The 130864-nt window shown below is 39.4% G+C and overlaps 1 protein-coding gene across 1 annotated transcript; it reads right to left on the reverse strand.

Moving 5' to 3' along the window:
• Positions 1 to 2750: 2750 nt before the first annotated feature.
• Positions 2751 to 51913, reverse strand: COL3A1 (collagen type III alpha 1 chain). Its single transcript, XM_063399919.1, has 51 exons — positions 51697 to 51913; positions 33910 to 34115; positions 32294 to 32332; positions 31608 to 31724; positions 29947 to 30018; positions 26750 to 26815; positions 26106 to 26159; positions 25846 to 25899; positions 25014 to 25067; positions 24803 to 24856; positions 24409 to 24462; positions 23889 to 23933; positions 23668 to 23721; positions 22678 to 22722; positions 21907 to 21960; positions 21517 to 21615; positions 21350 to 21394; positions 21130 to 21228; positions 20318 to 20371; positions 20082 to 20189; positions 18850 to 18903; positions 18645 to 18743; positions 17517 to 17570; positions 17065 to 17163; positions 16861 to 16914; positions 16694 to 16747; positions 16131 to 16184; positions 15698 to 15751; positions 15445 to 15489; positions 15257 to 15355; positions 15062 to 15169; positions 14481 to 14534; positions 13486 to 13539; positions 13331 to 13384; positions 12679 to 12732; positions 12358 to 12465; positions 12143 to 12196; positions 11643 to 11696; positions 10854 to 11015; positions 10621 to 10728; positions 9687 to 9794; positions 9258 to 9311; positions 8954 to 9061; positions 8282 to 8335; positions 8072 to 8179; positions 6867 to 6920; positions 6529 to 6636; positions 5625 to 5907; positions 4949 to 5136; positions 4546 to 4788; positions 2751 to 3919 (listed from the first exon to the last, which is right to left on the reverse strand). The coding sequence occupies exons 1-51, from the start codon at positions 51773 to 51775 to the stop codon at positions 3773 to 3775; spliced, it is 4383 nt and encodes a 1460-aa protein (XP_063255989.1). The 5' UTR covers positions 51776 to 51913; the 3' UTR covers positions 2751 to 3772.
• Positions 51914 to 130864: the final 78951 nt, after the last annotated feature.

Genomic DNA, 130864 nt, shown 5'->3' on the forward strand with positions numbered 1-130864 from the left:
GGAAATCACTGAATATATGCACTGCCTTGGCATAACCTCTTCCACGTAACCTCAGTGTGCCACACTCCACTCTGTCTCAGCACACATTTGCTAATTTGCAATATAGGTCACGCTTAGAGCTTTGCAGAAGACACCAGTGACCTATAACTGCTTCCTCAATGAGATCATTCTCTGCAAGATCTAGCACTCTATTCCTTTTCCTGTTTCTAATTCCAAGCTATCCTTTCTGAAACACAGCAAACATTCATGGGACAAATTCACATGACTCTGAACACAGCCTTAATACTAAATAAATTACAGCATGTCATATAAACCTTTATCTGCAGAAGATCATATTATTTATCCTCAACGATGAACAAAATAAACTTCTGTTCTTTAATCTCCACAGCGTATCATGAAAACTCCCATTAATCCATTGCTTTGATCTACACCCTTCTTTCTTTAGACTAAAACTCTGTTTTAGTCTAAAGAAAAGGTGTCTGTTGTTTCTCTTGGAAGATAGTATTATCACCCCCTCCAGTCATAAATTTTGAGGCACTATCAAATCGAATGCAATCTGCTCATCTTTGAGAAAACTGTTTGCAAGTGTGCCAGAACATGTCTGAACATCACTAAGATACCAAAAGCATCTCTAACCCACCACAAGTTAGAGGAACGGCACGTTTCTGGTCAGCAGCTTGGGGATAACCAAAACCATGGTAAACAAGGAGCTAAGAAACAGACTAATGACCTGCCTTGTTCCAGGTAAGCTTGCTGTTTCAGCTTACCCCTGCAGAGCTGCTGCCATCTGCACTCATTTCTCCTCCAGCAATACTTTAGCCCAACTCAGTCCGCACGTCCTGTGAACAAAGTGGAGCTGTTCAACAGGAGCTGCTCCTCCGAACAAAGTGGAGCTGTTCAACAGGAGATGTTCCTCTGAACAAAGCGGAGCTGTTTAACAAGAGCTGTTCCTCTGAACAAAGCGGAGCTGTTTAACAGGAGATGTTCCTCTGAACAAAGTGGAGCTGTTTAACAAGAGCTGTTCCTTCGAACAAAGAGGAGTCGCTTAAACAAAAGTTGTTCATGTCAAGACACTGCGAACCTCCCCCACACACTCCTCAAGGGCTGCGCCCCTCCCACAGCGGCGGCCCAGGGGGAGAGGCACGGGCGGAACCGGCACCGACCGGGGCAATCAGCTCCAGCCCGGGGGAAGCGGCCCCGGCCCCGGGGCAATCAGCTCCAGCCCGGGGGCAATCAGCTCCAGCCCGGGGGAAGCGGCCCCGGCCCCGGCCCCGGCCCCGGCCCGGCTGCGGCTGAGGCGGGCGGGGCGCGCAGGGCTCGCTGCTCCGCGCTCGCTGCAGGGCGTGGCTGGAACTCGCCCACGTTTTAATGAAATGTGCCGAGTGTGTGAGTCTGCTTCACAGTAAACGCAGTGTGTGAGAGTCTGCTCCATGCAAGAGGCGGTGTCTGTGCCTGCTCCCAAGCCGCCTCCTTTGAACGCCTAACCACACTGCGCGGCCCCGCCCCGTCCCCCTCACACAGGTACGCACGGTGCCCTCGCTCCGTCCCGGCTACGCAAAGTGCGCAGCCGCTCTGAAGCGCTCGTAGCACACAGGGAAAGCGCGCAGCGCCGCTCCATCGCCTTTTTAGCAAATAAGCAAAGTGTGCAGCCGTACTCTGTTTCTTTCGTAGCAAACAGCGGAATTGCGTGGCGCCACTCTCTCTCTTCTATAGGAAATAAGCAAACCTTACTCTATTTCTTCCGTACCAGCTAAGCGAAGCGCGTAGCGCCGCTCTCTCTCTTACAGCACATACGCAAAGTGCGTAGCGCCGCTCTCTCTCTTACAGCACATACGCAAAGTGCGTAGCGCCGCTTTCTCTCTCTTACAGCACATACGCAAAGTGCGTAGCGCCGCTCTCCTATCGCCCATACGCAAAGTGCGTAGCGCCGCTCTCTCTCCTATCGCCCATACGCAAAGTGCGTAGCGCCGCTCTCTCTCCTATAGCACATACGCAAAGTGCGTAGCGCCGCTCTCTCTCTCTCTCTCTCTCTCTCTCTCTCTCTGTCTCTCTCTGTCTCTCTCTCTCTGTCTCTCTCTCTCTTACAGCACATACGCAAAGTGCGTAGCGCCGCTCTCTCTGTCTTACAGCACATACGCAAAGTGCGTAGCGCAGCGCTCTCTTACAGCACATACGCAAAGTGCGTAGCGCCGCTCTCTCTCTTACAGCACATACGCAAAGTGCGTAGCGCAGCGCTCTCTCTTACAGCACATACGCAAAGTGCGTAGCGCCGCTCTCTCTCTCTCTTACAGCACATACGCAAAGTGCGTAGCGCCGCGCTCTCTTTCCTGCCCGCTACGCAAAGGGCGCAGCGCCCGCCCCCGTATCCCGCGCGCTCTCCTGCGGGCGCCTTCCTCTGGAATATTCGCAGCGGGATGTGCAGAGTGGACTCTGCCGATTTCCCGAGTCCCCAGCCGCTCACATGGCAGCGGTGCGTTTGTCTGAAAGTCGTCCGGACTTTCAGGCTTTCCGTCCCGCCTGCTCAATCCTTCAGGCTCCTGCCTGGCTCGGTTCTAGAGGCTCTGTGTCCGCCCGGCTCGGTTCTGCTGGGCTCCCCCTTCCTACACAGCTGTGGCCCATTAGGGGTGAGGCTCGGCCGCAGCCCCGTTCCCAGTCAGCACACCCTGTGTACCTCCAGTACCAGAGTCCTGACACGCCTCGTTCATTTGCTTGAACGAAGGTGCAAACAGTAAAATCAAAAAAGAAGTCGGTTTTATGAAACAAGAAATTTTATTAAGATATTTTATTATGTGTCTCTGTAAGGAATAGACCAACGACCATATAAAAGCTTACAAAGATGGTTAACCTTCAACACTATAAATGTGTTAATGTGACAGAAGAAATTCACGATTTTGCATCTTTATTGACTTTTACAGAGCGAAGGGAGAAAATTCTCAACTATGACATGCCAATGACGATCTTTGACAGGAGACATTTACAATTGCTTTAAATCCTTTACCTTTTTGGTGTTTTGAGCAAGTCAATAACCCTGACTTGCAGAGTTAGGAGTGAAAAATACATTAGCACCATCATATTAGTCTTTTACACTTCCCTAATTTTAGTGGTCTTGACCAGCAATGACAGGAAAGTAGAGAAGCACCTTTGACAACAGAATACAATCCAACAATAAAATCATGGTGACTAGTGACATTAAGGTATTAAACTCTTAAAATAAACTGTACCTTTCACAGCTAATCAGTACAGAAATGGACAATTTCGTACCAAATGAATCCCCGGAATTGACCACTGGGTCCAATGCACTTTGATTGTTTTGAGTGATTTTTGGTTTGACTCATCAGACACATCCCAGTTTCTGTCCATGTTGAGGTAGTTGAAACAGGGAGGTCGTTCTAGCTTTATGGACTGCATCTTGGAAAGAAGGGTAAACTTTGGTACTGGGAGCAATCAGTGCTTTGTAAATTTGCTAACATTCAACTAATAGAACACAGTGTTGTTTTATTAAGTGTTGAAGTTTTATTATAGCACCACGGAGACATGTTTCGAAGATGGAATTTGGTAAAAAAAAAAAATAGAGCAACAAAAAAGCATTTTTACTGTACTTTGTGTAATAGCAAAAAAAAAATAACCCTTGATATCAAATTGATATTTCCCCCAGAAATTTTGTTAATAAATAACTGGGATACAGATGGGCATCTGTACTAGCTGAAACAAAGGAGCACAGTTGGAGTGTGAATCTGTTTGCTGGGGTTTCAGAGAAAGCAGGATCTTTGATTTATAAGAAGCAGACTGGGCCAATGTCCACGCCAAATTCCTGATCAGGACCACCAATATCTAATGGTGCAATGTCAACCACCGGCAACCTCATTGTCTTGCGCGTCCTGTATTCGAAAACTGTTCTACCCCACTCACCAGTGTGTTTCTGTGAAGTTAAACAGAGAAGAAATGTTAGAGACATGATGATCAGATTTCAGATTTCCTCTTGCTGTAATAACAAACCCTCTCAGCCTGCTGAAAACTGGTTGCTGTCTCTGTGGAAATGACCCCAGGAGGGAGAACGTGTGGACAGCGTTAGTGTTGTCCATTTGCTACGGAGAAGGCTGCAGGTGCTGTCAGAGCAGCACGCTCGGGGATGTTCCTGCTCCGCTCCAGTACTTTCCACTGCACTAAGGGGCAGCAGAGGCAATGCTGGATCTGCAAAATGACTGTGTTTGCCCCTTCCCATAACCATAGCCCATGGCTTCAACCAGATGGCCCTGGTTTGGTGTGACTAGTTTCAGAGCTGACAGGGGATGGATCAAAACTTGGTGACTGTGACTTCCCTGACACTGACACTATAGCAAGGAGATACCTGTAAAGCATAGATTTAAATGGAAGTGCACTTCACTTCCTACAGCTGCTACAGGAATGGCACTTCTGGTACAGGATCTAGATTCCCCCTACTAGCTGTAGCCGTGTCCTTTCCTTACCCAGGCTATGCAAAGCTCTCTTCCTTTATTATGGGTCTAGTCCTCTAGAGGGAATTCCTCTAAATTCCTGTTTACTTACAGAGCAGCCATCTTCCAGAACAGCGTATGTGAATTTGCTGTTTCCTTCAGCCTTGATCTCACTTTCTGTAGAGCTCATCAGTTTCAGAGCTTTTTTAACGTTCCCACTGTCGTGGTCCATGTAGGCAATGCTGTTCTTGCAGTGGTAGGTGATGTTCTGGGAGGCACGGCTGGAGAGGATGCGCAGGAAGGCCAGCTGGACTTCGGAGACATCCTCTGGGAGCTCCGGATCTCCATAGCTAAACTGCAGAGTACCAGCAAAGGCAAGAGTGTTTGTTCAATCATGTCTAGGGATCATCATGATTTTTTTCATATGCTAATTGTCTCATTCAGTTTAATTTCAGAATTATTTTTTAGTATATTGTGATGCACAGCCTGAGCTGTTAACTGTGCTCATCTCTCACCTGGAAGCCTCCATTCATAGACTCTCCAAACCAAACGTGTTTCTTTCCACTGTTTGCACTGGTCCACCAGTTTTTCCTTGGCACAGTCCTGGGGTTAGCGTTGAGGCAGGTCTCACCAGTTTCCATATTGCAGTAGACTTTAATAGCATCCATCTTGCAGCCTTGGTTAGGATCAACCCAGTACTCTCCTAGAGACAAGGAAAAATATTAAGGGGCTTAGTGTATTTGGAGAAGAATCTGACTGCGTGATGGTAAACCTTATTTCTATGCCAGATTTCTGAGCCAAATCAGGAAATTTATTAATTTTGACAGAAGAGATGCCACAGAAAAGAAGATGACATAAAAAGATACTGAGTTCATGTGAATTCTGTAAGGGGACTGAAATTTGCAATAAATTTAAAACTTGTAATTTTTTTTTCTCCTAAAATTGTTTAAACATATGTTCACTTCTAAGCACAACAAGTGTAGTTGAAGTCAAATATATATTCTGTGTAAATGCATGGTTAATTAATGTTTAAAATTGTTATGTTTATCATCTTTTTCATGACATTTGTTTGAAAAAAAGTCAAATTTTTATGGCAGATATTTGCATTTAAATACTCAAGTTAGAAAAATCGAAACCCCAAAACAATCCCCAAGATCTGCTACCACTGGTGAAAGTAAGATCTAAACATACCACTCTTGAGCTCGGGATGGCAGAACTTGAGGTCTCGGCAGTTACGAGCTGGGTTCTTCCGGGACCCGTCAGGACTAATGATGTTTTCAATCTGGTTGTTAATGGATTTCATTGAAGAGATGATGTCACCCAGATTGATATCGTTTTCCTTGGGCTCATCTCGGTATTCATACCCGTAGGAAACTGGACCTTTCTCACCAGCACCCAGGGCAGCCACACCACCACCACAACACGGACCAGGAGGACCAGCAGGACCAGGAAGACCAGGCTGCCCTGGTGGACCCTAATAAATAGCAAACAGGTTAAAACTAACAGTCTGTGTGGGCCCTAGTCTTATAAAATGAGAATTCCTACACAGATATTTAGTTTACTTATTCATTAATTATACAGATGTATAAACATCTGTTAGATTTCCAGGCCTTTATTTTCTTAGGATTTTATTTTTTCCCCTCATTTTGTCCAGTTTGACTGTCTTTATGTCTGGGCTTTGAGAAGGAAGCCTTTGCACTAAAACTCAGAGGATGAGCATTTCTTGGCTGTAGGAGGTGACGGTGATGGTGACACCTTTGCAGCTCTGGCCTCTCTGGAGCAGTGGAGGATCCCCATTCCATGGCTCCCCAGGCCCAAAGGGAGCCTGGGCTCCGCAGGGAGAGGAGATCCCGTTGTAGGCAGGAAAGTCCATGATCAGCCAAGACCAATACAGCACCCAGTGCATCAACAGTTACACTGAACTGCAGGTGAGCTGCGTGGGTTTGGGTTTAGCCTTGGTAGCCAGATACCTCCTGCCACAAACCTTGTCCACGAAATAGAGAGTTTCCAAGGGGGATACATAAAGAGCTGAGCATCCTATGTTTTATGAATATTCCCAAAGATCTGCTTGTGTGAGTTGGCACCATTTACTTACTGCAGGGCCGCTTTCACCTCTGGTGCCCCGGGGGCCGGGAGGACCAATTGGACCTGGGTAGCCACTGGTGCCATCTTTTCCAGGTGGCCCAGCTGGTCCTGGGGGACCCTAAAACAATGAACAACACAAACAGTATGGTCAAAATAGTTTATCAGATAATTCAGAAATACTTAGTGAGATATTTCAAATATTTCTGCCTGTTTTATCAGGCGTTTTTCCTTGCTTCAGCTGCTGTCTGTTAAGATGGCAAATTAAAAATTATATCTGTATCGATGTATATATCAGCTAGACAGCCCGAATTTTCCTTGCAGTTAGGCTGAGTATGGAGTTTTTCTCACCCTTGCACCTGAAGCTCCTGGACCTCCAATTGCACCTTGTGGACCCAGGGGACCCTGCGAAAAAAGGAAAAGTCAGTCAAACACCTCCTGGTAATATCGTGCAACTAGTTGGATGTGCCTTAGATAAAGACACTGAAAACATCTTCAAGAATATACAAAACACATCCTTATAAAAAGGCTATGTCAGATATGAGAGAATGGTGGCCATTCTTTAATCAGAAAAAGAAATATTGAAGGTTGTCTAATATGTTTTCATATAGAGATGTGATATCCAAAATGCAAGAAAGCCAACTGACACCAATGAGCTTTGGATGAACTCTTATATTCATAAGAAAATGTAGCTACAGCCAAAATGCTGCAGTTTTAATAATATTACCACTAATGCTATTTAAATAATTTGAAAAACATTCAAGATTTCAAATGCATTTACAAATTTGCTCTGTGTGTGCACTGCAAAGAACTAAGCCATTTGTTTAAAAATTATTGATCATCAAATAAGAATTTATCAAATTTTTTTCTCATGTTATGTGTTAGACTCCAGGTTCTATTGTGTTATTGAATAGGCTGGTATTGGTGCCATCTTTGGTATGTTAATTGAGTGAGCTTTGGTTTCTTGATTCTCACTTGTATCATGAGGGGAATTTGTAGGTTTTTTCCAGAACACATCCCTTCTTAAACCTTTACTGGTCATAAATATCTATGGCACACCTATCTATTCCTGCCCTTCAATTCTCTTAGCTATGTTCGAATGGTAATGCACATTTACAATTCAGTAGTTTGCAATTTCCTGCCCATTTTGCCCCAGTATTACTTTCTATAAAAGATACATGGCAGAAGAGAGGTATTTGGACTCTGAGTAGCTTTAGTTGTCTGTCTAGGATAGATTTCTAATAGATATAGACATTTCAACCCCTACTTCTCTCTTTCCTAATTAAATCAGGAATAGCCTGTTTATATTATAAATGAATATATAAGAAGTTTTTATTGAAAGGGTTATAGTAAACCCATCTTTACTTCCCAACAGCTTTTTCCAGTTCTTTAATTATGCTTATGGCAGGTTAATTCAGGGAATCTGGATTTTGAAACATCTGTCAATCAAATTTACATAGATTCCCATCAAATTAGCTAAGGTTAATTAGGTACCTGGGGCCTAAAGACAGAAACCAAGATCAGCTGTAGTTCCCCATCCAGTGCAAAATACTCACAGGAGGGCCAGGGAGACCGGGGGTGCCAGGAAACCCTCTGTGACCCTTTATGCCATTGCTGCCTCGTTCACCAGGTTCACCTTTATCACCACGAGGACCTTGAGGACCCTGTAGGAGTAGATTTGCAATAAGAGGAGGACAGGAGATAAGAGCCTTGCCCATATAACAGGAAACAGTGAATGGATCACAAATACTTTAGATGTGACTTACAGCAGGACCACGAGCACCAGCAGGACCAGTAGAGCCAGGAGGGCCAGGTGGACCCTGTGACAAGGTAAGAATGAAGAGGTGTGGATCACTTGGAACTGCCCAGCCCATCTCTTTATTTCCACATAAGCTGTATGTTCACAGCCAGCAGGTGCTGGAAAACAAGGGGAGGCTCCACACACACTGGAGTCAGCAAGGATCCTGGCCAGGCCAGTTCTGTACCAATGTCAGCTCTTCTCAGCTGCCTGCAGGCACTGCAGCCCTTTTTCCCTCTCTCAGTGAGGTGCTCGGGGCTTGCTCTGGTGGTGTCAGCACTCCTGAGAAATTACTTGAGAGCTTCCAAAGTTACTCCCTTAGTTTAAATAAATAACACATTGCTTGTGCTGCATGAGCACCAGATGGGATGGAAATTAGGACAGGGCCTGGTGGGATGATGCGCTTTTTGGCATCCTATGGAGTACGTGAACTTCAAGCTTAATTTCTGTAAGCTGTGACAACATAAACTCTGAGATGTCTTTCCTCTGGATATTCTTATAGAACAGGTCTTTGATGTCAAGAAACTCTGACAGTAACAAATGTATGACTCTTCAAAACTTCCTCTCTATTCCTGCCTGAAATGGACTTTGCGTAGGAAGGGTACGTAAGTAAGCAGTAACCTGTTTACTTTGGTCTTACCTGGAATCCTCTTTCACCAGCTTTTCCAGGTGCACCTGCATTGCCTGCAGGTCCAGGGTGGCCAGGGGGTCCTGGAGGGCCAGGAGAGCCACTTTCACCACGGTCACCCTGCAGATAGTAAGGGCTAATGAATATCATGTTTTCTAGAACTCAACACAAGGAGTTGAGCAGTGGTGACCAGTGGAGCACAGGAGGTTCAAGGAACAAATTACATAGCACATCCATGACATACATTGTGGCGGACATTGCCCTGTAGGTCATGTCTCATTTATTGGGCAGTCTAAGGATATTGGTGAATTCTTACTTTGCCTCCTGGGGACCCATCACGTCCAGGCAAGCCATCGGAGCCAGGGTTACCCTGCAAAACAAGAGTGGCACAGTTCGTTCATAAACTGCATGACCAGCAGACAGCTTGTTCCCCAGTAAGCTGGAACAATGTTCCTCAAAGAAAGAGTTTCCAAGAACGAGGAGTTCCTGGCTCCTAAAAGACCAGTAAGATCTGTGTTATTTTGTAGGCAGGGCAGTCTCCTGTTCCAAGCAAGACAGATGATGTCCCCGTGCAGTTAAGGGGATGGCAGGGACAGGAGGATTCCACACTTACAGGAGGGCAGAATCTGCCCAGGCCCCTGGCCATCAGACTCTTGAGGGAGGCCTTGTGAGCCCTAAAGCATATTTGCTCCCAGAGCCTCCCGTTTGTCTCTCCCAAGCTAGCAGGGAAGTCCCGTGCACTCACATCTCTGCCAGGCTCTCCAGGTAAGCCTCTCTGTCCGATTGGACCTTGGGGACCAGGAGCGCCGCGTTCTCCCGGGATGCCGTTGGTGCCTGGTTTACCATCTTCACCCTGAACAAAAAGGGAAAGGATTCCATTGCAGATAATGTTCTCAGGAGGTACCAGTGTATCTTGCATGTTATTAACTGTGCAGGGATTTTGAAGGAAACCTAACAAAGTGATGGGCCAATGTGGGTTTGCTGGTTGTGAATACACAAAACAAGAGAGAAAAACTTGGCCAAACTGGTTTCTTTTTATTGCTGCTAATGCAAGGCCATCGAATATTCCTCATTAACTGACAACTAAGAAATAATAAACAGGTATGTCTCTTCTTATGTGCCCAAAAAACAGTGGCCAAAGCAGTTAAACAAAAAAATGCTGGTCTATGACTGTATTAGTGATAAAACACAAACCAAGTCTCACCCCATCTTTTCTGAAGGGGAGGTGAGGGTATTTTTCTGCTTGGGTCATAATATTTAAGCAAGAAACTTAAAAATATTGAGAATTAAGCAAGGGTAAGCAACTAGTGGTAGGTGAGACTATGACTTGGCTCTTGTACCTGGGAGAGGTTACAGCCTCATGACCCTCCCAAAGTGTGTGAAGTGGGTAACATACTCCTAGATATATAATGCATATAATATAATCTGAAAGATTATATTATAACCTTGCATCCCGCAGCAGCTGGATACCAGACATTTTAAAGCCTGATCTTATGCATGCAAGCACAAATAATTGTAAATTCTCCCATCTCTGGACTAAAAAGCATTAAACCCCTGAACACATTCATTCCTTTGTGTGTCTCAGCTGTTCTCAGCACTTTCTGCATCTCTAGGCTGTGTTTAGCTGCTGGGTTGGGGCTGTGTGGGGGTTGAGCTGCAGGTGCAGTGGAGGCTCTCACCTTGGCCCCTGCCATCCCGGGCGGGCCGCTGGGGCCCCGCAGGCCTGGCAGACCCGTGTTCCCCCGGCCGCCAACGATGCCCTGGGGTCCTGGCTCTCCTGGTGCCCCCTGTTCCAGGAAAGGTTACTTCAGTCAGTGGGAGCATCTTCAGCATTCTATAGGCGACTGCGTGCTCCGGACAGACGTAATCCCTGTCTCCTGGTGGAGCACTCCCTGGCTGAAGAGACACTTACCCTTTCTCCTCGTGCTCCTGGGGGCCCTTTTTCTCCCGGTGCGCCGGGCTCACCTCTGATTCCAGCGGGTCCTGGACCTCCAGGAGCACCAGAGCTACCGGGGGGTCCGGGAGGCCCGTCCTTGCCTGCCGGCCCTGCGTTACCAGGGGGGCCTGGACTGCCCTGGAAAGAGTGTTGAGAAGGAAGGTGTGAGCTGCAGACATGTACTGGCACTGGTCTTGTGAAAGCGAGCCAGACCTGAGTCATGGCCTGAAGGCAGGTTTAGGGTCCAGCCCTGTGCACCCAAATCTGATCTGGTGTTGTAAGAGAATCCTTTCATGTATCACTTTCACAGCTGGTATTTTCTACCCCTGCTGTCTGGACATACACCTGCACATTCTGAATGCCCAGTGCCTGTAATGCTTCCAACACAGGGTACACATTCCTTGCTCATGGCTCTACCACAGAAATTGGAAACAGGAGCAGGCCCTTCTGCTTTCTTGAATCACTCCTGCCACATGCCTTTAATATGGTGTCTTGGACATGTGGAGAATGGAGTGTCTTTCATTACAATCTTAGCTGAGCCAATGAATGGAAACAATTGCATTGGCTTTAATGGTACCTTAATTAAAATCCTACTTTCTATTCCATACCATAAGGAGGGTAAACTTATTTTTGCAGGTTTTTTTCCTGAAGTACAACCATCATATTTAGAATGCTTTTGTATAATGTATTTTAATATATTAATATATGTCTAAATGTAAGACTTACAAAGTAAGACTAAAAGAAAAAGGGGATAAACCAACTTACATTGTTACCAGGCGGACCAGGTAGACCACGAGCACCAGGGAAACCAGCAGCACCCTAAAGGAGATCAATACTTTTAGTTGTCATTTTCTGGAGACTGGAAGAACAGGAACAAATTGATTTTTACACACCTGCTGAGTTTAAATGACAGTCATGTTTTGTTTTAAACTTGAATTAAATGTCCTGAAACAGAACATAAGTCATCTCTTTTTTTTTTTTTTTTTTTCAAAGATGGCAAAGATGGCAAGTAAATATAGTAACTGTTGAGATAAGCCATCGTAGAGCTTTGGGTCATTGTGTCAAAAGTTATTTTGGCACCTTATTTATATTAAAATACATATAAACCAGATCACTAAAGACCTCAACTTTAATTACTCCTTCTAGAACACTTTAATTATTCTTGAACTGCCAATACTAAAGTCATTGAAGTTCTTATTTTTCATTTACATCACATTTATTGTAATAGAGGCATCTAGCAATGACTAAATTGAAGAGATACTCACAGGCCCGCCAGGAGATCCACGGTCTCCTTTTATTCCTTGGGGACCAGGTGGACCCTACATGGAAGGAAGTAAATGAAGCAAATTATTTGACAGAGATTAAAATTACAGGAGGTGTGAATAAGTTTCAGGCAGTCCATCTCCTTGCCCTTGGGCCCTGAGGCTGAGGAGGGGCTGAAGAAAGTTCTCTGCAGCAACAAGGAACAGCAAACACTTACTGGGGCACCAGGGCCGCCCTGTGGACCTGCTGCTCCGGGGGGTCCGGCCTCTCCTCTTAGACCAGGGGGGCCTCTTTCTCCTTTCCCACCAGGCTCCCCATTCTGGCCCTGTAGAAAAATTATATTGTTATATTACCACTCAGAAAAGCAGATGATACTGTGACAAGAAGCACTATCCAGGTACTCTTCTGAAGGGAATTTAAATATTAAATGAAGTGTGAATGCAGTCGAACTCTACTGTCCCACCAATGCAGGAGGGGAAGGACAAAGCCATGTTGCCCTGTGTGTGCCTAGCACAGGAAGAGTACTGTAGACACTTACTGGGGCTCCAGGGAAGCCAGCAGGACCAGGAAGACCTTGTTCTCCTCGTTCACCCTGTGGAAAACCACATGTCAGCAATGGAAGGTGCTAGAAAGATAAACTTCACTTTAAAGGTTAGAGAAGGCTGCTATTAAAGCTGCTGAACTTTCTGTGTCTTACCAGCCTTTGGAGGAAAAACCCCAAACAACTGATCCAAAACAACTGTTGGTCCAAAGTGCTAAACACAACTGTTCAGGCATTATCTGATAATTATCTAAAATGTGATAAACATAACTCAGCTACACCTATATAAACCCTGAGCACAATCCGTGGTGTTCAACTGAGATGCCAAAGTGGTAAATAGAAAGAAAATAAATACAAGAAAGAGTATTTTTAAAATTTTACTTTAAATCAAGACAGACATGACTGTTGCTCACACTCTTGCCTTGCCCTGCCACCACAGCCCTCTGACCCCTTTGCAGTGTTAAAAGCCCTGATTTTCTGAAGCCTTTAGCACTTATAAATCCTGAGAGCCAACAGCAGCTGAATGTGCCTGGTTTATTTACAGCCCAAGCCACATGAATTGCTGATAGGTTTGGTGCAGCACTGAAGTCTGCAGCAGGCAAGGGGAGCCATGGTGAAGTTCCACAGGAAGAAAGGTTGTGTCACTTACAGGACCTCCACGGGAACCCATCGGGCCAGGGGCGCCTGCTGGGCCAGTCTCTCCCTGCAAGGAACAAGGGTGGTCACGGGGTGTTTGTGCTCCTCCCCTGGAACAGCCACCCTGGGGCTCTTCACAGTCCAAACCCTGTTATGAGGATGCTTTACCTTATCTCCAGGGGGGCCGGCAGGACCAGGAGGACCAATGGGACCTACATTGCCCTAAACAATTGGAAAATTAGAAAATTATGTATTTTGTATCAAAGTATGACAGTGTTAACTCCTCTGTTTTGACTTATAGTGTTTATGTTCTGGTGTAAACAGATTGCCAAAGATACTTAGATGAAGCAAGTGTGCAGTGCCAAAGTACATTTGCACACCATGTTTGGAGTGATGCTCTGAAATCACACCATTGTGCAGTGTGAGAGATCTCCAGCTGAGAGATTCTTTCTTTTCCCCACCATCCAAACATAATCCAAAACCACCTGAAATTAATAGGTCTTTTTCAATGGTATAAAATAAAAGTGACCTGTTGTCCTAATTTTCAGATAGATAGTCGATTATTCAGCACATATTTAGCATCTCCTGACTAGCTCCCTGATTTCTTTCTTAAAAATTTAATGTGTACCTTATGGTCTGAAATAAATTTTTTATATTTCCTCCAACTCAACCAACCTGCATTTGTATATTTGTCATCCCTCATTACTTTCATGTATATACTGCCTGCAGGTAGTGATTTGATAGAGGTATATATTTCAACTGTCTATTTTATGTGTATTGCTATATAGATGTATAAATATATCATTTTTGCTAACCTGTAGGAGTATTCTGTATGAGAATATTTATTATCGATGTCTTTTTGTGATTCATTATAACATCAGGTAGATTTTCTCTTTCATATTTCTTCCCCTAAAACATTGTCCTAGTCAACTACAATCATTCTCAAAAAAATTCCATTACATTTACCCAAGGAGTGGTAATCACAAAAACTACTATTATGGCTAATTTAGTTTACAGACCCAGATTTGCACTGCTGGAATGAAACACAATGAGATTACAACTTTAGCTGTCCTAGATAACATTATTCCCTGTGAGGTTACTCATGTTCCAAGAGCTGGCTGTGTAAGGCTGACAGATAATTTGTTGGATATTTAAATACTCACTCTCTCTCCTCTTGCACCAGGAAGGCCATCAGCACCCTTACCACCAGGTTCTCCCTAGGAAGGTTCAAGACATACAAACCATGAGCATAAAGGAAGCATGAGATGAGCCTAAATGGGGGGAAGGATGTCATACTGAGGGTCTCACAATAGCCAAATTTCCTTAATGAAACTGGGGATGATATTCTGCCCATTATTCAGCATCAGATACTACATTTTTGATGAGGAAAAAAACATCCACATTGATTCAGAAGGAAGTCCAGGCCAAGTTGTCTTCCTATGGTATGAACAATTCTCATCATTAATTAGATTAATTAGAAAAGTTTTGATGTACCCGGGCCCCAAGAGCTCCAGTGCAGCAAAATACCTATCATGTATCAAACTGAGGGAAAACCCCCATACTTTTCAACATCTAGGACCCACATCCCATTGCTAAATCAAGAGTGCTGCTACACAACGTGCACCTCTGAAATGAGGCCAAAGTGAAGACAGACTTTGTCCATCACAAAAGTGATGGACAAACCCAGCACCTTGTGGGACGCCAATATCAAATTAGCATAAAATTAAAAGTGTGTGTGAGTTACCCTCTCCCCTTTTGGTCCAGGGCTTCCAGAAGCTCCTCTTTCTCCTGGCATCCCCTGTAAGCCAGGCAGTCCTGTGCCTCCAGGGGGACCAGGTGGGCCAGGAGGACCCTAAGGAGTAACAAAAAATAATTAGAAAAAACAAAATTAACCCAAATGGTAGCAGAATAGCAAAAAAGGAAGAAATTCTGTGGGTACCTTGGCACCTTCTGTGCCAGCAGGACCTGGTCCACCTCTTGTTCCAGGAGGTCCTGGAGGACCTTGTGCACCACGTTCTCCTGGGATACCATTTTCACCCTGTGATAAAAAAATGTGTTATTGTTTGTTTTCAGGCTCATATTTTGTTAATTCATTTATGTCATTACAAAATATGTTTTATTATTTACCTTAGGGCCTGGGAATCCAGGTCCTCCAATATCACCTTTTGGCCCCTGGTTATGAGAAAATAAGTGTAAGTTATCCATGAACTTTACTTAGTACATCTGAATTGTGGTTGGCATCCTGTTTCCCCCCTATTATTCCCCAAATCAGACTTTGCTGCTCTGAGGAGAGCTGAGAGCTGTCTGAATTTGGAAATATAATTTAAGAAGAACTTCTCATAAATTTTTTGTTACTTAAAAAAAAGGAATTATTGCTTACTGGTTCTCCAGGCTTTCCATTCTCCCCAGCTGGTCCTGGTCCACCAGGCAATCCCTATATGAAGGAACAGTATTGTCCATGTTGCACAGATAAGTTATGCATTTTCCATCTTCAGATTTTTGGTTTTGACACAAAGATGTGTGGCCAACTCATTCCAGTCCTTCAGAAAGAAGGTGCCAACTCAATAGCTACAGGGTTTAGGTGACACAGTCTCAGCTAACCACCTGGTTTGCAATGATCTGTGATGCAGTAGCTTTTGTCAAGTGGTTGATCTGTTATAATTCTATTATATTCCAAATGGATGATATCTGGCACTCCAATGTAAATGTTCAGATGCCTGTTTTTCTGTTTTTTTTTTTTTTTTTTTTTTTTTTTAATTTTGTGTTTGTGTTAGTCTGTCAAAAGGAACCAGAAAACAATAAACACACAGCACCTGGAGGCCAGGTGGGCCTGCTGGTCCTGGTTCTCCTCTCTCCCCAGAAGCACCCTAAAATCAAACAAATGAAGAAGAAAATCCGTGAACTTGCCTGAGAACACTTCAGCACACAAACACCTCCACACCACCTCTAATCTGTGCCTCCTTATCGTGACTTCATGACAACATTGCACAAGCTCAAAAACTGATGTGTGGTGGTGTTGTGGTATTTGCTCTTTTCACTCCAACTCTTAGATGTGATTCAGCAGACACATTTTAACTTGATAGCAGCTTGAAATGCCATAAACATTAAAGGGAGCAACAATACACTTCTACTTGAAAAGATCAAGAGCTCTAAATTGACTTTTCATTTCAATCAGATATACCTGACTCAAGTTTCTCCCACCAAATTTTTGAATTTTTGTTCATTAAAATAATGGCAAAGAAGAGCTCTTTTATTTGTCCTCATGAAAGGAGATTTCTATATATCATTAAAAGTATCTTCCTTCTGCTAAAATCCCAGTGTCTATCTACAGCTACCAGACCTCGATCATTGCCTCAGATGGGCCCACCACACTTACAGTAGGTCCTGGAGGACCTGGAAGGCCAACGTCACCATTCTTCCCAGCAAGACCCTATTCAAAGAAAAAAATCAGGCTATGGTTAGAGAGTGATACCATTTTTATAAGACTCATCAAGTTATTATTAATATTGTGTCATTATTAACCCGAATATTAGCAAAACTTACAGGTGGTCCAGGTGGTCCACCAGGGCCTCTTTCTCCATTCTTGCCTGGTGCCCCCTTACAGAAAAGAAAGATTACATTTGAAGTACTTGTTTCTGGTCAGTGGACAATCTAAAGCAGCAGTGTGAGATAACCCCACTATGGAGCAATTTAGTTTAACATTTGATTCATCAAACATCAGCACGGAAAGGGAGAAATCCCACTCACCTCATTGCCCTTAGGACCAGGGAAACCCATCACACCTGGCTGGCCACGTGGGCCTGGAGGGCCAGGTGGGCCAGAGCGTCCGGATTCACCCTGATTACCCTGGGATAAGCAAAAAAACCAGAAGATGTGGCATCTGTGAGGTGAAATAGAGCAATTCCCAGGACTCATTAAATACTAAGTGAGGGAGGAACACTGTTCAAAACTCATTATGTGTTCTGTATTGTGACTCATGCCCCATCTACTCTGAACTTTACACAGCACAAAATGACAGGGTTTGCAGGCTGCTGTTACAATGATAGAGCATAAAAAGTGCTCTGGCAGCTAAAGCAAACAGGGAGAGGGTAATTAATCTGGCTGTGATAACAACCTGTCAAGTGCATACTGTGGGTATGGGTTGGGTCGGGTTGGGTCAGCAGGAGGACTAGGATAAAATATTTGCACAATGTACATACGGGAGGGCCAGGTTTCCCATCACTTCCAGGGCTTCCTGGAATTCCGGGCAAGCCCTGCAAATTGAAGGAAAAAGAAGTGTCATACTTCAGTTTACAATGTTCATTATTAAGTTTCTATTCATAAATATAAATATATAAGAACTACATGCTTGCCATCTTCTGCTTTAATAAAGATTAAAAGCCTTCCCATTTCCCTCATTCCATGAAGAGGGAAAATTTGAGAAAGTAAAAAAATTCTGTCATTGTGGGTTTATTCTTTTTTCTGAGTTGTATACAAACAAGACACCAGACATTAATCAACAAAAAGTTTTTTTCATTATGTGTGAGGAAAACTATATTTAGATAGGAAAAAGGAATTAAACAATTCTGACAACACACCTCTGCCTGAATGCAATACAATGTGCAACACTTTTTCATTAACTTGCTCAAATTTCTAAATATTATTTTTGCTGTATTTTTAAATAGTTCATTTTCATTGTCAATAAAATCTTGTTTAGCTCCCAGAGGCCTGCAGTTGGTCTTTTGAATGTCAATATATTTGTTGTTAGGAGTTGCTAATTCTTGGTACAGCTCCCAGGATGTTGTTCCATGTACATTTAGACATTGTCACATTTTGTCAGTGTTTCACCACAGGCCATCTCTGAAATCTTACTGATATGTACTGTAAAAAACTGACCAGCAGTTTATTTGCTTAAATTACAAATAAGCCAAAAATATAATACTTGTGTGCATTGAAATAATTAAATCAGACATTAGTTTAAGTATTTAAACTCTAAGTCTATTTATATTATAAAAATCATATTTAAATAAACCCCCTCAATACCTAATGTTAGAATTTACTGAAATGTAAAGAGCTAATGCAGAAAATCATGCAGTGCTAACTCATTAAAGGCATCTCTCAGGGCAGGGCCTGGCATGCTCTGGAGTCTCCCCAGATCCTCCTGACTCGGATGTGGCAGTGTCCTGGGAGTGCCCTTGACTCTGCACCTGTCCCACCGTGAATGGGTGTTACCACTGCCTAAAGGAGCTCAGAGAGAGGATTTCTGGTTGGACTCCTCTATTGAATCAGCTCAGATGACTCATCTCTAACAGAGTTTATCCCATTTTCTTGGAGATGTGCTGTCTTACTCTTATTCCGGGAAGACCTGGGCCTCCGTCTTGTCCACGCTCTCCTGCAGGTCCGCTGGGGCCAGGGGGGCCTGGGCTGCCACGCTCACCTGCAGGGCCCTGGAAAGACATGCGGAGATTCACAGCATCATAATGACACTGTCCATCCAAATTCACAGGGATTCTCCAGAAGTTTGGAGGAATTTTTTTGGAGGAAGATTTATACCTTTTCACCTGGAAGTCCATTGCTACCGGGTAAGCCACGGAAGCCAGGGGAGCCCTGCCAGATAAAAGAACAAACTATGGATCATAGGCAGTGTGACACAGGTAACAGCAACTAGGTTTTCTTGTAAACTATTTACCTTAGACTTATAATGACAATTAATGGGAAAATAGAAAGATGAAAGTGGCATTTCCCTGTAGTAAGGACTGCAGACTATTTTGTCTTTGATTGTAGTGTTCCTGTTGAAATTATAGCCTGTCCTCCCTTATTTTTAGCTGGCCCTGCATCATTATTTATGAGTTTTCTAAAGTACTATAAAAAACAAAAATCACATTCAGTATTGAGCAATTATTTTCCTCTAATTCAATACTGAGAAGAGCTCTGTTGTATTGTTTTAATATTTATATTTCTATTATCTTTATAAAAGAAATTTGAACTATAAATTTCATTTTGCAGCCCCCTTTATATGTTTAGTATGATTAATTAGTTCATTATGCATCTTTGGTTTCCTCATAGTTCCACCAAGTATTGCAATCAATTATTAAGTTAGGACTTACAAATAGATCCAAACAATGTCCTCTGTTTCTGATGGGAACAGAAATCTAAAATTTGTAATGATGTTGCTATTTATTTTGTTGAATAAAAAAAATTGTGGATTCCTCTGTGAGAATTACTACATTTTTGGAAAATTATTTAATATACTAGCCAGAAAACTTGTTTGCAGTTGAAATACTTCGACACAGAAGACACCCTGACAATACTGCTTATTGATATTGAAGATGTATTAACAATATAGATGTTGGCATAAAGACATATCTTGAATGTAGAAGATTTGACATTAATTTCACTTTCCAAAGCAGAAATTCTTTTGATTGTTTACTTTTGTTAACTGAGGAGTAATCTTGAAATTTTGATTATTTGTTCCCCTTGTAGTTCTCATAGTTTATGATTGCTTCTCAGCAAAAATATTTTGGTAAAATTTCCAGATATATAAAATCACTGCTTCTTCTATATAAAAAACTGAAAGAATTAATTTGTTTTCAACTGAGATAGATCGAAGAGCTGCAATTCAGAGGAGAAACTAGATAAAAAAAAATCTCCCCAGTTTTGTAACCCAGTTTCATATCTGGAATTTGCTGAGAAGATATATGGAGCCAAATTTCTCCTGGAAGTATTTTGAACTTCAGAATTTTCTGTCTCTGTCTTAGCTCAAAAGGTGGTGTGCCACAGCTCACCCTTTCTCCAGGGGTACCAGGTACTCCATTCTGCCCGGGTTCACCATTTGCGCCTCTTTTCCCTTCCTCACCAGGAGGCCCAGGAGCACCCGGGGTGCCGTTTTCACCCTGGCAACAACAGAAACCAAGCCCATCAGTGAATTAGAAGCCTCCAAAAAACCAAACAGGTTTGGGAAATGATTCAGGGTTCAGACTTCTTTGAAGGAAGTCTCTGAACACATTTTGAAATCACTTACCCGCTCGCCTTTTGGGCCTGGATCTCCTTTTGCACCATCCTTACCAGGATCTCCCTAAAAAGTAAAAAATCCCATTAAAATTATGAGTTGCAACTGAGCATCGTTCTAGAGCTACTAGACATAATGAAATACTAGGAAATAGACATGATATTTCAAATTATTGACTCCTTTTTTAAATTTAACATTCTGCAAATGTATCAGCATGCACTGGCTGAACATTTAAGTGGAAGTCATGGGACTCCTTAAAAATCCAGTAAAGGAAAGAAGTGATACAATCTGTAACACCATTAAGTAAAATTTTATGTCTGATCCTGAGCTATTTCAGTCATCATTGAGTCTTTTGTTTAAAGCCCCTGAATGTTTTCTCTGACAAAGAGCTACATGTGGTGTAAGGCTGTAAGAAAAGGGCCTCCTGACAGAGTAAGACCAGGTACAACTCATGGGGCTTAGTGGACTGTGGATTCAGCTCCTGGGAATTGAAACAGGTGAAAACAGGATTGTAAAACAACAGATTTTGTCTGATATAGCCAGTTTACACAAGCAGTGTCTTTTTTGTATCTGAATTGGTAGATAATTTAGGAAAGCAATTAAGTATTATCAACATATTTTACATATAATTTGTATATATAGCAATACCTATATATATTAAACCAAATGTTACATATTTATAAAAAATAGTTGCCTATTTTCATTATAAAATAATTTATTAGACCATTTCAAGTGAACAGGAGAAGATCAATGGGTTTTATTACTGGTATTAGGCTTCCACCATATTTGTTTGCACAGCCAGTGTAAATACATTGGTAACTCACCGGACTGCCTTTCGCCCCAGGGTTTCCACTTGCACCTGGAGGACCTGGAAGACCTCGGCCTCCTGGCAGACCAGGAGCACCAGGAATACCAGACGGTCCCTGCAGAGAGAGAACAACAGACAGAGATGAGGAGAGAACGGCACTGACGGACTCTGCCCAGTCCAAACAGTGACCCTCACCAACAGAGCGCCGCAATGGCAGAGATGTGAAAAGCACCCACCATTTCTCCCTTGTTTCCTGGGCTTCCAGCTCTTCCAGGAGGGCCCTGGGAAAAGAAATACCTGAGTGACCAATGCTGCTAACCCAGGACCAGGACAAAGGACTCCCAGGGCTCTGTGAAGAGCAGGTGACACAGCCCCTCTCAGGTCCCAAGTGTTATTGATGTACCTGAGGCCCAGGTGGCCCAGCATTACCCTGAGGACCAGGTTCTCCTCTCTCTCCAGGACTACCACTAACACCAGCAGGACCAGGAGGACCAGCTTCACCCTATGGAAAAACAAAAGTAAAAGGAGAAAATGAAGGCGTTTCAGTCATCTCCAGGGCATTAAATTAATGGTTTCTACCACTGAGTGGTGTTTTGTTGTGCAAATTCATGAAGATGATGAGGATTGGGATTGTCTCGTGCTGCATATGGCATCACATCTGTTCTAGGCTTGCAAACAGTGTAATAGCAGCCAGGAAAAGGAGGGCTCATAAAGTAATGATGTAGAGTGACATAAGCTGTGTAACTAGAGAAAGGACCAAATCCCATGGAGTTATAGGTCTTTAGTTGAATACCTTAAAACCTGGAGAGCCTGGAAATCCTGCAGTTCCAGGGGGACCTGGGGGACCCTTAAAAATGAAAGAAATACTATTAATGCAAAAGGTAAGAGCCATATGGAATTAATCTTAAGTTAAAAAAGAGAGTCTGATTATAGGATTTTTCTCTGAGTAAGGAAACACCTGGAAAATAGCAAATATAAATCATGCTGTAAAAGATGAAATTTGGCTAGTCCTAAAATATCACACCTACATCTTAGTTACCCTGACTTTTACATGTTCAGCTGAATTTCTGAGTTTTAAATTTAAAAACATGATGTCTATGATTAAGGAGATTAAGTTATAAAAAACTTCCAAAATTGGTTCTAATTACTAAAAAAAAAAAAAAAAAAAAAAAAAAAAAGGAGAAGAGAAGGCCAATTAAAACACAAGTGGACATGCTCAGGTTTCTTAGCAGATGGGAAAGAAAAATGTTTGCCAGCTCCAGACAGCTGAATAATTTATTTGATAAGATCATTCAAAATTTGACTTTCATGAAGTATAGCAATTCCACCCATCTATATGTTATCTGAGAATAATCTGGGGTTGGATTTTTTGTATTTCCTGATTTACAGTGTTAAAGCTCTCCTATTGCTCTGTGTCCTTTAACACATTTATGAAATATAATTAAATAAAATGCTCATTCTTGAATAAATGCACACCAATTTCTGGTTTGCTGGCACTGCAGAACATCAGCTAGAAGTAATTAGACTAAAGCAACACAAATTATGAAAGTCAAAGTTTCCTTACAGGTGGGCCTGCTGCTCCTGGAGATCCGTCTTTGCCGTGGGCACCCTAGAGAAGGAAGAGAGGTGTTGGGTACAGAGCACAGCCCTGGGCACAGAGCCCACATCCTTTCATGGCCATGACTCAGAGACCATGCTTTTGTGTCTGTTCTTTCCCAAGTAAGTTGACTAAGACACAAGGATTCCTTACGTGAGAAGTTCCAGAGTAATAGTTAACTAAATATTTTGGGAAGGAATATCCAACACTTTACGTGACTTGCACTGAGACAGGAAAATGCAAAAATACATTCTTATTAAATTTCTTAAGGAAGTAACAGCTAAAAAGCATTGTCTGTGTGAATAAGTAAGATTACAATAGATGTGTATTTCAAAGTAAAGTAACAGTTACTTCTGATTCACATAAAGGACTAAATTTCACTCCAAAAACCTGATGAACACTGATGACTTAAACCATGCTGCCTGTCTCGTAGCCATGTTAGACCAACCCCTCCGCTCAGGTCATGCAGTGTCTGCACAAACAAGGTGCTGGCTGTAAACTGCTTTGTGGATTGTGTTGAGTGCTGTGAACTAAGAATTCCTTCAGAACAAGAGATGTGCCCTCTAACCTGGCAATGGGGAATTTTATCATTTCCCACAAGTTACTTCTGAGACTGCATTTTTTCCTTCTCTCTGCCATCCTCTGCCACTCTTTGCTTCCACTCCTCCTCCCTGCTCTTTGCCAAACCTGAGCTTATGTTGAAAAACTGAATTCCTCAATATGTAATCTATTCATTTTAAAAAGTGAAACAGAATATAGGATGGTGAATATGTTGTGGGTTAGAAGTGCGACATCTTTAACTGGGAACTGAAAAGTTTTCATGTGAGATTTTGAGAGCTGCTACATAGTTTTTTACTCCTTTGCATTACAACTGCTTTAAGGAAGTAAGGAATTCTCAACATATTGAATCCAAATATGTGCTGCCTCTGGGTAAGAACAATGTCTGCAATTACTTACAGGGCCACCAGGATTCCCAGGTCTTCCTCTTTCTCCAGCTGGACCTCTTGGTCCCTAGAAAACATGCAAAAATGAATCTGTTAAATGGCTTCTAAAATAAGATGGCTCAGCAAAGAGACATTGCTCTTATAACTCACTATTGTCCACTTCATGTGGTGGAATAATTAAAGTTAAAAGAATGAGGAACAACTCAGCAAACACTTAAGGATGCACATATTTACCGGTTGGCCCGGTGCTCCATTTATTCCAGGAAGACCAGTTTCACCCTGTTACAGAGAGAAAACAAAATGAACTTTGGTGAGGACATTTTTTGATTTATTCAAGGGGAAGAGACACAGAAAAAAGCCCAATTTTTTTATCCCTTTCTATGGGGTGCTGGATGTCCTCAGCATGAGCTGAGTTCTGAGAAGTCTGAACAAGTGCCAAATCAAAAACCAAACAGGAAATAAAAATCAGAAAGACTCAGCTTTTAAAATACTATGCAAGAAAGTCGGATGACCGAGACATGTCCTTTCCTTTTGGTATCTCATGTTTATGATGGCTGGAAAATGGGGACATGATGTGGTTCAGAGCATCTTAACTCCTTTGGAATGATTTGTATTCTTTTCATGGAGATATTAAATGGGTTTCTTTCATGCTTATTGCATTTTTATAATTGTTTAAGATGCAAAGCACAGCTATATAACAAATAATGGGGATAATTACTCTACCTACGAGAAAGATGACACTCCAGATTTTTACCTTTGGACCAGGAGCACCACTGTCACCTTTGGCACCATCTTTTCCATCAAAACCCTGTGGGAAAGTAAAACCACATCTGTGAATTGTATTCCTCCTGTATTCTGGAAAACTTGATTCTCCTTGGCAAGGTATTAAGCCCTGCAAAGGGGCATGGTTTCAATAATGAATGCTATCACTGTTGGAACCCTTTTCGGCATTAGAGCTGGAGCTCTACAATGAGGTAACCAGAAAAAACTTGAATCTTTGTTATGGAAGTTCAGATTACATTGTGCAGAAATTAACTTTAATTCTATGACTCAGTCTTGGAAATGATGTCTGAAAGATCACAATTGTGCAATACCATAATTCAAGAAGAGTAACAAACTCAGCTATAATCAATATAATCAATACTTACCCGTTGGCCTTTCATCCCAGGCATCCCAGGCATTCCAGGGATTCCCTTGTGACCCTAAACACATAAATATGAAAAGATTATTAAATCACGTACTTATTGTGTGCAGGGCACAAGCCAATGTTCCTTGTGTGTTATGTTCACTTGACTAACTTGATATGGGAAAACAAAACCTGTTATTAGAAGACCATTGTTGTTGGGAGATTTTCCATACCGGTAATCCAGGGATTCCACGATCTCCATTCCTGCCTGGTCTTCCTGGTTCTCCCTGTTGAAAGAAAATAATTTTTTTGGTGTGTTTTGTTACTGCTTGACTTACTGGCAAAGCACCAGCTGTGGTAGAACAAGGTGAGTTGGAGTAAGCAGGTGGAACTTCCACCAATGACAGTGGTGGTCTTGCACATTCTCTCAGGGTGACAGTTCACTCTGTCACTGCCTTCTGGAAAACAACTGCCAGAATTTATAAACTCAGCTTTTAACAAGATTCTAGTTAATTTCTAAGTTACTTCAAGACAACCTTTAGGAAGAGATGATCCCAAAAAATTTATTTTTCTTAGTAAAACACTCAAAATGGACACAAGCTTTAGATGTTTGCACCTTGGCTGGTACTCCACCTGTTCAGGACTCCCAGCTGTGACACAGACCAATGGTGTCAGTGGCTGTAAGTCCCACAGTAAGATTTAAGGGGGGGACAGAAAGCTACCACTACTGTCTGATTTTCTTTATAACTGCTAATTTATTTTATACCAAATAAATAGCCTGTTTCATGCTTATGTTGGTTGGTTTTTTGTTTTGTGGGTTTATTGTTTGTTTTATTTTTTTTTAATCAATCAAGTTGCCTGCTAAAATTGAACCTTTTATGGAATGGACAATTAGACCTTATGTAAGCCAAATTTAATTTCTTAAAGTCATGTTGTCAAATAGAGAAATAGCAAGATGTTAAAAATGGTCAAATGCAATAATTTCAATGTTCTCTATTGTCTTGCCACTTAACAAACTTTTTTCTTCCTATTTTTTAATAACTGGATGAATAATAATGAACTTACATCTTTTCCTGGTGGACCAACTGGGCCTATCATTCCAATAGGGCCTGGAGGTCCCTGTAGAAAAGTAATTAATATTAACTACAATAATAACAAATATTAAGTATTTTTCAAACTAAAAATGCTTTAGGCATCATAGATACATATACATTTGACATGTATCATAACAAACAACTAGGATAAACTGCAAAATTTCCACCCACTGCAGTTCATGCTTTTAAGATCCTGTGTAACACACACAGTGATACTGAATGGGTACATACGGGAGGGCCAGGTTGTCCTGGTTCTCCAGGGGAACCCTGGTATCCAGCAGAGCCCTGAAATGCAACAAAAATCTCAGTTAAGATGTGAACAACTACATGCACTACATGCATTTCATGGTGCTGCTATATTTGATAATCCCATAATTGTAAGGAAAGCTGTAGTCAGATTGGTCAACAAATGACCAAAGGTGAAATTACCAGAACCAGGTAGAACATGCCTCCATGAAGACAGAATTAAACAGCTCCTCTAAAAGGAGATGGATGTTGAAAAACTCAGACCCTTGGTGTGTTCACTGAATGTGTACCCCACTTTCCTTTGCCACCTGTTAAAATTTTGTATGGATAGACATGTGGGATTGTCAACAGGATGTCAGGCAGTGGCTTGTCTTCAAATAATGTTAGCTGACATCCGTGGGCTTGCAGAAATCTCAAGGGATACATAAGGATTTAAGCCAACACAGTATATTGGCCTCAGCTCTTGAGTCTTGGTGATGGTACAGCCCAAAAAGACATTTATGCATAAAATTCATCAGCACAGTATCCAGATTTATCAGTTGAAGAGGTACTTAATATTTACGACAGAGAAAAGGAGGAGCTCATATAAAAGAATACAAGATGATAATAAGAAGATTAATGTTACTTACAGGAGGACCTGCATGACCAGGTGGGCCAGGAGGGCCACTGGGGCCAGGGGGTCCTGGAAAGCCACTCTATAGTGTAGATTAAAAAACAGTAGTTACATTAATGTAATACAGCCATAAAGCTTAATATAGTAGCAATAGTGGTCAATAATGGTGAAATAAACTTTTACATCATTAGTTCAGAGAAAAATCCTCAGTGACCTGCACTTGGTGCAATAAAAAGGAAGCCACAGTATATTCACACAGTGCTGAAGAAATACATAGTCTAGTTGTCCCTTCAGAAAAGGTTTCACTGGGTTGCTCCTTGCAGGCTTGGCTAACATATTCCCAAGGTATTTTCAGAGCTGAAACTTTTCATTTTTGAGTCACTATTGCCCTTCTCTAGACCCCAGAGGGAAGCTCAGAACTCTGCTTTTCAGCTGCCTGAGGGGGAGGAATAAAAAGTAGTAGTGAATTTGTTAGACAGAGTAAATGAGTGTCAACTTCTCTGCAGTGTAACTGAGCTTAATTAGCCCAACACTAGAGATTCCTCATGACCTAGAGAGCCACTGAATTCAGGCCATACTTTTGTTTGTGTCAGGAAGGCAGACATTTTATTTTCTGAACTTTAACAGTACTAAGTCGTAAGAAAGAAATGAGGTCTGGACTAACCAAAACCTCAGTATTTCTACTTCTTATAGCAACAACCACAAAAGCATTTGATACTGCAAAACAGAAAACATTTAAAAGTTAGCATGGTGGTCTACTACAGCTATAGAGGGTTCTTTAATGAAAAGCTTTTGTTAAATTAAACTCTTCATGTGTTTTCTACAGATGAAAGAATCACATATACGGATGACATGAGGATCACTGTGTGCTGCAGTACTGGCAGAATGTTCCATAGTTAATATTGCAAGTAATGTGTTTCATGGGATATTGTCATATGGTGCCAGAAAAGGTCACGTATTACAATTTTATGAACTTAATTTTCATAATACAAGATTATCAGTATTGGCATATGTAGGACAGTACACTACTATACCACAAAAATAAATAATATTAGTTCATAATTGTCATTTGTCTAAAAAAGTGAGCCATTTTAATATTTGCTATTTTCTAAGACAAGAAGTACAGCAAGAAGTGAGGGTTTGGGAAATGGGGTTGCCTCTGATGTGTGAATACAATGAGCAGTCCCTGTTAATTGTTAGAACTCATTGAGTATAAGGTAACTATAGATCCAACCAGAATTAAAACCATCAGCAGCAATCAATCAATCAGACATACAGCTATAAACAAATGAGATATAATTCTTTCCATGTTATACACTGAGGAGATAAACTGATAGTTAGGGGTGTGCTTGCTGCTACAATCTCCAGACTTTGAACAGGTGAGCATCCTCCAGTTAGAGAATGTGCACTGGTGGAAAGAGACAAAGACAGTACATGGAGGTCACATGGGCAAGTGAGGAGAAACTGTGATGTAAAGCACAAAATCAGTCTACAAGTGGTGTAAAGCCATGGAATGCAGCAATGGAGAGATGTGTGACTGAGGAAACCAGGCATGGTAACAACTGGTAACAACACACAGCCAATGTTGGTACTAGGTTTTATTGTTTTGCTAATATTCCAAATTATTTCAGTTTGGATATATATTCATTAGGAGTATTTAAACTGAAAGTTGATGAATTTATAAAATAATAAAGAAATTAGTCTATGTAATGCAAACTATAAACATTATTTAGCTCTACTGATTTGCAGCCACATCTGCCTGTAACTTCTGGTACTTACTTTGAGGTCATGTATGCTATGATGCAATATAAAAGCCCTTATGACCTGAAAATATACAGACAACCCTGAAGATGTCCTAGGGTGCTCAATAAAGTAGTTTGGTGGGGTTTTTTAACCCGAGTCCATGAATCAGATCACAAGTTATCACTAATCACTTCCAGAGAAAAAACCAAAATAGAGAGGAGTTAACCACAGTTGTTAACTGAAGGTGCCTCAGTTATCTGCCTGGTTCAGCACATCCCATATTAAGGCAGAATGCAGATGGTATGATGACAGCTGTGGGTGAAAACTGTGAGAAGTGAATATGAATAAGTGAATAAACAAGGACAAAAATGGATGGCTGAAGAAGACAAAAGCATGGATGATCATATTAGCAAATGAATGAGATAGAAATAAACAGATTAAAATAAAGGTGAGAAAATAATGACTATATTTCAGGAAAAAGAGCTGTTGTGATTAGTAAACCTTATTTCACAAGATGATCCAATGGAACTTCCTTTCTTCCCTCCTTCATTTTCTTGGAACTGCCTTGATACGCTACAACCATGTTATACAGAATTGGGTTGAAAATAATGATTAGGCTTAATGAACCACAGCCAATTTCCAGCAACAGCAATTCACCACACCCGCTATGCAGCAGATTGCCCGAGTCAAGAACTTCATGTTGAATGTCTCTAAATCCCAATGCCTAAAAGGGAATCCAGAGGTGCAACATTCAGATTTATATTACACATGAAGCATAGCTCAGGTATTACTCTTTGAGGGTCCATGCTCTTTCTCACTTAAAAACCTGAAAACCTTGGACCAGGCCTAGCAGGCAGATACAGCATCCTTAGTACACAGTCTGAGTAGCTGTAGGAAAAAAAATGGTAATTGTAAAAAGTAAAAGTGAAAATATTGTGAGTTTTGGAATTAATAAAATTTTTCAGATGGGTTTACTCACTTGTTATCAGGCAAGTTTGAATTGTGGAAGAGTTAGTAAGTATGGAATATCATACTCAGTAAAAAATGATACTGGGTGAGTGAAGGAAGATTAAAGACAGTGGAAGAAGCAAAAATTGTTGGATGGAAGGGAAGAAATAAGTGGAAGAATATCAAGCACATAAACAAGGAATGTACCTGAGACAGAAAGGGAAAAATGTTTAGGTAGTGTTAGGAGGTGAATCACAGACAGAGATGATGAAAAGGAAGGTAAGAAACTGAAGAAAGGAAATGAAAAATAAAAAATCCAGGTGATCTATGGCTACTTTCTACAATAGTGTTGCTGACCAAACTGGTGCCTTACATCACATTCAACTTGCAGGCAATAATTAAATGAAAACTTATATTGTTAGATTAAAATCAGGATACATACACATCCAAGGTATAATCTACAAGCAGAAAATTTGTTCTTTAACGAGAAGAAAGGACAGGGAAAAAGCTTTATCATCTTACAATGGGTTGTGGGTACCCGATACCAGCTCCACCAGCCTTCACATCATAGGAGTCATACTGTGGAGAAAAACTCTGTAAAAAGAGAAAAAAAAGGAAGAAAAAAAAAGGAAGAAAAAATGTGATTGCTACAAACCAAATAAGTCTTTTCTCACAGTGGTATGGCAAATGCATGGAGATAACTAATTTGTATCTGCTGAGTAGTACTAGTTTGACATACAGCTGCCATATATTTACATAAGAGAAGCCCAGCCATGTCTTCCTTCTGAGGTCATGGGGACATCAGCTCCCCAGGCTGGGCACATCCATTTTTCTTCTTGACAGCTGGGCCTCAGGTGAACCACAAAATTACCCTTCTCTTTCCTTTTACTCTGGTTTGACACCTTTCTAGCTTCTTTCCCCATTTTCTCTGTCTGTTTCTTTTCTGTTGGACTTAGTTGTTACTCAGGGAAGTTGATGAAATATTTTCTGTTGCACTAATGGACACAACTGTTTATTATTATGATGATGATGATATTTCTTTTACCTGTGCCTATTGAGCAACTCAGTTCACATGAGCAGACAGTCAGATGATGTGGCACTAGTGCAGTGATGCATTGCTGGCCCACAGGTGGCTGAGCAGGGAGTGTTGAACACACGCAGTGCTCTGCCTGCTCTCCCAAACCACTGTGGCTCAAGCTTCTGCTCTGACCACGAGCAAGACTCCTGTGCTCCTGATACCAACCCTCCTGTCAGGATCCAACAGCACATCTTTGATACAGTGTTGGAATGGGAGACTAATTCAGCCTGTTTTCCTCTCCTGTGTTTGCCTCTCCAAACCCCAAACCAGTGTCACTGGTGCCCACAGGGACTGATTAACTGATCCACAGCTCAGTCCTGCAAAAACAATCCCTTTCAGAATTAAAGTGAGACATCTCTCCTCAGTTTCCAGCTTACCTAGGAGTGGAAAGCTGATATGGAAGTTATAATCAATGGCCTGTATTCAAAAGTAGCAATTGTTTTAACATAAATTTTTTATCAGCTTTGTGCTAAAGAAGTCCCATCTTACAAATCTGGGCTTGGTGGCCTGCATGGATGACAACATCATCTTGTAACAAAGCACTGCCTGGGGCTCAGTGCTAATGAACTTTAGTTACAATCAGCTCTCTTGCTGAGTGTGCCCAGCTCTTCTGAAATGACTTCGGCATGCAGTGAGAAATAAAGAGGCACCAGGACAGACAGTACTTGCACGGCATTTCACTGCAAGCAGAGAGGCAGTGCTTCAGTCTAGTTTCGTTGGAATGTTCTGTTATTAAACAGGAATTGGTGAAATATAGGAAATTAGGAGACTTGCCTAACCATTAAGTTTATGGAGAAATTCTCCATCACACTCCTTCTGATTAGATTATTTCTGAGTTACCTAAGTCCTTCAGCAGATCTGGCCCCAAAAGTTTTAAAAATAAGGTAAGGCAGAGATTTAATTGCCCTCCAGAGAAATTTTATGGACAAACCCCCAGAACAACAGCAAAACCCCACCTACCACCCAGCTCTGTTTTCCAAGGCACAAATGGGATGGATGCCACCGAAAGCAAAACACCTGGGAAGGTGCAAGGGACAGGTGCCTACAGCATTGCTTTTCATGGCTATGAGCGCCAAGGGAGAAGCTGAACATAACAATGACTTACACCTCCACTTATGCTGGGACACGACTGGCAGATTCCGGGCGGCCCGGGAGCTCCAGGGCTCCCTGGCTGTCCTGGTGGGCCAGGGGGACCATTTCTGCCTGGAACGCCAGGAGAACCCTGCAAAGACACAAACACAGCAGATATAGATGTCGCTTGCCTCCAACTGCAAGGACATTGAGGGACAAACCTTTCCATTTGTGACAAAGTCTGCGGGAAGAGGTGGAAAAAGGTGGGACATCACTTCTAAACAAGGGCACGACCAAACATTCAGGGAAGAGAGACAAAATTCACACATGGAAACACTTGGTTGCTGGAAATTTATTACAATGGATATATAATCAAACACATCAGAAATATTTAGCAGTCCAGTTCCTGAATCTGAAATTATTACTGCTAGTGCAGTCTTAAAGATTTTTTTCCTCCTTCTGTATAGAAATATAACAAAACATAACAAATGTGATAGTTTGGACTAAACTCTGTGTTCTTTCAGTTTAAATTTTTGAAAGTGTTGTTGAAGCTAAAGTTCCACTTCAAAACAACTCTGTGGTACAGTCCTGCTGCAGACCGTTCAGACATCAATGAAAGCAGGGTATCTTGGCATCTTGAATGGGATATATAGCCCTAGAGGAATGGGGTCTTGGTTTTGTTTGTTTCATTGGGGAAACAAAAAAAAAAGCTGCACTTACAGGGTCTCCTTTGGGGCCTCGGCTGACTACTCCAGGAGTCTACAAAAAAAAAAGGAAAGTCAATTAAATTAAAAAAAGAGAATCAAAATAAAACAAACAAAAAAATTGCACACATAAACAAGAGCAAAACACTTAACATTTGAATTGGTTTTATCACGTGAATCCCATCAATGCTGATTCAGCATATTTAAAAGCTGTAGGGTTTTTGGTCAGTCTACTATTGCTTGGATCATCCATAGCAATAACACCTCCCTGGAGGCAAAAACATGGCACTAATGAAGTCAGTGCAGCTTTGCCATGGAGTGCAATGGGGACAGAAGTCCACTCTGGAATGCTGTGACAGTTTCCTTGTGTCCTTCTCCCTCCAACATGGCAAGCGTGATGAGGTAATTTTAAATTCTCAGACCTACTGCTGCAATTTATTTATTTGTCAATTAATAATTCAGTTACATGGTACTACCTTGATTTTCAGTTTTTGTGTTCAGCTGCTACCAGTATCAAAGAACATTCAGCTGAAATGATCTTGGTTCTTTCAAGATGGCATTTCCCTATACACCACCCAAAGTCATCAGAACAGCTTCCAATGGCCTGACCAAACTCCTACATCAAAGAGAGAGGGTGGGGGAATAGTTCACATGTTCTTCATTATCAGGAACTCCAAACTGATAAGTCTCTAAACACAGGAAAGGAGAGTGTACTTAAATGTCTGGCACGCTTTTCTATACCACTCATTTCCACCTCTCAACATGTTCAGTGATGTAGCTCAAAGGATCCTGGAAGCAGTGGAATACTGCTAGTGAGGTGCAGATAAAGACTAGGTGACATATCTGTGTGTGACATATTTGTGTGTTGACATTCCATGTGTAAACAGACGTGCTGTAGAGCTGCAGAAATGCATCTTCTCTCTCTTCCTCACGCCTCTTTCACTCTCTTATTTTCTAGATAAGGATCTTCACTGTGTCTGTGGCAACCTAGGTATTTTAACAGAACCTGACGGATCTTTAACACAGCAAAATGTTCAGATAAGCAGAAAGCTCAGTATAGCTGGCTCACTCACTGAAACACTGAGGCAGGGGGCTTGGCATGTACTAACATTCTTGATTTTCCTGAGGTTAAGTTGCTGCAACTGTTTTATATAATGTTGGTGTCTATAAAAAGATGATAAATTAGGTATGGACAGTATAATCACCTTTTCTTTACAGCGCATTAAGTCAGCAATAAGCTTGCAAAAGGAAATTTACTCTGTGATGATGTAGAATTGATAAGAAATGCAGATTCAGAGATGCTATGAAATTTCTCTAATTTTCTTTGACTCTGGACTGGTGTTATTTTCATGGATTGAGTATGAAGTCAAAAATAAGGTGTTTGCATTATTCTTATGCTTTTCCATAAAATGAAAAATGTAATGGCTAGTTGCTGACCTCTGTCCCTTTCTACTATTTTGGTGCCCGTTATCCATGTAAAGCTGGAAGACTTAATATTATCAGCTGCATTGTATTTGCCTAAATTCAGAAAGTGGCATTGAAAAGAAAAGCATTTAAGAACATCTAGGCCAAAATGAATTGAGGTTCAAGAAGGCAGCAACAACAAAGAAACACCAGTGAGAATGAACTTACTCTTGGAGGTGGTGTTGTTGTTTGTGGACAGACTGGACAGCACTCTCCAAAAGGAATCTCTGGATTGGGGCAGTCCAGCTCCTGATCATCACAGAGGATGTCATCGCAGAGAACAGATCCCGAGTCACACACGCAGATTTGGCATGGCTCTGGTTTCCAAACGTCCCTGTCAGCATAAGCCTGCCCAAGATGGGTACATCCTGTGACTGGAAAGATAGACAAAATTGAGTTGGATATTATTTCAAATGTGTTTTTCAAATTACATGTAACATGAAAACTGTTGGATGGTTTGTTTAGTTTTCTGGTTCATGCACGTGAAGTGAAAGGCTAAATGCTGCTCTTCAGGCACTGGGGGGATCTATTACATTAATTGCAGAGTCTGCTCTGAGTCTATAAACAGACAATCAGTGGAAACCTCCTGGAGCTGAGCCAAAGCCCAATTAAATCTCTGATAATCTTCCGTCTTGAGTAATTTTAGTGTCAGACTGAGTTACTGCCTGATTAGCAATTGAATTCTCTGCTGCAGCTGAAGAGTAAACGTGCCGAAGCTCTCCAGCAAGAGTGCCACTGGCCCCACGTGCCAACATGAGCACTTGCACATGGATGTGGAATAAGCCATCTGTCCAGCACCAGCTCCTGTCTCCAGCATCTCGCATTAATAGCTGCCACCAAGGGGTTTCAAAGAGTTTTCTGAAAGCCAGCATATGTGACAGATCTGAGAGAACGTTCACATTAATTGCCCAAATGGTTTGCAATTATTGTATCAACTGGCCTGCTCAAATGTTACAAGTGTCTTTTTTTCAGAAAAAAACATTGTTGATCTGTAATATTCATGGTTTTGTGAATTCTTTCCAACAGCTGTTTTACTGATCAGACCTGTTATAGACTATGAATATAAAAAGGCAGACAAAAACTGCCTTGACACATTAAATTTTGGGTTGGCATTTTCTTAGAAAAATATGATCCAGAAAGCTAGGTCATTTAATAACCCAATGTAAAATAACACTAAGAGCATCTTATTTGAGTTTTATAAGCTCATTTTAAGTTTTGTAGTTGTTATTAGAAGTCTTAGATTGCAAACATAAGTATCAGTGAATGTCATGAATAATCTAAGAAGATTTTTTTCATGGATAATTAAAATAATTCAGTTTATAAAAACAACATTTTGGAGAAAGAGCTATTTTTATGCTTACATAATTCTTAAAACTTTATTATGAGGATAATTACTGCTATACACCATCCTTCAAAAAGAAAAAAAAATGACAAAAGATGTAATTCAAACCTCTGACATTAAAATTGCCACTGGCTCCCGGCAGAAATTTCTGAATCTCATCAAACTGTAATGGCCACAATTACCTAGTATGAGACTGAGCCCAAATTTCTTGCAGTTCCTTCCTATGCGTTATGCAGTCCCCCTTTTTTTCCCCCCTCCCTGCATCTTTAATCTCTGTTTTTAATCTTTCCACCACTGCACTAGTACCCTGGTCTCTTTTTTTCCTTTTTCTTCCTCTCTATATTTGTGGGTGTGTATTCCCATTCCACACCATTGTTCTTTGGCAATGGGCATGCTTAGATGTGTTTCCTCTCTTCTCATGCACCCTCTGCATTTCACCTTTCCCATAACATGTAACTTCCCTTTTCATCTTCCATTAATCCTCTTTTATTTTGTACCTGAGCAGATCCCCTTCTTTATTGCCATGTGCTCAACTGAGCTTCATTTGCCCCTGCTCCCTTCCCACTTTCTCACTCAGCTGCTTTTCCTAGGTCATACTGACCTGACATTTTCCTCTATTTCACCCATGAAATTCTTTACCTCCTATGAGCTCTGGAAGGGCAGTGGGGAATACAATCCTGGCTCCCTGAGGTGATAGCCAGAGTGCAGATCTTGGCAGAGCACTCCATAGGACAGGAGGTTTCTTTTCACAGTTTCAATCCTAATACAGGCTGCCCATGTCCATGCACACTATCTTATGCTATTTTTGCACTTTAATGATAAAAGAAACAAACAGGAGAATGTTGACTTGTAAAGGCTAGCCCTCCTCATGGCTAAGAGTTGATTTTTACCACTATCTCGATTAGAACAGCTTCAAAAACCCCTCCCAGACATTTTCAAGCCAATATTTTTTCTTTGCCTGATATCAAGCTGGGATCCAATATTTTACCTTCCTTTCACAACAACAACAACAAAAAAAATTTAAATGGAAAGCCTTCCAATGGCATATGAAAACTCACTTCCCTCAGACATTCTCTTATCACTTAGAAACTCAAATTTTCCTTTTCTGCCCCTTTTGGGCCTCTCTAGAAACTTGATATTTTGCACCAGAGAGATGGAGAAGAGCTGCTCATTTTCAGGAGATTCTCTTCCCCACACCCACGTGTCACAGGGTTATGGCATCAGGGGATGCTGCTTCAAAGGACACCGCCTAATGATGTGTACCTTTGAAGAGGGTCTAGACATCCTTCCTTAATCTGCCAAGCTAGAGCTAGTTTCTAAAAATGTTGCTTGGCTTCCCAGTTCCCACCCCACAGAACCGTATCCGTGGATCCCAGGTGAATAAGCTGATTCTGTGCTTAGTTTGGTGCTGACTGTTTCTGCAAGAAGCATTTTGCTCCTTTTTTACAAACCAGGATCTCGCTGTGGGTACTTAGGGAAAAAACAGGCTGCCCAGTCTTGACAAGGCTAATGACAAATGTTTCCTGACAAATGGAGGCTGAAACGTAGAAGTGGAGGGTTATGAATGAAATCTTTATAGCCCTGGTAGTGATTCAAGAGAAAAACCAAATCATGGAGTGGCTCATTGCACACGTGAAGCCCTCAAAAGCTGTGTGCTGTGGGAGGCAGAACCTCAGCAGAGCTGCTGGGGAGCTTGGAGCTTGTAACCCATCCTGAAGGAGTGGTTGGATGCATGGAGAGCATGGATGGGCACAGAGCCATGTCATCCAGACCAATGGACTACTCAGCTGTCACTCTGCTTGAGCACCTACCAGTTCTGCAGGTTAAAATACTCTTTTCATTTGTAAACATAATAAGGAAAGGGAAAAATTACTTTTTTCTAGGGCAAGTCATAATTGTTAAATAAAAATACCATTGTATGCACCTAAAAGAACTTAATATTGTTACCATTTGCACTTGTAATATCCAGTTATATGAATTACATACACATATAAAGAGATGCATAGCACACACACTTTTCTGGACCCAAAAGATGTGTTTGATTAGTTGTAATATTCTGATTTTCAGCTCACAGTATCACTTCCTTAGCCTTTCAAAATCACATTTTTTTAAAACTATGTGTTGAACACAAGGTCCTTATTTACCAGGAAATTCATATCCAAGGATTTGAGCCTTCATATGTAATTTTTTTCATCATTCTTACTTCTTTTTCATTGGTCTGTTTTGCTCTTTTGTTATTTTCAGAGATGTGATCTTGCTGCCTGACAGCAAAGAGGACAGCTCCAATGAGGAGCAGAAAAAAGGCTGTCGTCCCCTGGTTTTGCACTGCTAGTTAGAAAAGTTTCTGTTTTCAAGAAAGAAGCAGAGGCTTTCCTCAGGACCCAATTTTTTACACTGCAAATACTCACCTGCCATATATTATTCGACAATATCAATTAGAACTATGGATATTTGAAATATGTCACAACAGTTGATAATTTTACATCAATAAGGAAATAAAGGAGATTTCTCTGCATTTTTGCAAACTTGTCATTCAGTTATGCTACAGTAGATGGCATCATTTAACAGGAAGAAGACAAAAATTTGAAGACATATGGATATAATGACACTCATATTTGCTTCTAACTTTCTGGACATTGTAAAATGAATTAAGAAATAAGCTAGGGGAGCTGCAATGAAAACTGCTGTGGCCTTTGGCACAATGAAAGTATTAAATAGATTTCCAAAGGAAACTTACATCTGGGAAGACTTAGGGTGTTAAAGACACCCCCTCTGTGCTCAGATGTCGATCTCTGTGTCAGCATGTTATGACATAATGCATTTTGCATTGCTCATGAAGATTAGCCATTACCTCCAAAATCCTTTGGAAAGCTCATTTGCACTAAAGCACCAGAGAGTAACGTATAGGAATAATGAGGTTATAAAAAAGCTGACTTGTCTGCTTCTAGACTTGTGCTATAAAAGCCCAATGCTTGCCTTAGCCAGCTTTTTTTAATTGATTCCTAAACATACCCTGTAGCCTGAGATGTAGGAAATATTAAAACTCAATGGTATTTGTCAATGGCGATGCACAATCTTACTTTTCCTCCCAAAGCCCTAAATATGATGGCTATACAGCACTTCACTTCTGGGACAATTACTGTAATGTTTGTTGGAAGCCCTGTCAATCTCTAGGGCACTGTTATAAAAAGTTTAATATTTGAGAGCCTGAATTAATTGGAAATTATGCTGTTTATCAAGCACTCATGTTCTTATAGGTTTTGCTGTGTGCAGCACTTCCCCGGGCCAGTTTAAATAGTGAATAAAATAAAAAAAAAAGGCAAGACAATAATTGCCGTATGCTGGTTTTGAATTATTTCCCATTCTAGGAAGACTGGCAGCTGTCCATAAGCAGACTAATAGAGCAAGCTGAAAGGAAAACCACAATTTAGTTCCAAAGGACCTATAACTGAGGTACACAGAAGAGCCCAAATGTGTGCAAGGGAAAAACAGGGATGGTCATTTTCATGTGGCCTGAAACATGACAGATGCCATATGGGACATAATCCCAATCCCAGTGAGGTGAAGGGGAATTTGTTATCACATGAGAATCTGACCTCCTCTGTAGTTGGTTTTGGCTTTGCATTTGTGCAAGCACCATGATCGTGACTTAACCACAGTTTTATGGCAAAGGGAAAAATTTCCTAATAGTATCCTAAAAAACCACAGGCTTTTTTACTTTGGACAAAGCCAATGTCCAGCTATTGCATTAGTAGCACTCACATATCCCATTTCCAGAGATGTGACTAAAGGGTTAGAAATTAAAAAACATCTTGAACTTGTCTGGTTCTGCCTCAGAGAGGGCAATAGTCCACACAGGGGTGACTCACAATCTTCCAGCAGCTGCCTGATGATGGCCTGGGAAGCAAAACTGAGGAGCTTTGGTCTGTGAGAATCTGATCACAAACACAATGAGTCAAACAAACAACAACCGCTGTATTTAAAGTGAAACTGGTAAAGGCTAAAGCACCAAGACGAAGGCAGCCTTGCCTCTAACTTTGACAGAATCCAAAGCCTGATGAAGTTAAGAAGGGCATTTGTGTTACTTTATTAACTGTACAAAACCTGTGCTTCCTCACCCTGACCTAGTTTTGGTCATTTGCTTTACAGGATGAGTACTTCAGAAATTGTTTTACATTTCTCCTGTAGTGAATACATCTGTTAATTGTGTGCCTCAGTGCTGTCTGATACATTGTTTAAGCAAAGGACGAAGCAGGAGAGAGATATGCTATTTTCAATAGAAACGTTTTCATTCTCCCCTACCGGAGTAGGTGGAGGAATCCATCCCAGCATGAGCAGTAATGCTGCTTTCCATTTCCTGAGCAGAAAAGAATGCCACAGCGTCTACCTAGAGGCAAATGGTTTGGGCTCCCTGTCTGGTATTATGATGATGTTTATAAGAAACCCAAACACACTCGTTCCATCCCGTCATTAGTAATGGAAACAAGCCTCTCATAATGAATGAATTGGCCGCAGGAGCCGGGATGGCCTGGTTTGTTGGCATGTCGGGTCAGTGCTGAGTACTCCAAAGGGCTCAGATCCTGTCTGGGTCACAGGAATCAGGAAAGGGGGTAGGAAAGAAAGAAAATAAATGGTTTAACAAGTTGGGGGTTTTTCCAACTGCAAGGCCTTCAGAAATTCTCTCAACTGGAATTGTCTTAAACAGCTGATGAATTGAATCATTTCACACAGTGCATGAGAACAAAAGGGCCAATTTAGGTATCCATACCTATTAAGATATTTTCAGGCTTAATAGTACTGATGTAATATTTTGTAAGGCTTGTCCACATGTGATTAGAGGTAATGAAACCTCCATTTATCAAACACTTAAATGCAGACTGTGAAAAACCAGAGTGGGTCAACCTTAAAAATCCTTTTGTGCTCTGTGAGCTGTAGAAGGAAGAACTGCTTATCAGGTGGAATGGAAAAAGAGCGTGAATGAATAGTTCACAGATTTCCCAAGTTTCACACCAAAAACGACAGCTACATCTTGTGCTTTCAGAATGAAACCGAAGCTGTCTTACATCTAGGGATGCTTGTGTGCCAAGAAAGCTGGCGTTTGAACAGCGCTGCTGCTGCGCCAGTCCCAGTTTTCCCCTTTTCTCAGATGCAGAGTAAGAAAGAGAAAGCTGCTTAAAAGAATGACTTGTCTGTCAGAGGTGTTGCAGGATGGAGTCACGTGCTGTTTCACTGGCAATGCACAGAAGAGTCTGGATCCTCAGGTAAAGGATCCTTGTGTCACACAGCCAAACTGTCCTTGCTTCAAGACCCACCCAGTCTGTACATCAGATTACAAAATAAATAAGAAAAAAGCAGGCCTGCACAGGTACAAACAAGTGCTTACATTTTAAACAACTCATTCCTTGTTTTTTGTTTTTACATGCTGCAAATGCCACAACATTTCTGCAGCCTTTAAAAAGTTTTAGAAATATCAGGATAAGAACATATCCTAAGCATATTTGCTACCAAGTAAAACACAAAAGACCTCTATTTCCCCTGCACATTATTGGCTTTTTTCCTAATCTTTCAAAGTGTGATTTAAAACCTCCAATTTTTCTGCTTTACCTGCAGAGGCCTGTTGTTCTTCTCAAAAGGTAATGTGGTCCAAAGCAGGTGATTCTGTCACGCTGTTCCGTCTCAACATTTGTGTTTCACAAACTGCTCTATTTGAGCACACATGCTGACACCCTGGAATGATTTCTTCATACAACTTCCAAGCTCACCCTGCCACAGGAGTTCCAGGAAATAGTGACCAGAGGTATCCCATCAGAGATGATGTTACACAACAGCTTCACTACTTCAGCTGCTGCCCGGCATGAGAAACTGTGGCAAAAGAATTTGCTTGTTTCAAGACTGGTAACAAGCAAACAAAGTGCGAGGCGGTTTCTTTGCTGGTTTAGTTGGGGAGGGTTGTTTTTTGGCAGAACTGTCATTTCAAGCTGAGTCATACAAGGGGCAGGATAGAGCAGACTGCTCTATAGCTATCACCTTGCTTCTTTCTTGGGGCTGCCCAGAAAAATGTTGACTGTCTGTTCCTGCACTCATAAAAGTAATTTTGATGAAAAACTTCTGCTGGATTCAAGAGACATTTATGCCTCTTTTGTTCTTAGCTATTCCTTGACAACATCATGGGCCTAATTGCTTTTTGCAGGGGAGGAAGATATTCCTGAGTGACCATCTGTACTGAGATGTTACTCTGGGATTTCCTCTGCTGTGTTCCCTCTCAACAGGCTGACTTTGTGACTCAAGGATATTTATGCTTCTGTCTTTTCAGTAGAGATCAACCTTTTTTTGCCATAAGGTGCAGAATTCAGATAACTCCTCCCTGATTAAGGGTAATCACTGCCTGATCGGAACCTCCCTTGATTTTACTGGGCTTTGAATCAAACCTAAAAAATGTTAGCTTCTAATCATTCTGGTGGTAACTGAAGCTCTTCATGGCCTGACAGATCAAATCTTATACTAAGTGGTACATTAGCATTAGCAGGACACAAAATAAGAAGATATTTAATCATAATTCAGTGTACTCAACGCCTTTTAGAGGGACCATTGCATCACACTTCAGCTACTCTTCAATCACTGGTAAAATGCCTATGAGATTTTTCCATCCCCTCTGTTCTTACATTACAATATTTTTTTTGGCACATCACCTTTTGTGCCATGGGGTGTCATGCTTAAAATAAGCAATAGGCTGCTAGAACTTAATTTGTGGCTATTTAGTGGTAGTGGTGGCATAAATTCTACCACTACTCTGCAGTAATATGATTTTAATGTGCATCTTATCTTTAGAGTGAACGGTACCAAATCCTTGTGTTAAGACTAGTGTCTTAAACTAAGCAAAAAGGGATATAAATTCAAGTTCTAATATGATTTCTGATGATTTAATGGATTTATTATTTTCCTTAAACATTCATCCTGCTCATTCCTTGGGCAGTCAATCAAGACATCTAAAGTCAGGATCCAAGTGTCAAGGTAATGTTAGTTTTGAACACTTGACGACTTCCAATTCTATTCCATAAGAAGCTGGCCTAACAAATTTCTAAAGAAAAGCAATAATTCAAGCTCAACCTTACTAAGATCAATTAAAGGGAAAAATTACTAAAACACAGCACAAAATTTTGCCAAACTTAAAAAAAAAGAAAAGAAAATAAAATCACCCCCTCCCCCAAGGTGTAGCTCAAAGACATACTTCTGCATTCCTGGTTTTAGCTAGGACCAGGAAGAGTTTATAACATTGAAGGGTTCTTTGAAAGATTTCTTGCAGTAGGTCTGTCCTGGGAAGAATAAAGAAAAAACTGGAAAAGTCATTGTGTACAGGTTTCCCAGACTTTACAACAATTCTGACGGATCCAAAACATCATGAAAGAGAGGATCGGCTTTTGATCTGATAAGAGAAAGGGAGTGAATGGAAACTGATAATTGTTAAAGCTTAGTCCACACAGAACCTCATTTAAAACACTGAACTATAACTACTTTATTCATGATACTTTAAACTTCTGGCATGATAAAACCTAAACACTGTGTGAGGAAAAATGTATGACTTTTGTTTTGCACTGTCTAAATTTATAATTAAAACAATTTTTGGCAGGTAATTAAAATTTCAGATGATCCTCTCTTTCCCCTCAGCTCTGTGAGAGGGCTAACAGATTTATGCAATGCTGTTTCTGTGGTTTGCCTTGGAAGAGATCAGCCTGATTCAACACTTCTCTCCTGAGGCTGAAGCAGATGGGAAATGTTACAATGGCAGTATAATACATGTGGTAATATCATTTATATTTTCAGATACCTTGGACAAAGTCACCCCAATATAACTCCACAGCTCTAATGAATTTACATCTGAGATGAGTAAAGCAGCAGGGGGGCAAATTCTCCTCTGGCCTAAGTCCCTGCACAATTTTATTGGTTTCCCTGTAATTTCAGAAGTTGGAAGTAAATGAAGGATTTGGTTCTTGCATTTCATATTCCAGTGAAGGATTAAAGTGCTCTGGCATACTGTCTAAAGAAAAGAATCATATCTTTGGCTGCCAATAAATTAAGGGTATTTCTAAATCAGAAGGTTGTGGTGGGGTTCTGAATGCATAGAGCATAATTAACCTAGTTTCATCTGCAAAACAGTTTGTATTCATTCATTCCTCATTCCAGTTTGTACTAATTCACCCCACATCCATTTTGGACAGTTTGTTGGATATGGATGGCAGTATTTAAAATTCTTCTTAATCTGCCTCATAGAGGATATTAAATGGCTATTTGTACACTGGATACAACACTCTTATTGTCAGCCTCCTAGGGCTACTAAAGTAAGTATTGTGTCAGTACCTCAGGGTACCAAAGACAACTTAATTTTGGAGACACTTTTAAATATCAAGTTCTATGCCTGACCATTTTTCAAGCACAAAGACCTATGGATCTTCCTAACTAATTCCCTTGTGAGGTGAAAATTCACACTTTGGGTGCAGCAAAGAGCCTGCAAGCAGAGAGCTGGCTTTTAATTAATACCAGAGGTCAGCAGCCTTGCTACCGGAGTGGCTGTCTGAGGCCTGGCACACATTTAGCTCTCCCTGCTCTGTGCAGCAACAACCCCAGCTGGCACAGGGTGAGAATAAACAGCACCACACAGCCCAGGAGGGCTGGAACATCTGCAGCAGACACAACCCGATCCAGCACAGTTTATCTGCTGCAGCCCTTAAAAGGTACGAGTGGAAGAGCTGGAGCCAGAGAACACCTGATAAATGAAAAGGCTCTGTACAATTCACTTTTTTTGATTCTTCACTGAAAGATATTTACAGCAATCTTTCTCTCTTCAGCTGCTCTGAAATAATCAGTTGGACTTGAAAACCTCTCTTCTTTCTTCCCCCCACTCCTCCATATTAATGTTATTCTGTTCATACAAAAAAGAGAGAGCTACAAAGAGGACCACCCTGCCAACAGCTAAGCCACCAACAGCCTTGGAATATTGTGCAAAGAATCTTCAAAATGTCTGAGCAGATTTCAATTACTCTTTTCAAAGATTTGCAATTCCCACTACACAGCCCATTGTTTGCTTTCACTAGGACATTCTTCTCTTAAACAGCTGGCACGGAATGACTACTGCTCTGTAGGGAAACAAGCAAACACCATACAGTAGATTTAAAGATAAAACCAGAGAAGATGTAGGTTGTTTTTTTTTAAGAGGCTCTCATGAACATAAAAATGCTTTCCAAGAAAATATGAATCCTATTTTTGCTGCTTATAGCTGAAGGAAAGCATGGGGGATGTAGTTTATTCTCCTTTGATGCCCAGCATGGCTATTACAGTGAACATCAAAGGAACAAAGAGCAATGCTTCCCATATTTCCCATTAACTCTGTTCAGATGAGCAATTATTTCTGTCTCATCTGTTTGAAAAAAAAAAAAAAAAGATGCAATTTTGTTCTTGCTTATTTTCCTAAAATAAAAGGGAATGAAGAAAAAGAGAAGAAGCAGCAGAAAGGGAAAGAAGAGAGAAAAAAAAGATGTTTGCCACAGACAGCCTTCTAAAGCACTGACTGGTCACTGGGCGTGAACTGCAGGGAGCTTCGGTGGGAACTGATTATGTCCAGAAGTTTTCCAAGAACTGCCAGAGCTGAATTGCTGTGGGAAGTATTTTCCAGACACAGATCATCCTTTCATATCTACTGTGATTCTGCTGCCCTTTGCAGCACTGGAGTTGGGAATAAAGGGGTGCCTGAAGCTGCCCTAGCAGAACAAGAAAGGTTTGCACTCAGGAGGAAAGGTTTCACCAGGTGGGGGAGCAGAGGTGCCTGTGCCAGCCTCCAGGGTGGGATGCACAGTGACTTGAAAGAGAAATCCAGCAGCAGAAAGGGATGTGTCTCCAGTGGCTGTGGATAGCTTTGCATTTTGCTGAAGGCCAAACTCTGCTAAAGTCTTAAATTTACAAGTCACATCCCTCTTTTCTTAAGAGTCATTTGAGTGTCCCTTTAGCTGTAGGAGAAGGCCTAGGCTTTCAAAACAAAAAATCACATTCAACCTTGGAATATAGATATATATATATTCATTACCCTCACATCCCTCCTGTTCAAATCTCTGTGCATGCTTTGTCCTTCCTGGCAGACATCTCTTCATGGAGTACTTATGTGAATCAAAGCAAGACAAAAATGTGCAGACATTATTAAAGGAGGTACCATTTTCATTCTCATTCTGATAGTTCGTGTTTAAATGAAGGGTTTGACATAAACGGGGGGAAATGGAAGTAGTCTCTGAGCTAATCTGAAAGGAATCTCCTCTTCTAAACTAAACAAAGCCAGAAGTCCCAGAGCGAAGTTTATCCAAACTAAAGCCAACAAACGGTTGTTGTTGGAGGGGGTTATATCATGTTTTCCATTGTCATGTTGACATGAAACAGGCAGAGGCTTCCACTTTGCAAACTCAGAGACAAGACTGGCTCTGAAGTAAAAATAAATAAAGAGAAGCAGTGGTTGGAAGTAGGTTAAGTTTTCTCAAATCAAAATTCAAAGAACTCTTCCTATGAAAGAGAAGATGAGAAAAAATAATGACTGCTTGAAAATATAAATGAAAAATATAATGTACTATACCTCAGTGTGAAAGATGAGCTACTCTACAGCCAATGGTGGATCTCATTCCCCCTTGCACACTTCCAGCATTTAAGACAGGGTTAGTAGACCTCCCCCTCTCTCTTGTACTTACAGAAGAGACTTTCTGAATCCCATAATTCATAATTTTTACTACCTATAGAGTTTGTCTCTTGATTAACCATAGTCAAAGGCAATGCAAGGGTTAATATTTGAATTTTTTAATATCGTCTCAAAGCCATGTGAGAAATTTTAATAGCATGGTCACCACATATAAATATGTAATTCTTATTTCCCGACTGTGTTGAATGGAGAAAAATCAGGAAATTCTGTGGGAATTCCTTACAGATTTCTCCAGTGACAAAACGTCTCTTGTGAGGGAAGCCACAGAGAGGACAGAAAGGAAAGCTTCATGAACCTTGTGCATCAAAAGATTGAATGGAAGAAAGAAAATCCCTAGAGATGCAGCTGCCCTGCACCAGCCACCATGGCTGTGGGAAGCTGCCAGCAGTGAGCCACCAACAGCACCTCTGCCACAGGACACCACTGCTGTGACAAGCATGGCCCCAAAGAGCCAGCCCTCCAGGAGGAGCCCATGGCATCCCCTGGGCTGCACACAAGGAGGGCCAGGGGCTGCAGCATTCTCTGCACCCAGCCACAAAAGGACAATAACACTCCATGTACCCCTCCTGAGCAGGAATCACATCTGCGCCCAGTTCTCCTTCTGTACAAGGTGTGTTACTATGGATTTGTAGAAGGAGGGGTAGGCTGGTAAAGCACTGCAGCAGGTAGATGATGACACTAAAATTTTTGTTCCATTTAGGGCTGAAGGTTATTTATCATCTGTCAAAAACCAAAATCGGAATGTCTTAAAATTGTAGACAATTGGTGGTAGATACTGAACCCTAAATCATGTTAAAGTCATGTCATCTACAGTTTACCAAGCAACAACATGGAGAATGAGCTAACAGTAGAAATGTTGAATCAGAACAGATTTTATTATACCTTTCTCAAGTCTGTTTCATTTTTTTGGGTGCTGCCAATAGTAAATTGAGATGTGCTCCATCAAATCAACCTGCAATGATGTAAGACTCTAACCCAATTACTTTAAGACCACAAAAACCCCTGTTTGTTAACAACATATCTCTGCCATTGCCAACAATGTCCCTTTTCTTGACTGAGATATTTTGCCCAGTTTCTTAAACAAGCATGACTAAAGGACAGATAATCTGGAGTAATAATGGTATGACCATTGCACTAATATCCAATTCTGTGAGCTTTGACAAGTTATTCCTCCAAACCAACAAATTAAATCTTGCAACTCTTACTGCAGCTGTGGCTCATGCTCTTCAGCAGACCAGGAACCTACAACAGAAACATCAAGAGCCATGCAGTGCTCCAGGTGCCCGCTAGCCTGGGAAAGTGCACTCTGTTACTGTTTGCCCTTCCTGGCTGGCTGAGCCTTTCAACTTTGAAGAGGCTGCTTTTAACCCCAAATGCTAAATGCCTCCCATCGCTTCCCTCACTGAACCTCAACATGCTGTCCCAATTATGGGGGCAGGTATGTCCCATTTTCTGCAGATTTCTGATTAAAACAAGTGGGGAACAACACCGGCACATAACTGGGACAAAGATTAATGGAACAGTGTCAGTCTCAGCCAGCCTGTGGAAGAAAAAAAGCGATGGTGATTTCTTTTTTTTTTTTCTGAGCAGCATTAATTACAACTCTCCACCAGCTGTTGTGTAAGGCTGGCATCAGCAGAGTTTGCAAGTGACACCTGGATGCCTATTTTAAACCTCAACACTTTGGCAGAAGCTGGAAGAGGAAATAGGATCGGCTTGTAATCTGCAGCACTAAGAGGAGAGCAAACGTAACGCCTCTGACTGAGGCATCAACATTGAGGTTTGTGCCAGCAACGACACCCTTCTACCTCTGCTTCTTCCCCCTGCCATAAAGCAGTGGATGTTTCCAACTCCAACTCCTCTTTCAGAAAAATCAGTCTAGATTTGGTGATTTGGTCTCAAGTCAAAAAAAAAAATCTGGAAAATAGTGAAAGGGTTATATAATAGTCTCAGTTTCCTAAGGCTAATGTGTTCCAGGGGTGTGTGATATAAAATGTGTTTATGAAATTTGTCATATTTCCAAGAACATATATATAATGTTTAGAGGGGGTGGATTCCCCAGGCTTTCATTTAGCATGATTTTTCCAGACCAGAAAAGAATGTTTCAATTTTCCTAAGCATAACCTTGTCTGCTGAGTGCTTGGTAAAAAATAGTTAGGAAAAATGGAAGGAGAGGAGTAGACCCCTGATATTTCATTACTTCACACAGTCCAGGTTACTTATGATGGTTAATTATCTCTTGGCACACAGAAGTGCATCATCTGGTTTTACTGTCAAAACTCTGGAGGGGACCCTTTCTGTTTTACCAGAACCTTTGAGCAGAGATGGTTCTCACTGTTAGAATGACCCTTTAACTGGAAATTTATCAACAAAGAGCACATGTATGCAGTGTTCCATACAGCTAACTGCTAAACATGACAGTCTGGCAGTCTCACAAATAAACTACATCTGTGCAGTACCCATCCACTTCACATGCTATCTAATTCTTCCCAGTTAGTAAAAAAAGAAAGCAAAATGGCCAAATCAGCTGTTTACCAGTTTTCCTGAAATATTATTTTCTAAGGGATCACAAGTGGGTGCTCAGCAGGAAAATTAATTTGCATGCTGCCTCTTGAAACTTACATGTAATGGTTATATATAATTTTAAAACTAAAACTACAATTTGCAACTGAAAGTTATATGAAAAGTCAATAAGTCTTGTCAGGGAGATTTTAGCATTCAGCCATTACCTCAGAAATGAGTTTCCTGACCAAACATCCAAGATAATACTTGCATTACAAGGAAAATACTAAATTACCTTAGAGCAAAGAATTATTTGGAATAATACTGAAGGGTTTCTGGCATTGCTGTCACACTGCTTTCAGAGCAGCAGAGTTTTCCTAATGACCTCAGCGAAGTTCCTCAAGGACTGGGGTGTACCTATGAGAAGTGTCCTGCTCTGGCTGACTGAGGTGTCCTTCAAGCATAACAAATAACAGCTGAGAGAGGCCCAAATCCATCTGACTTCCCTTTTGGCACTGATGTGAGGGCGCTGTGGATGTGCTTCCTTTGTAGGCAGTGGAAAGCGCCAAATACCTCCACTCTGTCTAGCTAAAATTTATGCTGTCTTCTGGATGTAGCTGTCATGACTGCCTGAACAAACTCAAGATAAATAGGATGAATACAAGCTGCAAGGCTTAGCAAATGCTTTCACAAGTTGTGCTCACTGGATGGAGAATGGATTTCTTTCCTAAAGAAACATTCTAAGGTCTTACAGTTTTGGGTAGTTTAATATGTAGGATGTAAAGGTGCCTTTTAAAGGGTAGAAACAAATATACATTGGTGGACTCTGAATCATTTGTCGTCTCCTAAGTGCTGGCTTCGTGTCCTGTCTGCCATCAGGGGGCATCTTATCTTGAACATGGGCAGGGCTTGAAAGCCCTGACACACATCAGAAAACCTGGATTGTGTCAGGGTGATTTCCCCTCCAGGCTAAAAACATCCCGGCAGGTTACAAGGACGTACAGCTTTTGCTCACCGAATTCAGAGAATATTCCTTGTTGCACAGAATCCGGATCCCAAGCTCTAGAAGAGGTCTAGCCTGAGGCCGTACTCAAATCTCCATTCCAAGCTATTACAGCAAGACAAAGAAACACATAGCCCAAGGGTACATCTGACTACCCTAAACTCAGTGTATACTGAGCAGTTTCCTTAATATCTTGCCAAGTCTTGTCTCCTGGCAAGCTTTCCCAAGGAAAATTTTATATTGACTTACATTTGATACTAACCATATAAACATTTTTCTTGACAAGAGAGAGCATTTCAGTATGTCTGGAAATTCTCTTTTCAGTTGTGGAAAGTTTGGTTTCCCAGACCATTCCCTGCCCTGTACATGAATTAGTGATACGAGTAATTGACTCCTTCAATTATTATTTTCTGTGAGAAAAGCATATTCAAATGCGTGGAAAGAAACATTCTAACGTGAGGAGAGAATCTGATTTTTTAAGGGATAACTGGTGATTTATCAGTCTCTCTGTGTAACCTCATCCCTGTAAATAGTATGGAAGTCGGCCCAGTAAGGAAATGTTACAACACCATGAAACAGGAATGTGGCAGAGAAATGAGAATACTCATTCACACTTCATTTGTGTATTGTTCTTTTACCCAAAATTTACTATTTATTGAGTCAAATGTATGCTGCACCTCAGAAATGTCCAGGGATATAACTAAAGTGAGGGAAGAAGACCTGGCACTCAGAAGGCGTTTGTTTATGGAGACAAATAAAATTGATGTTCCTTCTCTTTGTATTGGATGGTCTCTTAGTGCTTATCCCTCTGACGATAGACACAGATATATAAAAGAACACTTACTGCATGTTAAATATAAACAATATTTATATTGTCTGCTGCTGTAAGCAGAGAAAACTCACAGCATACATTTGCTCAAATTTTATAATCACTGCATTTTACAAATTTTTCTGAAGATTACTGGAGAGAGAGTTTGTCTCTTGGCAAAGCAGAGATAGAGAAGGATCAGTTCACAGTAAACTGTTTACTCTCTACAGAATATCTGTTTATGCATTGGTTGGGGTTTTTTTAATAGAAACTTAGGCTTAGCCTGTGTCTGTGCCAGGTGAGGCAGGCTGGTGCTGCAGAGGCTGTTGCCTGGTTTGCTCCTGCACAGATCCTCCTGAGCTCCAAGTGCTCCAGTGGCAGCAGGCTGCTCCTGGGGGACTCACACTCACCCCTCGGCAGAGGGCCCTCTCCAGATATGGTGAGGCAGATGGGTTTGCCATGAACTGGCTCAAGTCATCGTTTTCAGGATGTGTGTCATACAGAGTAGTGTAGGGTGTGACTTTAAAGGCATTTGGCTTTCCTTTACAGCACTACAGTTTCTTTGGCTGCTGCTTACGGAGCTAATGGTAAGGTTATTCCTTGCCTCTCTGTAGAAATAAATAAATTGCTGATCTTTCATATTTACAGTAGAGAAAAGTGTTTTATCTTAAGGAAGGTCTGGTTTACAATATCTGGCAAGCAGGAACTGAGCACATCCAAAAAAGGTCAGCTGTACTTGTGGAATGTCATCTGTTTAACCTAAATACTCATACCACACTTATCTTCGCTCTAGGTTGAGTTCTTGTATACAAAGTACTTCTCTCCACTCTGAATTCCATGTTCACTTGGTTTTTGGTGTTCTTGCTCTCTGTAAACGTGCACACACACACTTCCACATTCCATCAACTGCTAATCAGTCTCGTGAGGGGCTGAAACAGCCTGCAGATGCCTGATTCAAACTCTTGCAGCTGAGGGAATTAATTTACCCTCCTGTTCTATGCCAAAGTAAAAATTCTGTAAGCTGACATATTCTCATATATCACTCTTAAAAACTCCTTCAACAAAACCATTTGGAATTTTAAGGCTTTTTTTCTGCACACAAATTGTTGAAAGAAACCCCCACGCTGCCAGTGTAAGACAAACAAGTACAAAGGAGAACTCCAAATAAAATAGCTGGAAGCAAAGACTTACTCCTTGTGACAAAGAGCTTCCAGGCAGCACGGAGCTAACAGTTAAAATGTTATTCTAAGAGTTAAAAGAAATAGCTCAGAATCTCTCTGGTGTCTGCAGCAGGGAAACAAGTAAGAACAAGAGCAAATGCAGCCAAGGCAGACAGCACTGTACAGTCCTTTCTAACTTTAAAGAAAGCAAAGCAAAGAGAAACCTTTGAGATGATACTGCAAATCCCTGCAGCTTTCAGCTTCACCATTAAATATCTGACTGCTGAATTAGTGAAGAAAAAGTGTTCTGGTGAGATTCGTGCATAGACATTTCTTACAAGCTACTAAAATTATTGGTAAAAATAAAAATAAAATAAAAACATGAAATCATAAGAAGCTTGAATTACTCACCGACTTGTTGTGCCAAAATAACTGAGGGTTGAAACACGGCAAGAATGAGCAAAGTTACTTTTTGCACAGAGCTCATCATGTCTAAATATTAGACATGAGACTCTCTGTGCAAAAATAAAAATGGGGGGGGAAGAAAAAAATCTATTCAAAATAGCAACATCGGTTGCTCCCTGCCCTTCCAGCACCGGGCCATGTACAGAACTCAGCCACAAGCATTCCCCAGCTTTGGCCTTAAATAGGAAAAAAATTGGCTTACTTTTCTTTTCCACCCCCTTTACTGAAACATGAGAAGAAGACCCATCCCCTAACAGTAAATGAATGATTAATATTTCTCTTGGCTTTACAGAAGACTAAAGTCAACTAAACAAGATACACAGCACATCTGGAACTTTTGTGTGCATACGAAACGCATGCTGACATTGTATATGAACAGTTAGTGTGCACTCTGTGTGACACATATGCATGTGAAAAAAAGCCCCGTGCCAAAGCCCCTGGGGTAAGGCATTTTTAAATTTTAATTAGGAGTCAATGGGTAAAACCCAAAGCAGATTTTTAATTCTTAATGCACCCTAACAAAGATAAAAGTTAAGTTTAGTTAAAAGTAATAAAAGCTACAGTGATGTAGCTGCACAGGCTGAAAGAATCCCAGAAGTGGAAGAGCAAACCTGGGTATTTCTGCTGATGAGCTGATGAGCAATCAGAGTTAATGAAAGGAAGGACTGAAAATCACACTTCTGTTCCATTGCTTTTCTCATTATTTCCACCTCACAATGTGATTTTGTGTTACCTGGGGTGAATGCAAACATTAAAAAAAATTATGAAGAGAACAAGATTGTAAATCACAAGCATCAATCTCTGAAACTAAATCTTTTCAAGTAATTCAGTTTGATGCTGTCATTACAACATTTGAAAGGAATGCAGAACATTTTTCTTGTCTGTTTGCTCCTCAAACAAGAAGGTAGAGAGGAAAAAAAAAAAAAGAAAAGAAATCTTGAGAACTACTAATGCCTTTTAAACGTAGTTATTTCTTTATTTCACACAAAACTTTACTGAGAATAAGATCAGAACACACAAAATTGTTTTCCAAATCAGATGGTTTGAGCAGGTTTTGTTATGAATCTAATTTTGCTGGGAATGTAGCCTTAAGAGACCCCAAAGTGAATGCAGAAAGCTGTCACAGTGAGCATCTCTGCCAAAACAATGATCCAAAAAAGCCCCAATTGCTGCTCTCAGTCAATCAACCTGATCCAGGTCATGTCCTGCAGAAGTGCTCACTCATTGGTTCCCAAGTGTTGCTGAGATTACAGTGACCCAGGGAACCACCCCTCCTCTTGATAATCCATGAGTGCCATGAGCTATCATCCAAAAAAGGGGCCAGTATCTCTGTATGCATCACAAAGTAAGAACAGCCTGAAGTTTAATCTAGTAGGTATTGGATCTAATTTCAAAACCTATTTGTCTGAAATAAATTTGCACTTAAACTGAAATATCCTCTTCTGCTGGGGTCACCTAAGGTGTAATAGGTTGAGCAAGTGTGAAGAGGTCTTAAATAATTTGATGTCATTTTTAATGTATCTGAGTGTCTCTTCTGTGTCTTAGATGTTTACGAGGTATGAATGCCTTGATACATTCCAAAGGAATTACACACCACTTTTCCCCCTGAATCTCCCAATATTTCATGCTGTCACTGTTACATTGGCAGAACTATTTCCTGCAGGCTTGAGTTTTTGTATCCCAGATCATATCACCTAACAGGTTAGGTTATTTGGCTTATAGCATTCAAGCACCTACAATCAACAAACAGATAACCAGCTCCTGTTGAGCCATCCTAGAACCTAAGACAACAGGCTTCAAATTTTTATGCAAGGACCAATAAGGTTTTCTCCTTTTCTGAAGTTATGCTCAGAACATAAGACAGAACAAAAAATAAATCCAGGAACCTGGATTTGTTTGTCTCTCTTCATAAGAAATGTACAAACAGATCAAATCCTGGATAAAAGCCATTCTCAGCCATAGAAATAGAATTAAACTGAATTAACTGTTATCAAGATCACATGCAGATCAATTTTCTTTAACAATGTCTACATGCTTGCCACAGTAATTGTTAAATTTTCATGAAGACTAATGACTGTTACTTGGTAAGTATCCACATTTGAGGAAAAAAATAATTCATTGAAGGTCTTTGACTTAAAGACACTTTTACACTGAGTTCTGCAAAATTTTTAGCCTGTTTGACCACAGTAAACATTTCTCTAAATTTCTTAAATCTAACCCTTAAAAAAAAGAACATCCTTGATGACTCCCTTATTTTCACTAATGCTCACCTTCAGTTTTTACACTACAACACTTGTCTGAGAAAAATTGAAATTCTAACTCTTCTGGATTGTCCACCTTAGACATTAAGCTATTCTTTAACTAGATTATGAACCCAAATTTATCCATAACACCTACTGTTTGCCGTAGGCATGGGAGTATCAACATGTGTGCTTGAACTTGTACAGAAATGAATCCTGGGGTTTCTGTATAGGAGCACAAACCATATCTCTTAATGATTACATCCCATAGAACCAATAACCCTTCCTTGGGTTCTGCAGTGTATTTGCTGTGGTTCGAGGAATAACAACTGATTTTATAACTCTAGAGTAAAACTCTCTGGCACTTTCCACTTACTGTCACAAGTCAATTCCTTTTGAGTGGCATTCACCATTTTACTTCATTGACCTGAAGAGGCTGTGGCACAGCGACATTCCTTGAACATCCTCTGCACACTTTGTGTTCAAAGTCTTCCTTTTCGCATACTCTGCACAGAAACAGCCTAAAAAACAGGTTCTTGAGTCTTGCAGGCAATTTTGGATTATTTAGTAGGTAGCTCTAATTTAATACTCATCTTCCTATGCATGCAATCTCTTGGCATCTGAACTAAACTGGAAAAGGTACTCGTATCAAAATTGCTGCAACTTTGATGAAGGAATCTGAAACGCTTGTAAAAGTTATTGAATATGTTTGTGCTCTGCAGCAGGTAACATAAAAGGTGTACATCAAAACTGTTGAAAAATCTCTCCATCAGATGCTGGAATATTCATGCAATCTGGGATTCCTTCTGCCTGTTCCAGTCTTGTGGTTAGTGACATTCTGCCTTAGAAAGACAAATGAGAGATTTGATTTTACATATTTATCAGGGGGCCTCTGGGTCACCCCACCAAAAGGGCAGCCCTTAAGTAAGTAAATGACATAAATGTTGTTTTAAAAGTGCTTGAAGTTCTGGCTTGCAGAATCAGTTGCTAACTATTCCTTGTTTCTGAGAGCTTAACCTGAACTGAAAGTCTTCAAATTTTATCATTGCAGTTAGTCCTATGCTCATATGCAGTTACCTCCTACCAGCAGCAAGACAGTTACAATTTTTTTTTTTTTTTGGTTCTGTGTGGATTTTAATCATAGTAAAGAGTCTCCATATTTTAAAAAGAGTGTACAGTCTCTCAGAAATAAAGCCCTGTGAATAGTGAAAATGGTGACAGAAAGCACAGTGGGGGGAAAACCTACAAGACAAACTGAATCTAGCACCACTAAACAAAGAAAACCCCAAAACACAGCCACGTACTTCTTAACCATTACTGTTTGTTAGCTAGAAGCAATGCAAACATGACTGATGCCCTAATGGACAACTGCAGGAATGAAGGCAGCCAGAGAAACGAAATGGTTTCATTCTTCTTCTGTCTTTCAATTTTCACTGAAATTTTATCCTAAGACAATGGGAAATCAAGTTTTGAGACCCAGCCTCTTGTTTGCATCTGCTCTTTTTTCAGCTTTGCACATTCTCAAGCTTTCCACAAACTGAAATTCTCTTTTTTTCCAAAGTTCTGTGCAGATTAAATAAAATCCTTTTTCTGAGTCATTTTGGGGAACTAACTGTGTTACAGCACAGCTGTGAAGGCTCTTAAGGCAGAGCCAACATTATGACTGCATACGGGTGAAGCAGAGACAGCACCCACAGCATTTTCTCTTTGCAGCAGGAGGGACAGAAGCCAAACCAGTTTAATGACCTCTGGGTGTACCAAATGCTGGGGAATTTGACATCTCTGGCCAGGGCGGGGTTTCTCTGTACTGAGCACGCACCTTCTCCTGCCGCCAGGGATGGAATCCCTTAACTCAGAACACTGGCCCTGCGCCTTTGTGAGGATGCTCCTCCTTTTCACTGAGGTGTCAAAATTATTTTGAAAGGAATCTTTTCTTCTTGTCTCTAATCCAGATTTCCACTGGACAACTGGAAAAACCTCCAGAGCTTCACTTCTTAAAGAAATAGCACTAATAATCCTATGCACTCAAGGAAGTATTTAATGAAACAGCTACAAGATTTTCTATCAGGAGAGTGTCTCATAAAGGCTTTTCTGCTCTGCAACTTGTGGTTGTGGGACATTAAAATAATGTAAGACAGCTGAAAATATTTATAAATTTAAGAATAAACTTGGTTCTGAATTTGTCATTTTATACAATCACAAAAGAAATAGTATTTTGATATATGTCTAAATAACAAAAAATTTGTTAAATTCATCAGAACAACAGTCCAAGAATGAATGATCATAAAAAGCAGGCTATCCTTTCTACCTTGGGGGTGGTGCAGAAAGTGGAGGTACATCATGCAAATCCCTCCCTCTTGTTGGCCCTGCTCAAATCAATATTGCTCCAAACAGCACATGTGGGTTCCAGAAGTACCCAGGTTTACTGGGCTATTGGTTCCTATGGGACCTCACCACCAAAATGTTCCAAGCTTTAGGCTTCAGCAATAGCAATCCAGCAGATTTTAGGAGCACTTCTTTTTTGGTCATCTCTTATAAATTAAATAAAAAGAACAATAACTGTAAGATATGGCCAATATATTTAAAAAATCATTGTTGCATGTTTTTCTGTTTGTTGATTTATTGTTTTTCTAATGAGGGAATAAATAATCTTGTTTGAATTTACTAAAGAATAACAGAAGACCATCCGTACTATGACTCATCCATTAGAAAAAACAGAAAACAGAAGAACACAGGATTAAATGTCTTAACTCTTAATCTGTTCAATATTAATGGACTGGGAAGCAAAAGAGATTACCAAGGCAAGAAAAAAATTGAAATTCTGAAAAAACCTCAACCTTTTCTAAATGAAGGCCACTGGAGATGTGCAAGAAGGTCAGAGACCATTGCAATACAAGAGTCTTCCACTGAAAATGAAATCCCAGTTTGAAAAAAGAAAATAAATGGTAGTCTTCAGGAAGAGAGTCAGCCTATTTTTGATGGTGTGAGGCAGGTATGACGTTCTCTTCTGGATTGCAAGCGTTCCACGTGTCTCAAAGTACACACTGATTTTGTAGAAAGGAGAAACAGCATCCAGCTGCTTTTCTGGAAAGAGGGGAAGTGTACCGTGCTGGGGCCAGCCCTGCTGCTGCTCACACTGGTGGGTGGGCAGCCTGGAGGGCTGACTGCAAGGATTCTCTCAGCAAGTATTTTATGGGATTTTTTCCTATTTGTGACCTCGTCACGTTTTTTTCTCTGCTGTTAACTCCAGTATCCTGTCATAGAGCCCACTATAGCTCTGCTGTTGGAAAGTGGTGCCACTAATGAATTCATGTCATGCATGGAGCAACACCTTGGGACCCTAATTTAGGTATATGGGTTGATCTGGTCTACTTTTCAAAGGCAGCTTTTAAAACACCTTTCCTTTCAAGAGGAATCCTGTCCTAAGAATATTACATCAACACCTGGTATTCGAGAGTCTCAAAGCACACACCAACAACATCCAGTATAATGGCATATAAAGAAGATATTAAAGAAATATAAATAGGTATGTAGCTATGCTACTGATCTGAACTGATTTTATGGTTAAACTCTATATGGTCTTGAAGGTTTTATCTTAATATTACAGAATACAACCCCTATTTCAAACAGACCAACTGTATGTCAGTAGTACTCCCTGGGCTATGATAGGAAGGGGTGGGAAAATTTTCTTGGATACACTGAGTGAAAAAAATACCACAACCCCACCCCTTCCCCCACAGTAGTAACAACCAAGTTGTGGTAGGCTCTGGGGACCAAGTTCAATAGTTGGGAAGAATCATCTGGAAAATCAAATGAAAATACCACACATTCATTCATTTTTTCATGCCTGCATACTCTGTGGCATGAAGAGTGGTAATAACATAATTATTTTAAAATTTTTACGTGAAATCCTCATGTAAATTGGATTCAAACTTTTCTGTGAATCAGAAAATTGTTATGCCTCATTCAAGATCCACTTGCTCTTTGTTTCTTAAAGACAAGGGAAGCTTTCTATCTCCTTTCTTAAAAATTTGGTCTCATGGAAAATAGAAATAAATATAATAAGTGAAATATGCTTTTTAATAGGAACAATATAACTTTTTTCCAATAAACAGCTTTGAGGTGTGAAATCTTCTTACTCCTTAATATAAGAATATATTCTTCTCAGCACATAATTTTCTACACAAATGGAAAATTCAGAAAAGTGCCTCCTGCAATTAATTAAATCCTTATTTGAATGGTATTAAACATCATTTTTTTTTCATATGGCAGAACAGTGAATAAGCTGGTATGATTACAGTGAAAAACAACATTATTAGGCCAGCATTGTGATTACAGAAGAATACCACAGTCATGATTTTGAGAGCAAAGAACTGAGAGTATGCCTTAAATCAAGACACATCCCATTCCACCTTCCCAGCCCAGCTGAACCCCTGTCCTCAACGGGATACTCCACCAAACCCTTGCTAGAAATCAGTCAAGCTCCAAGACCCACACCACTGAAGAAATCCTGCATGCAGAAAATTAAAAGAAGGAGCAGTAGAAAGAATCTCTTGGTGAATGCCACTATGCCTGATTTAGTATTTATTCCAAGGTTAGAGATTGGGTGTGGGTGGCTCTTTCCTGATGTTTCTGCAGTGGCAGCATTCAGCCAGTTCAGTTGGCATTACAGGAGAGAAGCAGAGCCTTGACTGCAAAGACATTCTCTGGTGGGAGGAGAGGACTATACAAATCCCCCCTCTCCAGGGCAGCTCTGCATCCCACCAGCATGGAAAGAGTGCCAGTCCCCTGCCACCCACCCTGCATCTTCCCACTGGCTCCTGCTCATTCCCAGGGCCAGCAGAACACACAGCTCTTGGGAATGCACACAAGTGGACACATACACAGGGCTGAAACTCTGACCTGCTGTTACAGAAACCTCGGGTTCTTCACACTACAGAGAATTAAGCCTGTTTCCATTCCCAGAACTTCTGGTGCTGCTTTTGATTTAGGGATTGCACTTCCTAATTTCTGGAGGCCAGGAGGTCAGGGTTGTTATTGTACTATGTTTCCCATAAGTTGCCTTCCTGTGCGTCTCCATGTTTTGCCATTTTGGACTCATCCTCTGCATACCATAAATTTTACAGCTCCCAAGGTATCACCCATGACTGTTTTAACTGCTCAGGGAGGAAAGACTTTCCTTTGGAAGAGCAACAAAATTTCAAAATAACTAACTACTTCACACATTTACCACCTATAGTGGTAAATAAAGTCTGAGAACTTTATCAAGCCTTCCTTATATTAATCCTACGGGAAACTACAACATAAGGATGAGAGAATGTTTTGTAAAAATACAGAGTAAATACATGAGCAGCATAAGCAAGAGTACTGGTCCTGATCCACTGCCACATTTAGTGAATTACAGATTATGGAGATTGTCAGGTACTTTAAATTTGATCCTCACTAGCCAGATGACACTCACCATTATTCCTCAGAAACATAACTGGCATTCCCGTCAAATTCTTGGTATATTTGGAAACAGAATTGTGCCACCAGGGAATGAAAGAGTAAAACATTCTGGAGTATTACACAGCAAATTGGTTAGTCCTCTAGGACTGTTCATGTAGAAAGATCCCCAGATTCAGATCTTCTATACTTTTGGCTGAACTTCTGAAGAAAAAAAAAACCCAAACATTTCTTAAATACAGGCACAGTGTAGAATGAATTTCTGAGGACATATTTACTTAATATTCTTAAAATGGTTAACATTTCTAAAATTTTGCATGAGCGCAAGCTATAGAGAGCTGCATTGCTTTGAGGTTCATGTTCCGAGTTAAACTGGACATTGCAGTACAAAATATGTCAATGAAATTATCAGTTTTACTAACTGATAGAAAAAATGTCAACACAAAAGATAAATGACTTTCCACCCCACTCCTATTCTCAGTAAGTGCAATTCCTTCTGTTTTTGTGATTTGCAATGACTGCTCTAGGGAAACAACAAAAAAAGACAAAACTTGCAGGATACTTTCCATCAGTGTCTGTTCTAATGCTTTTTAGCCTGGGGCAACCTCAGGATAAAGTTTTACAGTAGCCCTCTGCAGGTGCGTGTACATTAGCCTGGGTGTGATACAAACCAGGAACTCTGTGGGTTATTAAGTACGAAAAACATACTGACAAGAGTATTTACTTGGTTCCACGTTGCAAAAGAGAATAAAAGATCCTTTCCTTTTGAGCAGCCCTGCAGCTCCCTCTTACACAGCCTTTGCACGCAGAGCCAAGCAGTGCCTGGCTCTGGGGCTGAGGGCTGCTGTCAGTGCAGGAATGCACAGCAGCACCTGGAAACTCTTCTGGGAAAAGGAGTAGCAGATTTGCCACATGTTGCAACAGGTTGTCACATGATCTAGTTTGCAATATTTAACAGTCACCTCCTGTTGTGAAATGGTGAAAAGCCTGTGTGTGGTGTGCCACTGTCAAAATTAAGGACAAGGGAAGATCAAGGAAAGGTTTATGGACTTCTAGTGGGATACATCCTCACTATCCTCAAAGTCAGAGCTGCTTTCACAGAAAGCAGCTGCTGTTGAAGCAGATACCCGCTCCTGCCACACCTGGCTGCCACAGGTATCGTGCCCTTCAACAAAACCAAGGTCAAGGACACACATCTTCAAGAAACATCAAGAGAATGAAAGCTGCTCAATGTATTTGGTGAGAATTTGTAACACTTATGGTGTATGAACTTAAAACTGGTGCAGTGTGATGTTATCACCAAAAAAGTTTTTGAGTGTCAAGATCTCCATTTAAAATAAAGACTCACAAATTATATCAGAGGAAAGCATGAGTTTCCCTACTCCTCAGTGCAGATGACATTGTGATACAGAGAAAACACTAGTACAAGGTGTGTGCGTGTTCAGGGCAAATTTATGGCACCACCATTTTAGGGTATTTGTGAGTTTTACTTTAGACTTCTAATAAAGATGGATGAACATAAGGCATGTAAAATTTTAGCAATGGCTTCTGGCCACATTATTTTTTCTTTAACTTGAGAATAAGATATTATGTAGGTGAAAAAACAACATACATTTAAATCAAACGTTTTGTATATGCAAACATGGGAGGAGGGGGAGAATGTGGTATTTTAAAATAATTTTTTTAAAACCCTTTTCAAAACTGCAATGAGATGTCTTTTCAGAGTTCATTGTTAAACCCTTATTGAAACACTGCTTTCAAACAAATGGAAATCAGGAAAATTCACCTCATCAGTATCTTTGAAAAGCTACAAAGCTGCCAGCAACAATACTTAAATATTCATAAGATGCTTTTAATGTAGTACTCATGAAAGCACACAAGTAGGGTGGACTGCTATTTCTGCTAAGCAAAGAGTAAAAATAATTCAAACCCTAAGAATTCAGAGAATTTGACCTCGAATAACTTATAATGTTATCAATCTAACAATGTGCACTGTTTTTTCTTTGGACCTAGTGCTTTGCTGTTTTGGAATACAATGAGCAAGGAATCTTTAGTCTATTCATGCAGAGCTAATGACCCCTCCAAAGTGAAAAAAACCTACTAATCATTCCCAGAAATTCCTGCCTCTGGCCTCTTTCTGGAACTGATATTGAAGTATGACATTCTGATATGTTTCAAGCAGAAAGGGAGCTTTGAAGATTCTGTTTAAAATAAATCAGAATTCCAAAACACATGGATGCTCATTATGCAAGTGTTAAAATAGATAGGAAACATATTTGTAGACAAACTGAGGTCTTCTTAATGAACTGAGTAGTGGAAAGAAAGCATCAACAAGCAAGAATTTTCTCTATTTTCTATTTCTGTGAAAGTGTCGGGCGAAAATGGCACATGAAAGAAATTCTTGCACTGTAGAGTTATTTCTACCACTTCAGCTATGGGCGTGGGAAACAATTTGAGTAATTAACACGTAAGTCTGACACTTGTATATGTTAAACATCATATGAACATGACGACTTTATCACACCAATACAAAGACACTTCCCACACTCCTTATCATCGAAGTACTTTTGATTTCCCAAGAGTTACACTAACCATATCTAGGCTGGCTTGGTCTCCTTGGGAATTCAGGCTCAAATGGATCTGAACTCTGCCTTGATGAGCACATTAAAAAAAAAAGAAAAAAGAAAGAAAAAAAGAAAAGTATTTTTAAAAATTACTATCAATTTGTTTGGAGAGAGCAGCTACTATGAGGTAGAAATAGAACCCCAATACATATTGTATTATTTACAAGAAGAGGAAGCTGTGAGCACCTGTAGAACTCAAGGCTCTGGTATGGTGTACATACCTGCCATTTTTACTTGCTGCATTCTCTTTTTTTAGAGCTTCTGATCTAGTTCTCATTCCACTTAACACATCATTTGGTTAACTAAGAGCACCAGGAACATCTGGAGTCCAGTTGGACAAAAGGAAAAAAAACCCCAACAATGGGACTGAGGAGGAGCTATTCAGACCTGTGGCAGCTGAAGAGCCTGCTCTCCAAAGCCCTCAGCCCTGTCCCCAGAGCCCCATAAAGCAGCCCCACAGCCAGGCAGCAAGGCACAAGCAGCACACTCTGCTTCCACAAGTCACTACTTGGCTGACCCTGCAGGCTCTCAGCGATCTTCAGGGAATCAAGAGCTAGAAGCTGCTTGCTCTTTTAACATTTCCGAGTTTCACAGTCATCACACTAAGGATTTTTTGTAAACTACTCAACAAAATAAAAATTTAAGGACAGCAAAATCGGTGCTTCTTTGTGTGCTGCTATTCCATTGCAAGTATCTTTGTAGCATGCACAGAAAACTTTGCCCCAAAGAGTTTACAGTATTTCTTCTTTGTGTTTTGCTTTGACAATTATTTCAAATTCAAATTAACTACTCAATTTTCATGCTTTTAGCATTAATTTCAGATGTAAGAAATGTTTGCCTTTTTACAGACCCCTCACTTTTTAAGCCAGATGGTCTTCACACATGTGAGATTGTAAAATAAGTGTTGTAAATTGTCCCTTTGCACACTATTACAAATATTTTGAACATTTTCACCAGGGATCCTTATCTTTAGCCAGCTGTATTTCTGTGAAAGCATGCTTGTCTGCCGTGGGTTACCATCTAACCTCTGTTAAGTTAACTGGGCAGTTCTGTGGTTTTGGTCTCCCTACAAACGGAACTAATGTCAAACCCCCCAAAACAATCACCTGTCTAGAGCGGTAACTAAAAACTTACGGAGTGCCAGCTGTTCAAGGAGAGAACTCCCAAAGTGTGTAGGATGGGCACTGCTGGAGGGACCAGGAAAAGGGATGCCAGGATTCTGAGAGACTTGGGTTTTGGGAGGAACCAGAGCAAGCAGTTTTGCTGGCAAGAGGTTGACATTTGATCCATGGACTCTGTGATTGGAGAAAACTGGAACATCAGATCACACAAGGACAGAGCAGAAATGCAGAAAGGCTGACACCTCACCCTGCCAGCCCTCCTGGAGCTTTCTGCTCCATCAGTGCCTCTGTGGGAGCGTGCTGGAGGAGCTCTGCTCCTCTCTGCTGCCTCCAAACTCATGAGGCACAGCCAGCAACAACAGAACAGCATATTTTCTTTACACATGACAACCTCCACCCATTGAACTGAACCGCAGTCAAGACATTTTGGCACGTTAATACATAAAATGTATTCTGTCTGAAATAAGTTAATATAAGGACTGATCCATCTGTGCCCCAGAATGCACTCTGGAGTGAGATAACCCTGCAAAAAAAAACCACTTCATGCACTTCACCTTTACCCTTTGCCATTTAGTGCATATGGAGGCTTTAAGATTTGGGACTTTTGAGCTTTAAAAGATGATCTTAATCAAAGGACCTTGCAAATCATTTGTAGTTTTTAATTACATTTATTTTTAGAATGATAAAATTACATATTTGAGTTTCAGACAAATCTTATTTTCTTAGTTCACAGGGCAATAACAGTTAAACTTTTCTGCAGATCATGTGAGCCTTTTAATATAATTTTATGGTTTTACCATATTGTCTTTGACCAGAATTTTTTTAAACTTTAATCTACATCTACCTGAACCTATAATCCCTTATCTGAAAAACAAAATCTCACTCTTTATCCTAATGACAAAAACCATCCTTTTCTAAAAAGTGCAACTTCTTTAAGGTGTAACTTGCCTTTATGCCTTTAAAAGTATTTTTATATTTGAAGTAAATATGGTTTTATATAATTTATTTTATTACAAACTGTCCTTGCTTTCCCAAGATTTGGCCTGTTTCATGAGATGAGTGCCTTGGAAAGCATATTTGGATGTCCAAGTTATTTTCACAGTTGCTAGTTATCCTTTCCCCAATCTCTGTGTACTTTGGGAATGACAGGGCCTGGACAGAGCCACAGCTATCCAGCTGAAAATTTGAAAAGCAAAAGAACCACCCACAAAATGAGCAGCCACTTCAGACGCTGCTGCAGCAGAAGCAGAGGGGTATGGATCTGTCAGCCAGCCTTTCACCAATGCAGCCTTGCAAGCAAATTTCTGGCATGTCTGCCATGTGATCTTCTTGAAGGACACATGCTTATTTGAAGGTTGCTTTGATTTTTTTTTAAATATGGCAAATAAATTGACTTCATACTGCCCAGAGATTCCTTTTCTAGGTGTGCAGTTTTTTCAACATTTATTATTAAATTTATCAGGAGCAGAAATAACATGTGTGAACTCAGGGATATTCTAACTCACCTGGATGAAGTGGTATTTTTGGTGCTGCAGACATAGGCATATGGAGAAACCTTTATGTTCTACAGTAAACAGACATCTGTTTCTTCAAAAACCTAGAATTAATAGATTGATTGATTAGTCAGTGAACAGTAAAATCAGGGTGAAAGCAGGTTAGGAGTTTGCATTGGGTGGAAATGTTTTTGACTCCTCAGCTCTGAAAATCACTCTGATGATCAGAACACACAAAACTAAAGACTAATTATGTTGGGGAGTGTTTGCAAAAGATGTTACACATTTCTCTGGAATGTTTGGATTGCAGATCCTTGGTCCTGGTCAATCTGTCTTTTTCATTTTTGACTGAATTTTACATCTCTGCCCTATTCATTGTCCTGCACTTTTATTTCCATCTTCAGCAGTCCTATTTTGTATTTTTTTTCTTCCGATAACTCAAGGAGAAATGTAACAGATTAAAAATATATTACTAATGCACCATTTCCTGCAGCCTTTTCAATAAAAATATCCCCAGTACTTTCTTATTAGAAAATTTCTGACTATTGCTGGCTGAACTTTCTGAGAGAATTAAAAAACCCCAGTTAACTAGATCTTAGATTGCATCTGCAAAATTAATTTCTGTCTACGCTGGCAAATAGGAAATTATTCTTTTGTTTACTATGCTTAAAGAATTACTTTTTTTCCCTAAAACACCCGTGGTAGTATCTGGACATAAAGTTAGTCATAACTCCTCAGTTTTTGGTTTCACACTCCATGGCTTTGGTGTTCAGTAACGCTATAATCCTCAACTGGCCAAACATCTATCTCTTTTCTTACAAAACATTCCACTCTCTTCCTGTTCAGTGTTATTTATCAAATGCCCTTTTAGTACCTTCACCTAGCTCATTAAAAACCACTTTACAGCCCTTTTTTTGTCCCCTAGCTTCTGTAAAATGAAACAAAAGAGCGAAGTTGAGACACAACTTTTTCTGCATGTCTACAAAAATTCCCACTAACACTCCTCTCTTTTATGGAAGTCTTAATGGCAGAGAAGCACGGAAATTTTACACATATCATATAAAAACTGTCACAAAAGTTAAGACATTGGTCTTAAAGCATTTTTATTCTTTTTTCTGGGAAAAGTGAAAAATATTTTCTTACTGACCTCTGTACTTAATAATAAATATTTTGTAATTGTACACACTTCCTTTACTCTCCAAATTCCCATCTACAGAAAGTATGATCAGAGCTTATGTATGGTCAGAAAAATTGTAGACTTCATCAAAGAAAACAATGTAAAGTTTATAAAGTCCCATGAAAATTGATACATATGGAAAGTTTGCTGTAAATTAAGTTGGGAAGACTTACATAGAGAAAAATTTGAATCTTCAGTGTTCTGTTTATCTGATACTGAGGCTTCAATGTTTACTTTCCATCAGTCTGTGTTTACAGTGGGTTTGTGGACATTAGATTAGATAACAATGGGATGTGTAAAAGCCTGGGAAAAAATGAACATTTGACTTCTTAGTTCCAGAAAACTTGTAAACTGTCAGTAACTTTTGATAGCATAATGACCAATAAATACATGTTATTAAGTAAGCTTCATATGTTTCAGCTTCAGAGTGAATCACTTTGGGTTTTTCTGTGGTTGGGTTTTGGTTTTTTTTCAGTTATAGGTTATTCTTTTTAAGGCAATCATACCCAGAAGAGCTCTTGGCCCTTTCCCTGGAGCAAATAAAAAAAAGGACTAGAATTTTCAGTTGTTCTAAATTTATGTCCTTTCTCAAATATAAAAATAAGAATTTTTTATCATTTTAATCAATATATTAGCAAAACAAAGTTCAAAATTAATTCCTTGATTCAGGTTGAATGATTGGAACTCAGTCTCCTGATTTCTGGGTACGTCTTTCAAGGTAAACAAGGTATTTTGAAATAAATACATCTTGGTTCCTGTTGACAAATCCATTTCACTTGCTCTCATGAAGACCTAACAATCAAGGTAAGCAGGAACTTAAGGTTAGGAGAGATTGTAAGGAACTAAACTGACAACATAACAGTTTGTGGAAATTCTGTGTTTATGTATGTTATAAACAATTACTTCCGTGTACAAGGTATAATTCAGCATAAATATCTTAAGACATTTAATGTGTTTTTTAACCATGTGTAGAAACTGTGTTCACTTCAGTAACTTTATACAGTATTTCATTTATGCTGGTTTGATTTGTTTTTTTTTTTTCCCTTCAAGGCTTTTTCAATAGTTAAAGATACCTGAAATAAAAGATAAAATGTTATTAGGACACAATATGTGGCCATGTGTTAGGAAATAGATTTGGTGGATAAACACCAAAACTTAGAGAAGTGCAGTTTCTAAAGTCTCAGTCTTGAAACAAGAAGTTGCTCAGAATCTCCAAAGAGAGACTGAACAGTGATTTAGAGCACTGACAACATTTTCTATGTTTTGGAACAAAACAGTGGCAGTTTCTTTGCAAGTGCCTTAAAAGAAGGCAAGATGAAAGAACAAGCCCTGAAAGTCTATGCAGATGTCAATATACCAAAGCACTTGTGTTTCCTCCACAATTTTGTGAGCACAGCAGCAGAAAATTTTGACCTACTATGTACATCCAACCATTTATCTTTGGTTATCCAGAAACCTTATGCCCAAAAGGATTTTAAGTAGCAAACTCTCACTTTTATGAGCTCTGATAGATCTTCTGAAGATGCTTAACTACCTTATACCTTGCTGCATCGACGAAAGGTGTTTTGGAACCCACTTTTGAGGACTGAATGTTATGAAGATTCCACTGACAGGAACAAAGTAATTGTAAATGAGTTAAAATCCGAGAAGCATCAGGCCTTGTGCAGGGAAAGAGCTGAATCAGGAGTGAGAAAGCATGGTCTATAAAGCCTCATCATAGCAGTGTTTGATTTCTGCCAGACAAGAAAAGATTTAGTTTGAGAACATTGTCAATAAAGACAGAGCTCTGCTTAAAAAAACCCAAAAAAACCACAACATAACAAAAAAAAAAAAAAAAAAACAAAAAAAAAAACCCCAAAAAAACCCCACAAACCAAACCCAAAAGACCAAAAGAGAGACAAAAGTTTGTGTTTCTGAACAATTCAAATTGTCAGTTTTACCCTTTACTCTGTTCCCATGCCTAGAACTATGCAAGTTCTAATTAATGCTAATGAATCTGATAAACAATTGAAGAATGAGCTTCAAAATTTGCTTTTTTCCAGTTCCAATGTAATTTTAAGCCAAAATTGCTGGTTGTGGTCTCAGTCTGAAAGGAGAATATGCAAAATCTCCAAGTCTTTGTGGTAACTAAGGTGAACAATGCATGCAGAATCTGCAAATGAGAGCCTTTCTCCACTGAATTTTTTGACTGAACTGATAAATCCTGCTTTCTTTTGTACATGGCACAAAAAGGCAGTAGACAGAGAATTAAAAACTGCACTGCAGTGCTCAGTCATACACTGGCAGATGTGGAAACTGGATGACCTAAAAAGCCCTTTCCACTTCTAGTCTCCAAAAGTTTGTGAGCATCCTCGAGAGAGTAATTTTTTTTTATTAAAATGCCAACTAGAAGATGAGTTTGTTTGGAAAATGAACAATTTTTGTAAAAGAGAAGAATAATTCTCCATGCAGGCTTTTGAGCTGTTGACACAGCATTTGACAGCATCCAGGGTGCTTAGGCACCTTCTCTACAGGCAGGCCAGACCAGAGGGCTGTTCTGACAACAGCTTTTAGCAAACCTGGTAAGTATTTCTCACAATATGCTAGAATGGGATTCTTAAAATCTGCTTCCACTTTCTACTGCTTACGTAGCACTTGAAATAGGAACTGAATATAATGCTACTCCAAGGTACAACACTCAGAAGTCTGATCAGCCCTCAAAGACTGGGCAAGAAAAGAGCTACAACTCCTAGGGTATGTTAGAGTTCATTCTGTGCATAATTTCACTAAAGGGAGTGAATACATTACTAGGCATTACGATTTACAGTTCCTAGGTGATACTTTTTTCCCCCAACACTGTAAAGCAAAAGTCTACATGCTGCTGGCAAGGACAGCAATCTTCACCAGAGACAATGAATGAGTTCCTTTTCCTTTTTTTTTAATTTAATTTTGGAAGGTGCCTATGTGCAGCCCGTGTTGTCAGATGGGGCTGTTGTGCAGCTGTGAGCAGCTACAGAGGATGTCAAGGCACTATGTGCAGGTGCTCTCCACGCAGACTGAGGGTGGGGCTCCACACCCTGTACCCATGGAGGAAGCAGCTCCTGCTGCTTGGTTTGGTGAGAAACAAAATAACTTGAAAAGTTTCTAAAAGATATTCATTGAGAAATCACGATTCAGAGTTTCAAAGTGATAAGATTACATTACAAACTCGTGTATCCTGTAAATGTAAACAGTTAAATTAAGGCTGCTCTTGATGAATTTAAGGCAACATGATGTGGTCTTAAAGGATTGTAGGTCATAGACCACATGTTTTCTTAGGGGATGTGGGATGCTACCTAAGGGAAAACTTATTTCCTGACAGCGTGGGTAGCATTAGATTTTATACTGAAACTTTTGTAAAGGTCTGTGTTGTAGAAGCCAGGAAAAAATATTACAACTCAACTTTGCTAGATAACTCCTTCAATTGTTTTAATTTCTTTGAATAGTTCTTCACAAGGATTGTCAAGGAATTCTAGCAGGACTTTGGAAATTTAGATTTTAGTAAATGTATGTTTTACACCAGGAACATTCTCAGTGTTTTTTTATGATCGCTTAGGATGTAAGAGGTTTTTATAAAACCACACAGATACTCACACTTTGTAGTCCAGGAATCAGGAATTAAATGTAAATACAAATTGCTACAAATTATTACATGGGCACTTGTTTTTCCAAGTCTCCGTAATGGGATAAAAAGACATGAACTAATCCAGTGGGTGATATTGTAAAGCATGAAATAGAGTAACAGAAAATGAAAGAAGATACCTGGTCTTACTTCTGATGCTTGACTGCATGCAGGATTACATTACATGTGGGTATTAAGCAACACTAAACCAGAGGTAAAGTTGAAAAGACCACTTGACAATGGGAGAAATGAATACATAACAAAAAGGGAACATCAGACTTTGCAAACCTCATTGCCTTAAAAAAACCAACTGTTTTCCTGTCTTGGTACTAAATAGCCATATGGGTAATCTAAAGACCAAAAGAAATGGATCTGGATTAAAATGCAGACATGATTTGAACAATCTTCTCCTCAGGCAGATTAGAAAAAAAGTTTTAAACAAAATGTAGTTAATTACAAAACCAGTTAATTAGTAAAAAAAGTAGAACAGGATTCTTAACTAAGAAAGCAAAAGGCACAAGACCTATGAGCAGCTGACTACCACCAGCTCAACTACTTTTTGGAGCATGGTTACTCTACTGTGAACATTGCAGGTTTCCATATTCTCAGCGGTACGCCATTTATCCAAAGAGTTTGGTAGAAACAAAGAAAGTAAATAAGGCAAACTATCATTAGCTCTTTAGTCATATGCAGAAAGAAAAAGGGTATGAAATGGATCTTTTTGTTAAATTAAAGGAACGGGATGAAAATATTTTCTGAATTACAGACTTTGGAATGAATAAAAATAACATTCTTTGCATATTTATGTGGTCTATGTCCCATTCTCTCTCTGTTTCCATTACAGATTTCAGCTGCTGTTGGCTTCTCTGCAGGCAAACTACCTCTTGATCTGCACTGAAGACAAATTCATCATTAAAAATCAATCTCCTCTTTTCTCTAAGAGAAAGCACTTCAATTTTATTCTATTTTTTACATATTTTGATTTCTTAAAATTCCTAGAATAGTGAAAAACCATACTATGTGCTATTCCTATCTAAGTGCACAGGTAACATCAACATTTTAAATACTCTGGCATTGCCTGTGTCACCATTAACATGATGGACATAAAGCCCTACAAAAGTTATGATCTCAGTGTATGTTTTATTCCTGCAATCATAGATACATGTTGACTGCATTATATACTTACATATGCTATAAAACATATAAATAATTTCCTTTATTCTCTCCATATTTCTCTCCCACTATTCCCTGAAATAATCTGGTGTTGTGAGACTCTGAGCTGTAAGAACTCAATAATGAGAGGGACTGCTTCCCTGTGTTTCAGATAGACATCCAGAAAATTGATTGCTTTATGTTATAATAACTATTCATTATTTATTTGTATTTTCATGTAGTCCTGGAGTTGCCCAGTGAGACTATTAACACTTGTAAATTTACATGACCCATCAATACTAGCTGCCTGGATATTTATAAGGGAAAACACCTGATTCATAAATATTTATAGCTATTTAAGACTAACACACAGACCAGCATTCTCAGTGTGGCCTTATTTCATGAAGAAACAAAGGAATCTAAGTCACAGATAAGAAAACCCTCCCTCTCCTATGCAAAACTTCTTTGTAAATATGGGGTGTGCTATGTCCAGCTCCTGGGAACATAATTGCATTATGTGAAGAGGTGGTGCTACTGAAGTATCAGGCGACTGCTATTTAGCACTGCATTAATTAGTGTGGCTGCTGGGTCACTACTCCTTACCCCATGTTCTTTCCTTCATTGAAGGTGTTCCACGGTCAGAAACAGAATTTACTTCACTTAACACTGTGCTTTTACTGATGAGCCTCTGTGCATCAGGGAGTTTGTGCTAAGCATCACTTACTTAGGACAAGAACATTGTTTTCCCTATGCTGGATCAGACTAAAGGCCCTTCTAGACTCAAATTCTAGTTTGACCAGTGACCAACAGCAGATTCCTCAGGAGGAGAGTTAGAGCAGGGCAATTACAAACTGATACTCTCCCACAGTAAAACTGCTTCTAACAATTTACAGCTAAGGGATTTCCTAAGCAACAAGCAGTGTTTCTGTTTTAATGTCTTCCAAATGTGATTTTGCATTTTTTGGGTTTATTTTCCTTGCAAGTTCTCTGGGAAAATTCTGAACCTATACAAACAGCATTCAGAGCATCCCATGGCAAGGCCCACTGCCTTGGCAGTTTGAATTTCATTGTATTGTGTGAAGAAAAAATCCTTTTGTGTAGTTTGATATTGGCACTTGCTAGTTTCATTAAATACCCTCTAGCTCAAGGCAGCACAGAACCATTCCTTATTTATCTCTTTCATTCTTCTCATTATTTCAGAAACCACTCAAAATCTTTCTCCAGGATTTGCCTTTGAGGCTGGGGACCATTGGTCAAATTGTTGTTCTTTAACCAATTTGTGATGTCAAAACCTTGTCTGCCAGCTGAGACACAGGCATGGAATTGCTCTGAGCTCAGACACGTGGACATGCAGAGAAACAGAATGTGTCCTTTCCCATCTTTCCCCCAAAAGAGTTCAGCTTGTCTCATGCATGGTCACTGTTTTGTGGACAGAAGATTGATCATTGTGCAGGAGCATGAATTACCCTCGGACTTTTGAGATAAACTTAGAACTTACTGAAAGTAACAATGAGGGCTGGGCAAGAAATAAGCAGAGAAATACCAGAATATTTAATGCAAAGTATACCTGAAATTGTTCTTTTCAGAATCATAGGAATTTTTTTCAGTTGTTCTTTGTGGCTTGTTTTATTTGAGGGTTGATTTTTTATTAAGCTTTAAAAATTATAATACAAACTATATGACTTTAAAGATCACATGACTGCTTGAACATGTTGCATAAACAGAATGAGTTTGGAAAATATCAGTAAAATGTCCAGAATATTTTATTTTGCAAAATTTACTGTTTTGGTTTTGGTTGTTGGGTATAATTTGGCTGAAAAGGAATCAGCTGACATGTTCAGCAGACTATACCAAAACACAAACAATAATTTTCTGAGAAGAAAACCTAACAAGAAACAAAGCTATTGCAGGCTGTGTATTTCAACATCATATAACGCATTCTTTCACTCTGTTCTTTCAGAATATTTCCTCACTTTTCATTTCTTGTTCAACATATAAATTTCAGTCATGAGCTAAAGCTTCAGCAAACTTCCTTCATACTGGACAAAGCTGATGTATCATCCCTTTTGTCTGTGCACTGCCTCAGATACATCCTTTAGAAATCTGTGCTCATAAATGGATATGGACATTTCAGAACCAAACCTTATCTGTTTCAACTCAGTTCTCCCTTTCAGGCTCTGCTGCATAAGGTGACTGCTTTCTGAGAGGTTTCAACACCAAAATGATACTTAATGACAAAAAATTGGACAATTTTAAATAAGTAGAGAATCATCCCAGGCTCTAAAAGATGATTTATCACAAACAAGTCAGCCATCACCACCTCACCTGCATTTTTCTACATTTGGCCAATTAGAAATTAGTGTAATACAGAAAGAACAAGAATTTTTAAATGCTGAACGAATAACAAGGCTCAGATATCTGTCAGCACATGGATTTGCTTAATTGCAACTTAAACACTAAGAGGTGTGTAGCTGTAGAATTACTGATTCTTCCAAGGTTGTCAAAAGTGCTAATTTGTTTACATAAACCAATGCTCCTGCATGTTTTATTGAGATTGCCTACAGTAAATGCTTTTTTCCCTCAAAACTGGAAAATTAGATAGGAATTTTTTTATGGCTGAAATTATAAAAAGATGCTATGAGGGTCTAATAGATTAGAGAAGAAGTGATCCTTGCCTTCTGAAATTGTAAATAAAAGATTATGTTACTACAAAAATGTTGCAGGAAAGAAAATATACAGAAGTCCCCTGCAGGAAAGGCATCATAACAACCTTATAGTTTTGTGTCTTAAACAGGAAGCTTGTTTGCAAAAGGAACACTTCAAAAATATCTGAATATCACTTCAATATTATCTGAAAATTAAGAACCCATTTCCACAGGATACAGTGGCAGCCTTAATTGTAATGTCAAAATTGTTAAAAAAAATTAAACTGTCTTGATTCTATATGAGCTACAGGAATAAGTTAACAAAAACTAAAAAAAATGTCTCTGTCTTGATTATATTCAAAAATTTTCAGTGTAATCTTTCAAGAGAATAATTTTTACTCACATTGACCTTGAATTCAGTTTCTCAGGTCTTGGATTAGATTTTGTTTCTCTTCTCAGTCTTCAGATTAACATACCAGGGAAGCTGCACATATCTTGAGTTTGTCTTGTTTATCTTTCCTATATTTCCCCCTAATTCTGCAAAAGCAAGAACGATATTATATTTACAAAAGGTCCTTGCTCAGCAAAGCTTTTGCACTTAATACTAAATACCTGAATAATCCCAGTTAAGTCAGGACAATATTTAATAGAAGTACTACATATGGTCTAAAGCTGTACCTTCTGGATTTTCAAGCAATGTGTTTTGGCTAAATTTAACATAATCCACTAGGTTAAAAGTAACATTCTAAATTAAATACTTAATTTGAATGTTTATTAGGATATGAACATCTCCATGCAAAGAAAAAAAGTATACTGAAAGAATGGGACTCATATCATGATGTGGTTTTACAAAATATTTTGTTAGACATATCAGTGACAAAACCTGCAGGATCAATCAGTCTCCAGGAATGCTCTGCTTTTTGTGTGCAGAGAGCAGCAACACTGGACTATGACACAGATTATCTAGAGAGTTGTCCCTTTGAGCTCCTGCAGACATTGTTCTGTGGGTATGACATAATCAGCAGTAAACACCAGCACACAATCTAACCACCAACAGGTGTCCTTTCCTACTATTATTCTTCATTGTGTATCCCAATGACACTAAAAGAGAAGGCTAAGGAAAAGACTGCAGTAGCTATCACGGAATTATGGAATATCCTGTGTTGGAAGAGATCCACAAGGATCATCAAAATCCAACTCCTGTCCTTGCACAGGACACTCCCAAGACTCTATCCATATTGTAATTGATAAATTCATAACTGTCTATATTGTTATTTATAAATATGCACAACAAATAAGTTGGTCTAAGAGTTTTGAGGATTTCCCCTGGTGTTCCAGTCTGGTAAGCACTTGAAAGAGAAAAGGAAGTTATGGCAAAAAGGTAGGAAAAACCTATAGATTTCTGAATGGTAAATTCAGAAAGGAATTTACATGGAGGGAAAAGTTTGCATACAGTAGACAAAATGTTTTTCCTCTCCATTTAAGTCCAAGGTGTTTGGGAAATATGTTTTGTGAAGGCCAAAATGCTATTAGCAGAGACCAGAAGGAATGAACAGAAAGGTCAGTCGTGCAGCAGCAAGAGTTTCTTCCGAGAGCCTCCTGTTTTGGAGGACTCATTACTTCACTCTCTCCCACTACAGACTTTTAAATCAAACTGTGTCAGCTGCATGGCTGCCATCCATACATTCTGGCTTCGTAGGAACACGGATTGCTGGCTTGCCAGAGACGTGAGCTGAAGTGTGGGAAGGTTTGTGTCTTAGAGTTCAGCTGTGCCAGAGAAAAGTAATGGCCAAAAATCAGAGGAGTCAGTATTTCTTCAAATGAATAAAGCAGGGAAATACCTACTGGAGAGGCTGAGAGCTCCTGATTGCCTCATTCATGCAGAACTGCAAGGCTGTGATATGGGCAGCTCTAGCCACAACACTGGTGCTCAAAGAAATACTGAGCTACTATCCTGATCTTCTGCAGGATGCTTGTTTACCTATTATGTGATCCAGATAACAACTTAAATTAATGAACTCAAAAGTATAATTTAATAATGAATGGGAAACTTGACAGCATCACTAGCCTGCTATGTTTTCTTAGAGGCCAAAGTGGAAAGGCTGGAGCTGCCATCATGACCTTACACCAACTTTCAGTGTGCCTTCACTGGAGTATCTCAAAGCAGATACGTTGATAATTCTTCCAAACCTCTGTGTTAGAACTGGAAAAATGGAAGAACCAGGTTTTAAATGGAATACCTGTGCTAACCAAAATGTCAGGCAGAGCAATATACATAGATGCTACAGCTTCCTCTCAGCTGCATGCTTTGTTCCTAGCAAACTCTACACTGAAAACCATAAAACTAATAAGGATGTTGTTCATGGAAATAAATAAATACAAATGAAACAAGCCAAATGTAAGACAATCTTTTGTTTCATTTGGTCCCTCAAAAGTTAGTCTCAACCATCTTAGATTTCTGAGAGAAAAAGCTTTCAAAATAGTATTCTGAACATAGGGAGAAATAGAAAACTTTAAGGAAAAAAAAGGGATATAAAGAAAGAAAAAAGAAGCAAAGATAGAGTGAAGGAAAAGACACCAGGAAGTTTGAACCATTCAGAAGACTTTTCCACTGAAGACTTCAGCAAGTCAATATTCTACATTTGTAATCGATGGGACATCTGTTACTTTTTGGCCAAGCATATATGATGTCAGGACAGGAGAAAGCAAGTAGAGACAGTAAGAGGAAACAGAACTAAAAATACTTACAAAATATGTATCTAAGTTTGGAATAGCAACATTGTGGAATAAATAAATAAAACACATTTCTTCTGTATTTCGTTAAGCAATGACTGGATTATAGAGACATTTGCGTAGAAGATGCCTTTAACATTTATAAACTGGCATAAATAATTCAGTTGTGAATGGAGTTTTGTCCATGAAAGTACAAAAATTGCAGCATGATTGCTTTAATTTAGTTACATAATAACCAGCTGTCCCATGAAACTCTGTTGGATGTCCAATTTCACCTTTTTTTATGTATCCTCACACATGTCCAAACCCAGGGCAAAACTGAAGACGCTTTGTTTTGTAGCAAGAAAAAGGAGATAACAATAGGATAAAAGAAATCTTATTTCCACTCACACCCTTATCCAAGATATGGAGCTAACTTCCCAGAGGTGAAGGATGAATGCAGCATCCAGCTCAGCCTGACAGCCAGAAGTTCTTAGTGGCTTGAACTGAACCATGGTGTAAAAGCATGGAAGGGCAGCAGGAATCTGTCTCATTTAACAAAGCTTTGGAATACCTGAACAGCTTCCCTAACCTGAGCAGAGCCAAACGTCTGCCCACAAATCCTTACCCTTGCATGGATTTCCACTGATATCACTGGAGTGTGGAGGTAATTGTCTGTGCAACCAGATTTATCTGCAGGTTATGGGCCAGAGTTCGTGTCTGCTGGGCTGTCTGGTTTGCTATATTCATCTGGGAGGCCTTTCAGAGTTGGAATTAAACTTCACTGTTCTGCTCCCAGAAATTTTCCCTTCTCATTCTTCTTCAACTGTTTTTTTTTTATGGAAAATGCCAAAGAGAACAAGATTTTCTCAAAGTCATACTTCATTGAGGCAAGACTTTGGTCTTACCTGATGCCTGCTGAAATGTTGCTATGTATATAAAAAGACATTTCCATGAACAAAAAGAACTAAATCTAGATTTAAACTTAAATACATATATATATAGAAGAGAGATGATAAATGCTACAAATACTCTTTCAATACCTAGGCTTCACCATTTTTATTAAAAGGCATCCCTGAAAGAAATTCTAGTTCTATTGTTCCTTCCTGTGTTTCCAGCAAAGCAGTAAATCAGAATGTGCTACTTAAAATATTAGAGAAGTCCAAGATATTTGATAGCATTTGCAGAGATTTGGCTCATTCCTAAATTATATACTGTATTTAAGTATTTAAGAATGAGAGATCCATGCCATGATACACAATATTTTAAAGTAGTATAAAGAGAGAGAAGATATTTTAAGAAAATAATTCATTATGATTGTCATAAATTTGGAAAATGGTTTCCTAAATGACAAAATAATGCTTCAAGAAACCTTTTCTTTCATTTCTGCTTAAAAATCCCACAACCAAAAAAGCCTATTAAAAGCCACTCTTCTGGATTGCTTTCTTCTATTACTGACAGAGTATCCTAACAGACAAAAGAGAATAGAAACATATGCCTTTGAAGATCTGACCAGCTTTATATTCCTGAGCATCTTACCTATCATTTTAGAGGGTAGAATGCTTCCTCAGAATTTTCTTTGAGCTCTTAATTTCTCCTGTAGTGGAATATCACCAAGGAGTATTTCTGTTTTTTCATTATGAATCTGATAATTTTAAGTAAGAAATAAGTGAGCAATAAAAATGATGGCTGCATTTTTAGGGAGACAAAGAAAAAACGCCAAGACATAATAAAAGTCCTGTACGGTCCATGACCTCTGTAGCACAGATCCCTTTAACAAACACCTGGATCAATCCAAATACTTGCCTGAATGCTAAAAATTCTATCATTCATGGATGCACTGACTGACTCTTCACTGTCTCTCAGGAACTGTGTTGTGCAGACCACTTGGAGCAGGAAGGGCTACTATGCAAGACATAAAGTTTGCCTCTTGTTGATTGAGCAAACAGCACTTGCATTTCTTCTGGCTCTAGACCACGTCCAGAGCACTCTGGGTGTGTAACTTTGAAGGTTCATGCCCCAGTAGCTCTCTCCTTCTGGCACAGGCCTGGGTGACTGCTGTTCTGCAAGTGCTGCTCTTCCTGTCTCACTCCCATCTGGCCAACAAGTTACAGAGACTCAGACTGCCAGATTACAACTCTGTGCTGTAAAAGTGTGGTTTTCACATTTAGGTTGCTTGGCCAAACGTGTCTGTCATTCTACAGTCATAATAACGGTGAAAGGTTGAAAAAAACAGAGAATAAAGGTGATGGTTATACTTGGCTGATGCAAGAGCTTTCCTATACTCCTGCAATGGTCACTTTTAATGGCAAAAAAGGCAATCAAAATCACAGTGACTGGAAAATCACATGTACAGCTAGACACAAGGCACAGGATTCACACTTGTGTTATATTTCAGTTCCTTAGCATACAAATCTGAGAATGTTTATCTCTGTGACTCCGATCATGGTGAAGCAGAGAACCAAGACTTTCAGTCCACAACACAGCAGTCCATGTAAAGACGAAAGCCAGGGGCTTCTCCTTTGCAGCAAAGAGGCTTAATGAAAATTACAGTGGTGCTGAGCAGGAAGGCATTGTGAAGCTAAAATCTGTCTCTTCCACTCTGTTCCCACTCACATGGAAAAACAAAACTGCCTCATGACATCAGATCTGACATAACTGTGTTTTCATGAGGCAGCACATCAAAGCAGCAGCCGTAGCTTCAGCCTGGTTTCCCCTCATGCTTGCTTCTGATGTACACTGGGGGGTGGTGGGGGTGACTGAATGCAGAAATATATGAACTGCTAAGAGAAATGTGGGACATTTATTTAGGCTATTCTAAGTGAGGGTGCCCCAGACTTTTTTTTTTTTGCCACATATGCCCATTTTCACTCAAATATTTTAAAATTAATTGCTTTGTCTTTGTCGTCTTTCATTTTGCTTCAGAGGAATTTCATAGGGACTACCTAGACCCAACATAAATCAAGAAGTCTCATTTCAAAGCGTCACTGTAATATCAAGGAAGGCTGACTACTGAAAGAAAGTACAGTTGTTATTTATATTATAATAAAACCCAATCAAACATGATAGATTCTCTGAGAATTCAAAATTGGGTTTGAATGGATATAAGCTCAGATAACTTAGGATGTTATTCAATTAAATTTGGCCACCCAAGTAAAAGGAAATACTGAAAGGATGCAAACCAAAGGCTTTTATTCCTTTCTCATCTAATAATCAAGTAAAGATAGGCTAATAGAGAACAGATGCATGCATCTGTTCAAGTGCTAGAAGCAATGGCTTGTATGGCACATTTGAGAAGCTAAATAGAAGAGAAGCTTGATCTCAGTGTCCAAATACATGACTATACATGCCAAAAATCCAAAATGCTGAACAAAATTACTGAGACAAACAACTTAATTGTAAACATCATATTGTGTAAATAGACAAGAGAAAGAGAAGAAATGAAGAAAAGTGCAGACAAGGGAAGGAAACCAAGATACTTAGAAACTCAGAAAAACCAAGAAATGTAGCCAATGGCCAAAATGAAATGGTAGTTTTGCCTGTTTCACATCTGACATTATAAACCCTTATGTAATATTGAATCATGCTTAAATCTAGTAAAATTAACTTTTGTTCCAAGTAGAAAGCTATAGAATATTTAAACGTAAACAAACTAGATATCTGATTTATTAAAAGAATGACTCTTGGTGTCCCACATGGCAGCTTTGAAGCATGTACTTTCCACAGAGAGACCTCATTTCAAGGGGAATAAACAACGGACCAACCTAAACAGATTTAAAGCAATATTAGTTCCAGAAACAGAGACAAGAATTTTTTTTTATGCTCCTGAAGAGATCTTTGCCAAGCTATTGCATAAAAATATGTGTTTAGTTTTTTTCCTTTTCTCACAACTTGACTTACCTAACAGACTCTAGAACATAAAAATATACAGGTAAAGACCAAAAATAACAACAACAACCCAGCAACAACAACAACCCCGAACCCACAAAACCCCCCTAGAAATAGAAAACACATTGTTTGAGGGAAATGAATTGATGCTGGAACTCAGATGCTGTAACATAAGCTACAAAGGAACAAAGCAGTCACTTCTCTCACTCTGGGTAAGAAAAACTCTCTGTGAAATTGTTTGTATCTTGCAGTAGAAAACCAAGTCCTAGAAATTTCGAATCTTGTTTTAACATAAATTTTACTTCAAACACTCATGAAAGATTTCACTGGATTTCATTTGTGTCCATTGAGAGTATGAGGCAAATATTGGACTAACAGCACAGTGTAAAAACAAAATACATCTAAGAGTTTGAGAGCTGCAGCAAAGAAAGTGTAATTGAGTTTGGATGGCAGTATCACTTCAAAAATAATTGTTTTCCAATATATAGATTACATCAATATTTATTTTAAAGGAAACAAATTTTCTGAACCCCAAATTTGGTTGCAAACTCTATCTTTTATTAAGACTGATTTGGGCTATTGCTATTTTATATGTCAGACAGGTGGATGTTAACAATTTTAGTGCTTTTATCTGAAATAATAATTTATATAACTTAAGATAACATTGCGGTGATTTAATGTTTTTTATGAATGTTTGATCTACACATTACTTTTTCATATCTACTATTCAGAGAGGACTACAAATAGAAAAAACATTTTATTCAAATGAACATTATTCTCTCAGCAAAGCTGTCTTCCTACTTGCACAAATGGCAAAGTTGTGGAGACTCCAGCAGGACTAAACCAAGAGCTTTTGGTATATAGACAAAAGCACTGAAGAGGCCCAAGGCAGCCAATGCTGAAAGTGTCTCCTTGGGGAACAAAGGCATGAGTCCTTTCAGGCTGATAAGGAAATGGAAAGCTCATCTGCAACACTCTACCTAGCACTTAGAACAGAGCCTTCCCTCGAGCTGTTAAAAATAAACCTATACAAACAAAAGTCAAAAGAGCTCCCAACAGACTGTACGTGTCCTGCTTGTGTATTCCATATCGTGGCAGCAACTCTTTTGGACTTGTTTAAATTACCACAACTATTACAACTTTAAAGTTCTCAGCTTCCCAAGAACGTGGTGCATGTGCTCCTAGAGCACGCACTGCCCTGGAGCTGCCTTGTGTTCAGCTGTTCAGCTGTCTAGTTCTTGGAGCAAAATCAAGTCTGGGTAGAAAACAGGCTCTGAACTGTCCAGATAGAGGCAGTTCTGGACATGCAAGGAAGCAATGCATAAGGTACATAAGGAACTGTAATGTCAAACAAGAAGATTCCTAGGTTAAAACCAGCAGCACCTTCCACTCTGTCTATTTTTCTTTTATTTGTAGTAGAGTTTTTCCTCAGAAGGCTGCCTTTCCCAGGTCTTTTTTGGTGTGCTAAGCTAGTTAAGATGATACTTAAATTCAGAGGCATACGACCTTGAGCCATCAGCACAGTTGTTAGAGCAACACTTGAGGAAAGCATAGCACCAAGAGAAGGAGCAGCACTTTGAATCCCTGGCACTGTTTCTGTTTTGCTGGTATGGAAAAGGTTTGGTCTCCTGTGGTCCTGCCATCCAGCAGAATTCAGTACCCCAAAGTCTTCCTCCTGACAGCAGCAGGCTAGGTACTGAGCAACTTCTCCTAATGAGTAACGATTTCCTTTCTATTTCAAACTAAACTCTTATCTATTAACCTGAGCACTTGAATATTAATTGAATGCCCATCTGTTACAGGGTCATATAGGTTTACAACATTTTTGCATGGTTTTAAAAGATGTTTTCTAAACTGTGCTTGCAGTTTTAAAACTGGTATTTGATATATGGGCATATGTAATACACAGCCAAAAGGGACAGAGCAGCTTACATTTATGAGATAACATTTTAGAAATTTTCATATGCTATTATCTTGTTACTCTGAAAGAAATCTTGTGCATACTCAAATAACTTTATGCAACTGGACCACATGAACAACCTAAAGTCCATTGTCATTCTTAAAGTCTGTTTATATTCAGAGCTGCCCTCACAGAGAAAATCAAAATCAGAGAGATTTAGAGAGCTTTGAACAGCCCTCATATAAACCACACAAGCCTCTCAAACTCTAACAAGCGTTGCTTATTCAGGAAGCTGAAGTGTTTATTTAAAGCTGCATGTACATACATGAGAAATTCAGACCAAATTAAATACCCTATTTCATATCCTGCTTTGCTAATCAGTTATCTGTCTTGGATGAAAATAACTGTTGATTTACTTGTTGAACTTTCCTTAAGACATTCCAGACTGAAGCTAATACCACAAGTAATACAAAATAAGAAAGACAAAATAAGCAGACTTGGGAAAAAAAATGTGCTCAAGACTTTGCATTTGCTTCTCAAAATTAGTCACGCAGAAAGTGGTCTGATTCTCGAACCATGTTTTTGCTACTCCTAGCCAAATCAACAATTTGCATTATTCCTAGTGTTCAGCATGTGAAGCAGAGCACACAGATGTATGCCTGTCAGCTTTTCCAGTGCAACACACAAATATTTTCCTTCCACAGAGCTAGGTCCTTGACTCAGTGTCTTAGCAAGCAGACGTTATTCATTATAACACAACGCAGATGTAATTCAGATTTCATTTACATTACTTTCGTTCAGTGAGTCAAGCTGCACATTTAGATGAACAGAATTCCATGTCCATAATATGTTTTATGGAAAAGAATGGAAAATTACTGAGGTTTTTTTAAGGGTTACAGAGATGGCTTTTGCAGCATGTCTAACTTAACTGCACCTCATTTAAAGACCCTAATAATGCTGTTTGTATGTATTTCTAACAGTACTGTGATATGTTGATCACAATGTTTGAGATAAAAGTGTGTTACCCCACACAGCCTTTGCTATCATTGTGCAAACAACAAGGTTATTTCCTTTACTTGCCTCAAGACCATGAAATAGGCTGGGTGGGAAAACAATTTGATTTTGCTTCTTTTGCCAAAGGCCTACAATAATGACGGATAAAATAAAAACAAGAAGAGAATTAGTAGTGAAGTTATAAAGTATAAATCAATCTTTGTTTGTTGGGTAAATATCTTTATATCCAGCAGAAGACTGGGTTTACTGATGTTTGTATTACCCCTTGTAACTTCTACAGCATAATTATCATATAGTAGGTTTAAGGTATTTCCAGCCATGGCTTTGAGTAAAACTGGAACTTCAGCTCTATCAAAGTCAAAGTAAACACCACCCCTACCCTCTGCTATTATTTGGGTTTGATTCAATCTGCTTTTAATCAAGGTCCCCTTGAACTAAAAGACCTTAATTAGAGTTGGAAAAGTTGAATTAAACCATGAGGATTTGTGCCTAACATGACATCAGTCTGTAACATAAAATAATTCACTTTCAGTGAATTTTATACCATTTCTGTGCTTCCACTTGCAAGTATGAGGATCAATGTTCCTATAATGAAAGATTTAAAAGGAATAGGGTTTAAAAATGACACTCCAAAACAGTTCTGAGAGACAGACTACAGAACCCAGCATCCACATGAAGATGTGCACAGCTGGGAGCAGTGTGAGGCGCAGCTGTTCCAGAAGGCACAGAAAGACTCGCGGTCCTTTGGACATTAGCTAAAGCTCCCTGAGCCTCAAGGCTCAAGGTACTGCACATCATCTGTAAAACAGCAACCACCACAGATGGTTAAGACTGTCTGAGAGTCTTGGTGGTATGAAAACCTCTTTCTGCTTCCAGCACGGAATTTGGAGGTGGCTTCAGCTGTATTTCATCTCCCAAAAGCAGCTGCTGGCTCTCCACCTCCTGCCTGTACTGAAGGTGACAGATCTGACTCTAAGCTTTCCTCAAAGACTATTCCCACCCTCCAGCCTACCAGGGCTCCCACAGTGCACAGAGCTCCCTGTGAGATAGGGACAGTACCATGGAAAACTTCCCTATGATCTAAGACAAACTGCAATTTTCATTCTGTTTCATGCAATACAGATTAATGGAATTTCAGGAGGGGGTGGGGGCTCAGCAGAGTTCCATAAACACCGTAGCACTAACTTTTACTGGTCTGAAGCACACAATAGGGATTTTTTCCAGGTGAGGACCAGGCAGTGTCAAGTGTTCTCTAGTACACCAGGCATCTCTCAGACTCAGTAACTATTGTGTAGCTACTATACTCAAGCCACAGAAATGCAACCCTGAGATCAAGCATTTTTATTTAAGTATCAAAGTTACTACATTTAAACCAAGGGGAATGATTTTCAATCTCATTATGCCAAAGAAAATAGCTGAAAGCTAAAAAACTTGAGTGGTTGTTCAAAATTGTTCTGAAGAGTGAAAATCTGCCACAGGTTGTCACCTTCAACCACAAACAAAGGTGAGCAATGTGTACAATGTTCCCCTTCAGGTGTTCCAGATGAGGGAAAGACAGGATTTAACCAAGTGTTCTTCACACCCAGAGGCTGAAGATATTGTGAAGCATCTCAAGCAGAGCATGTGCCACAAATGGGAAGGATCAGCACTATTCCCAGGAGAGAGCTGGTTGTGGGAAGTGTGTAAGAAAATGGTAATGCCACACTATTTACGAGAGTAACTCAGATGTGGGAAAGCACCTGAGTTACAAATCCATATTTCACCATAACTATAGGCCAGTGAACAATATACAAAACTTCCTATTGAAACCCAGCTCATAAATGTAAGTGAATGGATAAAATAACCAAACCCACAATTAAAATTCCCCAAGGTTCACAGTAAAATAGGCCAATCAGTGAATTTATTACCAATATTTAAAAAAAAAAAATCTTTAAAGAGATGTTATACCCCTTTTCACCTAGAGGCACTTTATCCTACCTTCTCTGCCTATTTTAACACAGTTAATATTAAAAGTTATGGTTATCTAAACAGAGGTAGTCATCCATAAGATGTTAAAACCGACTGTATGAAGTTCTTACAAGTTGTCTTAAGTAAGCAAAAGGCAATTAACTCTTCCAGACATATGATTTTTGTATTAAACTTCCATATTTGAATAGTGCTCAACATCATGACTGTCCAAGCTGCAGACAGTGTAACCATGCAATTGGTCACATATATTTAGCTTAATGTATGAAAAACAAATCCTGCACAGCAAAACCCTGCGCTAATGCCCCTCAGGAGCTCAAACAGACTATCAATCCCACCTCCACTTGTATCTTAGAGTTCATTTAAATACTCAGAAATTAAGAAGTTATTAAAGAAGGTCCATAACTGGTAAGACCTTCCAAAATCAGCCCTGAGTCTCTGCATAAAATGTGCTATCTTTGAAATCATTAGAAAAGAAAAATTTAGAGCCAGATTTTCACAGAGTAAGGTGTAACGCCTCAACACTCAAGGTTATTTTCAGAGAAAAGATTTGATGTAATATTATTCTTCAGTCTTCCCTGGCAGATATTTTATAATGTAAAGACATTTTAGAATCCAGCCCTATGGATTGGCAAGCAAATGTTAAGCATGCTGTTACCTTTTGAGGTTTAACCTATAAGGCCTAGTAGAAAGAATTTTTTCTTCCTCTAGAATTGTTTATCTTTCATCAGACATCTTCTGCAAACATGAAAAAGTGGTGGCAGAAGTTCCAAACCTAGACTGTTTACTTCTCCTTCTGCAACTAATCAGTCCATAGATTAGTCACAAACTGTAGGGGATCCTCTGTCTCTCCAGAAATCTGCATGTCCTGGAATGTCTTGGGAGATTTTTGATTATAAAAATTAACCAAGCTTAAGATCTCTGCATTTTTACTTACTGAACTAATATGGGTTAAGTGGTAGCCATCTCCCTTTTTGAGGGAGGTTGTCTTTTCATTTCATTTATGAAGATACATTGCCCTCCTGTTGTACTCTTGCAGAAACTGTGTATTTGGCAGTCACAGCTAAACACTATATTCAAAATACAGAAAACCAGGGAAAAATAGCCAACCATCATACAATAAAACTTCTGTATCAGATCAGAATTCCAACTACTCTGACTTCCATCTCCCATACGTGCTGGTGTCACTGGCTTCCAAGAAAAGCATAAAGAATCCTTGCAGAGCAGCTACAGAACAACAAACCATCAAATTAATCTCTCCTCTTGATTTGACACTGCCAAAGCTTTGTTTGTATACAACTGTATATAATTCCTTCCAAACCTTGTTTCTTGTTGCGCTGTATTGTAAATGTTTTGATAGCTGTAGTTTACTTCCAAGACTATCAATTAAAGTCTATGAAAAGTTTATCATCCTTCAGTATGTTTTTCCTGAAATTTTAAGAATAATATTTTGGGAAGAAAAAAAAAAAATTCAGCATATTGAAAACTGTCTATGACAAAATGTCACTAGTAGCCCTTCCTGCATGCCATGTATATGTAGCTGAACAGAATGAAAGTGAGTACTCAACTTCCATTTTGAACACTGCATGTTACATTTAGCAGAGTAATTAATTCACTAAGAGCCTACATTCAGTAGTTTATATATAATCAATCTTTACATGTGTTTCTAGGATGCTTAAAGCATCAACCGCTTAATAGTAGAAACGGGAAAAATATGAATATTTTTATTTTTGTGAATATATCATATGATTCTCTGTAACAACATAACGTTAAACAACCCACTAAAAGTCGCAGGTATCCTTCTTTTAACTACTTCTTTGCATTGCAAGAAGCAGAGCAAACGTTGGTTTTAGCTCCACTATAGTTATCCACCTCAGTTATATTTCCACTGCCTTCAGTGGGCACTCTAAAGACAGCTCCGTCCTGCCACTTTCACTAAAGGTATTGGGCTCTATGATGTCATTTTTAACCTATAGTAACATATATGCAAAAATTATTTTTTCTCATACGCTTTTGCATTGACTTTGTGGAGAAGAGTGAGTAAATTTGGTATACAGGCATGCCAAACACCATGAAATTTGATGAAAGAAAATCCAATTCTTTCAAATTCCCCAGCATTAACTACAGAATAAATTTATTTGTGGATGAAATTAAGGGATGAAAAAATTAATTAGTTGCAAAGTGCAATATTGTATATCTACATTTCCATGTAAAAGTGAAGCACACACGGACTCAGCTAATGTGCTTTTTGGAGTATCATCCAAAAGAATTGATTAAAGCTATCAGAATTACACACCTGCATCTTTCAAACAGACTCCTTCCCTAAAAGTTGTACCATTAATTTTGTTAGAGAAACGTTTGGGCCAAGGACTCACACAGCAGGCAGATAAGTTGATAGCTGAGAGAAAGGAAAGGGTGTAATATTCAGAGCAGAATATCCTCTCCCAAAACTGCAGACGACAAAGGGAAAGCACCTTGAGCTCCTGATACTCATCTTCTGTCTGATCTGAATGAACCTCACTGCTTAAAATAGTTTGAAGCTGCAAAAACATATGGACAGACATATTAAAGAGACACTGTGCACTGAGAACTTGACATTTTTGTGGACTGTATTGCAAACCCTTAATATTTTAAGATAAAAATGAATTAAATTTCTGATAGGTTTTCCTTCATCAGAAAGAAATCTGAATAATCTCAAGTAGTTAGAGATAGGAATGAAGTGAAGAGGGTGACTCACTGCAATGGCATAATGGTTAGCAACTGTCATTTTGGATCTCTGAAGATCCTAGTGATAGGAATCTGAGTGCTACTTGGTTTTTCTTTCAACATAAACAGATGGGATACAATACAACATGCTTGGATTTACTGTTGTGAAATCATAGTTTCTCTCTTTAGAAAACTTTTTCCACTGGATAAGTCTTCTTTCTGTTCACATGCTTTGGTCTTTCTTTTCTTACGTTGGCTATTTGAATTTTTTTAATTTTTTTTTCATCAAATTCCACTTTTTTTTGCTAATTAATACAAAAATGCTTTAAAGAATCTCCTAATCTTCTAACCTAGTCTCTACTTATTCCAACATTTTTTTGCCATGCTCCTTAGGTTAAAATGAAGTTTTACGGAAAGAGTTCAGAAAAGCAAGGAATATAAAAAAGAGCCCATAAGAAACAGAGTCCCACTTTAATCATGATACCCACAGAAACCAAGAGTATACAACAGTAGAGACTGGAGAGGAGCAAGTTCCATTCCATTTTCTCCCCTGGTGATTCTTAGAGGTTCTACATTTGAGGTGTCCCTTCTCCTATTTCTAAAGTTTAACATTCTCACCATCTTCTCAATTTCTCAAAACACTCTCATTTCATAGAAAACTATTGTGCACTCCTCATTTAAAATTTGTACCAAAGCTTTCATCTGCACCTTCTGTTTCTGCCCTTGTACCTCTGTACTTCAGAGTTAAACATCTCCTTTCCACAAGTGTGAGCAGGACTTAGGTGGCCTGACAGAAGAGTTCTATGTGAAGTAGCTTTGCATTTACTAGTAAAAAGGAAAACACACTCATAATAGCTTGGTGATTGCTTTCTTTTTTCTTTTCATTATATTATTTTCATGATTAAACAAAAACCCCTGCCTTTTAAAAAAATCATTTTATTAAGCATTCTTGATAGCCTCCAAATTGACTTAACAAAACCCTGGGGTCCCTAATAGAATTTTTGGAACAAATTTTATCCAATGGTTACATAAAATGACTGAAAGTTAAATATGAGGGTAGAATCAATCACCCATACTGGCCAATGGGTCAATTCCATTGACCTTAGGGGAGTGGGATATACTCTAAAAGTTGGCTTTTTAGGAAAAAAAGAATCTAGCTTGTGAGAAGATAAATTAAATTTTAAAATAAAATGCATAGATAGAAGAGAAAACTTCCTCTTCTAAAAAGGCAGATATTTTCTTTATATGTGACTCCTTCTTGGTAAAAATATTTAAATACATTTCTATTAATAAATTATGGCCTCACTGAAGCAGTAGATTAGATGTAAAGAAAGAAAAACGGAGTTCCTATGGACAGATAAATGTTTATATTGCAGAAAACTGCATGTCTGGTACAGTAGTATTTCCTTATCAAACTGAGATATTGCTAAATTGATGCTTCATTTTGTGATATCTTTATCCCCTCCCGTGTCCCCTCCTGTTTGGCTTTGTCTTTAAGAAACTGTAGGTACATTTCCCATTTTAAGATCTTGTTAAGTCACCCAAGAGTAACAGGAATTAAGCATAACTATTCTATATAACTACACCCTCAAAATAATTCCAAATTATTTTGGAATAATTCTAATTTTACCTTTTAAAAATAGTGCCATTGCTCATAGCATTAATGTTTCACAGAAGAACCTTTCGAGTGAAGTAGATTTTTACAATTAACATGAATTAAGAGGAACAATTACACTCTCTAAACTCATTTGTAGAACAGTCCCTAGTGGAAAACAAGAATTAAAATGCATGACTGTATTAAACAAGAATTCTCATTTAGCCTTGTTTTGCTCTGCCTATCCTAGGACTTATCTATTTTTATGGCTGTTTAAAAATAAACACAGCCTGTTTACTATAATAGAGAAAAATAGAACAACCTAGAATAAAACAAAGATAATAAAAAGGCTGCAAAGTTTGTATTTAAAAGTGTAACTCAGGCATGCCAGCATCTGTAGTGTTGGGTTTTCTTTTCCAGATTCCAACTGTCTGTGCTGGAGAAGCATATCAATGTAGCATCTTCCACAGGATTCCTCAGAGCCATGGAAATCACACCAGGCAGGACAGAACCAATCAACCATCCATTAGATAATTGCACTCCAGATATCTACTCATGTATATCATATTATCTACTTATATATTAACTTATGGTTGCTTCTTATACTCGCAGAGATTTATGTAATTCAGGCTGCCCAGTAGACAGCTGATTTAATTTTCCTTTTCCTTCACTTAATTTCTAGGGATCCCTGGCTGCATTCTCATATGCTTTTGTGATCAGAGGGACCAGGATTGGTCTCTGGTTTTGCCAAACTACTCAGGTTTCTTTCTTTGCACACATATTGATTTTTTGGTCCCCTCTTTCCATTCAAGGCTGTTATAGACCACTTAGAGTCTAAAATGTTATATTGTTGTTTCTTGATGAAAAATTTAATGCTCTGTGATTATTACTGTAGTTCTATTTTACTAGTTATGCATTTTTTTTGGTAGCAATTTGCAACCATGAGTATGACAAGATTTCTGCATATCCAAATATCTGCAGAAAATAGAAGGACTATCTGAGGGGAGGAAGGCCTGAATTCCAAAGACAAGTACCACAACAAATAAAATGGGAACAGAGGTTGTAAACATCTCGTTTCCCCCTGGTTCATGCCTGCACAGCACTTATGTAAAATGCTAATATGAACCATGCTAATGCACATGTGTTTGGAAGACTAGCCCTTTGGAAAAACGCAACATTCCTAATGGTCTATTATCTGAAATGAGCTCACCACAAAAATACAGGTGCTCTTAGCTTAGGGAGGAATGGCCAGAGCACGGCTTTGATAAGATAGTTCTGAAAAGATGACTAACCATCACCAGCACCAATCTTTATTCTTAGTTGGATTAAATGAGTTGCTACCTGCTTCCAGCCCTTCCTCCATTCAAGAACTCTTTTTTCACTTAAAGTCGGGGACTTTCCACAGATATCACAGATTGATTATATTTGGATTATTTTTCCTTTCTTACATGCCAAATAAATGGAAATTTGGACTAATTTTTGTACAATACCTCCTCCAGCTGTCATTTATGAATCTTTTACAGAAGACCTGTGTATTTGCTTTGAAATTGTTATTTTCTTCTAAACTCCCATTAGACTGTCCCTCAGATCAATGTATCAATTTTCATTTTTGTCAAAGCTATGCTATTTTGATCACCCTTTAGAAAATTCATGCTGCTGTAATTTCTTTGACCATTTTTTACAAACTTAGATAAATTAGTGGTAAATTTTGAAAACCTAACCCATTCCACCACTTTTGTATCCTGTCATTTGATGAACTTGCATAAGGTGTTTCTACATATTGTATTTACCTATGTTCCCATTTAGTCTAAAGATTGTCATTCTAGTGTCATTTACTTATTTTTAAGTCTGCTTTCCTTTTACTCTGTGTCTCCCCTCAGCACTGTCTGTATTCTACTCCTGCAGAGAGGTTGTGAGGCCTGCCACAGTCTAAATGACAAGGCAATGACATTAGCCTTCTACATTTACGGTTCTTTGGGAAAGTTGAGAATTTCTGTTTAATTATTAAAGATTACTTCTGATGCAGGATCAAAGATGTCACTCAGCCACACTGAGTGGCACAGACAGGTAGAGAAGACGTGGGTCTGCAGGCCCTGTATCCACCTGAGTGGCTGTCCTGATCGTGGTTGCACGGTCCTGCTGCCTCTCAGCTCTCCAGATCCTTGCTGACAAGGCGTGAGTCTTTCTTGCCATAGTTCAACATGCAACCAGCTTGTGAGGAATCTCAGAGGAGGGATTTCTTGGAAATCGGGATGAGAGTAGAAGCACAGCAGCCAAGAGTCAGACTGACCTAACTTTAAGAACTGTGCATTTTGCATGTGAAGAGGCTGTGTGAGGTCAGCCCTGTGCTGTCAGCTGGAAATAAAGCACCATCAATCCACAGTACACAGATCTCATGGGTGCTCCATATCTAGCTCTGCATAAAACCAGAATTAGTCTGTTTAAGTCACTCATAGTTTTTAATTTTAATTGCATAACCTAATATGTTCTGCATCCCATAAAGTAGTGCTCCTACCATTTGTAATGTGTTGTAACAGAACTCTGCAGAAAGAATTTTTAGCAAGAGATGATTTGGCTGCTTGTGGTGTTTTAAAATCTCCACTAACTTTAACGACATTTTGTTGTTCTTTAGCAGCATTTGAGTTATGTAAAGAATGCATTTCTGCATCTCATGCTTCCTTTTTGGAAGCCACTACAAGCATCCAGTGGATGCAAAAGGCACTCTCCCTTGACCAGGGAACTAATTGTTATTGATGAACTATTGGAGGAAGCCAAATTCAGGGCTGGATTATTCTCAGCAGCACTTGAACCAGCTTTTTTTTTTTTTTCTTTCATTTTTTAAATATCTCAGATGACAAATCTTCCATCACTTTCTGATGATTATTCCACCATCACTAAAAGAACATTAACCAGTGCTCTAAAAAGGCTACAAAAATCAGAAGTTTTTGATTTCATCCTGAGATCAAATAATTGATTATGGATGCTCACAGCACTTCCATAGAACCCATTTTATCCTTTGAACCACCACAAAAGAATTTGCAAATTTTGGGGTTTGGCTGACCTTGTGAAGTTTAAAAATTGATCCCATTTCTCCTCTCGTCATCCTTTTGACAAATTGCACTCCAAGAAGCACAGTAATGGTGTGATAACCCCAAGGAAGCAATCAAGAAAGCACAGTAGAATTTTTCCAAACACACACAAACCAAACTAATCTGGAAATGAAGCTAGTTTAAATTAAAGAATTTTTTTCTTCCATGCAGCTGTGTTACAGTAGAGGGTCACAGTTTTGTAAAAAAACCTATTTGTGCATAAATATCAACTTTGTCAAGCATCTCCAATCTACAAACATCAACACCATAAACATGCAAAATGAACTCAAATGCCAGACATGTATATTTCATTTTCTTGGCAGTTTTTGAAATTCTTTCTCCCTCCACATCTTCTCACAGAACAAGCAAGCTTTTTAAAAACAAAAAACTCTTTTGAATCTTAAATTTTCTCTTTTATCAAGTTAAAACAAAACAACAAAAGCCCCCCATGTCCTCAGCTGAGGTCAGGTTTAAAGGCCAATTCAAACCACATTTCCCTCCGTGGTGCTCCTCACACTGATGCTTTAGTTTCTAGGGGCAGTCTGGAGCCATTTTCTCCTGTTTCAGACCACGTCTGTGTGGCATTTGCTTTTCATTTTGAAGAGAGTCCTGACTAAAGCCAAAGAAGGATCCATCAGAACTGTTCCAGCAGTGCACAGCATTACTGTGCTGCCCTTTGCCAAGCTGAAGCCAGCTGTTCTGAGCACCAGAGAACGTTTGCAGGCTGATCTCTGCTCTGGGGAAGTAATGGCACTCCTCCCACCTGTGCCAGCACAAAATGCAGGAGTTACCCAGGGGCTCGCTGCAAACCCTCATGCAGTGTCATCCAGGTCACAGCTCTGCCTGCCTTCCTTGCAGAGCACTGAAGAGGGGGCAGCTCCCACAGCGAGTGAGGAAAAAAGTGGTGGTCAAATGTTAGTGCCTGGAACTCTCCACAGTGTGATGTGAATGCACAGAAGTTTTATGGAGCTTCCTTGGCAAAGGTCAGGCAGCTCTGCTCACATCCACTCCTTCCCTTAGTTAGGGCTTATTTTGATTTTTTTCTGATAAGCTATAAGAGTGACTTACAATATCAGTTTTCAGCTGACAGACGAAGTAGGATAATTCAAAGAGAAGCTGCCAGCAGTTTTACTTTATACTGGCCCACATCTAATCACTTTATCATGCCGTTCTGCAAGAAATGTTTGAGCCAAGGACTTCAGGCCCAAACCTGTTGGCTTAAGCTACTTCAAAGGTGATTTACACTTGTTTTTACACAATGGCTTCTGCAAAAAATTGTGCTTCCTAACATGATTGGTTTTTGAAAAAAATATTCCAGCCTGCACCATGTTTGCACTGAGTTCCAATGGTTTGATTAATAGGTGGCGAGTGATGCCTGGCCACAGCAGCCAATGGCTGTGCAGAGTTAAACTTGAAGGGTCTTGTCTAACAGAGTTTTTTCATTAGCCAACTCTCTCAGAAGCTTTAATTTACATAAATGAGAATTATCCATACAGCACTGCACAGCTTCCTGAACACTCTTAACTCCTTATATCAAGGGTATTTTCCTGATGATGCAGCAGTGGGAAGCACAATGCATTTACGATGCTGAGGCAGAAGCAGAGGTACTGCCCTGAACACAGGCTCACAAACACACACACGCCCATCCTACTAGACCATCCTGGTAGCACCATCTTGATCACATTTGCACCAGGTGTGTTGCCACACAATTCCACTACTGGAAGTCTGTAGCTACTTAAATAGAAAATATCCAAGACCAAACTCACTCTCTCACACTAGTATGGAAGCATAATAAGGAACAATCTTGTACAAAACACTTCTTTCACTTCTCAAAATGAAGCAAAGGAGAGGAATAATGCTTATTCTTTGAAAGCCTTTCACACCACCAAACTAAGAAACAAAGTTTGGAAATTTGACAGGACATGGCCTAACACATTTTGCTTTTCTTGTGAAAACTCACCAAAGCTTGCTAAACACAGAAACATTTCAAACACTAAGCCTGCACATGCTTCTTAGGGTTTGCTTCATTGACAGTAATTTGTCATTACTCCAGAGACTCCATCTGTCCTGGAATGTGGCCAAGGAGTCAGTAGGGATCCTCTGCAACCACCGGAGCTGTGGGTTGCACTGGTCTCTGCAAAGTCATGGCACTGAAATGAAATTCTTTCACTCCCATATTTTCACTTATTCATATTAGTCATTGAACTGCTATTCTAAATAATTTGTTATAATCCTTATTAAACTGTTATCAACACCTCTACAAGCAACATGGTGCTCAGCATGGCCTGATTGATCTTAACCTGTGCAAAGCCTAGAGACGAAGAAGGTTCCCATGTGCTTGAAAGTCCCTGTTGCACCACAAAAACATGAACTACTGAAAACAAGTGTGGCCTTTGATGGTTCTGTGCTCTCTTCTCAGGACAGCATGGGAAGATTTACAGAGACCATCTGGACCTAGTTTTGTTCTTATCAAGCAGCAGAGACTTGTGGGTTTTTTTCTTTCTTTCTTTCCAGTTCTCTCTGAGTGACTCATCCACGAATGTTGTTTAGCCACAGCTTTTTGTCTTTGCCAGAATGTGTTTCCATTGAGCAGTGCATGAATGGGTGGGGAGTGGGACAGAAGAAGAGCTTAATTTTATCTCCAGCTTTGTATGTTTTCTGCAACAAACTTCACTGTTTGAATAATAGTTATATCAAAACACCTTCATTTAGCTCTTCTAAATAATATTTGCCCAGGTTTGAAAAGCCATGGAGATCATTCAGGAAATACAGAAATGGGTCAAGACAGAATTGGATCAAGCTAAGTTAATTAAGTAAAAGGGACTTCACCTTCCTGAGAAATGTTTTTGGGGGAGAATTCCTTAAGAAAAAGAAATGGATAAATTTTGAAATTCCAACACCTTGATGAGGTCACACTTGATGACAGTCACATGAAGAAAGTTTTGGATGAAAATGCACAGGAAGGGAAGAGGAATTAAAAATTAAATAAAAAGTGACCAAGTTAAAGTTAGAAGACATTTACTCAATAGAAAATACTAAATACTGCACTAATAAAAAAAGTTCCCTATCCTCACACAGGATAGAGAACTTCCTCACAGGAAGTCAAAATGGCTTGTCATCTATGATGATCAAATTTCAGTCACTTCTCAAAGCTGAAGCATCTCCACAGTTAATAAAATATCTTTTGCAAAAATAACAGTAAAAGGTAAAAGATGGAAAAAATAATAGGGCAATTTATACTGTATCTCATAGAGGACCTAGATAGAAAGTAAAAACATATTCTAACATACTCTAAATGGTTACTAAAAATTATAAATAACTGTTATAAATAACAGTTTCTGTGCAAAACATGGCAAGGAAAGGAAAATTTGAAGTGCTTAAGAATTTTGTTAGTGAGAGATAAAGAAATCACTCATTCCTGCAATGCATTGGTTTGGTTTGTTCTGAAAATGGGGCCATTCGTGTGCAGGGACAGGATGGAGCATCCTCAGCAGAGGTTTATTCAAGGTGAGCCCCTCAGCCACCCTTCCCATGTAAGCAGTGAGAGTCAGAGATGGGTATGGATACAATGTTTGACTATATTGATAGAGTAGCAAACTACTCAGGGAGCACTGTGAGTAACTCCACACAGCTGAACAGTTGATCCAAAACCTGTATTATTTGCATTTTTAAAATAATTAATAAAAAGCCTATAGGACACAATACAAGACTTTCCTTGTGAAGTTTGACAGCAAACACAAGTCAGTGCTACCTGGCTGAAATATTCCAAAGTACCTGATCGTTTCAGTTGCCAAAGCTTACGTGAATGAAAGACATTTACAGGAGCTGCTTGTTACCAACCTCCTGAAGATCAAACTGCATAAGACATGAACTTAATTTTCCTTTTTTCCTGTATGCACACAACACAACAACCCCAAGCCAATCAACCAACCAACAAACAACAACCAAAAAACCCAACAAAAAACATGCCTAAATGCTTTACAGCAGTCATGGAACTGTTTTGGAGAAAACTGGAATTAAGTCAGCCATTTGATTCAGAAGTTTAAGAATTAATACCTTTCTGAACAATTCCCACTACTATTACCATACCGTTTATGTTGTGATACAAGACTGATATGTTATGAGAGAAAAATCACTCTGCAGGGTAAAGTAGAATTCTTTTAAGCCAGATATCCCCATAGTTGGCTCTTTTGTGCTTCTAAAGGGAGTTTCCAGCTAACAGATGGCAGTAATTTAATAACAGGCATGTGACTGGGCAGATAAAAGGAACTTTATCTGTAGTCGAGAAAGGATCCTATGAAACTACAACTTCTGTGCCTGGGAAGAGCTCTGCCCTGCACCAGCCTTGCTTTCTGATTGTCCCTGCTGCCAATCGCTTTGTGTCATCACCAGTACCTCATTTAGCTTCGCATGTGTTGGGGACATACATTGCAAACTCCTGGAGAGCTGACTGTTCCTTTTGGCAAACTTTATGCTACCACTACCACTGAAATGTGAAACATGCTGTTTAAATTAAATACACACATAGAAAAATGGGTGGGACTAAACTGATCACTCTGCTGGGAGGAGGTCTGAGAGCACAGTTTTGGAGACAAGAGCTTCACTGCTGACTGAACCTGTGGGAGCTGCAGAGTGGTCTGCACGGTAAAGTGCTATTCAGAAGTGATGCATTTTTTGAGATAAGAAGGTCTTCCTGTATTAAGTAGGACCTAACCCACTGACACTGAAAGGGTTAGAACCCTCTCCTGGTGTAGCAGCTGCTGCTAGAGATGACTTGTTATTCTGTGTCAGCTGCCTGATGACTCTGCCGGGGTCACAGAGTTTTATTAACCTAAGGACTCTGGCCTAGTACACTGCAGCTGGCTTGAGAACGCTTCATCTTCTACCACAATCGCAGAGCAGGAAAATTGTCCTCACTTTGGCTGAAGCCTGTAAAACACTGGTTCCAGATAATTTTGCTTGCTTGGATAAAAAGATGTGCTTTGGTTTTAAAAAAATTCGTTTAGAAAAGTACAAAATTTGTCAGGCAAAACCACAATGTCCTGCAGCTCTATTTGTACACAGCATCAAACTGAAGCCTCCCTCATCTTGGGGCACAGATATCATGCAGGCATGGACAGGCTGCATGAGTATCCATAGGTACACAGAATTCGCCTCAGGCATTGTCAGGAGATAAAACTTCAGCTTCTGCCATGGTGAAGAAGCACAAATAGATAGTATAGCTCAGCCACTGTGGTGGCCAAAGGCACAGAGATGGTTGGATTGCTTTAGTTTGTCCTGTTTCCATAATTAATCTTTTCTACTTCTGACATGTCCCTACATATTTTTCTGGAGATCTTTATTTTTTTTTTTTTTAGTTATTATATATACTATTGTCCTATAGAAAGATTATGATTAGATTTGTCATTCTTACAAAATCATATATTTTAGTATAAATTTAAATGACCCATATTTACATAGGTAAATTGTATGAGTGATACGCAAACTTTAAAAAAAATTTCTTTCCCTGCCTTTGGCTGCTTTGTAAGGAATATTTGTCAGTATTTTTTGACATGAAGTGTTACACTGAGGCAACTTTTTCCTTTTAGAAAATGTTATTTTCAGACAAGTTTTGAGCTTATTCTACAGATGAGGTTTATATAACTACACTATTCATTTTAGAGGTAGGGAAACAAGAAAGTTGATGCTCACTTTGTCTACCCATGACAGATATAGTAGTAAAATATTTTATATGTGCTTACAAACAACATGTTTTTGACAGAATGGTTCCTCAAAGGAGAATTTGCTTTGGCCTTTGAGCAAGAACTTAAGCAAGGACATTAAGGGGTTTCAGAAATTTTCTTTTCACTGATTAACTCATTAGAAAACCACCACTCCATCTCTCTGACCAGCCAGTATAAAGGAAGTTGTATTTTTTTAAAATCTAACATAACCTTTTCCATAAAACCATTTCTAAATAAATTAAGTCCCAGTAAATAATGATACTTTACGTGCCTCTCTATATGTTCCTGATGAGAACCAGTGCAAAGTCTCTTGCATTTGAAACACGAACTCCAACTGCTTTCACTGCTGCTGCTGACTCACCGTGGAATGGCTCCCAAGAGGAATAACTGCAATACAGGGAATCAGGAGTGGGCAGGGCAATCAGGAAAGATCACTGTCAGGATGTGACTTCTGTACTTCGTGTACTCCCACATTTAAGGGAAGATAATGTTTTACTCGCTGCAAGCACCTCGCCAGCAGGTCCTTTGTAACATTTTGTGGCACTGCTTGACTACAAAGCCTGTGCTTTATCCCACAGGCATAAATCCTAAGGCCTCAGGCAAGTATTTGCTGGTTTTGGCACATCTGTAGTGGTTTGAAACAAGAGGTTCACAAAACAGTCTTCTGAGACTGAGAACTTGTTTTAAAAGGCATCCAACTGATCAATTGGTGAGTATCCTCCCTGCACAGGCTGTTCTGGATGGAATCAGCCACTGTGCCAAATCCCACCCAAGGCATGTCCTGCAAAGGTGCTTCATCCTCCCACTGTGTTCTCAGGCATCACTTGACCCCCATCAGTTGTTGTCTGCACAAAACAGTCAGAAAGGCTGCAGTTGCATCAGTCTTCAGTGACCTCTCCATTAAACAAGAATCTTGGAGAAAAGAAGTTAAATTCTCCCATTTTTAAACATATTTGTAATGGTTATCAGCACGTGCTTAAATCTGCTCATTGTAGTTGAACATAAGAAATCACACATAAGAAATCTCTTTGTCAATTATTTATGCTTATTATTCCCACTGTGATGAAATTGTACAGACCTTCAATTATTGGGCTAGATCCATTTTAGGCAAATCATAACCAGCAGACTGTTATCACCAGAGATGGATACAATGACCTCTTCATGTTGTTACTCCATGCAGGGGGTGAAACATCTGGTTCACTCTGGTGAATATAAATACCTTCTGTGGTCCACTGCTCATCCCAGTGAAGAAAAAGACATAAAATCTATTTGTGCATTTTATTTAAGGATGCAGATTTTGTGGTTTAGGAGGAATAGAGGGTTTTTTGGGGTAAAGTTGCTTTATATTTAAATTCACATTTAATCTCTCAAGATTTTCAAAATTCAGAAAAAAAAATCACTTAGTTCCAAACCCAGATGTTTAAAAAGAGGAATAAAAATTAATTACATCTTCATTTAGAAAGGAAATTCACAAATATATACATTTTCCTCTAGCTTTTGCCATATTTAGTACTTCAGGTCATTAGATTAGGACCAAATCCATTAGACCACGTTGCTGTGGCTGGAAAATGTATCAGGTCTCAGAAGAAAAAGATGGTGATGACATAGGAGAATGGATAACACCATACCATATTCTGAGACTTCTAAAGAGATAAGAACTTAAGTCCCGAGCCCTACATAAGTAAAAGTTGCTGCTGGCACAGATAGAACAGAAGAGGTGACATAACAACACCATCCTGAAGAACTCACAGCATGGATTCATATAATGGAGAATTCCAATGTAAGTGAACAGTATCAGTTTGGACAAAATAGTGCAATGTCCATTCTGCACAAATCTGAGACACAGAAATAACTCAAATCTCCCCAAATATTTAAATTATACTTTTTCTCTCCATGATCCTCCTGTTTTACTTATTGGAGAATGCATCCCCTACAGTAACTGCACAAATAGAAATTGCTTTCACGATCTTTTGGAAAACTGTGTTAATTCAAAGAAAAAAAATTACAATACAGTTACCACATTGCAGACAACCCATTACATCAAGAGGGAAAGTCTGAAGCAAGAAGCTGAATTACCTAAAGAGTTACTGGAAAACACACAAGCCATCCATATGCCCATTTGGGATGTGCAAGGGTTTGCAGTCCTCCCACTGCCAGAAAGGGAGTATCTGACAGAACAAATGAGGTGTTCCCTAGCAAAGACAACCACAGTTAATCACTAAAATATTTTCCTGACTATGAAATAATAATGTGGTTTTAAAATATCCAACTGATAATGGTAGTAACAGCTTTCTATTTAGAATATGCATGTTTTTCATGGGAACAAGCAGAATAATTCTGCATAGATCTTTAATTTTATAATGAATATATATAGAGAGATATATAAATATATATATAGCACCTTCACAAAAATACATCAACATTACTTGAAATTTTTTTGGAAACATGATCCATATTTAAGATCCTGTAAGCTCACAAGAAGATGTTAAAAGACATCTTGACTGGGCAAAAATCTTTCTACATCATGCTTTGAGCAAACAGAATGTGCTGCCTTCAGACACAGAAGGCATAAGCTGCTAACAGCAATTTAGCCTTTTACACACTTGATGCCATCCCAGTTTTATCTTGGTATTCCTCTTATTGGCATCCTTGGCATTTGCCTGCTGTTCTTTTGCTTTTCCATCCCCCGGGTCTGACCTGGCCCTAATGGTTTTAGCAAGAGCTTTGCCACTGAATTTAGTAACCACCTGTTTTTTCTCTTTAGATTCTTTAAGAATTTTAGCAACATCTTTTAGTACTACAGTTTCTAAAACCTTTTACTGCCCATCTCACATTTTCCATTCCCAGGATCATAATTCTGGTGGAATCAAGGAATCTTCCCCCCTTCTCTTTCCCCTGCATACTGTACATATTCGTCGATCTTCACATAGTTCTCACCGTTTTTACTCTGTCAATCACAGGCCATTTGTAGCCACCTTTCTCTCCGATTACAGATAATTTTTCTCTGTCTCACTGAAAGGCTTTGCTGAATGTCCAAGATTCTACTAATAACTTGTTTTTCTGTCTCAACAGTGCTGACATTTGTCTTTGTCTAAATCCATCTCCCTAATGTGTTTTAGATTCAGAGTTAAGCTCCTTCTGCTTGTTTACAGAGCAGGTGGAACATGCTGCTTTTTCATCACAGCATTTATTAAACCTTTACATTAATCTAGCAGTTTACAATTCCAGGTTGTTTACATTTCACATTAACCATGTTATTTCACATTTTTTTCAGAAATCTTTATTATTTTTGTTTTATTTTGGCAGCTCTTCTATAAAAACTCATTGTAAGGTACTGTGAAATTTTGTTTTTTTACTGTGTCTCTACAGTTCAGTATCCCATTGGATACATTCATAGGATCTATTACTGCATTGCTGATGAGCTTCATTCTCTTAAACACAACCTACTGAGGTTATATTCTGTTCTTTTACCAAATCTTAATTAAGTACCCCTTAGTCTTTATTTCTGACTGCCAAAAATTACCTGTCTGACAAATACTGGAAGTATATAGGAAAAAAAAGATAACATGCAAATCTTCTTGTTTCTTTCCCCTATGTTAATTCTCACATTCAATCCCTTGGGGAATACTGGGGTTTCTTTCTATTTATGTTGTCATGTGCTGGGAACAATGGACAGTTATATTTGATGTTTAGAAAAGCCAATAAATTTATGAAACTGCAGTATTAAATCTTTTATCCATTTAGCCCATTATAGCTTCAGTTCTCCACAAACCCCATAGGAATAGCTGGCGTATTTTCCCAGTGAGACCCTGGGCTTTGAAGTGTTGAACTTGGCTTTTATTTTAGGGCTGCAGAACATCATTTCACGTTTGTACAAACAAATTGTAGAATGTTTACTGTCTTGGCAACTGTTCCTTCTGAACAGCTATTGCCAGAATGGGTGACTTATGTTTAGATGCATTAAAAAATAAAAATTAAAAACCTAAAGGTGAAGTTGCTCTTTCCCCAATGATTTTCCCCAAGTGTTTCCCCAATGTTTTTCCCCAAACTAGTTTGCAGCTGATTTATTTTTTGACCAAAACCATAGTTTGCTTGATGTTAAAGACAACACTTCTGCAGAAAATTAAATTGAATATTTTCAAAAAAGTGGAGCTAGGCAAATGACCCTTGGCATTCCTAAGAAACACAGGATGAGGAGGAACCACATACTCAGTACTTCCAGTATGGAGCTGACTAAGAAGCCAAACTACAACTTATTCAACCATTTCAAGCAAAAATTTGGTGCAAATCATCAGTGATGGAATTGATAAAAATCCCCGCATCCTACTTTCGTAATGAAAAGACTATGGCACTAAGTCATTGACAAAAAAGATAGAGAACCTGCTTCCTTATTAGAAAACCACCTAAGTTGTGTAACAGCTTCATTTACACAACAGCCTTGATATTATGTGGCCTCATGTTGGAAAAATTCCAAATCAAAAACCTGCTTAAATTGTGATTGTGTTATCCCCATTTCCCAGCACGCTGGGGCTGTTTGCAAAGCCAGTATGGTGAGGGAATATCACAGAACAATCCTAGTAATTTCAGTAAGTGCTGTCAGCAACAAGCTCCAATACAAAAGCCCTGTAACTGCATCAACAGAGCACTGTCTACTGGAGACTGTATCTGACTGAAGAACGCTTGACAGCAGCAGCACTTGGCAGCAGACAGTTTCCGGCCAAAGCCAGGCTCTGACAGCCACCTCAAGTAAGGGCAAAAGGGTTCATGTCTGTATTTGCTTATGTTGCCATCCCTGTGCCTGCCACAGCAAGGTTATAGATGTGTTTCAAACCTGTGAACTACTCTGGTCTCATTTCTCTGTGCAGAGCTTTCAAAAAAGGCTCAGAATATGCAAAATGCTATTCGAGTGTCTACCTAAGCCCATGCTGGGTTGCCTCTCAGTAAGGAGACCTGAAGTATTCTGCAAACAACAGTGTCAGTGTTGGTTTCAAGGTGTGTCTATACTGAATCTGGTTTCTTCTATTTGACTCATTTTGTCTTTATCTTTGTCTGTCCTCTGATGTATGACTGACATTTAGAATCAGTGGGCAGCAAGTTTGGGACGTATTCTCCTTTCAGTAATATAATACTACCAAAACCATCTTTTCTCCCCCAAAAACATATGTCAAAGCCTATATACAGTTCGTAATACCTGGTTACTCATCACCTTGATTAGTACTGCAAAGCAACAGGAAAAAAAGATAAAATGAAATATTAAGAACAAAGATTTCACAAATATACAGAGAGTGACACAAGCTGTTGATTATTGAAAGAGCTGTTATTTGAAATAACCTGATTTTGCCATGGTCATTAAGGTTGGTTAACACGGGCATTGGATGACTGCAACATAATAGTGTCAAAAACATCAAGGACTATAAAGAATTTCTCAGGGTCTTCTAAGAGAAATTTTCTCATGATCTTTTGAAAGAACATCTGGACTTGCTTATGCAGAGATGTTCAGGAAAGACTCAATTAGCTATGTGAGGCTAATGAGCACAAATTAAAGCATATTCAAAATCCAAATACGATCATCCACAGGGGATTTAAGACGTTACAGCTCATGCCCACTAATCCTCCACCAATCACTGAGTCATCTGGAGCTGTCCTTAATATTTCCACACAAAGCTAGCTACACTAAGAAGAACTTTGGATTCCTCCTCTGGATTCTACTGATTTCCACAAAACAAGAGCTAAATTCTCATGAATTGCACTGTTCAAACCACAGAATTTCACTTTTTACACTGGAAAGAATTACTCTTCCCTCTATTGTACATGAAAGATGACTCACCACAAGTCTGCATAATGCTATCTGAAAGTGGGAAGACCATGTTTATTGTTACACTAATACAGCTGGTCCTGATCCACATCAGAACCATTTCACATATTCTCCAGCAAAGCTAAACTTCCAAAACAGGGGGTAGAACAGCATTTACTTACATGAAACAACTGTTTAACAAAAGAAAAATACACATCCAAACCCACTCAAACACCAAGCTTTTTGGCATGCATTTTATGGCTTTAAGAACATTTTTTTTCATGTGTTTCTCAGTACAACAATGCCAACAAGCAGGGATCAACAGGCTCTACTAAAATATAATGTAACTTTCAGTTATTTATTTTTGAAAAAAATTCCTGTGTGTTGCAGATATAAGCACATTACACAAAATACGGACTAAATGCCAGTCCTAATGAATAAAATGCCTCTTTTTGTTCAGAAAAAGAAAAGGAAAAAAAAAAAACCCATGGTAGATTCAAAAACTCACTATCCACAAAAAGTAAATTAAGAGAACTTTGAGTTGTCAGTTTGCTTACATATTTTTCTATTGTATTCTCAGCCAATGTACCTTTTATTCCCTGCATTTAACACATCCCTTGGTCATATTATTTTTATTAAAAATTGTGTCAAAACCAATTCTTTATATAACAGTGGTAAACTTTGAGAAAAGAAGGGCAAATAACCTACCAAGGCCTACCTTTCTAAATGCACATTCTGTGCAACAGTTTGACTAACCAGATACAGAAAAATTTAAAGCATCAACAGGCAGCACAGCATTGGTCTCCATACAGAATGATATGGGGAGTACTAACACACTGAATATTTGAACACAAAAAATGGCAACAGTAATAAAACCCCCCACATTTTTTTCCAGAGCTGCTGCATGTTTTTTTCCCAGCATGATGGCAATGCCACAAAAGATGTCTTTTTTTTTAAACAGCATGACTAAAGGTTTTCAGAGTTTTGTACCAGACATAAACCAAAAATAAATTTCCAAACCTGGACTATTACTCTTGCATATTGAAATGGAAAAGCAATTGCTCTAACAGACACCTACAGTCTTACCAGACTGACCTCAGCAGTATGTGAGAGTCAGGACTCATTTGAGAGAATATTTTAAAACACTTACTGGAAAATGTGGTAGAATGAAACAATGACCTCACAAAGATATATGGCACCAGATGAAATGGGTATCTTTCATAAGACAGACGGTACTCAGAAGCAAATGAAATTAAATAAATGTACTCTTTCTAGATTCTACTTAAGTATTCAGTATTGTGAATAAGCAGTATATTGCTTGTTATCTTGGATTTCAGACATAAGTTCTGAGAAGGGAAGTTTGGATAAATGGGAGGTAACTACTGTTGTGTTGAAAGGAAAACCACGACTCCTAAATGGTTAGTTATGAGGCATATATTTATAATGTTTACACCAAGCAAACTATGGACCTCAATGAACTAGTGGGGAGAATTTTCAGCCAATATGCAGGGAAGTGACCTAGAAAATTTGATATCTCAACAACAGAGATCCCATGAGACGTCCTAATAGAAATGGGACGAAGCTATATATAAGAAAATGTAGACCCAGGCACCTCAGGGATAATAAATATAATCTAATTAGTTAAAATCATAAAAGTATTAAAACCTGGATGTAATAAGAATCACAGTAGGAAGATGAATGATCAGTAGCAGTTGCTGGTGTTGGAAACTGCTCCTAATATTGAGCAAGTAGAGTGTGGATTGCTCTTAAGAAAGGTAAGAACAGACTGAAAGATTTTTAGAATTACAGAAAAACACTATCTTACACAGTTAAACAAAATTTTACCTGTTCAATCTGATAAAATAAAGACTAGAACAGGTGTGATTGCCATCTAGAAGTTTATTAAATAGATTAAATGGCATGAAAAAAAGAGTAAAACTACAGTTGTTTAAAGCAGAGTTTATAGCTATTACAAGAGCAAATCGCTGCAAATTAATGAACAACTCAAGAGTATGAATTAATGAAGATTTATAATCATTGAGGAGGTAAGGTGGTGAAGGTTTGATCTATTTAGGAATTATTTATTCCACTTTATTCATAGTAGTTGAATGAAAACATCAAGACTGCAATCACTGACTGAGACTTTCTCCAGGTCTGTAAACAGCTACATGTAGGAGTACACCATTTTAAAACAAAACCATGAATTTTCAAACTGGGAAGATGTCCCAGGTACACAAAAAAGGAAGACACGAACCTGAAAACTTATCTGCATGATCAAGAAAGATCCTTCCATTCTTATTCCAGTGTTGGCAGATGCTCAAGGCTCATGACTCTCATGTTCCAGATTACTTTGCTAAAACATTTTGGCTACCTCTACCAGCTAAATTTCCAAAGAAAAAGGCTGAACACATATCAGAACTCATGATGATGGTCAGGATCAAGCCCTGAAAAACATCTTAATGTATATAATTTTTCACTGAATTGAATGTCTTCTAGATTTTGATTGGCAAAATGCCAAAATTGAATTGGTTTTTATTTGTAGTTACAAGAAAGTGAGATTCTTAGTTTCTGTATGTGTTCATTCTTAATGGTTTCAGCTGAAAAAATTTGTACTTCTATGACCAGTAGAATAACAAAAAGATATTCTTGCTGGTTAATGAAACGACAAATAATTAACTTAGGGCAAGGTATATTTAAAAGCAAGTGTTTGATTTTATCTTCGGGAGTCTGAAGAAATTTTAGGTCATTATGCTGAATATTCTTTGCCAGATTCTGTGTTATTATATATTACCCTTGTTATAATGAATGCTTTCACTAACCAAATCATCACACTATAATAAAAGATTAATAAATATAATTATAGAACATCAAGCTGCTTTTTCAGAGTAAACAATTCATATTTCTCTGTTCCTGACTCAGAAATCTCTCCCCACTTTCTTTCTCATGGTCTTAATTGCCTATCATCTTCATTTTTAGCCTTTTATTATTCTCATCTATGTTTACATGGAAAATCTGAAGATTTTGTGTCTTGGATGATGAGTGAGAACCAAACAAAATTTCATTGTGAGGCAGAATCCCGCAGTGCCATAAATGGAAATCTAAATGGCTAAATATATCCATTCACAAAACAGCAATTCCCCCAGCACTTCGTGTTGACTTAATTCTTCTCCCTTCTGAAATCAGTGGAGGAGAATGACTTCCCCAAAACTACAACCAGCCCATAGGAAGTGCTTCTATTATAAAACCTTACACTGAAAGGCAACACACAGGTGTCTGATCTTTCTGTGTTTATCCTGGGGCACTGGCACATTGTTTTCTGTTTGTTCACACGTTCTTTTACTCTTGAAGGCTAAGTTTTTTAAAAGCAACTATAATTCTAACCTTCAAAATTAATTTTCATTACTTAGAACTCAGTGGCTGACATTATATTAGCCCTATTACTATTTCTTAAATATTTCACAGATACTGAGATTCTGTCTTAAGGAAGAAAAAAATGCAGTAGCTGTTCTGGTTCCACAACTTTTTCCAATAAGACTGGCGTCAACTGTAGAGTTTTAGGCCAGCTTTCACTAGGAATTGCAGGTATCTCTCTTCACTGTCTGTCCTACCAACATGCATACTATGTTTCTAACAAATACTGTGATGCTACACTACTTTATAGAAGGAATAAATTAAGGACAATTTCTGCAGTGGATTGGATCACCAGGTACTCAGACTTTTGAGGAAATATTTACATTAATAATCAGTCACAGTCTAAGAAAAGGGTAACGATGATGTAGGTATCTCCCGGAGTGGTACGTGCTCAGTGGAACTGCTCAGTCAGAGCAATGACTCATTTTATGGCTTCTTCCTGTCACAAGAAGTGTGAAAGCTATGACCACATTCATTCATTTGGAAGTATTCTCTCTCAACAATGTGATCTTTTGAAAATCCTAAAAAAATTGACTAACCTAACCCAAAGAAACTTGATAAGGATCAGTGCTGCCAGAAAGTGAAATTCCTGAAGCAACTAAAGAAGCATTCTAACATTTAGTACTCAAGGTAGTGCCTCTGCCTTGTTTGAACTAAATCCGGGGACAACACAGCCAGAGGAGTTTTGTGTAATGATTAAAGAAGTGACAGCCAAGAAGTGACAGTGCTAGCCCAACATAACAAAGATTTCCAGCATACTTTTCTTAAGGTTAACTCACTCAGTTCATGCCTTAAAAACTCTCCTGATTTGGGAACTTCATGTAAATTTTGTGCAAGAATCTCAAAACTGCATTGGTGAGTGAAAACACTAACTAGGAACGGAAGACAAGCATTTGTCGTGACTATCAACTGAAGGGGCAAAACTGACAGCCAGAAATTGATACCTTGATTTATGGTGACAGTTTTGCACAGAATTCAAAGAAGGAACTTTAGACAGATCACCTCTGCTGGCCTCTTTGCTTCCACCAATACTTTTGGTTCCTTAGAATCATGGTACCCCAGAATTCAAGTTTTGGTGCACACAAGATTATTAAAGTGTAAAACATACCAGAGGAAGCAACTATAGAGGTTTTGTGACAGCTGGAGTCTAGACCATGGGTTTCTCCAAAATTAGGGTTACAAGACTTGAAACGAACCAAATGTTTGATGTGGTGGAATGCAGCAAACTCAAAGTGATTGCACCATTCCTTATTTATTGGCTCCCTCTAAACGAATAATATGCAATTAGTTAATTCTATAAACAATCATTAAGAAAGTACTTCATGTGAGAACAGCATTCATATATCATTTATGTATTATTAAGCCATTAATGGAAGAGACAGCATTACTACTCTCTTACAGCTGTTGGTGGATGCCACATCAACAAATACACGACTGAAGGTTCAGAGCATTACACTATGTTTGCCTCAGAACAGGGAGAGGAGTGAAGCTGGAGAACTTCTCATCACCATTAGATAAAAGACAGCTGTACACTGCTGGTTTGCTGGAGCAGCTATGTATGAGCTCAAGCTCTCAGTTTCTGAGAGAAAAACTTGGCCTACTGATCCACAATCTTATTTTCATACAACACCTTATCTACAAGAGCAAGTCCCTTTATTATTTAGGCTATTGTCCATATTCCACAATCTTTTGGGGTTTCCTGTAGGTCTACCAATAAGTGTTTCTTGGACATTGGCAATAGGGTAGAGAAGGATACTATTATGCAATTCAGAACAAAATGATAGACTGGAATATTAACATGGATAAACTGAAGCCTAAACAGGATTCACAGAGTTTATACATGTTGTATTTTTGATAGTACTACTCATGTGATCATGGACAGCCATTTATCAGGGTGCTGGGTCCTCACTGACACGAGTTATATTGCTTCTTCAGGAGCAAGTTGCCTGTGTGGTTAACATCCAAAATTAAAAACCTGGCACTAAAATGAAACCATGAAAGGCTAATGCTTTTTAAAGCAAGACTTCTTCTTAAGGGTTATTTACCATTTTCACCATAAAATGCATTCTCTATTGTCTGCAAGGGACAAAGACTACCTTACCTAATCATGTCAAACACAAAGAAAATCCTTCCTTTGATAAGATCCAAAGTACCCCAGTGTACCAGGGTGGAATCCTTACACCACAGAGAATTATCCTTGGACATTATCAGAAAACTTCTGGATCAACTTCAGCACTGTACCCATTGAAAATTAAATGCAATTTATAATAAGTATTTTTTTAAAATTATCTATGTGTAAATATTCTGATGGCTTCCAGAGCAGTAGTATTAATAGCTGTCATGAAATAAACAGAAAATTTCTTCTAATGTCTATTTTCAAACATGCTGAGTTAAAAAAATCCAGTATTTTCCAAGAATATCACATCTTATAACCATATTTTTTCTAGATCTTCTGTATCCTTCTGTATTTTCACAGCATCACTTCTCTTTATATAAAACATACCAAGCAGTGCAAAGTTACCTCCCTGGGTACAATATTTTGCCTTATATCTATTGCTGTCAGCTTCTATGCTTGCACAAATTTGTGATTCCCATTCTTTGCATTAGAATTTTCTCAGCAGTTAAAACATACATCTTCAGTGCTACGAGTTACTGTAGTGGAAGAGTTCATATTTTCACAGGTATCTCTCCTAAGTAACTTCAGAGAAATGCATAAGTAAGGGGAGCTCACACGACATATGTTCTAGCATGACATATATGGTCATGTATTCCTTATTACTCACATGCCAACATTGATAAATGCTGAGTAAGATGGTTAGGCTCTTGTAGTGTGTGCCCAGAATGATGCCATCAAAATAAATTAGTTCCTTTTGTGATTTTCTAGGTTAACTTGTTTTGTAATATCTTGAAATTCCTAGTATTTCATATTTTTCAAGTCTGTAGACTACCAGTTCCACATAAATGGTATCTGCACAGAAGTGCAAAGATAGATTTCATATATCTGAACTATGAGAATATGTCAAAACTCAGTATTTTTCACAGCCTAAATTTAGTCTTGCTTGAGAAAAAAAGAAGATAACTGGGAAAGTTTTCTTCCCAGTATGAATACACTGTGAAATCCGGTACTGTAAAGAAAAAGAAAAAAAAAAAAAAAAAAAAAAGAAAAAAGAAAAAAGGGGGGGGCTGTCCCTCCATGACTTTTGAGGCCAGTTTTGTTATTGAGATTATTTTGTCAGCTGTGAAGTGTTAAAGCCAGACAGCAAAACTCACAAGAACTGTGCTGATGAAGGCTTGAGTCAGTTTTGTAAACAAAGCCTTTGAACTAAGGAATTATTTATAACATGCTAATATCAATTAACTCAACAGTATTAAAACCCCTGGAAGAGAAAAGCTGAATTTTGAAGTGATGTGGCTGTCATCTCTCCCTCCCCATCTGGCCTGCGGAAGGGGGGAAGGCATCTCAGTGAGGGGGCAGTGCAAATCAGAGCTGAAGACAACGGCAGGAGGTGACACAGAGCTGGCATTGAACAGGATGGGAGATTGGCACCTGGCAGTGTAATGACCCAGACTGTCTGACCACTCACATTTTGGAGTTACTGAAGAGACAGTTTCCAAATATAAGAGAAATGCATCAGATCTTTATCAGGAAGTCTTCATTTTTTTATTTCTGTGGGCCCAGCTCAGATGGATTTATTCTGGATAAATAGCACTTGATGGCCCAAAGGACCTTTCCAAGAAATATTTGTAGCAGGACTTAGTACTATTCATCATGAAAAGGGTGATCCTTCCACAACAACAACAAAAAAAAGAAAGAGGAAGAAGAAACAAAAAGTGACCTTGTGGGAGGTCTTTAATTCTCTGAAGTAAACATAACTGCATCAATTTTTAGAATGGGAAAAACAGTATTTACACATGGCTGGTAGCTTTCTGAACAGACTTACTAGTTTCTGTGGCAGTTTTGAAGGCCAACTTCTGGCCATGGCATTTCGTTGTTGGGCCCCAAAACTGTTTTGACAGAGGCACAAACTCTTATTTCTCAGTTCTATCAGTTAATATTAACCTCATGGAAGTCATCAGCAGGACCACATTAAAATGAGCTAAAGAATCAAACTTTATATCCCCACTGAAGATGCACAGTCATCCTGCTTATATTAAAATTTTAAAAATAGGTTTATTTTTCATAGGGATTTGATTATGCCTAAGTGGAAGGCTTCAAAGCAGGAAGGATTCACCAGGAGGGATCCCCCCAACTGCTGGCTCCTTTGCAAAGCTTCTGTGCCAATTCCAGCTCTTGAGCACCTGTTAAAGCACTGCTGGTTAATTGGGCACCAAGGTGTCCATTGAGGCAGTTCTCAGTAAATATGGGGAAATACCTGGTGAAGCAGCTTTGTCATCTGAACTGCCTCAAGGAAGGATTTGATGGACTTTATTCAAATCCTCAGTATATTATTTCCTGGGTTGCATGCACAGCCCCACAGAAGCCAATGAGGATTTGCCAAAGGAGGTGGTAGTGGTGAAGGGAGGGACAGGCACTAAAAAACTGAGGCGACAAGGAGAAAGTACTGAAAAGAGTGACATGATATTGGGAAATGTGCACCAGAACACTCCTAAAACAACAACGGGGTGCAACCATCCTTATCCAGATTTCATGCAAAAGATTTTGAAGGATTTTAAACATACACTGAGAGAAAACTTCCTCACAGAACCATCAAGATTTTTTTTCACTGCAGAACACAAATGTACATTGTTAATCTAAGTACAAAAATGTTTTTTTCCATACTGTGACAGACCTATTGTTTTCTTTCTAGATTCTTAGTTATAACTAACATCAAAATATTCATTTAATCTGACTACTTTTGTATTTTAAACATTTTTTTCGCATGCTAAATGAAACAATACATTGTTGAAGGTCCACATTAAATCACCTGTAATGTCTCATATTTTTTAACAAAAGCTGATCTTAGCAAGAGAGAAATTTCAGCTTATTCAATGTAGCTTATTTACTTTTTGGAAACAACAGGTGTTGTGAATCGTTTTTGATTATGAGCCTCCTAGTCACAAGTTAATTTTCTGGTGACTAAAGAAAATGATACCACGAATCTTAAAAACCCAAAAAATTTCTAAAAAGATAATTGTCACAGTGGACACGGGAAGAACCACACGAGGACACACTGGTGAGCGAAGCAGGAAAAAGCGCGAGTTTATTTACAAAACCCAGTTTTATACATTTCCTATGGTGCCCGTGGATTGGAGGATGGAATTCCACCTCTCAATCCACGTTGGTCGAGCTAACTGTCAATCACATTTCTCTTCTTACTTAGAAATATGTAAACAATAAAAGACAGTTAGCAAAACATGGCCAGTGTTTATAGTAGAAAGTGTGATAAGGTGAAACTTCTGACTCCAATATGAAGAACATAACAGAAGGCTTAAAAAAGTCTTCAAAACCAGGGTGACAGATAATTTATTGCTATATACTATCACTCTAGTGTTACAGAATCTAGTACAGCAGGACAGTGACTAAGGGGTCCCTGGTATTGAAATAAGACAAATATTGATACACTATTGACTGATTCTTTCAAAATCAACTTTGAAACAATAAATTTTTATCATTTTAAGAATTCTGACATAGAAATAATATACTTTTAGTTTGTAATTGCTGAAAAATGTTCAATATTGAAGTCTGTCTTCCTCAGAGTTTAATGAAGCATGTATTAACAGGGGGCCTTATTTTGCAGTGACAACATCTAGACATGAAAAAGACACTTGCTACAAGCCCAGACCAAGTCACTGGACTAAAGCACCTCTTCTTAGAAAGCTGGGTCTCACAGAAACCTGGCAAATCTGCCATGTCTGTACCCTCCTAGTGCCTCTCCCCTCTTGCCAGAAGATTCTGGCTGTGTTTTGTCGACATCCACAGCAGCTCTGAGCCTGGCTTCTGCCACATGCGAAGACAGATTCTATTTGTGTCCTCAAAAGTGAACCACAAACTTTGGGAAGTAGCGGCATCTCCACAGTGGAACATATGAGAGGCACCCCTGATGAAATCACATTGCAGTACATTTATAAATTCACCGAGATTGATTGAAAATGGATGTTGGGTAGCAGAAAAAAGGGAGAAAAAAGTTCATCGTCACCTGGAAGTGATTTACAAGACTGTGCTGCACTTGGTAACAAAATCAAGATTTCCCAAACATGTAAACATCTCTCTGGGAGCTGCTGAAGTCATAGGGTCCATTTTTCCATTTTCTTTGGGCAGTCAGGAGAAAGCAAGCTGGTCATTGTTGAACCAGCACAGAGTAGAAAGTACTTTGTCTTGGCCTCTGACCTGCTGTGCAGGTAACCTACAAACTGCTTTGAACAGCAGCTCTCTAGGATGCACAACTCTTCACTACACAGACTATTTCCCATTATTCAAGTTCCAGTGGTTTGCAAACCAGACTATTCTCCCTTTGAGGTACAGTTTATAGCACACCTGTATTTTAAGAAGCAAGAAATGCCCAAGCAAGATGGAAGCTGCCAAAGGCAGAATGTTGCTCATTTATACCAACCAGAAAAGTATTTCAGCATCAGACGAAAAGGCAGAAACTACATAATTCTGAGCTGTCAGCAGTATTTTTAGATTTTCCTCAGACTAACCCATTCCATTCACTGTGTGGAAGCAATTTTATTGTAACTGTGCTAAGAAATCACTTTCATGAATTTCAGCTGTTGCGATAGTGAAAGAGATATTTTAACAGCTGCTTTACAGCTGGTCCTTAATATAGAGAATAGTGTTAAATAGAAGAGGGCAACTTTTTAGAAGCTGAAGGTGGTGTGATCATGATCCCTGGAACACTGGTGTCTCTGACTTCTCTCTAAACACCATGCCTTTGTTATTTCCAATTTTGCTTGAAGTTTCCATCTGTTTTCACTTTTTTTTTTTTTTCACAATTTTTAGTTGTAAGACTGTAAGAAAGTAGCTATACTCTGGGTAAGATTGTTGAAACTCATAAAAAAAATAGGTTTATTGGTGTGTGCAAATGCCTTTGGGGAATACTGATGAGGAAACCATTCTGCAACACTTAATAAAAAAAAGTTGCAATTGCAGTGGAATTGATTGCTTCAGTCTTCAAACCAGGATACCATGGACCATGGTCTGCAGCAACGTAGTTCTGGCAATCACGGGGAAGCATTAGTTGTGAGACTATGTGAAAATAGACCCTCCTCTAAAAGTAACGATAAAACGCCTACCCTGACTACTCAGTCTTTCATCCTTGGTGAAGAATTGGAGCCTTAAGTGCCCAGGTTTACCTACTGGGTGTTAAACCTAAAAACCACCACCAAGTTTCCACACAGCACAGACATTTTTGCTGTCTTGCGATACTGAATGTGGCTGGAAGGGAGTTAATTCTCCTCAGGACAATCTGCGGGGTGGTGGATTTGACTTTTGTGACCAAACCAGTCTTGACAGCATACCATGTTTCAGTTACAGCTGAAGAGCTCTTGCACAGCTTTGCTGCACCAGTGAGCAGGCTGAGGGTGAGCAAGAGTTTGGGAGGGGACACAGCTGGGCCAAAGAGATTTTCCATCCCATATCACATCATGCTCAGCAATAACACCTCAGGGGGAGAGGGGGAAGAGTCTTTCCAAAGTTACTGCTGCTGTCAGTGAGCTTTGCTCGTGCAATGCTGTGATGAATTCTTTGGACAGGCACAGGCTGTGTTCAGCGTCCTGTTCCAATACCTATTTCCTTTTGTGACTTCAACTGCATCCCATAAACAAAGTTTTATTCACCTAAATGCAACATGGACATGGAAGAGAAAAAACCCAAACCTATAATTAATGTAGCTAGACTGGCAAGGCACTTGAACACATTGTAATTTCCATTTTCATACAATTACTTGCCATGAGGGAAACCCAAAGGAAATCTTCGGTCAGCATAAACAAAACACTTTTTCAGTGTTGATGGTTTCCTACTTTTCCTGGCTAAATGCATCCTTCCCTACTATGATTAATATATCAACACCCCCATGGAAGGAATTCCAACAGCCTTCATTCTGGTTATTCCCTCCAGCCTTACAGCATCCGCACAAGTTCTTACCAAACTTAGATCACACCTGACTTAGATAAAATACATTGCCTTCTGTGAACTGCTGTCCATGACTGCGTCGCAAGGAAGGGCATGGGGGGAAAAGTGAGCTGCAGTGCAGATCTGTAGTGGACAGCACGCCATGCAGGTCCACCTCTGCACATGGCTGGGCACAAGAGCCAGCAGCCATGACCCCAATTTACTGCCCTTAGGCAGCAAATGCCTTGGAAAGAGAGATTCCGCTTCATGGGCTGCCCTCCCTCATTAGCAGACAGGACAGTAAGATTTTCTTTGGAAAAGTTTTGGCTAAGGCACTGATATGAGCCTGTTTTGATAATATTTTTATAGGCACCCTACCAGATAAATTATACAGCTGAGAAAATCCCAATCGGTTTCACACAAACTCCAAACTTGAGCAGAAGAGCACGTGGTCCACTTAGCTATTCCAATTTACTTCCTAAATCAAGATTAAGGGCTAAGGATTATGATAACAGAGGATAAGCTACCCTGATAGAAAAGTCCCCCTGAAAAAGGAAATCTATTCAAGCCTTCTATTAGGACCTGCAGGCCTGATTTAAGGTAGAGCTTTCAGATAAGCCAACTTTGGAAAAGGTCCTACAGAGATTTAGCATGGCCTGTTATTAGACTCATGTCTGTTGTAAAAACTACTGATCATGGCTTCACCCAGTTTTATGCCATTTGAGCTGAAATAACCTGAGGCAGGAGAGATGCACTCCCAGGTTCTTTTCAACCTCAGATTCACTTTGTGTTCTAGCTGCACTTCTCCTAAACAACATTGTACTGAGTCCACTGCCAATAGAACCCCCCAAAATGTTAAAAAACATCTACACAATGAATACAATTTGGCATGGACAAGCTTAGTGCTATTCAGTGCATTCCAGGATTCACTTTGCCTTACATTTCCACACTATAATCTGAAGGACAAAAACCCCAATATATACTGCATAACTATCCATCAAATATCCATGAAAATGTTTTCGGTTCATACCTGAGGTCTTGTCACTGAAATTAAGAGACCTGTTTGCCAGGTTACCTAAACACATAGCACCTGGATTAGAATCACATCCAGCCCTTAAGGGATGACATATTTACTGCTTTTTGTGCGGTATCTTTCATTTTCTTAACACTGAGCGGCTTTAACAGAAATCAATGAATATAGTAAATATGTATGGGGAAAAGGTGAACACAAAACCAGGACTTATTTCTTTCCAAGAATATTTTGAATGACTCTGTTACCAGAGCACGTGGTATCCTAGAAAGTAAGAAACAGGAAGTGCGTGGTAATCCTTAGGAAACTGAGTCTATTTTCTCCCTGCTGTTTTGGGAGTTCCTAGGCACTAAAAACATTCATTTTGTTGAGCTCAACTATTTTTACTCAGGGTGCTAAATTTTATAGCCCAAAGTAGGAGCTCCCAAATGCACTCTCAGTTTTTCAGTTATTTTAGCATTGCAAGCTATTTTTTGATAGCTTTGAGAGAAAGAATGAAGTCAGAATGGCAGGGAACCTTTATTAAAACTACATTTTTGTCCTTTTCATTTTGTACTTCTTTTCACCTATTCAAGTACTCATGTAACATTTATGAGAACACGCATATTATTTCCTTTGGCACAGCTGGAAGTTTTTTGAATCTTTTTATTGCTTTTTAAATCAAAATCAGAGACTATATAAAAATTAAGTTACAAAGAATTTTATGAAGGATATCACCAAGTCAAGGAATTTTCACTGTGGGATATTGCAGACTTCTAATGCAGAAGAAGTGTAGGCAGTATCTTGAATAAGCCTGAAACACAGGCCATGGTACAATGAATTTCCAATCAGATGCAGCACTACAAGTCAAAATTAAACCTAGAGAACAGCAGTGAGGGACCATAACAGGCTTACAAGTGCAAGTGAGGCAAACACCTCTATTTGCCTTGTAAGTGATTTAATCAGGACTGTGAGCTAATAAATTGTTCTCTTCCAGCAGAGGTGTGTTTTGCATTCTCATAAAATACTGGTCATTTTTCTGGATGGTTCTAAGACACACACAAGTGCAAGAACACACAGAAAAAAAACCCAAGATTTCAAAAATATCACAGGAAAGAGGCAAGCACAGGTGTGAAAAGTATTGCTAGTCAGCCTCAAAACAGAAGAAAATGGATGTGTTATACCAACCGAATCACTTAAGTGCCCATAACATGAAGTAATTCTTCCCAAGATTTTTGAATAGGAAAGGGAACTGTAAACTGCAGGTTGACTGAAAATTCCTGGAAGAACTCACCACTAATTTTATCCTGAAGTTACATGCTACCTTTTACTGGGACTTCCCACCTGCAATTAAATCACTAGTGATCATCTTGAAAACTTGAGCACTTGTCAATCGGTTGTTACTTTGTTGATATTCATTAGTTAGGCCGCTTTATCATCAGAGAATTCCCTTTCAGAGGATGGGATAAGGAGAGAATGGTAAATGACAGGCAGTAACACGGAAAGCACTTGGCAAGAACCTCAGCAGCCCCAGAGCATACGAGCATTCTATAGTAATCTGAGAAGTCTTGCTAGAAGCATGAAATTCAGTGGGTTTTTACTTCAATTTTGGCAGAAGATGCAGAAGTCTCCCTTTGAATTCAGCATACTGGACTATTCACAGTCACAAGTGGGTAGAGGAGTTCATTCACTTGTGTGTATTTTTAAAGTAAATTATCTTTTGAGTGGTTTCTCACTTCTTTGAATGAAAATAAATGCAGGTGCCAGCTCAGGTCACACCACTCAGTGCTCACTTGTCTGCTAATTCTGGAATGACATGTGGCTCAACTTGCTCTAGAGGTCATTAAGTTTTGAGTGAGGGTTTAGTTGAATATTCACCCACTCTGATGGGTTGCTTGTCTTGCAAGAATGCAATCTAGTGGCATTGTTCAGATTACTAATTTCCATGCTTAAAATTTGTCATTTGAAAGTTTGCAAGAATTTCCTGTAGAAAAACAGTGATCTCTCTTTTAGATCTTTTAGAATGTACTGGCATGTGTCATTTGGCAGTGAAATCAGGCAACACGGCACAGGAGGAGAAAACAGTTCACTTCTGGGAAAACATTTCATTTTTAGTAAAACTGCTGATTTTGAGAGATTTTAATTTCTCCTTTCTTGGGCAGGAAATATTTAATGAAAGCAAGAAAAATGGCACTGAGACATTTGCTATCTAGAAATAATATTTTTTGTCCTACTTTATCATTTTTGCTCACTTTGGATTGTTTTTCTCTTGCTGACTGGATTCCGTAAACAAGAAAATTCTGCAAGCAAGAGAGGAGACAAGAGAATAACGCAACTCCTTCTTCCCTCTGAAACTTTTATTTTATTAAGTTGATCTCTCTCACATCTAGTTTGCTATGATGGAAACCTTTTTGTTTTTGAGGGGTGGATGCAGGGCAAAAATCAATATTTGGGTTGATAACACAGCCTTTCACACCTAAAGAATTCTGTGTTGTCATAAAAACAAAGAAATCACCATCCTGATGTTGGAAGACATTCAGTTTGAAATTGTGGAGGATGATCAGAGATTAACCTCCTCAAACTTTGGGAATAAGGAAGAGGGCAGTGTTGCAGTGATCACACACCTTTCTTCTAGACTCCAGTCACCCTATTCTATTAATGCATTACTGCAGCAACTAAGGTGACACAGACAGCATTAGAAACAGAAACCAATGGAGGAGACGCTGGCACCTGGAAATTACTACTACTGCAAATAGAAAAATTGAAATAAGGCTTATGAAAGGTTTCACAGAACACCTGCAACTGTGCTGTCATGGAAGGGCAGTGCAGCCACAGAAATACAGATCTTTTTCTACCTATTCATTCATTCATTCCCATTAACTTATTTCCATTTTTTTATTGGCTCTGAATAGCAGAATCTGCTGAAGCATGGAGCTTCAAAAAATATTTTGTGTTGGTTTTCCCCTGCCCTGGAAAAATGCCATCCTCTTGACCAGCAAAGCAGACCAAAGAGTGAAAACTGTAATTTTTCCATACCTAAATGTACTAGGATATTTTTCCTGCTGTGAAATAGCACCAGAAGAGCAATACACCATTTCATATCCTGCAAATATTCAATATTAAAGAGGATATGAAATGGATTTCTGGATTTGTATGAAAGAGGAAACATAACTGTGGAACATACTGCAGCATCAGTCAGAAAGATTTCTGTCTCCAGGGGATAATAAGCTCACTGAAGTAGTGAAATAATCAAGTACTGGTTAAGTGGGAAATGAATGCATATAGACCCTCTTTCCCCATCACTGCCTTTAGCGAAAACATATGACAGTTTAGCTGAAACACAGAGAAAATTAACTTCTGGTGGTGCAATGAAGCAGATCCATGCCATGCTTATCCTAAACCCCAAATACACTTAACAAGATTATGTACAGTTCAATACCTATTAGTAAGCGAGATAAAAATTGATTTCTATGAGCTTCCTAAGAGTACAATGACTACAGGCTTCTCCTGTGATGTTCCTTCTCTCTCTCATGTGAATGTAGAGAGCATTCACACTGCTCAAGGTGCTGGAATATGTTCTGATTATTTCGTACTATAGGTTCAGTATTGCATTTTGGTCAGAACATACCCCTGGCAACACTGCTCTTCTGACCATCCCGTAAATTTGTTCAGAAATGGTCAAAGATTTGTCAGGGCAAGAATTCGGTTTTTGGAAAAAGTTCAGTACTAAGCCAGTACTTGTTAAAAAGAAATAAGATTAAAAAAAGAAAAAAATTGGCTCCAGAAAAATGTACTAAAACTAAGTTTCCTGAGCTGCTGATTCATCTTGGTGGAGCTCCACGCATGTGTTTTGAGTTCCAAAAACATCTTCCCTGTGTATACAAGCCCCGGCCAAAGGCATTACAGAATCCAAATTTCAGCTGACAGCATCCAGAAATGTTTTGCAAGCTTGAAAGCCTGCACTAAAGAAACAGCTTTGCAAACTTGACACAGACTGTGTGCTGTGTTCACAATGCAAATAGCAGTCTATGCTGTGAAAATATAAGAAGGACTTTGTCTCACGCAGTTTTGGGGCACTTTGGGGCATCAAGACCACCTGCTCTAATAAGATTTTCCTGAAGGTGCCTCTGGAAAATTCTTGCAATACACCAGTGCTATGCCACAACCCCAGGGGCAGAGAAAGGCTTAGTCTTGTGTGTTTAGACTGTCTGAAACTACCAGATGGTTTCTGGAGAATGGAGAATGTTCCCTGTTACACGTGCTAGAGCCAACCCAAAGTTGTATCAATGTATGTGAAAGTAAAAGAGCTCAGCTAGGCCCAGCTCTAGGAACTGGCAGTGACTCCTTCAAGTTTCCTTTCCAATTTTTTGTGGAATAACCAGGTATTTACTGCTGCCAAGATCTCAACCCTGGTAACACTTTTCTTCAACTACTTTTTTAGTCCTGTAGATTGAGGAGAAACCTCACTTGAATACATAATTGAATGAAAACCAGAGCATAGAAAATGAAAAAACCCCTGCAACACTGACAATAAAGAGCACTTATAAAGAAAAAAGTTATATACCGGAATTTTTTCATGTAGGGACCTTGCACAGTTTCACCTTACACTGCCTAATGCTACAGTAAGGAAAAAAATTACATCTGAGTAACCATGATGGATCCTTGGTGATGGAAAGAGCAACTTTAGAAATGTCATGTATAGGAAACTCCCTACAGCACACCCAGTTATGTATTTGAGAGACAGGTTAGGTCAGTGCAGTATTTAATGCTGTAAAAATCTCAAATTAACCCCACATTTTAAGGACAACATTAAGATGCAACCTTGCTGCAGTAAAATATTTTGGCTGTGATTGAAATGAACACTTCTAAATAGCACAGGCCATTATCTATAGGCTTTTTATAAAATGTCACAGTTTTCAGTGACTTTTTAACTTGGTCAATAGATCTTTTGACTGTAAAAAAGAGGTTTGCAACTGGAAAACAAGTGTGTCTCATTCTTAGAAGAAAAAATCACTTATTCCATTATCTAGGCTACAGGCTGGGGCCAGACCCAGATGATGTTTGTATTTGAATGACTGTACACATAAAAAGAGAGCTCCCGACAAGTCTTGTCTGCCCAGCTCTCTTCCACTGCTAAGCCATGCATTGAGAACAGAGTTTTATAAGGGAAAATTAGGTACCAACACTAAAAAGCAGCACAGGAAAAGATTGAAGTAAGGAGATGGAGGATAAGCAGAGGGCAGAGGAGGCTGGCTTTAAGAAAATATTCTTAATAGTCACAGGGAATCAAGAGATATCTACTAAACATTTATATTCACATCTAATTCAATTGGAATTTTAGCATTTAATTGTTTGGTTAATTTTTAAAATGGTCAGTTTCTCTTCACGTTCTACCTTCTTATCTGTTAACCATAATTATATTCCTCAGAATGGTTCAGTCAAATTTGATGTCTGTTTCCATGACACCAAACCACATTCACGTGGAGTACAGAACATTTTCATCTTAAAATCTAAGTGCTATATGCTGGCAGTCTGTCAGCTGAACCAAGAGCAGGGAAAGTTAGGGAAATAACTGCATTGCATTGGAGATAGACTCCACTTTTCCCAATATAAAAAGAAGATTCAAAATAAACCCCCAAGCAACTAATTCCCCATCTCCCAAACCCCCCAAAACAATGACAAAAAAGCAATGTGTATTAGAGCTGTATTCTTCCCCAGTTCTTACATTTTACAAAAATACTCCAAAGTAGTACAATTCATACTCAACACAAAACATGGCAAATCCTGGGGATTTACTGTTAGGAGTTCAGCACTTTCCTGTTTTCCTTCAATCTTTTATCAATCTCTTCCTAAGATGTCATATCAGATAAACAAATTATTTTCCTTATATTCTAATGAACTGATGTTTCAGGAATAGGACAGCCCTACAGCACCTTTTTTAGCTTACAGAAAAGTTCTGACTTCTGTTTGGATATAATTTGACCTTTTTTTACATATTCTGTAACTCTCTGGCATACTGTCCTCCTGAAATATGTCATTCCTATTCATTGTTATCATGCATGCATGATTAGGTCTAAACCAACCATTTCATTTCTCAGTCTCAAGCGACACAGAAACACAGAGTATAAAGAAAAATAGAATACCAATTTTAGTTTGCCTTCCAATTTTATCAGCAAGCAAAAAACCCAAACTTTTCTACTATAAATACCACCCTTTTAACAATTGATCTAAAGGGATAACCGTATATAAGTAGTTTTTGAGCCTTACCTTTCAAGCTACCAAAACTGGAGATCACTATTTTGCCACAGATTAATTTATGTTTATGAATAAATTTAGGGATATTAAAACAAAAATGGCATTATTTTAGTATAGTTTTTCCAAGTGATATATGGAGTCTATGACTTAGTTTTGGCATTCACTTTTTCATGCAACTAACTCAGTCAGAATGTTTGTGAACATAGTTTTTTAATTTCTCCCTGCTAAAGAAACTGCATCTTTTTTGTGTAAGTTTTTTTTATTTTTTATTTTTTTGGCTGCATTAGCCTCACCATACCTAAGAATACTTCATTACTTGGATTGCCTACATATAACCTTCCGTCCCTTGGCTATTTTCCTTGTTAGGAAATACCTTGAAAAGACATCTGTGCTCATGGCACTTGTTTTAGACATCTAATCCATACGAATAAATTCAGATTTTGAAGCTTCTTAGTGGATGATGGTAACAGTCTTTTTTTCTTTATTACTGTAGACAAAATTATTATTCTTTTAGTGTTGCCACCAACAGACAGAAAAAACATAGCTCCTGAAAGATGTGAATTTAGAGTTGGTTTAAATGGAAAACAAGTCAACTTTTCACTCCTCTGTATTTTCCGTTGTTGTATTTCTGCTGTGTGGAGACTGGAAATCTTTCTTTGTAAAGCAGAACAGAGTAATACTTATAAAATTTACTATGCCAGTAGGACAGTGTGATGTTTAACTCATGCCTAAACACCAACAGACAAAACCAGTTTTTGCAAGAGTCTTCCATGAGCTGGATGTAACTTATACCCTAAAGTGAGTTTTTCCTCTGCTGGAGAAACAGACAGGCAGGGTATTGCTAGACAGAGCAATTTCTTTAGCAAAAATGCATGTCTGGGGTAAAACTTTGCTCCAACTCACCTCAAAAATACCCCAAACCGCATTGTGTTCCACTGCCATGCTTTAAATTTATTTTAGTGTTGCAGGAAAAGAATGGAGATGCATAGAATATGCTTTTAATTAATAGTGTTGTAGTGCCTGTTCCTCAAGTGATGGAAGGTTTTCACTGAAAGGTGAACAGCATGTGACAGTGCATCTAGGTGCTGTTAGGAAATATGACATAAGGAATTATGTAAAACAGACTTGGCACGATAGAGAAGAAAAAATATGCGTATTTATATATCACAGCTTATTGTATGCAATAAAGAAGAAGGAGATTCTAATTAAAAATAGAGGGTACACTATTGCTGTCAAAAAAATCACAGAAAATTAAAGCCCAATTAATTTGGTACTTCGCTAAAAGAATATTTCAGAAAAATAAATTCAGTGTCATTTACCAAAAAAACCCGTCCCAAACTCCTAGATTATTTAATGCAAGGACAGATAACTCATGCATCTGGACCAGTTCATATATTATTCTAATCTCATCTGGCCTAGAAATTGAATTACCTCACTTCTTGGAGATCCACAGCATACTGGAGGTCAAGGACAGGCAGAGTTTTTGACCTGGTTTGTTGCAAGGTTATGTAAAAGACTGACATTTGGTTTAGACTCCACTGAAAAAGTGTATTTACCAACAAAATCTTAAATAAAGGAAGAAACCCTGAAATACAAAACTGCCCACAGCAATGGTCTTTAGAAACTGAAGAAGATCACCTGAACACTGCCTTAAGAGTACACTAATATTTTTTTCAAAATACTCTTGCTTAAAATATTGGACATGAATTTTATTTAACATTCTCTAACAGTGTTGGGAGCCAGCCTCACACTGGCTCATAATTGTGCTGGGAAACAAACACAAGACCCTTAAACTGACAAGTACAGCAGCACCTCTGCACCCTGGCTTAATCAACTGTTTCAGTTGCAGGCAATAGTCACATTTCCTGCAGGTTTATGTCACTGTTAGTGAAGGGGGTTGGACACTGGGAAGAATTTCTTCACAGAAGGAGCGATTAGACATTGGAATGGGTTATCCAGGGAGGAGGTGGAGTCACTGTCCCTAGAGGTGTTAAAGGAAGCCTTGGATGTGGCACTGAGTGCCATGGTCAGGTTAGAATTGGTAAGAGGTTGGAGTCAATGACCTCAGAGGTATTTTCCAGCCTAGTTGATTCTGTGATGCAGTGAGAAAAGCAGAATTTCCTAGGAATGAACTACCAGGTAAAAATACTCAAAACTGCAATAGGATGGTGTGACTTGGCTGATTTGCAGAAAGGTAGCTATGGAAATGTTAGACCAGAGGATCTGGCTGTGAAACTCTATTGCCTTTTGAACTCCACACACAATTCCAGAAGACCGACTTTGAAAAGCTCCTTCCAGAGGCTTCTCTTTCTTGTATTAGGTTGGTTTTCTCTGGTGCACATTATATTTAAAACCCAAACAAATAAAACTTCTGCTGTATTTGGGAGGGAGCTACTGCAGCAAAGGAGTTTGTAGCTAGGAGAGCAGTAAATACCACAGTGTGGCCAAACATTGCTGTAATGAGGACAGAAACAAAGGATTCAAAGGCTTCTATAAGTCATGCAATCTGCAGCAAGTCCAGTGTGAAAAAGTCAGCACTACAGCAGATCTGAGTGGGAAGCATATTCCTCTGACAGGACCTTGGTGGACACTCCCATGAAAGGCCTGCTCACAGTCACCTGGTTTTATACCAGAGGTCTCCCTTAGAATTCGAGAGCAGAGGGCCCTGTGAGAAGTGCAAACTGTGCAACAAAGAAAGTGGTGACTCATATGTCAGAACTAAATCATTCATGGTTATAGATGAAAAATAAATTGAATTCCTCTTTGCAAATACAGCAAACCGTAGCACTATACTCCCCTAAAGAACATATGCCCAAATGATTTCTGAAAATGACTCTCATCAAATATGTAAATGGGATTATTTGCAGCACACCACATGATCCCAATGGCTGATGTGAGGAAAGAGAAATCCACTAAACAGGAAGTTCTAGGAACATCCCATCTGTGTCTTCTCTGATTTACTGGATAATACTTTTCTAACACTCAGCTATGCCAGTTTATTCTCTCCAGAGGTTTCCAAAGCAAACAATGCATTTCTCTCAATATGTGCTTCAGAGCAAACTGATTCGCTGCCTTAATTTTTAAGTCAGTGTGAATGGACCAGAAGCAGGTAAGCTCTGGAGAAATACAGTAAAGCTTACAAAAATATTTGTAAAGTCTTGAGGCATAAGTCCTAACATGTTAGTGTCCCATGAAAAAAAAGGAATCTGAGGCTGGAGTAAATACATACACTGTAAAGAGATTTTGGCAATCTTCCTACTGTCTGGGTCTTGTTATACTCCTACTGACAGTCATACTTGCATTGTACAAAGGAACAGAAAAGGTCAGGTGCATTCTTAAACAAAAGCAACGCCAAGGTTTCTTTTAGATAAATTTATGGTCAACAGTTTACGCATATAATTCATTCGCTGAGCTTTTTCTCAGAATTGTTGAAACTAAATGTCAGTTATATAAATTATGCAAAAACATTGTTTGTGTGTATACAGTAGAGGATTCAGACAAATAACGCTCAGTGCCACAAAGGCATTCCTCAGACTCAGTACATTGAAGATTTTAAAGGACAAAGTTGTCTATATTCTCTGCTTTTTTGACAAGAGGCACCTATAAAATGCAAGAGGTTTTAGTGTAAAAATTGCCAGGTTTCATGCTCAGACTTCAAGTATTCTTACTAGAAGAATACTCCAAAGATGTTTTAAAGCATTCTTCTATTTTCCAGATTAAAACAACTTTGATCATACAATCAGAGAATCATTTAGGTTAGAAAATACCTCCAGAATAGTTAAGTCCAATTGATAACCCAGCCAAATCCCAAATCCACCACTAAACACATCCCTTAGTGCCACAGCTACATGTCTTTTAAATATCTCCAGGGATGGTGACCCCACCAGTGCCCTGGGCAGCCTCTTACAGTGTTTGACAAACCTTTTGTTGAAGGAGTCTCGCTTAATATCCAACCTAAACCCATCCTAGCAAAACCCGAGGCCATTTACTCTGGGCCCGTCCCTCGGTACATGGGAGGAGAGACTGATCCCCACCTGCCTACATCCTGCTTTCCACCTGTTCTTGTGCCATGGTCACCAAGGGAAAAGTGGCCTCTAACAAACAGCTGGCAACGCAGAGGCCTTCTCACAGAATCATCGGAACGCTCTGGGTTGGAAGGGAGCTTAAAGACCCAAATCCCTGCCATGGGCACAGAGACCTTGTACTAAAGAGGTGGCTCAGAGCCCTGTCCAGCCTGTCCTTGAACACTTACAGAGATGGAGCATCCACAGGTTCCCCAGTCAACCGGTGTGTAACCCTCATGGAGAAGAATGCTATGTTCTCCATCTTCGACTTTGCAGCTGAAACAAACTGAGGTCTTCTAGCCTCTCCCATCTCCACTGAACATCCTGACACCCTTCCCTGCATTGGCTGCATCTTTGTTTTATCTTTAAGGTTTTTAAACGGTACTGGGGGCAAGCCTTCTAGCTTTTGTGCAGCTCCCCGTGTGCAGCTCCGCCGAGCCCGGCGGTCACCGCCCCCTCACGCCGGGGCTGCGGGAGCCGTGCCCGACGCGCCGCAGGCCATGCTGCTGCTGCCGGGGGAAGTGCTGCCTCCTCCTTCACCCCTTGCCCGCCCCCGGCTTCCCTTGGCTCCCCACACTCATCCGGCACAAGGAGTGCCCTCTGCCCCGCCGAGGGGACCGGGCACGGCCCGCGGGGTCCCGAACCGGGGCGGTTTTGGGCGGCGCCGGGCCCGGGCAGCGCCTGAGGGGGCGCGGGGAGCGCCAGCGGCCGGGGTGGAAAAATCTAAATTCCAATCGAAATTCACTTCCGACCGAATTAATTGCGTGAAAACGGGGCTCCTGAGGCAGGAGCTGCCACGGGACCGCGGGACCCCAGCACGGCTGCGGGGTGTGCCCAGGGAGAGGGACGCCTCCAGTCCAAGGCTGTGGATTACCGGGAAAGGAGAGATATTATTGGAACTGCACCTGCCCTCCTTGCGATGTGTGTGTCAGGCAGACTGTGACAAAGGCATGACACCCCATGCACATAAATCCATGGGAATTCATCCCCGGGTAGAGGAAGAGCTGGCCGGCATCAATGTGCACCTCTTGGCACTACTTTCAAAGGCCTTGGGGTTGTGAAGGAGTCCCAGTCGACTGGCAGCTGGCTAACTCTGTCCTGGTTCTCAGTAAGGGTAAGAAGGATCACCTGTAACTACAGGCCTGCCAGTCTCACTTCAGTGCCTGGCAGAATTACAGAGAAGGTTATTTTGGGAGTTACTGAAAAACACTTCAAAGTCATTGACAATAGCACAAGTTCACGAGAGAAAAGTCCTGTTTAACCAACTTAATATCCTTTTATGACAAGTTCACCCATTCAGTTGGCTGAGGGAAACCAGAAGATGTGGTGGGTTGGAGATTTTAGCAAAGCTTTTGGTATTGCCTCACAACACGCTCTGGTTAACCCTCCCAGCTCACAGCTAGGATGCCCATGGTGTGTTTGCTGAGCAGCTGCCTGACACAGGGGTACAAAGGGGTCATATAATTAATGGGTTTATATCAGGCTGGTCACCAGTGGAGCTCCCCAGGTGTCCATCCCATGGCCAGTGCTTTTTAACGCTTTTATAAGTGATCTGGATGCAAGTATCAAATGTGCATTAAGTACATTTGCTAATGCTACCAAACTAGGAGGAGCTGTGAGTGTTCTTAGAGGTAGAGAGGCCTTACAGAGGGAGCTGGATAGGCTGCAGAGCTGGGCAGTCAGTGGCCATGGGAAATCTAACAAGAGCAAGTGCCAGTTCTCCCCTTGGGACAGGTATAATGCTGGTTATACTTACACACTGGGAACAAGATGCTGAGAACAGTCCTGTGGAAAGAGATCCAGGGGTTTGGGTTGGTAAAAACTCAGCTCTGAATCACGGCACTGCGGTGTATACACTGTCCCAGTAGTTTAGTAGTAGCAAAGTATACGTGTGCAATCTTTATTTCACTTCACTTTAGTGGAAGTTTCATTGCCTAGTTCAGTGAATCCATAGACCACACCTTTAAGTGTGTACTCTGTCTAAAAGTCTGCACTGGATCACAAACTCCATAAAAGCATTTGAAATGGTGGGCACTCTGTACCACAAACACAGCATGCTCTGGATATTCCGAATCACCAGTGCCTGGTCTTGTACAATCAGCTCTTGTCTAAATAGGAGCACTTACAAACTTTAGGTGAACTGATAAGTACTCAAAGTTAAACAAGAGTGTCTTAAATCTATGCAGCTCCACTGTGGAGGAACAGAGGTCTGAAGTTATGAAGCTATGTTCTGAATCTATGCAGCCTCTAGTCTCTATTAGCTGAAGGATCATGAAATATGTTCTGAATCTATGCAGCCTCTAGTCTCTATTAGCTGAAGGATCATGAAATATGTTCTGAATCTATGCAGCCTCTAGTCTCTATTAGCTGAAGGATCGTGAGTTCGAGCAAATTTAAGTCAGCATGTACTTTTGGTCATAGCCCCACATGTTTAGAAATAAAGAAAGGCAAAAAAAGTACTTGTTAAAAAAAAACCAAACCCAAAACAGTCTATTGGGATATCTGCTTAGCCCTAATTCAGAACAGACTCTTGATTTAACAGATTACCCTGAACAACCTAGCAAGACATTTGTTTCTCAAAAATAAAAATATGTCAAATCTGTTTCTGCAAAGAACAACATTTGGCTTTTTTTTCTCCTATGAGAACAGAGGTGGTTTGAATCAACTGCCTTGAAAAACAGTCATGTGAGCAGAATAAAAGGGATTCTGGAGGACTTGATAGTTCTCCTTTTGCTATAACTAAAACCACAATAAAATGCTAACTGGGATGGATAACTAAGATTACTGAATTTTGAACTTTAGGTTTTTTGATGGGACATTTCTGAATTTTTTTACAAATTATATCTAACATGATTGTAAACAAAAAATTCTCCTTTATTCTTAAGGTTTTCCTCCATTTGGAGAAACTGTTTTAGGTAGAATTTTGTAGATGTTCTGACTGTAAGGCCTACAGCAGAATTAAGGAGGAAAACATTTTTTGCTTCCCAAACTACTATAAAAGTCAAAAACCCCTCAAAAGTTTGAGTCTGTTCTTTCTCTACAAATTGATGCTTCCAGTTTCAAGTCTTGGACAGAAGAGGATGTCACAGGGGTGTTTTGGACATCTCCCTGGTAGAAAGCAAAGGCCAGTAAAAGTTTTAAGGACTTAAGTTGCAGCAGAGGAATTTCATGTGAGAAAAAAAATCTGACAGTCACACCTTGCATCCTATGTAATTGTCTCCAGGAGGTGTTTAAGAAGAACATTCCCTGTTAGCATGCTTCACTTCTCCAAAGGAGGGGAGCTCACTACAGAGCCTGATATAGTGCTGCTTTGTAGGATATTTGTGTCTCTGATTCTCTAATTTCAAGTACAGAGGTTATTCAGAGAAGAGGGGATGAGTGAAAAGGCAGCCTTGTCATGTTCTACAAAACCAGGTACGCTTGTCCAAGCATCCAGAAATTAAAGGGACTCAGACCTGAAATGTGAGGAGCAACTGTTCTATGTGTCCTGAGAACATCTTGGTGACAATGTTTTGGAGAATGTTAATGGATGGCATCTTGCGAGATAATAGTCATGAGCTGCAAAGTTCAAAACGGAAAGAGAAAAGCAAAAAAATAAATATCATACACTCTAAGAGGCCAGCTTCTGTAGGGCCCAAGAACTGACATGTGAGCACTCAGAGACAGCAAATGCAAGTAGAGAAAGAAAGAAAAATGGCATTAATTACTGGCTAGACAGATAAGAAAAGATGAATTTGAGACACTGAGAAGGCAAACAAACTGATAAAATACACCAGGAGTCTGTTGCAGGCAGACCATTCTAGCCTGGCCTAATGTTTCCCCTCAACCTTCCATAAAAGGAAGAGCATCCAGGCAGCTAAAAATGAGCCCTGGTGCTGTAAAGATCCTATTTTGAGCTAATCAGGGAATTAACAGTTTAAACAGTACTTAGCTGCAATAGGTATTTTCAAAATGAAACTCTCACACATATATAAAATCAGCGCCTGTTATCCCAAAGCCATTAACAACTATCTTTGAGAACAAGTAGAAATTAGAGAAGACTGGAAAATGGCAAATGTAGTGGTAAACTTTAGAATGATACATGTGAGAACTCAGTTCCAGGAAGAACAGGAGAGCCTTTAAAGCCTATTAAAATAAAAGGATCTGGGTAATATCCAGGCTGATTTGTCGAGAACAAGTGGGGTATTACTCCTGCATATTTGGGGGGACAGTATTGTAAGCACTGTGGATAATGGAGAAATCTTGATTTTAATAAGGCCTGTCTTTATTTCACATGACAGCCTGAAAAAAGGGAGAACAAAAATCTTTGACAAAACTAGTAAAGAGCTAGGTGGAAAACTCTGAGTTTTTATTATTGGCCATCCATCACAATGAAAGCAGGGCTGGGTGTAGGACACCAGGTT

Source organism: Prinia subflava, chromosome 6, assembly GCF_021018805.1.
Source record: "Prinia subflava isolate CZ2003 ecotype Zambia chromosome 6, Cam_Psub_1.2, whole genome shotgun sequence".
NCBI classification, from domain to species: domain Eukaryota; kingdom Metazoa; phylum Chordata; class Aves; order Passeriformes; family Cisticolidae; genus Prinia; species Prinia subflava.

Bases quoted from the DNA above. Each gene is read 5' to 3' on its own strand.
- COL3A1 (XM_063399919.1), bottom strand. From the start codon at position 51,775: ATGATGAGCTCTGTGCAAAAAGTAACTTTGCTCATTCTTGCCGTGTTT. The intron at 21,961-22,677 runs GTAAGGAAACTT...TTCATTTTTAAG, and splicing joins CAGGAGCAGCAGGCCCACCT to GGTCCCCCAGGTCCCCCTGG. The intron at 8,336-8,953 runs GTAAGACCAAAG...ACCTTGTCACAG, and splicing joins CTGGTGAAAGAGGATTCCAG to GGTCCACCTGGCCCTCCTGG.